This window comes from Ammospiza caudacuta, chromosome 3, assembly GCF_027887145.1.
Source record: "Ammospiza caudacuta isolate bAmmCau1 chromosome 3, bAmmCau1.pri, whole genome shotgun sequence".
Classification (NCBI taxonomy): domain Eukaryota; kingdom Metazoa; phylum Chordata; class Aves; order Passeriformes; family Passerellidae; genus Ammospiza; species Ammospiza caudacuta.
In genome coordinates this window covers 5597593-5726074 of record NC_080595.1, presented here as the reverse complement: position 1 = coordinate 5726074, position 128482 = coordinate 5597593, and the positions used below count along the sequence as shown (strand labels likewise).

Here is a 128482-nt window from a genome sequence, read left to right as displayed (position 1 = left end):
CTGGCATGGCCAGCATGGCCCCGGGCACTGCGCTGCCCTGGGAGCGCGGCCAGCGCTGGCACGGTCTGCGCAGGGCCGGGTGACTGCGCTGCTGGGACCCAGGCCAGAGCCGGCACATCTGCCTGAGGCCGGGCTGTGCATTGCACAGGGACCGGCAGCGACACCACTGTGAGCCCTGTGCTGGCAGCGCAGTCAGCCCAGCAGTGCTGACCTGCAGCTTTTTACTCCAGTCCTCTGGGGCCGGGGCCAAGAAGGGACTGGTGCACTACACTGCGCTGTTAGTCTGGCCAGGAACTGCACTGGGACCAGGACCAGCACCGCTGGCACTGGCCTGGGCACTGCACCGCTAGGATCAGAGCATTCCCCATCCACACTGGGCCAGATCTTGCCCTGCCAGGGCTGGGAACAGTGCCAGCAGCTCACAGCTGGATGCAGCACCCAGAAAAGGCTCAGACAGGTGAGCCTGTCCCTGCATGCAGCTGGGCAGTGTGCCTGTCCCTGGGCAGTTCCCCTACCCTGAGGGGCACAGCTCCAGAGAGGTGCCATTCTCCCTGCTCCAGCTCACTGTGGATCACGTTGTACTTGAAGCACAGAGAAGCACGTGGCTCCTCCAGATGTGCTGTGCAACGCTCATGGCCGTGCCTTCTTGTTCCCTTTCCACTGCAAACCATCCATATTCATGCCTCTGTCCCAGACTGTGGATGGGCACTGTTCTGTGCATTATTCACCTTCACAAAACACCGCTGCCAGACCCTCCCTGCCACACTCTGGTGCCTCTCCCTGTCCCCATCAGTGTCCCCATCAGACCCAGCCTGGTGTTCATCCACAGAGGGAGGTTCCCATCTGTCCTGTGAGTGGGATGTTCACGCCAGCTTCCACAGGGCTGCTGTGCTCCCCCATCCCTTGTGGGGCACACCTCCCAGCCAGGACTTTTCCTTGCACCAGAGCAGTCCCTTGGGGCCAGGGTGGTAATAAAGGGTATTTGTGGTGACAAGATATCTAATCAATATCTAATTATCTGGATATTTTAAGTATTGTTTTTCTCCCCTATCACTCATTGGGCATTTATTACACATTCATAAATGGAAGTGCAGCAAATCTACATTTTTTCACACAGTTTTGACCTTTGTTTCAGGTGTGACCAGCTCTGACAAAGATTCACATTCCAGATTAGCTCAGGTACTCAGCTCCTTCAAACCTGCTGCATTTCCCATTGCTTTGGACACAAGGTCTGTGCTCATCTGTTAAAGTGGAACTTGAGCCACTGCATTTTAGCTTTATTTCATCCTTGGTCTAAACCTCCCTTCTGCAGATGGAGCTGAATGGGCTTAGAAACCTGCTAGAACAGCCACCTGGGAACATGTCCAATTTAATCTGCAGGCAGAAATGCAGCTGGAAATGATCAAAAGATTTTATTAAAATCTGGGTTAATTGTGGCTTGGGAGAATTTCTAACACAGACCAGCGTGTACTTTTGCTCTGTGGTGGTGTTTTTGCCTGGCCCTGACTTTCTTTGTGGAGCCAGATGTCAGCTGTGTGCACACCATGTGAGAAGACCATTGGAAAGGACAGCTGGGAACAGATCTGTGATAACCAGGTGACAGTCCTGGATTCCACAACTTTACTGTTCTTCTTTTTAGGTCATTAAAAATAGGAAAAACAGAGGGATGAGCAATTGAGAAACATAGCACCTCATTGAGTAAGTCTTTTACATACTGACAGTATTGTATTTTATTTGCAGGGTGCCCTGTGGCAGGAAGGAATGATGAATCTGACTCCATGTTCTTAGAAAGCTAATTTATTATTTTATGATACTATATTATATAAAAGGATACTAAACTAAACTATACTAAAGAATACAGAAAGGATCCTTACAGAAGGCTAAAAGATAATAATGAAAACTCATTACTCCCTCCAGAGTATCGACACAGCTTGCCTTGATTGGTCAATGAGTCAAAACAATTCACATGAAACCAATGAAACAATTTACCAACAACCTGTTGGTAAACAATGTCCAAACACATTCCAATGCAGCAAAACACAGGAGAAGCAAATCAGATAATTATTGTTTTCCTTTTTCTCTGAGGCTTCTCAGCTTCCCAGAAGAAGAATCCTGGGCAAGGGGATTTTTCCAGAAAATATGACTGTGACACTGACAGGAATCAGAGATAAGGCCAATAAGTAACTGCTGGTAGCAATTAGGAATAGGAGTAGAGAGATGTGGAAATTTGGGGGGTTTTGGGTTTGGGTTTTTTAAGGGTTTTTTTCCTTACAGTTCCAGCACCAGCCTTTCCTGGCACACTCAAAATACTTAAAAATGAGAATTGCTGTGACACGCCTTGGTTCTCAAAAAGTCACCAGCCTGATGTGCCAGCCTTCACTCCCTCGTTCAGAAAGTCGTGGGTAGAGCAAGTAGGCATTGCAAAATCTCAGGGACTCTTTTCCTCTCTCCTCGTCTCTTTTTGAGGCAAGAAAGGAGATTTGGGCTTGTGCTTGGGTTCAGCAACCCATCTCCCTGGGGTGATCAGGCTTTGGGTTGTGTTGCTGCTGGCCATGGTTTTCTCTGAGGAAAAAGGCAGCCAAAATTGGAGAGCAGGGGATGTTCTGGTGAATCATGAGCAAAACAGAACTTGCTGGTAGAAGAGGGAAATCAGCCTTGGTGGAAGAAAACCAGAGAAGGGTTCCCAGATTTCAAAGGCTGCAAATGAAGCAGGTAAGCTTTAACGCCAAATATTCAAATTCATGCTTGGGGTTTTTTGTTTTGTTTTTTTGTTTTGTTTTTTTTTTTTGGTTTGGGTTTTTTTTTTTTTTTGGCAACTCGTTTGTTTGTTTTGTGAAATAGCATTCCTCTGAAATCCTGAAAGGGGTAGGATTTGCGTATGAGTCATCTTTGCTAGGAAACTTTTGAGCAATCCTTGGGCAAACCAAGCGAAGGCTGAAGTGCTCTCCGTGCCCCTGTCTGGCACCAGGTGGCACACGTGCTGCTGCTTGCAATTTGGGGCTTGGGCAAACCGAAAGTGACAGGCAAAACACAAGCAACATCGAGCTACAGCAGGCGTGTACTAATGCCAACCTTACAAGGAAATTAAAATTGTATTTATTCTTGCTTTTTGCCTATAAAACACAGTAGAAAAGTTCAGCAGTGTCCGAAAGTCTCACACAAAAATCACAAAAAAGTGCCTGGTGATATCTTTAGGACAGAAAACCACCATTTGTTTCTACCACTGCCAGAAGAAGCTTCATAGCATATAGAGTTATTTTAAGTTTTTAAATCTTGAACGTGAAATGTGTTTTGCCTGCCCGAACCCTGGGGATGAGTTGAGTTGACGTTCAGGTAGTTTGGCACTTCTTAAGGATGCTCAGACCACTCTGAGCTTTCAGACTCTGTGCTGGGAGGCTGGACCAAGCTATCTAAAAGAATTTGCACCAGAAAAGAGCGTGTTTCTGCTATAGACAAGGACTAAGCTCTGTACTACCTGCTGTAAAACCTTGCTACTCGTTTTTGAGGGTTGGCACCATGAAGTTGGGGTGAAATCTTAGATTAATATGCAAGAAGTGTTGTGATAGCAAAGCCAGGAATTCCACGTTAAGGATGGTGCTGGCAGGGCTGCCAACTAAAAAAGGGATGTGTGCCCTGCTCATTTTGAGCAGAGGGGAACAGGGTTTTGACCACTGTGTGTAGGGTGGTGTAGGAGGGCACAATGTGTTTGCCACCTACCCAGGAGCACAAGTACTGTGTGTGCATGAGGAGTGCGTGCTCAGTGTCCGCGCCCGTGGTGCTGGACACCAGCTGTAGATAGGACAGCGCATGTGTGTGCTGAGAGCTGCTTTTTATGTTAAAGTGCCTGGCTGTACCTGGCTGTATCCTCGCCCCTGTTGTGGCGGCGAGGATGTGAACAGGGGCGCAGCCCTGCCCGCACATCCGTGCAGGTGATATCCCCACAGGGCAAAGGGCTGGCTCTCTCCCTCTGGGTGTAGGTGTATCTCTCGGGGGGTCCCCGGGCGCAGGGTGTCCCCGAGGGTGCGGGATGTCCCGAGGGTGCGGGGTGTCCCCAGGTGCAGGGCGCTCCCGAGGGTGCTGGGTGTCCCTGTTTGCAGGGTGCTCCCGGGGGTGTGTGTGGGGTGTCCCTGAGTGCCGGGTGTCCCAGTTTGCAGGGTGCTCCCAGGGGTGTGTGTGGGGTGTCCCTGAGTGCCGGGTGTCCCTGTTTGCGGGGTGCTCCCGGGGGTGTGTGTGGGGTGTCCCTGAGTGCCGGGTGTCCCTGGTTGCGGGGTGCTCCCGGGGGTGTGTGTGGGGTGTCCCTGAGTGCCGGGTGTCCCTGGTTGCGGGGTGCTCCCGGGGGTGTGTGTGGGGTGTCCCTGAGTGCCGGGTGTCCCTGTTTGCAGGGTGCTCCCAGGGGTGTGTGTGGGGTGTCCCTGAGTGCCGGGTGTCCCTGTTTGCGGGGTGCTCCCGGGGGTGTGTGTGGGGTGTCCCTGAGTGCCGGGTGTCCCTGTTTGCGGGGTGCTCCCGGGGGTGTGTGTGGGGTGTCCCTGAGTGCCGGGTGTCCCTGTTTGCGGGGTGCTCCCGGGGGTGTGTGTGGGGTGTCCCTGAGTGCCGGGTGTCCCTGGTTGCGGGGTGCTCCCGGGGGTGTGTGTGGGGTGTCCCTGAGTGCCGGGTGTCCCTGGTTGCGGGGTGCTCCCGGGGGTGTGTGTGGGGTGTCCCTGAGTGCCGGGTGTCCCTGGTTGCGGGGTGCTCCCGGGGGTGTGTGTGGGGTGTCCCTGAGTGCCGGGTGTCCCTGGTTGCGGGGTGCTCCCGGGGGTGTGTGTGGGGTGTCCCTGAGTGCCGGGTGTCCCTGGTTGCGGGGTGCTCCCGGGGGTGTGTGTGGGGTGTCCCTGAGTGCCGGGTGTCCCTGGTTGCGGGGTGCTCCCGGGGGTGTGTGTGGGGTGTCCCTGAGTGCCGGGTGTCCCTGGTTGCGGGGTGCTCCCGGGGGTGTGTGTGGGGTGTCCCTGAGTGCCGGGTGTCCCTGGTTGCGGGGTGCTCCCGGGGGTGTGTGTGGGGTGTCCCTGAGTGCCGGGTGTCCCTGGTTGCGGGGTGCTCCCGGGGGTGTGTGTGGGGTGTCCCTGAGTGCCGGGTGTCCCTGGTTGCGGGGTGCTCCCGGGGGTGTGTGTGGGGTGTCCCTGAGTGCCGGGTGTCCCTGGTTGCGGGGTGCTCCCGGGGGTGTGTGTGGGGTGTCCCTGAGTGCCGGGTGTCCCTGGTTGCGGGGTGCTCCCGGGGGTGTGTGTGGGGTGTCCCTGAGTGCCGGGTGTCCCTGGTTGCGGGGTGCTCCCGGGGGTGTGTGCGGGGTGCGGCGCTCCCGTTGCCGCCCCGCCGGGGCAGCCCCTCCCCGCAGGCGGTCTCTCCCTCTCTCTCTCTCTCTCTCTCTCTCTCTGTATTTCTCTCTCTCTCGCCCGTTCGGTCGTTCCCCTCGCTCTCCCGGTCCGGCCGGGCGCGGCGGGGACAGCGCTGTGTCCCCATGGCGCTGGCGGCCGCCCGAGCGCGGACTCTGCGCGCCCTCAGCCGCCCGCGCCCCCCGGTGCCGGTGCCGTCCCGGAGCCGCTGCAGCCCGGCGGGGGCTCCCGGGGCGCTGCCGCCCGGCGGGTACCGGGCCTGGCGGGAGCGGGCGGCCCGCGACCCCGCCGGGTTCTGGGCGGACGTGGCGCGGGGCTGGCTGCGCTGGGACAGTCCCTTCCACACGGCCTGGCAGCCCGGCGACACCGCCGGCTCCGCCCGCTGGTTCCTCGGCGGCCGCCTTAACGTCTCGGGTAAGGGGTCCCGGCCGCGCAGCCCCCGCCGCGCTGGACGGGAGGCGTCCCCTCCCTGCGGGGAGAAGTTTCGCCATCGCCCGTCTTTGGGGGTGAAAATGAGGATTTCGGTTGGGCGGCGCTGAGGGGAAACAAGCCAGGAATTGCGAAATGCTGTTAGCGGGGAGAAAATCCGAAGCCGGGATAACCCTGGCTAAGCCTCTTGGCCGGGCGCTGCCTCGCCCTTCGACCTGCGGGATGCCCAGTCTGGGCTCCGCCCGGCCCCGTGGTGGCTCAACATGATCCACAGGTGGGGAACGGTCCCAGGCTTTTATGGCAGAAGCTGCAGGGATGTTTTTTGTTTGTTTGGGGTTTTGGTTTTTTTGTTTGTTTGTTTGTTTTTGTTTGGGTTTTTTTTTTTTTTTGGTTTTTTTTTAAACAAGGATCTCGGTATTTTCCTCCAATGTCACCACTCAACATGAAACAAGAGTAAAATTTCCCTGCCTGCCTTTGAGTTTTATCCATGCCATGTCTTGCCCTGAAGGCTCTTGTGTCCTCTGGCTGTGCTTCATCTGCTGGGAGCGAGCTCCATCTCTATCCAGGGTACCACGCAGTGGTGATGGCTTTTAACAGGGATGAACATTTCTGACCTTCATTTCCCGTTCCTCGTTCAGTAGTGCGGTAACTGTAACATCTCTGGCCACTTTTTTTTACAACCAAAAGAGAAAACCCTCCTCAGGTCTTTCAGAGAGCATAAGAGAGTGTTTCCTCCCAGGGAATGATGCCCAGCAGTGGATCCCAAGCTTTTGGAGATGTGTGTGCAGCCCTGTGCCCAGCACCCAGCAATCAGAGGATTTTAGCCAGAGCTTTGTTGGCATTAATTCCTGTTGAAAGGAAGATCTTGTCTGAGCACAGCCTGTCAGGGATCTGTTTCTTTCCTCTCTAGAGTGGGATCAACACTTTCTTCTGGATCCCGTGTCAGATCTTTGATATCCAGATATTGCTTGGCCTTGGGTCTGGTTCCTCAGCAGGCAGAAAATGCCACTCAGGTTTTGGGTTTTTTTCCATACACAAAAGAAAATCATAGACCTTTGAAACAGATGCACAGAAGGAAACAGGTTTGCTGTTGCTGGTTTTGTTTTCAAGGGTGGTGAAGGCAGTGTGGGGAGCACAGGAAGTGGGATTTTTTCAGTACTTTGCCACAGCCAAGTTTTTCTGTTAGGAGACTCTGGTTTTGTCCTTTCACCTCTTGATTTGAACACTGCCTGTGCAGAAACATGGCAGCAATTCAGGTCCCTGATCCAGAACATCCTCTGTGCACGTCTCCCAGCACAGCTGAACCATGAGCAACTGAGTCATCTGATGCTCTTTGCTTGGGGGCCCTTGCAGAAGGATTCTGGGGACCTCTGAGCTTCAGAGCTTCTGGGTTTCTTGCACTGTGGCTCATGGCCAGGAGAATAACCTGGCAAACTACTGCATTTCCCACCAGGACACATTCTCAGGAGCTTGTCTTACTGAGATTTAATTGTTTCTGAGCAGTCAAGGAAGCAAGAAAATGTATGGAGAAACCACTAGGGTGTAGTAGTAAGGGGAAGGTCACTAAATTGTATTTTGTAAAATGAGCAAAAGGCTCATGTAAGCCTAAGATCAGGAAGGAAATAATAGCACTTGGCTCTGGTTCACCTGTTCATTCTCACTGAGCACAGGGCTAAATCTCCCACTTGGCTCAGCCAGGGCTTTCTGCAGCAGAAATTCCCTCTGAAGGCCAGTCTGAGGAAGAAAAGTTGTTTGGGCAATGAAATCCATTTTGTGCTTCAGTGTAGTGTGAAGCTGTGAGGATCTTGGAGGTGGGAGCTGCTGCCTGTTGTGGACCCAGCCCACAGCAATGGACGCAGGCAGAGGAAACCAGTGTAAAACTGCTTAAAAAATTCCCCACCAGAGCTCTTGTCTGTGACCGTGGTCACAGGGGCTCTTGAATGAGGGAAGAGACGAGAATGTTGACTCCATGTTCAGAAGGCTTGATTTATTTTTTTATTATATATATATAAAACATTATAACTATACTAAAAAGAAATAGAAAGGAAAAGGTTTCCTCAGAAGCTAGCTAAGCTAAGAATAAAATAGAAAGAATGATAACAAAGGCAGCTCTCTCTGACTCTGTCCGAGATAGCTCGGTCCTTGATTGGCCATTAATTATAAACATTCAAGATGGCCCAATCAAGAATCCACCTGTTGCATTCCACAGCAGCGGATAACCATTGTTTACATTCTTTTTCTGGGGCCTCAGCTTCCCAAAGGGAAAATCCCAAAGAAAGGATTTTTAGTGAAAAAGATGTCTGCGACACTTGTCCTCTTGTATCTTATTAGGATGGCTTAAGAAATGGCTTTGTCTTATTTTTATAGTACTGCTGCAGGGTTTTGCATTAAAAATAAAAGACTTTAAACAGCTGAAAAATGGTTTTAAAATTTTTTGAGACCAACACTTGGTCTTGCAGTGAAATGTGTTAAATTCTGAGGAATTTCTTTCTCTGTACACCTTTAGGGGCTCATTCCCACCCCGTGTGATGGCGTGATCACAGAGCAGCCAAAGCTACTACAGCACACAGCTTTTTAAAATTTATCTGGGAAAATGAAATCCTTTCCCATTAGCATTCATATTTCCAGGAAATATGATCTGAAATCCAGCAATTTTCAAAAGGGGTTTTCTCTGTGTTATACAGCAGTGTCTCTGACTAGTTGCATATTGAAATAAAGTAACTGCCTTTGAAATATTGCAATGCAATAAGTGTCATATAGGCTTGGAATTAATATTTAACAAGGATCTTCTCTAAATATCAGGCAATTTGCTAGTGGACATGCAGGCAGGTTTCTTTTCTTTGGATACTATAAATTTCTTCAGGTTGGGTGCTCTCCCTAAGTCCTCCATTTCAAGTTGCTGAGGGGGAGAGATGCACCTTTAAAAGGGAATTTTGTACCTTTAAGTTTTAGGAGGTGGAATACACAGCCTGAGACACATTAATCTTTCCCATGGGTCTGAAAATTTGTAGATGTCTGAACTCTGAGTTTACCACAGATCCCACAGTTTTAGACATTTTCAGTTAGCTGAGGTTCAGCTCTTTGTTATACCCTGGGACAAAAATGTTTCACATGAGCTTTAATTAGAAAATGCAAATGGTGCAATGCTAAATATGCCAGCTGGGGAAGACTGTCCGAGTTCTGTAGTGAAATGCTGCTCTGGGGAGCAAAAACATCAAAAGGGTATCTTGCCTTTGTGCTGCTGGGAGCAGGGGAAGGATTTGGGCTGGCTGAATTGAGCCATGAATTCAGCCCATGTCTGGATTTGCCATGGCCTCTCATGGGTATCCATCTCTAAGGCCACTGTGCCAATTAAGTGTAGAATTTGTTGTATAGCTTTACTGGAGCTGCAAATGCTCCCAATTCCTCTGTTACACATTAGTGTGTGTCTAGCAACCCAAAAACTGATGTTTCATCTTCTATTTTCTTGCTGTTGCACTTGACCAAGCTAGGTTTACAAAGCACCTTTCCTCTGCTCAGGCTTTGTTTAAACCTTTGGGTTTTTTTACAGTAAATTGCTTGGATCAGCACGTCGAAAAGTCTCCAAACAGAGTGGCTTTGATTTGGGAGAGAGATGAACCTGGCACTGCAGTGCATGTCACATACAGGTATGGCACCTTCTCACTATGCCTGGAAATGGGATTTTTTCACCTGCCAGTTTCCTTTTTGCTTGCTGGAGATACACATGGGAAAATTTCTGTGATTAACTTCTGGTTTCAGCAGAGTAGAAAACGTCTTGGTGCAAACATCTTGAGTTGATGGTCAACAGCTTGACGCTGAGCCCTGGCTGGAGGGGATTTTAAGCTCTCCACGTTTCTCTTTCCCATCCTCAGTGCAGTTTGGAGCAACCTTGGGGCTGCTCTGAGTGGCACTGACTTGTGAGGCCTCACTTGGAGTACTGTATCCAGTTCTGGGCCCCTCACTTTAAGAGGGACGTTGAGTTACTTGAGCGTGTCCAGAGGAGAGCAACGAAACTAATAAGGGGCTTGGAACACAAGCCATATGAAGAGCGACTGAGGGAGCTGGGGTTGTTCAGCCTGGAGAAAAGGAGACTAAGGGGTGACCTCATCGCTCTCTACAACTTCCTGAAGGGTGGCTGTGGTGAGCTGGGGGTCGGCCTCTTTCTCCGGGCGACAACGGATAGAACAAGAGGACACAGTCTCAAGTTGCGTCAAGCTAGATGTAAGTTAGAAGTAAGAAGGAAATACTTCACAGAAAGAGTGGTCAGAAACTGGAATCATTTACCCAGTGAGGTGGTAGAGTCATCATCCCTTGAAGAATTTAAAAAAAGACTGGATGTGGCACTTGCTGCCATGATCTAGCTGAACAGTTAGAACATCGGCTGGACTAGATGATCTTATAGGTCTCTTCCAGTCTTGAAAATTCTGTGATTCTGTGATTCTGTGATTCTGTGATTGATGCTACAGATTGCAGGGTTTGTTAGAACATGGCAGGTTTAAGCATATTTCTTCTTGCTATGTGCCCTCATTTAGGAGACAGTCCTGCCTTTTTTTACATCATCTCTGTCTCAAGTGAGATTTAAATGTTTCCCAGACTTGTGTGTTCCTCAGTGCATGTTTTTGAATCTCAGGGAGCCAGATGTTTGTTCTGTTGGATCAGAAAGCAGAGGAGATGAAGAATGTCCCTGGCATCAGACCTTTACAGAATGTTTGCTGGAGCTTGTTGGGATTCCTAGAGCTCCTTGGGTCTGAATAGGTTCTAGTGGTCTGATTCATCTCCAAAATTTATGAAAGCTCCTGGAAACATTATTCATTCGAGTGAGGAAAGTGGTCAGCAGGGAGGAGTGGGAGTGAAAATAACTTTGAGAGGTTAGTGCTCCATGCAACAGAAATAAACACTGTCTGATCTAAATCTGTGAGAGGAGTGCATTGGTTTTAATCACGGTATTGTTGTTTGGCAGGGTGTTTAGGCCTGTTATGACATAAATATGTGATAATGAGCTGGGCAGCTTGGCTAAGTGCTTTTGCATTTTGCCATTCTGGTGGTAAACGTGGAGATGGAACCTGAGGTTTTTCCTTGAGTTTATGTATGTTTTTCTCCCAGGTTTGTGCACTTTTACCTCTCTCTTTATGCCTCAGGCATGCACACTAGGGGTAGGCAAGAGGTGACAATTGTGCTCAGATCAACCTGATAAGAGAAGCAGCCCAACAGACAGCACAGCCTCATCCAAGGCGACTCTAACCTTCCCCTCAGTCTGATACTTGAAATGTACTGTGCTGCTGCAGACACTCAAACACTTATCTGCAATCTCTGGAGACAAGGGACAGCTTTTTTGAACTGCAACAGGACTGGTTTTTTTCCCTGGCCATGCCCAAGCTGGGCATTTGGAATAAAGTATTTTTTCAGCCTGTGGAATTGTGATTGCTGTGACATGAAGACAAGAACCCATATCTAAAAACTGAACCCTTCTTTGTGCAGCCTTACACAGAGTAACTGGTACCAGAAAGGAGAAAGATGTATTGGCAATCTCTATTTTCAAACTTCTGCCTGTATTTGAGAGCCATTTTTCTGTTTCTGCCTGATACTCTGGGTCAGGTGTGACTGCATTTGAGTTTCTCAAGAGACTTTGGTCCTACCTCGTGGTAAGACAGGTCACTCAGTTCTCTGCTTATCTCATTAAGGCAGGGATAGCTTTGTTGAAAACAGCAATACCCTATGAGTATTTTGCCTTTTCTGTGGTCTTTGGGCTGCATTTTTACAGGTTTTAAATGGGTCAGGAGGGCTCAGTTGAAAGCCTTTTGCAGTAGTGCCTTATTTGAGCTGGAAATTTTGTGAGGGAAAGCCCATCAGGGAAGGAGGTGGCCCAGGAGCTGGGATGCTGGTGGTCCTTGGTGAGCCTTCTGCAGCACATCAGCCTCAGTGGAAAGGGGGAATGAGAGGGATGCTGGACATGTCTTGGCAGAAGAGAGATGCCCCTTTCCTTAGGATCTGGATGCTCTGTTAATGGCACAGCAGCCTCAGAGTGTGAAAAACGCCAATCACTTGTTTTTAAAATTTTAAAAGTTTAATCGTAATAAAATGGTTATAAAAATAGGAATAATTAGAGTAATAACAATTTGGACAAATTGAATTAGGACAATATGAGACAATAACTACAAAGAGTTACAGACATCCGGGTACCTTTTTCTGGGCAGCACGAGCCCGAAAAAGGACCCACGTTAACAGAGGATTAACCCTTAAAAGAAACAGCCTGTTGCATATTCATACACCTCATCCATGATGCATAAATTCTATTCAAATACAGGATTCTGTCTGGGCAGTGTCAGCTTCTTCCTCTGAATCCTGACAACGCCTTCAAGGCGGGAAGAAGTTCATTTCTTCTGCTAAGAGGGCAATAACTTCTCTTTCTCTGAAAAACTGAGGTGTCCTGTGGCTGCTATTTTGCTGCAAGTCCTTTCTTTAAAAAAGTATCCTACATAGCATAGTTTCTATTTTAACAATTTTTATAACCTAAAACTATATTTAACACAGTACTTAAGAGAATTAATACAGCATTACTTTGTAACACAACACCTATAATATTTATTTTAATATTTGCAAAAAGCCAATCATAAAATACATGCATTTTTCAAGCACTTTAGGAAAACAAAGACTTTAATTTGGGCACTGCCTCATGGACCAGCTTTGAGTAAGGTCGTGGATTCAGCTGGGAGAGAGCTGTCCAGGGCTTATGTGCAACATACTGCAAGGCACCAGTTTTCTGCATTATCTGCTTTGCAAAGCCTGCTGCTGTGAGCTGCTTCTCCTCAGAGATAAGCCCTGGGCAACACAATGAAAGATGCAGCTGCTGGCCTGGTTCTCTGCCTTCTCCTCAGGGGAGTTGTCAGGGACAAGAAAACAGCTGAGTGCTGGCCTTGTTCCCATCACAGCCTGCAAAGGAAGAAGGTGGATGTGCAGGAAAAGGGCTGGAACAGGCTTTCTCCTCCCTGAGGAAGGGAAAAACCTTCATCAGTGGGTTGTGCTCTGTGACAGTGTTCACAGGGGTCTTATGTTGAGGGAAGAGACGAGGACCTGACTCTGTATTTTAGAAGGCTTGATTTATTATTTTATTATATATATTACATTAAAACTATACTAAAAGAATAGAAGAAAAGGTTCTCTTCAGAAGGCTAGCTAAGTTAAGAATAGAAAGGAATGAATAATAAAGGTTTGTGGCTTGGACAGAGAGCAGAGCCAGCTGGGCTGTGATTGGCCATTAATTATAAACATCTAAGATGGGCCAATCACAGATCCACCTGTTGCATTCCACAGCAGCAGATAACCATTGTTTACATTTTGTTCCTGAGGCCTCTCAGCTTCTCAGGAGGAAAAAATCCTAAGGAAAGGATTTTCCATAAAAGATGTGTGCGACAGTCCTCCATGCACTGGCTGGAAACACAGCTGCCCTGAAAGTGCTGTCCCAGCTGGCTCATCCTTGGCAGAAATAAAGCCTCAGTTTGCCTCCACTGTGGGCAAGGAGCTGGTGGGCTGTGCTGTCAGTCAGCCCACATCCCTGTCAGCAAGGTGGGTTGTGTTTGTGCAGCAGAGTCCAAGTGCTGTGTGCTAGGGAAGGAATCCAAACATCTGCTGGTGGGCAAAGATACCCAAAGCCATGGGTGAAACATTTCACTTTTGCACCAGGAGATGGTGGCTGCCCTTACAAGTCCAGTTGTGAGTTTGTCCTGTCTCTCTAGCTGATGCAGCTCAGCCTTTCAGGAAAAAAAAAAAAAAAAAAGTTCACTGGCCATTTTTGCTTTTTCTTCCCTGTGGGTTTCATTTCTGTCAAGTAGAAATTTAGCTGAGTTTCAAATCTTCCCTGGTTTTGAATGAGTAGCCAGGAGACTTGGTTTTTTACTGCTTTGTAACAACAGGGAATACAACCCTCTTGGGCTTTGGTGGCTGCAGTCAGCAAAGTGGGGACAGATCATGCAAATCAGTTTTTGAGAGGCTCTCTGGCTCTCCAGAGGCTGAGCCACCAAAAACTCATTGCTGGGACAGTGGCTTAGCAGCACTGTGGTGCTGTGAGCTGGCAGCTGAATTTATTGTCAGAAGGGTCCAGCCAGACCAGGAGTGTTTTGTCCTGCTCTGTGGATGTTGTCAGGGCTTTTGAAACCTTGCAGAGGAATTCCCCAGTGCATTGCTGAGCTGGGTTTTTAAAGGTTCTGTGCCTTCCAGAAGCAGGTGGTGTTGGTGGCCAGAGCTGTTGGGTTGCGGCCTCTGTAAATTCAATGACAGGATGTGTTGAAGACAGCAGCTGAAGTTATGCCAGCCCTCCCCCTGTCTGACATGGGGCTGTTTATTCTCTCTGGTGCTCCCTGGTTTACCATGGTCTCTACAGTTTATCCACCTGTGACCCAGTGGATCTGCAGAATCCCATGGCTGTTGTCAGTGGGAGCTGTGGGAAGTGGGCACCAGAATGCATTAGGTAACCTGTTTTTCAAAAGGGTTGCAGGAATCAGTTTATTTCCTAGAACCATAGTTTGGATTAGGCTGAAACTGTTTGAAAATTCAGGTGTCCAGAGTGGGCATCAGAGCACAACTGCCCAGCCTTCCTGCAGATATCCTGAACCCAAGGCAAGGGAAACCTCTTGTTACCTTTTTCAGGTGAGAATGTGAAAAATCCATGAGCTGTCTTGGATGGGGAAAGCTGCAAGCCTGGGAAATATTTACTTGTCCACTTTCTCAAAAGAAGGGTGATCACTTTGGTGCAGAAAATGTTGCTACCAGAGGGAGAATTCAAAATGCAAAATACAAAGTAGGGAGGGAGGAAAGCTAAAGGAGCAGAAATCAGGTAGGTGGGAGGGAAGTGGTTGGACATCTTCATGAGCAACATGACAGCTATGCCTTTAAAAATGGATTCCTCAGCCTGAGCTAAAATAGATGGAATTGTATTAGAGATCACAGTGAAGACTGTAGCTGGAAGCCATGGTGGTGCTTGCCATTGGCAGCAAAACTCTTTTCCAGAGCTGCCTTTGTAAGTTGAGGTTGCAAGTAAATTTTGCCCAGGCTTGCAGCTTTCCCCATCCAAGACAGCTCATGGATTTTTCACTTTCTCACCTGAAAAAGGTTACAAGGAGTTTCCTCTGCCTTGGGTTCAGGATATCTGCAGGAAGGCTGGGCAGCTGTGCTCTGATGCCCACTTTGGACACTTGGCCTGAATTTTCAAACAGTTTCAGCCTAATCCAAACTATGGTTCCAGGAAATAAACTTGATTGCTGCAAGAAATTGTCAACCCAGCCTTTGTGCCATGACAGCAGAGAACATGGCTTGGGCTGAGGCTCTAAACCAGGTACTGTCAAAGCCTGTATATGGCATTGAATGCATTAAAAAAAAGTCTAGAATCATTTTGCAAGAGGCTGCTTCCCAAAGAAAGTCTTGCTGCAATTTTTTGTTTTTATGTAAAAGGACCTGACTTCCTTTTTTTAGAAAGCTGTATGCTGTCTTGCTGTGGCAAAAGACTTCTTACTGGAGTGCTGTTTGTGCAAAGCATCCCTGAAATGCGTCAGAGAAGGGCCACGTGGTGCTGATGGCTTTTACAGAACTTGTTCCAGACACTGCACTGAGCAGTGGGCTCTGGGAGCTGTGCCTGGGGAGTGATCTGGGAGAAATGTGGTCTGTCAGTTCCTGAACAGAGATGTGAGGACAGGGAGAGGAGTGCTGTCTGTTGGATTAAACAGAAGGGCTGGCTGAGCAATGATGTGCTGGCTCTGTTGGAGGGCCAGCCTTGTAGGTCTTGTGCTGTGGTAGCTGAGGAGATGCCTGCAGTGTGAGTGGTGGGTCTGGAACACAACAGGCTCAAAGTCTTATCTATGAACAAAATGGAAGCACACCTTATAGAGAGGGAAACAAAAGTTAATCATTAGTTTTAGCCCTTAACACTCAAATCCTAAATCATACAGAAAGAAATAGGCCCTGTTGGTCATCACTGATCCCCACATTTGTCCAGCAGCAGGTCCACATGTCTCTTTCTGTCCTTTGTGTTCATTAATGCCTCTGCCACTGTCCTGGCTTGCTTTGTTCTAAATGCACAGACTGGATCTCTTGCTCTTTCTCCTTAGCAAATGATCTCCCCTTCTGCTTGCTGCTTCTCCCTTTCTCCTCTCTGCTCTGACACTTGACCCACTGGAGCAGTGTTTTCCTGTCCAATTTGTTCTCTTATTTGCTCTCAGCTCTTACAATTTGCTTTTGCAGAGGATCCTCAGATTGTTGTTGCCATGAACTGACCCTGCGGTTTCTGTGTCAGGAGGGGCTGAGCACTTCCCTTGGCTTGCAGCACATTTCCTTCTCCTGCAGTGGCTCTGCTGAGATCCTCCTGCTGTCTGCCCTGCTTGCACAGAGCCTCCAGCACCTTCTGTGGGCTTTGTTCCTCTCTGCTGGTTGCTCCTGCCTCCCTCTGCTGGGTGCAGTGCCCTGCTCTGAGTGGCTGCACTGGGAATTCTCCCAGGGAATGCAGGCAGCAGGTGGATGTGCCATGCTGCCAACACCATTCCGGCCAGCATTCCATGGCATTGCCTCTGTGTCAGGGGTGGGTTTGAGGCTTTCAGTTACTCTTGGCTTGAACTGGAGAGCAAGCCTGACTTGCTGCCACAGGAGCCAAAAGACATCCCTGATGCTCAGGGGTTTGTGGATGTCTTTGTTGGAATCCTTGGCTTCACCTTTTCCTCACCTTTGTGTCCATTCCTCCATGTGCTGCAGCTCTGAGGGACCTCCAGGGCCTTTCTATCCCAGCATTACAAAGAAGAGGCAGATAGATCCATGGGTAAAGACTGATCCATGTTGTCTATCACCTTACTTACACAGGCTCATTAAGCAAATATCAAATTGGGGTTAATCATAAAAAACAATGAGAGCTTCTGCCATTGTGGTCACCAAATCCTGAATAAGCAAAAGGAACATGAGGAAACATGGAGTTGGTCAGAAAACAAACCTTAGCCAGAGATACTCTGGCATTTCTGTATAGGAGAAAGAGGCTGCAGCTCAGAAAGCACTTGAGTATTTTCCATTGCAGATAAGAAGTTTTCCTTTTACTTTCTCACAGCTGTCTCTCTGGGGCTGGTTTCCCTTCATGTGCTTTGTAGTTAAGCACCTTTTGTTTTGCCTCTTTGCTATTTATCCACACTGAAATTTTTCTTTAATGCAGCATCAGATAAATTCCAGACCAGAAAATGTGGCCTTTTAGGACAAACCAATGGTTGGGTGGGAATTCATTATTGCAGAGTTGCTCAGTTCATGAGCTCAGTAAAAGCAAAATAATAAATCTGACTGTGCACCTCCATGGTCATGAGGGGCTTGGCAAGAGGGGTTCAATGTTGTGCTTTTGAGTTTAGGCTGATCTTCCACTATAAGGGATTGGGGAGAATTCAGTCTGGGGTGCAGCTGCTCCATCCCTGCTTTCTGCAGGCTTGTGATCACCCTGCAGGGGCAGCTGTTACCAGAGAACTGGCACTGAACACGTCTGGCCACCTCTCTGAGTTCAGAAATGGACTCTTTACTTGATGATACAGGAATAGTCTTAGAATAAATAGAATAAATAATATAGAATAAATATAAATAATATAGAATAAATAGAATAAAAATATGCTGTGCCTTGGATTTGTCTCATTTTCCTTGTCTTCTCTCTTGGTGTAAGATAAGTTAAGGGGTGGACACTCCAAAAATTACTTATTCTCAGCTTATAGTTTTGATATTTCCAAAGCCGAGCACTTCAGCTTTTATTTCTGACTCGCAAATGTTTAAAAAAAGCAACAAAATATTTTTTGATGGTCCAGAAACAACTTTTCATTTTATTTGCAGCTTAGCCACCAGGTGAAAATTGGGGTTTTTTTGCTGCTATTGCCAGTTATGGAAGAAGAGGATACTTAAGATAAGGATTCATGCTTTACAGCTTACTAGGGAATGTAACCTTCTCCAAATTAATTTCTTTGTTAAAAGTTATGGGGGTCCCTGGTGGTATGGCTTAGAACCCCTCAGGGTTCACAGGTGGCAGGTTGATGAACATGCTGCAGGGTAAAGGTGTTTCTCTTCTCTGGGCCTTGGTACTCAGAGAGTTCCTGAGCCCAAAGGACAATTCCTGGCAGACCCTGAGCTGATGACTGGCACCAGAAGGAGAGCTCTGCTGCCCCTTGTCAGCACCTCCTCCCTTGGCATGAGACCTCTCCTCACCTGGCACAGTGTCCCTTGTTCCCAAAGCCCTTCCACTGCAGGCATACAGAGCTGTTCAGTCCATGGCAGCATCCTGGTCCCAGGTTTATTTTATTTATCCCCTGTGCAGGCATCAGAATAAGGGAACGTGCAAGCCCTTGCCCACAAAGTGCTTTTTCATTCCTCAGAGGAACATTTTTGCTATTGTCACCATGTCATAGCAGAGTCCCATGAAAAGAGACTTTGTTCCCGTTCTTGGTGTTCCTGAGTTTCTCTGTGCAAGGGTGGCAGCAGTACCTGTGTTCTGAAAGGCTCTTGGGCTGCAGGTGATCCAGCTTGGATGAGAATCTTGTACAATCTGCCCCTCATACAAGTCCCTCCAGAGTCCTCCTGTCTTTCCTCGTGCATGCAAATGTGTTGCTTACCCTTGCAATTTAAAGAGCAGCTCCTGCTAGAGGAGCACTCCCAGCTGTTGCCCCACTTCAACAGTGTGGCAAGTCTTTGGACAACACTTCCATTTCATCTTGTGTTTATCCCACTTGTGTTCCCAGTGGCTTCTGACTGGGTAAAAAAGGCATCAGGAGTGACTGAAATGAGCCCTGATTTCTGGAGTGTGAAAAATGCCAACCACTTGTTTTTAAAATTTTAAAAGTTTAATCGTAATAAAATGGTTATAAAAAAATAGTAATGCAATTAAAGTAATAACAATTTGGACAAATTGAATTAGGACAATATGAGACAATAACTACAAAGAGTTACTGATGTCCGGGTACCTTTTTCTGGGCAGCACGAGCCCGAAAAAGGACCCACGTTAACAGAGGATTAACCCTTAAAAGCAACAGCCTGTTGCATATTCATACACCTCATCCATGATGCATAAATTCCATTCAAACACAGGATTCTGTCTGGTCAGTGTCAGCTTCTTCCTCCGAATCCTAACAGCATCTTTGAGGTGGGAAGAAGTTCGTTTCTTCTGATAATGGAGCAATACATTCTCTTTCTCTGAAAGATTCAGGTGTCCTGTGGCTGCTATCTCACTGCCAGTCCTTTCTTTAAAAAAAGTATCCTACATAGCATAGTTTCTATTTTAACATTTTTTATAACCTAAAACTCTATTTAACACAGTACTTAAGAGAATTAATACAGCATTACTTTCTAGCACAACACATATAATATTCATTTTAATATTTGCAAAAAGCCAATCATAAAATACAGAACATACGTGCATTTTTCACAGGGAGGCAGCATGACAGCACCTGGCTTGCTGCCTGCTGTGGTCCCATTACAGCCTGGCAGCTCTGGACAGTGCCTGCAGCTCTCACTCCTGTCCATCTGCAGCAAGCACCACTCTGCCCTTTCTTTAAGATGCCCTGTACTGCTGAGATGAGGTGCAGAGGTGACCATGGAGCCTCACTCTGCCCAAGTTCCTCTTTTCTTTGCTCAGCCCCGTGTCAGTCAGGTTGTGCAGCCACACGACAGCGTTCCTTCTGTGCCACAGGGAACTTCAGGATCTGACTTGCCGCCTTGCCAACACCCTGAAGAAGTATGGGATCCAGAAAGGGGACAGGGTGGCCATCTACATGTCTGTGTCCCCGCTGTCGGTGGCTGCCATGCTGGCCTGTGCCAGGATTGGTGCCGTTCACACCGTGGTCTTCGCTGGATTCAGCGCCGAGTCCTTGGCTGGCAGGATCATGGACTGTGAGTAGATGCAGCCTGGGGAACAAACACCTCTGTTTCAGAGCTCCAGGCATGTCCCAGCCCTGTGTTTTCTTGGCAGGAAGAGTTTTCTTGGTTCATTCTCGCCTGGCAGGGCAGTTCACCCTCCCCTGCAGAGTGCAGTGAGGAGCCTTGTCCTGAGTGACACATGCAGTGTCCTCTGGCCTTGGAATATTAATAAATTGCTTAACATTCAGTGTGCACTGGGTTATTGCTTGACAGCAGTGAAACTGGAAGGAAAACCAGAGCTTAGGGATAGGGCCTGATTTGTTGTTTTGCAGTATAATTGCAGAGTTTCTTTGGTACTCTTGGACAGAACTAATTCTGCATTCTCAGCTGGGATCCTGTGATTTATGTACAGTACTGGAAGTGTTGGCAGCCTGCCCCGGCTCTGTGAGCCCTTCTACCAGCAGAATGAGCTGTTCTCAGCCCCAAAGTACTTGTACATTGTGATTAGGTAAAAAGTGATGCTAAAAATAGCAACAGAAGAGGGAAATAGCCAGTGGCTCATGTCCTAGCAGTCACACCAGTTTCTTTGTGGCTAATGTGAGAGAACAAGTTTTACAGAAATTGTCATGTTCTTTTCTTCTTTCCAGTGGAGTTGATCTGCAGAGAACAAGTGCATGTTTTAGTTACCCCTCACACAGGGAGCTGGGAAGAAGCTGCTCTGCATGCCAGCTTTGCCAGGCAGGGATGGATGGTTTAAACTGCAGTGAGTGACACTGAGCCTGGGTGTTGGGAAAGACTTCCTCACATTCCTGATAGGCTTTGGAGTGGACATTTTCCTCACATACATGATAGGCTTTGGAGTGGACTGCTGGGGAGAGGGTAGGGTAGATGCCACTGGCGTGTTTTAGGAAGATGGAAGGGATAGCTGTCAGGAGTGGTTCAGCTGAAGCAGACCCTGCCTTGGACTGGACAACCTATGGAGGTCCCAGCTACCCTTAATCTCTGTGTGTCTCAGGTGTTAAAGTGCTTTCATCAGTGACACTGACTGGTTTTTGACTGACAGCAGTTCTGAGTGTTTGTCACACATGTTGTTCTGTACATCACCCCCAAAGTATTGAAAGTTGGGTACTAGCCTGGAGGACAGGCTGGCATGTCTGCTAACTCTTTCTCTTTTTAGCTGGATGCAAAGCAGTTATCACATACAACCAAGGAGTCAGGGGAGGCCGGACCATAGAGCTGAAGGCAACTGTGGATGAAGCTGTGAAGAACTGTCCAAGCATCAAACATGTGTTTGTGGCTCAGAGGACTGATAACAAAGTCCACATGGGGGACCGTGATATTCCCCTTGAGGAGGTATGTTCTTGTTGGATAACTCCTTTCAGGTCTGAGTGTTGGCCAGGATAATCTTTCTCTCCATAAGTGCTTCTGGGACCTGAGTTCTGCTCCTTACAGCATCTTCATCCTCAAATGGACTGCCTGTATTTACAGCCTGCTAGGATTGTGACTCCAAGCAGCTCAATCTATGTCTGGTTTATCTCAGCATGGGCAGGGGCTCTGCTGCTCCATTTCACAAGTCCTGCAAACAGTGCTGAGATTTAGGGAGTGTTTCCTGAGACCCAGAGGCCATGGAGACCATCGTGGCTGTTGTTATTTTACTGTGTTCAGACACTCTGTTATGGATTGCATGTGCACTCAGAGTGGACACTGCTGAAAGGCAGTGCAGAAATAATGAAGTTCCTGGAGAGGCTTCATCCAGCCATGAGCAGTGTTGTGGCTGTCCCATGGTGGTAGAACAGTGATGGCTTGGAAATATTTAGAGCCTGTGCTTCCTGGGAAAGAGAACAGCCGTTGTTTTTATGTGTTTAGCTGGCACACATGGGATCCCAGCCTAATGCAGAAGTAGCTTTATCAGTTTGCTGGCAGAAGTAAACAGGAACTACTCATGCTAATAATGCCTGGAAAAAGCTAATCTGCTGGCAAGATAATTGCTCAAGAGTCTCTGTGCTGGTCACATGAGATAGGAAGAAGCAGTAGAGTAAGTTAAACAGAGAAGACAACCTTTACTCAGAAATTGTCTTGCTCCTTACTCCACAAAGGACGTTCTGATTGTTTTCCTAGGTCTGCAAACAGCCTGAGGTATTTTAGTGATCCAAGAGCTGAGCTCATCCCATTGTCAGTTTTGGGATCTGAAACAAAACAAGAATGAAACAGTTATTGGTGTTAACTGTCCTTGCTGATCTTTACAGCAGCTGTACTTTCCAGCTCTTGTGCAATGGCTTACTGCAAAATTTAAGCTCATGTTGTAATGGAGCATATGAGGATTTCATCTTTGTTTCAAAAACTGTCAACCTGAATTGGCAGTGCTGAAATGTCATGAGAAATACCTGAGATGAGCAGCAATGCTGTAACTCAGAGGCTAAGAATTACATTTTGTGAACTCTTCCTATTTTATTAAGCTTTGTTTGTCAGACACTTTTAAACAACTGGACCTGCTGATGGTAAGGTTCACTTGCAAGTACAGTGTGTTTACAGTGTATTCTCAAAAAAAGGCAGCTCCAAGAAATTCCTCCGAGGGGCCACCTAATAATTCTGGCAGGAATTATTCATCAGGACAGGACAGAGCTCAAGAGAGGCTCTGGCCCAGCAGGGCTTTGCATTCTTCCCTCCTGTGGGGGTGAGGAGAGCACCTCACCCAGCTAGCCAAACAGGGGAATGTAAAGAGAGTGACAGAGGCAGGAGAGTAAAGCACTCTTCTGCTGGGAAGAAAAATTAGAAGTTGAGGATGGACAGGACAGTCATCCACTGCTGGGGCCAGGGAAGGGAGGTGAACACACAGTTTAACTGCAGCACTGCAGATTTTACAGGAAAAGGAAAGTACTAACAATGCCCAGCTAGCCTTGCTGCTGCTGTCAAGTGTTTGCAGTCACATTTTGGATTTCTACCAGCAGCTTGCAAAGGCTTGAAATGTAAGCAGCTATGACTTACCATTTTTTCCCCAGAAATGTTATTTTATCTGGCCAGTTCTCCTTGACTTCTCTGCCCAGCAGAGGTACTGGTGGAAATATTAGATGCTGTGCTAGGAACCTTTCCACCAGGTGAGCCCATTTGAGCTGTGATACATCCATGGACATTTGTGAGAGGCAGCAGCAGGGGTGGCTCTTGTCCCTGGATGCTGTGGCCTTGCTTGCAGAGGGAGTGATGCTTGGCTCCATACAACCAGTCTTTCTGCCATAACTACGTTTTCTTTCTCAGGAGATGAGCAAGGCAGATTCCGTCTGCCCTCCAGAGAGCATGGACAGTGAAGATGTGCTCTTCATGCTGTACACCTCAGGCAGCACTGGGAAACCCAAAGGAATTGTTCACACCCAGGCTGGGTACCTGCTCTATGCTGCTCTCACACACAAGGTAACTCAGCTGCCCCCTCTGAGAAAGGTTCACTTGCCTCTTATCAGTGCTGACAAGGGACGAGTGCTGCATTCTCTGCTGGCTGCCCTGTTGGTTTATTGGTTGTAAACAAGCTGGAAAGCATCTGAGCTGTGTAATTAATCTTCAGGATTTGTTCTGAGCAATATGATACTATGCAAACCTGAACAAAGAATTATGAAAGCAAGGAAATGGCAGTGCTGCTCTTGCATTTAAAATGTGCCAATGTTGGCTGGCCAAAATTTGCAGCTGAGGAGATTCTGGAAAGAATCTTACTGGCATTGGTAATGTGGGTATTATTGTAGTATTTTGCATTGGGAAGATGCACTTTTTGATTTCAGAGAGGATCTGGACTCTTAAAACAGCCTCTTCACATAGTACGTGTTCTCTGAAGAACAAACATTGTATCTCTCCTCTTGGGGTTGCACTTCTGTTCTGCTTTTCTGGGTGATCTAGGGAAAATGTTTTAACCTCCTTTCTCATGAAAATGGAAAGAGTCAAGGCACTGCTTCTTGAAGCTTCTGGTCTGAGGTCTGCATATTAAAAGGTAACAGTGAGATGAGGAGAGGACTGTGGTTGAAGATCCCCATCTGGTTTTAGTGGTATCACCTGTTTGTAATCACACACAATTCATGTGAAGGTTTTCCTTCTTTAGGCTGACATGGCTGAATTTTTAGAAGATTTGAATGCTCAAGTGTCATGAAGGACATTTTTTTTATATCAGCTTTCCTAAGTGACAGCATAAACACCAAAGCATCTCTTCCTTAGTCCAGAAGGTAGATCTGCACACTGGTGCATTTTCTCCACCTGCAGAGTGCATGAGAGGGAAAGGCACATGGAAAAGTGAGGTGAGAATTGTCTTTTCTAGATAGAGAGATCAGCTGACCTATGTGATCTCTGTGGTCTTTGCACTCACATGTGACACTCTTGTCACACACTCGTGGGTTTTTTTTAGTTCTGATCCATAAACCTGACTCCTTATGAGTCAGGACCTCTTCACCATATGTAGAGGAGTTAGATTTACAGTGGGAAGCATTTGCCATATCCAAGAGAAGATAATGAGTTCCCCAAGATCTTTATCTTGAGTTTGATGAGCAAGGAGAGGGTAGCATCTGGAAAGTGATGCAGTCATATAGAGAAGCTGAGCAGTTAAGAATATTTCTCAGTAAATGTCTTATGGGCACCTATCTCCAGGTAGGTGATCCAGATCTCTCCAGATGGAAATCTGTTGATATTGGTGAAGGATGTGAGACTCTGTGGTCTGCAGTTTCCCTGCGACTCAGAATCAGCTGTACTGTGTGGAGCACCTGGAGCAGGCATCCTTAGGTATCCAAGGCTCTGAGCTTTGGTTGGAGCTTTGTTGAGCAGCTGCTGGTACAGCTGTGCTTCCTGTGTGTTTGCAAACGTGCCAGGAGCCTGGGAGCCCTGGTGCTGCTCCCTCTGATTCCCTTCCTCACCTCAGGCTGCTCTTTGTGTGGCCACGGCTCCACTTGCCCCGTGCACTCTCCTGCTCCCAGCTGGATGCCCAGCCCAGCACCTGCACCAGGCAATCAGCTGGCCTTACATTTATCTTTGCAGTATGTGTTTGACTACCAGCAAGGCGATGTTTTTGGCTGTGTGGCCGACATTGGCTGGATCACAGGACACAGCTATGTTGTGTATGGACCACTCTGCAATGGAGCCACCTCTGTCCTGTTTGAAAGCACTCCCGTGTACCCTGACCCAGGTGAGGAAGTGGTGGGAAAAGGTTTGGCTGGATGTGGTAAAAGCGGTTTAGAGACCTGTCCAGAGTGAGTGACCTGCCTGCTCAGGAGAGGTAAGCTCCATTGCTTTGGATCATGTGTGTACAACACTCAGGAACATCTGTGAATCCAGGGTAGGGAAAAGAAGCTGTCATTGCTTTTGCTGTGTACTCACAGTAGCAACAGCTCCAAGCTTTGGCCGTTAACCTTTCAGCTGAGTGTTTGCAGCAGCATATCAGTGCTGGAAAGGGAAAAAGGCACTTTGTGATTTGCAGGTCGTTACTGGGAAGTGGTGCAAAGGTTGAAGATTAATCAGTTCTACGGCGCACCTACGGCGATACGCCTGCTGCTGAATTATGGAGAAGAGTGGGTGAAGAAATATGACAGATCTTCCCTGAGGGTTTTGGGTTCAGGTAAGGGACATGAAATCTTCATCTGAAAAACACAAAGGGCTCTAGCTGGTGAAATGAAGATGCCAGAGGAGCTCAGCTGATCATGTGGAATGTGGTTAGAAAAAAGATGATAAAGCAGGCTCTGTGTCTGATTTTCAAATATTTTCTCAGCAGCAAAATCACATTTTGGGTCCACTGAACTTTTGTATGATTGCCTGTTTCCTGGATTATTTTGCAGGATCACATTCTTGACTAAAAATATTTATCTAATGTTAAAGAGCATCACTTTGAATTTTACTGGCATAGGTGACCCAAGCAGCATTTTTCTGCATTATTTTCTATTCTGAAGGTTCTTATTACATGACCTGCATTGATTAGTTACTTTCAGTGATGTTGATTTCTTGCCTTTTGGTCCTTCTGGAAAAAGTCAATCCTCATTTACAGGAGTGCATCGCAGTCCTTGGTGCATCCCAGGAAAAGTGTGGCGAGCGTTCTGCTTGGAGATCTTGTGTTCAGCTTGTGGTGCACCGAGAGGGAGAATGAACTGCCTGCAGTCTCCTGGGTCTCAGGCTGTTTTCTTTCTTGTTTTGGTGTAGTGGGAGAGCCCATCAACAAGGAAGCTTGGCAGTGGTTCTACCAGGTGGTGGGAGAAGGGCGCTGTACCCTCGTGGACACGTGGTGGCAGACAGGTAAGAGGCAGCACAGGGCACCCTGACCAGTGACAGGCTGCTGGTGGGGAGAGAGGGATCAACACATTTCAGTTTGATCCAACAAGTCTGTCAAAAAATCCCTCCTGGCATTTGGGTAAGCTTTGGAGAGTCACTGGGGAGTAACAGTAATTTATGTGCAGAATGTGTTTTACAAAAGCAATAGCAGTGTTGGGTTTTATGTTTTCCTCTAAATGTTCTTTGATATTTTGAGTGTTGGAAAATGCCAATTGCTGCTAGAATGATGAGGCAGAAATTGAATTTCTGGGCAAAGCTGGCAATAGTTAACTTGAATTGCAAAACTCATGTTCAGTTTATTAGCTGTACTAACCTTGTTATGGTGTTATCATGCAAAAGCACTGAAAGCACCACATGGCCACAATCTATATTTAGGTGTGCTTTGTTCTCCTTTCTGGGAATGATCAGGGCAGGATGGAAAACAGCTGTGTGGTCAAAGGGACCTGGTGCAACTGCTGGTGCAGATTGGAAAGGAGTGAGTGGAGACTTGCTGGCTGCCCACCAGGAGGACAGTGCCATCCCCCAGCAGGGCTGCTGAAGAGCACCTTGTCCCATGATTGAATTGATGTTCTGTAGCTGCATTGGCCCTGGGGCTCTGATGCCTCAGAAAGGATGCACCTGTGTATTGGCAGCAGGCTTGGCCCAGCTGAGTGCAGCAGTTGAGGATTTTTTGCTGTGTGCAAGCTGCTGGACACAGTGGGTGCTGTCTCCAGTCCAGCTCCCTCCTGGCCCCCCTGGCCACGTGCTGTACCCAGAGTGGGGCTGCACTGCCTGTGGGGCCCTCTGCTTGAAGAAATCCTGCAGCTCCTTCCTGGCTCCTTCTCAGCACCCAGTCCTCTCTTTTCTGGGCACCAGCACTCAGGAGTTGCTAGAGGTGTCTTGCAACATGTCCTTCTCAAGTCATGAGATCCAGTTTGCCATGGAGACAGGAGCACAGCTGCTGGCATTCTGCCTCTGCTGAGAAATAGTCTTGAACTACCATTGAGCAGCATATTCATTCCCTTTCCAGTCAAGCTGCTCCTGATTTTGTCCTTATTCCTGCTAGCAGGCTCTCTATCTCAGTGTGATAAATTTTCTTCTGGCACACAACCAAGTTCCATTTAATCCAGACCAGACTTGCAGGCTCTTTTTTTTTTTTTTTTTTTTTTTTAATTTTCAGATTTGAAATAAAACCACCTCAGAATTCAGAGCAGCAATGTTAACTGCTATCTACCTCACCTACTGATTTCTTAAATCTTTTGGGTTCCTACATGCTGAGCAGAAGGGAAGACGACTGGTTGGGTCTTTTCTCATCATTTGCTTTCTTCCTCACTGCTCTGAAAGAAAACACCATGGAGAAGCAGTTGGTTACTGCACACTGATGCAATTGAGAAGAATCCAGTTTTGCCCTAACACTTTTTGGTTTGTTTAACTGGTGCATGCAGTGTTCATGCTGTGTTATCTATTTCCTCCAAAGTACAGCGTTATATCTTGTATTAAACTGTATTTCTTCTGGGATTTTGTCAGGTGAGGGGTTAAACAGTCTGTTAGTGCAGAGTACTTGGTCTTGCCTTGAGCCAGGCACAGTTTTGTAGGTAAACAGTTACCAGCTCCTGGAAGCATAACTAATGATAAATATTTATGACATTGATTTTATTAGAAAGTGGAATCAAGCTTTTTCTACAGCTGATGCTTTAATGAAGAGGAAGCCAATTTAATCCTGGAAAGATTATATATGCCATTTAAACATAAAAGGAGCGTGGGAAGGAGCAATGTGATGGATGCTGGCTGTGGTCCTGCAGTGTCACCTTTCCCATGCAGCCCCAGAATTGCTGGTTAATTGTGCTGCTGTGTCCTCCACGGGACACTGCTCTCCAAAGCACCAACCTGTTGCCAGCTAATAAAGCCTGGCAGGCATCAGCAAATGGTGATTGAAGAATCCACTTTAAAGCCTTTGGATGAGGCAAATGAGTGAGAGAGCAATCATGAGAAGCAATTTTAATAGTGGGGTGAGTGCAGATGAAAAATTCCTATGGATCTTGCTGTTCAGATACCAGGTTGTGATTGACAGGAGTAGGACCAAAGCTGTGTTTGAGTTTTAGGTGTAGTTCTTCATGATGCAGAAGAGTCACTAGGTATTTCCACTTTTGCCACGGATTTCACCAAAAAAAGCAGCCATGAGGAGTCTCAGGTTTCTGTGGTTGAGGTGACTCGCGAGGTTTTAGGAAGTCTTTTCTTCCCCAGCCCCGTGACCAAAAAAGAAGTCAAAATTGTTGGTTTTGTTGGTTTTGCTTTTCAAGGTTGTTTATTTTTTCTTATCTATTCCATTCTTTCTCTGACCCACTGAGGTCTGTCCAGCAGGTTGGGTTGTGACACACTGACTGCCCTTGAGGAGGTGTTAGCTTTTTATGCTAAGAATTAAGTGCACTTTATTTACAATAATTTTCCAATACCTATCACCTATGTTAGACAGTTTCTCTACTCTAAACCAATCCAAAAGTGCCACCATCACAGCAGAAGATGGAGGGCAAGAAGAAGAAGAAGAAGAAGGACAGGACACGCCCAGATTCCTCCATCTTGCTTCTGGAACCCCCATTCTAAAACCCCAAAATTCTACTTTTTCATCCTGTGACAAATTAACTATCATTCTACTCAAACTCTTGTGGCTAGTAACTCTTCACACAAAGTTGGTAATTGTTTCCGTGGGCTAAAATTGAAGGCACAGGTGTTTTTCACTCTGTGCCAAGGTCTCTGAGCCCCTTGCCAGGGTCTTGAGTCACCCAGAGGAATTCCTGGGTCCCGACAGAAGAGAAGCTGGTTTTGAAAGACATCTCTGGATACCCCATGGAAGCTTTTGTTGTTGGCATTGTCTCACAATGATTTAGACTGGGCTGGTGCTTCTGGAGCAGATTTCCCCAGAGCAGTGACTCCAATCTGTCTGTGGTGGCAGAGAGCTCTGCTCTGCTGCCAGCCAGGATCTCTCCATGTGAGAGGGGAGCCTTGTTCCAAGCACCCATCCCCTGCTCACACCCTGCTGTCCTTGCCCAAAGCCTGGGTGGGTTTGTACCCTGCTGACAGTGTGGAAACACAGCTTTTCCCTGCCAGCTCTGCCTCTGAACAGAAAGCCTTCATAAGGGCAGGGTAGAGCCTAGGAGTTTGGCTTGATGTCATCTGTCAGTGGCTAAAACTGGTACTTCTAAACCAATTTATAACAGGTCTTCACCATGCAAAAAGCTTTTAAGGCAGCCTTGCTACCATGCAGCTCCCTCGGGAGTGAGGCTTTGCTGGCTGGTGTGTGGCTGGGATGTGGCAAACACCATGCTGGAGCACAGCTCTCAGTGCTGCATGGAGGGTGAGGAGTGGCTGAGCAAGAGCAGGCCTCAGCTCACTCAGGGTCCCTGTTCTGGTGCAAACAGAGGTCAGCAGGTGCTTCCTCCTGGAACAATCCAAGCTCCTCTCTTCAAAAGTTACAGGAAACATGAAGTGAATGCATGCCCATCAATGAAATGAGAATATTTCTATGTGTGAGCCACATGTGAAAACATTTGCCGCAGATCTAAAGCTTAAGGACATCAGAGACCCTTCTTGAGAGCTGGATGCCAAGTCAGGGTCAAAATCAGCCATTCCAACCCCTGGTTTCAATTTTCACAAGCTCAGCAAAGCTGGTAGAGGAATGCACTCTCCATGTGGCAGAACTCACCTTTATTTATAGAGCTGTATTTTTAAAATCCTTACTCTCCTTTGTTTTGGTTTCTCTCTTGTGTTTCAGAATTAGATTTAGAACAGAAAAGACCTCATTAAGGCTGGAGCCTGATTTAATGCTCATCCCAGCAGGAATGAAAAAGGATGATTAAACGGTTCAATTTTGACTAGAAAATAAGCTCAACCTGCCTGTAAGGGGTGGGTTAATCTCATGCTCTGTAATAACAGTAATTCACACTCCTGAAGTGTTTTTCCTGCTAACCTTAGACAGCTGTGGAAACACTAGAGGGAGATAAATCCCCTGACAATGCTGATGCTTTCCCTGTAAAATCACTTCTGGGTCGGAGTTGGGGCTGCTGAGTGCTGCCCATGCCAGGCCTGTGCTTCTGGGTCCTGCAGAAATCATTCCCAGTGGCTCTTTCTTGCAAGGTGCCTTCACTGTTTTCTTCTTGGCCTAAGAAGAGCTGGAATTTGCTTTCCCCCAGCAGCGGATGGACTACATATATTTTGTTTTTAATTTTTCTCCCAGAAACTGGTGGCATCTGCATTGCCCCACGTCCCTCCGAGGAGGAAGCTGAGATTGTTCCAGCCATGGCTATGAGACCTTTCTTTGGGATTGTGCCTGTGCTCATGGATGAGAATGTGAGTTGGAGCTGTGCTGGGTGCCCAAGTGAGGAGCTGGTGTGTGTTTTATGCTTTAATCACCTTTTGGATGGCAAAGGAGCAGGATCCAGAAGGAGGCTTGTTTCTCCTTAAAAGTGGGGGAATAGATGATCAATTTACATTTATGTATTTATATAACTTTATATATCTATATGCTTATATATTTATACATTTCTATATTTCTACATTTCTATATTTCTATAATTTTATATTTATATATGCATACATTTTATCTTTATATATTTAGATAATAGCATAATTTAGTAGTTATATATTTATATTTTATGTATATTTATATTAACATATTTAATAACTATTTATAAATATTTATATTTATATGTAGATAGAGAGAGAGAGAGAGAGCATATCTCAGTTGTCCATACAGATTTCTCAACATAGCATTGCAGGTGTCTGCAAGAGTAGTTTGCATTTATTGTGACCCTCCCCTGGCAGTCTGCAGTGAGCAACAGGGTGACTCTAGCTGGATCAATGACACACAGAAGCTCTTTATTATTCCTCTTTTGCTCACCTGTGTCATCCTTGCTGTGCTTGAACCTGCAGGGAGAGGTGATAGAGGGCAATGATGTGTCTGGTGCCCTCTGCATTGCCCAGCCATGGCCTGGCATGGCCAGAACAATCCATGGAGATCACCAGCGCTTCATTGATGCCTATTTCAAAGCCTACCCAGGTAAGGAAAGGGCCAAGGGAAGGCAGTCTCACTGCACTAATAAGCCCCCTGAATATTTTCAGCATGAAATTATTGAATACTGAATATTCAGCATGAATACTGAATATTTCTGTGCCATGGTGGCTTAGGGTGTGTGTCACAGGTTGCAAGCAGGCCCTGATGGTTTTAGGTAGTGTTGACCTTTCTAGCTTTCAAAATGGATGTATTTTCTAGAAAACTTTATTGCCCAAGCTTTAAAGTCCAAGTATCTTTTCTCTGGAGCTTTGTATCTCACTTGGAAAAAGGTATATTGGATGGAAAATACCTCATGCATCACTGAATCTTAACCCTGTGATGCAACCTTCCTTTTTAAAATATGGTCAAGTTGTCTGGTAAGTAACTAGAAGTGGCAGGAAAATATTTTTTGTAGGACATTGGACCAGACAACTGTCTTCACTCAGGAGAAGAAATTCAAAGGGATTTGAAAGCTACAGGGTGGCAAGAATTAGACAGGCAATCCTGAAAATTGTACAAAATACAAAATGGGCTGGATAATAAGAATGGGAAACTGGTACAAGAAATTGAATGACCCCATAGTCTCTTATTACTCTCTGCATTTGCATTTATGTCTTGTTGGTGTTTAGTTGGTAGTTTAATTAATCTGGAAGGGCAGAAAACATGACTGAAAGTCCATGAACAGGGCAATAATGGGTCCTGGCAAGAACCACCTTTGGATTTCACAGCAGTAGCTGCCTGCTGCTTCTCAGATGTGCCACTGGAACAATCCAGATCCAACATGGGCTTGGTGAAGAGCCAACACAATCTGTGTCACAGGATGTTCCTCAGTGACACTGGAGTTCCCAGGAAACCTTGGGCCTTTTCCAGTTTCCATCAAATGGTTTAGGCCCTCCATGCTTATCATGGGCTGGTTTGGAGTTTTTAGCTGATCTGATTAGCAATGTTTCTCCCACATTCACCTGCTAGAGAGTGACTGTTATCTGGGATCTGGATCTTTGTTAGCCGGGAGGGAAAATGGCTTTTCATCCATCCTGGTGTAAGCGATTAAAAAAAACCTGGCAGTGTTCCCATGTAGCAAATGTAATAGAGCTGCTCCCTTTCAGCTGAACAGCTGGACTTTTCCACTGGCTGCTGCCAGCAGCACTTCTGAGCTTGACCAGTTGCCTGTGGCATGATGGCAAATGGCATCTGAAGTGGTTTTGCCTTAGCACTGTGTGCACCAAGAGGTGTGAGCACACAGCTGCTGTGCAGATGTTGGCATGATCTCTTAGAGAGATCAGAGAGCCCTCTTGGTTCTGTAAATCCAGCTGAGCATGGTGGGTTGTGTGGCTGGGCTTGGTTTTACATCAGGAACGTCAGCCCCTGGTTGCTGCTGATGCCTGCAGTGATTTGTCCATCTTGGCAGAGACCTGAGTGCCACAGACATATTTTATGAAAAGTCCTTTTGTTGGGATCTTTTCTCCTAAGAAGCTGAGAAGCCTCAGAAATGAAATGTAAACATTGATTATCTGCTGCTGTGGAATGCAACAGGTGCATCTTTGATTAGTCCATGTTGATTGTTTCTAATTAATGGCCAATCACAGTCCAGCTGGCTCAGACTCTCTGAGAGTCATGAGCTTTTGTTATCATTCCACTCCTTTCCTTGCCAGCCTTCTGATGAAATCCTTTCTTCTATTCTTTTAGTATAGTTTTAATATATATAATATATATAATACAATAATAAATCAGCCTTCTGAAACATGGAGTCAAGACTCTCATCTCTCCCCTCATCCTGGGACCCCTCTGAACACCACCACACCTGAGCTTCACCATCTTGGTGCTGTTCAGGTGCCACCATCACCCAGAAGATGGAGGCTAGGAAGAAGGAAAAAAAAAGGACAGGGCACCCCCAGATTCCTCCATTTTGGGAGGCCCCATTCTAAAAACCCCAAAATTCTACTTTTCACCATGTAACAAACTATCATTCTACTTAAACTTCCGTGGCCTGTAATTCCTCATATAAGGTTGGTCATTTTTTCCTCAAAGGCACAGGGGTGTCTTGGGCTCTGTGCCAAGGTCTCTGAGCCCCCTGGCAGGGGCTGGAGCCAGGGGGATGTCCTGGATTCCAGCACACTGGCACACGTGCTGACCTGCCCCGTGTCTTTCTGCAGGTTACTACTTCACAGGGGATGGTGCTTACAGGAGCCACCAAGGCTACTACCAGATCACAGGGCGCATGGACGACGTCATTAACATCAGTGGGCACAGGCTGGGCACGGCAGAAATTGAAGATGCAATGGTAAGAAGCTCCAAGCAGGTGGGGGTCCCTTGGCAGGGCATATTCTGTGGGGTGGGGTGACCCTTTCAAAGCAGCTTTCAAACCCCTGCCCCTGCATAGGCACGGCTTGATGCACAATGAACAGCAAAGGTGCAAGAGGAAGCAGCTCCCTTATTGAGGAGACAGCAAATGAGCAAGTGAGGGGAGCCACGCTGTGGGCAGTGCCTGCAACTGAGCTCTCAGGGCTGTGTTACCTCTCAGTGATGCAGTTATATGGTGGACACTTCAAAAATGTCTCTCCTATTTCTTCCTTCCCCTCTGCTAATATCTTGCATGTGTGAAAGAAAATATATTTGGTGTTCGCAGGGGTCCCAGGATGAGGGAAGAGATGAGAATCTCGACTCCATGTTTCAGAATGCTGATTAATTATTTTATAATATATATTAAAAGAAAATTATATATTAAGACTATACTAAAAGAATAGAAGAAGATATTTCATCAGAAAGCTAGCAAAGGAAAGGAAGGAATGATAATAAAATCTTGTGACTGACCAGACAGTCCAAGACAGCTGGACTGTGATTGGCCATTAATTAAAAACAACCACATGAGACCAATCACAGGTGCACCTGTTGCATTCCACAGCAGCAGATAATTATTGTTTACATTTAATTTCTGAGGCTTCTCAGTTTCTCAAGAGAAAAGATCCCAACAAAAGGATTTTTCATAAAATATGTCTGTGACAATACCTGACCTCTCCTCCCTAAACCTGTGGTTCCTGCTTATCTGAACTGGCTGGGTATGCCTTAGAATTAGGCAATGTTAAACACAAAGCAACACTGATTTATGTCAGCTGCAAAACTAGCCTGCCCTTTTGAGAGAAAATAATATTATCTCTGGAAATTGAAAACAAAGAGTCCTCAGAGGGTTTATATTTAAAGCTTGACCTGTATATTTATTTCTATATTATGTGCCTTGCTTGCAAATGGCACTATAAATGTAGCATCTGATGAACCTGAGCTGTGTTTGCATGGAATACAGGATCCTACTTTATCCTTTATAAAAGTAATTATTTTGTCTGTGCAAGTTTCTGACCATAGCTACAGGCTCCAGCTCCTCTCACAATCTATGTATGTGTATGCATGTGTAAAAGAAAATATATTTGTGTGCCTAGATTGCTCTATGATGTTTACTTTCATATTTTAAGGTAATTTAAGATAACATAATCCATTCTTGGGTGTGGGATGCAAATGCATGGTTTCTTCTGGTCTGTGCAGAAGAATGTTGAATTAAACTCTGCAGTGCAACAGAAATAATCACTGATGTGTAGCATAGTAACAAAAATGCATTTTGGGTTAGGGAATGAAGAAATCTGATTCTTTCCACTTTCTGGTGTGCTTTGGGCACTTATAAACACAAGTCCAGTGTGGGCTGTGATGTTGGCAGCTTCCCTTTTTACCTCTGCTGGCCACAGCTCTCTGTAGCACGGAGCACTGCAAGGCTGGTTTTGCTTGTGGTTTGGCAGTGGCCAGTTGCCATCTGGGACCACAGCCATGCACAAAGAAAGAGAAAGAGGCTTTCCAGCTGTGGCAAATTCAGCTTGGTGTGCAGTGGGCTTAGCAGTGGGTGGTTATTTTTTGTTTATAAAAGCAGGGCCAGTGCAGAGTTACTCCCTGAGACGTGGCTGTGGCCATGGCCACCAGCTGACCCTGCAGCGGGACATTGGCATCCAGCTTTCCTGTAGGGCTTTCAGCAGCTCTGATTTGTGTATTTTTGCTTGACTTTTCGTGAAGGCTGATCACCCTGAGGTCCCTGAGACAGCTGTGGTTGGGTATCCACACAAGATCAAAGGAGAAGGTATGTGAAAAGCAGTGTCCTGACATGACACCTGCACGCACTTCCCTTAAATTCTAACCCTGCTTGTTAGCAGTTGCTGAGGGAATGGGAGGGCAGTTTTCTTTAGGCTGACTGGCACTGCTGCCCCAAGAGACAAAGACAGCCAGGAAAATAGCTACATGTTCCTAACCTGGGTGTTACTCCCTAAACTGTTTTCATACTTAGTGTTCGTGTATGTGGTAGAGCTTCCTTTAATAGGATTGTGCTTAGAAGTGTGCTCTGAACAGAATGGGAATGGCTGATTTACATTGGGCAACCTCTGATCCCAATAACGCTTTGGTCATTTATGTTGACTTGTCATTGTCACTGACATCAGTCACAGACGCCAGGAAAAGGCTGGGCCATCATTTGAGGGCTGCAGTCTGACTTGCCTTTGTAAAAAAGATCAATAGTTTTCTTGTCAGTCCCTAGATTTTGCATAGGAATGATTTGAAACCTACTTTGGCATTCAAATGAGCATCCTTGGCCTTTCCAGACAGTATCTAATGTGATGTTTGTGGTTTCTGCTCATTTGTCTTCCAGGTGCCTTTGCTTTCATCGTGCTAAAGGAGCAGACAGCTTGTGTAGACCACATCAAAGAAGAGCTCAAAGCCATAGTGGCTTCCAAGATAGCAAAGTATGCAGTGCCTGACCACATCCTGGTAAGTGGGAGGCTGAAACTGATGCCAGCAGCAGGGAATGGTCACATCACACAGCCCTCAGTGTCCTGCCTGCAGGATAAAGAGGCAGGAAAACAGCACTGGCAGGAGGGATCCAGGGAGGAGGAGGGCAGGTGCAGGGGTCTGTCTGCATGTGAGAGGGGCACTGAGAGGCAGTGGCACTGCCCAGCTGGCTTGCAGTGATGGTTAGCCACATGCAAGGTGGACACCAAGGCACAGGCAACAGAACAGGAGCAGCCAAGAGTGGCTCCTTCAACTTGGAACACCCCAAGATATCCTCAGTGGACGGGAGAAGCTTCCAGAGCTTGCAGGTGTGCAAGGGAATGCCTCCATTTCCCTGTGGTTTGGGGTAGTCCTACAGAGAAGTCCCCTAACTCTTTCCTTGCATGTCAGTAAATGCTACAGAATTTTGTAGCCTGCTTGGTCTGATTGTGCAGCAAAATGTGAGACCTGTTGGTGTCTCTGCTCACTGTCTGAGAACTCTTCATCAGGCTCACATTGAGGCTAAAGCTTTGAATTTGCTGCTAAGTCCTTCCAGGAGGCATAGCCAAGGCATTTAAGATTGTTCTGGACGTGAAGGAAGTTGTGTAGGCTGACAGAAACCAGGCAGAGAGAAACATCAGCAGACAGGAGATATCCCTGGAGCAGGAGACCCTGCAGCTGATGTGCAGAATTGTGTTGCTTTATATTCCTGCTCTGTAAAGCTGAATAGATACTTTTTTTTTTTTTTCTGTCTGTTCTGGTAATGTGTTGAGATTTGTGTCACCATTTGTGCCTAAGTTTTCACGTGCAATTAGATTTTAATAGTTAACAGCATATTCAGGACCTGATTCCTAAAGGAGCTGTGCGTCCTGCAGTACTCAGTCTGGACATGGAAATGGGGAACAAAATCCACTTAAAAGAAGAATAAAATGTATGGCTAGTGACACTCCTTTCCTTGGACGCAATCTTGTGTGCTCCACAATTGTGAAAAACGCCAATCACTTGTTTTTAAAATTTTAAAAGTTTAATAGTAATAAAATGGTTATAAAAATAGTAACACAATTAGAGTAATAATAATTTGGACAAATTGAATTAGGACAATATGTGACAATAAATACAAAGAGTTAGGGACATTCCAGGTACCTCTTTCTGGGCAGCACGAACCTGAAAAAGGACCCACGTTAACAGAGGATTAACCCTTAAAAGCAACAGCCTGTTGGATATTCATACACCTCATCCATGATGCATAAATTCCATTCAAACACAGGATTCTGTCTGGTCAGTGTCAACTTCTTCCTCTGAATCCTGACAGTGCCTTCAAGGCAGGAAGAAGTTCGTTTCTTCTGCTAAGAGGGCAATAAATTCTTTTTCTCTGAAAGATTGAGGTGTCCTGTGGCTGCTATCTTGCTGCAAGTCCTTTCTTTTAGAAAAGTATCCTACATAGCATCGTTTCTATTTTAACAATTTTTATAACCTAAAACTATATTTAACACAGTACTTAAGAGAATTAATGCAGCATTACTTTCTAACACAACACATATAATATTCATTTTAATATCTGCGAAAAGCCAATATTTAAATACATGCATTTTTCACAATGATCCATTTCCCAGGAGCCTCAAAGGAGCTGTGGCCATGAAATAGGATGTGCCAGGCTTAGGATAGTCCAGCCAGATTTCCTTGTGTGTGGTTTCCAGCAGGACCCCAGTTCCATTAAGGTGCATCCTTCCCTCCTTTGCAGGTGGTGAAGCGCCTCCCTAAAACCCGATCTGGGAAGATCATGAGAAGGCTGCTAAGGAAAGTAGTGACTGAGCAATCAAGCAACATGGGAGATGTCACCACTCTTGATGATCCAAGTGTTGTCAAGGAGATACTGGATGCTTACCAGAAGTACAAGGAGAAGAATTCCTCGTAACAGGCGGCTCTGGAATTTCTCTCCTTCGGAAATGCGGAAGGTCTCAAATAACCAGGAAAACAGCACAGCTCTCTCTTGGTGGTTTTTTAAAAAAGTTTCCTTCTAGGGGAACAAGATTTTCCAATCCACAACATTTTTTGGGGTGGCACAGGGCTAGGAGCAGCTTGCAGTTTTCCACCATCAGTGAACTCCTTTTCCTTGTGCTCAGGGCTGTATGGAGCAGCTGTTGGTGGTTTCCATGAGCTGTGCTGAAATTTAACACGAGCTAAAGCAAGATGCAGATGCTCTTTTTAATGTTCCTCTTTTTAATGTTACTGTAGTACAGAGAAATGTTTTTTACACCATGCTACTTGCTGTTTTAAAAGAAGCCCTGGAAAACACTTCTTCAATGTTTTCCCTTCAGCTTGGATATCTGAGTGTAAGCAGCTGTATTTCACTGCAACTCTGGTGCCTTTCCAGCAATTCTGGCTATTCTAGAAGGTGTTTCATGTGCATTATTTACTAGGGACACGAGAAGGACATGGCCACTCTGATAATTCTTCCTTGACTTTACCCATTATTCTAATATCTCCTTTCCTCATATGGATTTGTTGCTGCCACCACGTGTCCTGGGACTTCCCAGAGATGATGAGCCTGTGACCCTTCACGTCCCACCTTGGTAACCCAGCACCAGCACTTGCAGCTGCAAAAAGGAGCCACAAATCCCCCCCAATGACTGGATTTCCTCCATATCCTCAGTGCACTGCTGCCATGCTGATTTACCAAAGAGTTAAGTGCCACAAACTGCACAGTCCTCTAAAACAAGTGCCTCTTGCCTTCTGGAAAGTGAAGCAGCATTCCAGACCAGCAACCTCAGAACAGCAGGGAAAAACAGCCTTTGTCATTCCTGTGCTTCCAAGATTGCAATTAATGTAGTCAGTGTTTTATTTCTGGACTCATTTTATCATGACCACATTCCAGTTGAAGTGCTCCTTACATTTGGGCTGTACAGAGGAATTTGCTAGTAGGGTTATTTATTCCTGAATTTAATTGGAGCAACACTGCTTTTTCCAGGGGAATTGTGTACCAGAAGGACAATTTGTGCACCCACCTGGAGGCAGGGAAGGCAGGAGGGAAATGGGAAGGTGATCTGTAGGACTGGGAAAGGTGTGGGGAGGTTTTTGGCCAGCAAAGATTCTGGTACCACAAGGGGAAGCAGGTATGATAAGTTCTCAAAGACAGGTGCGGTGCCTTAGATCCCAGAGTTCCACCAGCTGCATTTGCTTTTTTAAAAAAAAAATTATTTTAAATGTCTCTAGGGACTGAATAATACAGTAAGGAATACCATGCTTGGTTAAATATCCCATCCTTCTAACTGACATGCATTTACATAAGGTAAGTAGACACCCTGTGGACTTGCTGGGAAATTGAAGATCAGAAGGTTTGAAGGTTTGACAGGATGTTAATATTTTAGGAGATAGACAGTACTTTATTGCCATTGCAATGGAAAAAAGAAAAGACCCAACCTGCTTCCTTAAGTAATTTTCAAGTGGGAAGCAGACAAGAGTTAATGTTTTTGACAGAAAAAGTGCTCTCACTTGTTTAAACAAGTTGTCTCCACACAGTCTGAAATAGCAATGTGGAGGAAGAAAAATTACTTTTGAACAAGATTATACACTTTTCCTTTAATCAAGAAAGCATTTCTTATATTATGGACAATTTCCTTGTCTTGTTGACCTGAAATTTCCCTGTGTGTTGTCCCAGTGGTCACAGACCCATGGTTTAATCCATCTGAACTTTCACAAGCACTGTCTGTGTGAGGGGCAATGTGCTTTGGTGCCTTGGGACATTTGTCATCCAAATCCTCTGCTCAGGGAAAATGAGAGATGGGTGCACTCCCTCCCCTGCATCCCTTTTGTCTCAGCTTGCAAGGGCTTAGGGACCATGGCTGCCAGGGAGGGTCCAGGCTGGCCAGGAAGCTGCAGAAGCACAAGGAATTCACAGCTGGCACAGCTGTGCTGCAGATGGAAAGTTGTGGGTGCCACATCCCTGAAAATGTTGAAGGCCAGGTTGGTTGGGGCTGTGAGCAGCCTGGTCTAGTGGAATTTGTAGGGGGGTTTAACTAGATGGTCCTTGAGGTGTTTTCCATACAAAGCTCATTTCCACAGCTGAGCTGTGGTGCTTGGGATGCCCACCTGCTCAGAACACTTGGGGTGCTCCAAGAGAGCAGGAGGTGCTGCTGTGCTGCCCTCAGGGTGTCCTGCAGGGGACACACACAGCTGGTGCTGGGCAGCCTCGGTCTCTGGGTGAAACTGCAGCTCCTGCAGTGTCCCAGCCCTGGCTCTTGGAGCTGACAGCTGTGCCCAGCCCATGCTGTGGCACCCCGAGTCTGCTAAAAACACAGCCAGGCAGGGCTTGGAAAGGGCACTTCTTATGGAAAGCAGGATACTGTGCCTTACTGAGTAGGCTACTCATAGAAAGCTTTAAATTGAAATAAAAATTTTACATTTTCCTTCCAGAGTTTAAAGTTTCCATCCAGAGCAGTCCCCATTTCTTCTTTCTACCCACTGTGTCTGCCAGCTGCAGCAGTTGCCTCTTCCCTGCAAGCCTGAGCTGAGTTTGCATTTCCATCAGCAGCAGCCCTGGTGTGTGGTGACAGTGCTTTCCACTTCATGGGCAGCAGCTTGTGGCTCAGGGAGGGACTGGCCCACAGAACTGCTGCTGGTTTTCTCAGTGCCTGAAATGCCAGGAAGGAGGAGGTTTCTGAAGTACCCCAGGCCTGCAAGGCTCTTAAGCTGATCTTCACCAGTCAGTGGTCAGAGATCAGTGGGATCACGGGACAAACTTGGGGGCAATTGCTTCATTTAGAAAAGCAGAGTTGTTGAATTTTTCTAAACCTTTGTGTGTTCATGAGTGATGTACATTTTGTTTGTCAGACTGCCTTTGTATCCTCATTAAAAGAGATCCAAAGTCAATTTTACCTGTTGCCATTTATTGCAAAGGGCCAGTATGCTTTTGTTTCCCCACTCACTTTGCCAAGACCTGATCATGGTGCTTTTCCCCCCAGGTGGAGATACAGACCATGATTTTTCCAATTCTATAAAGGGAAAGCTCCATCTGTCTAGAAGTAAGTTTTGTACAGTCTAATGTTAAGCCTTTAATTCGATTTTATTTACTTGTAATCATGCTTTAAACACATTTCTTGTCCTTTACCAAAACCAGTGTCTTCACTGATCTCTGATTTCATATTTTCAGTAAAGGAAATAGGTGTGATGGGCTGACTTTCCATTGTAGCTGTCAGACCTGTCCTGTCAAGGGTCTGGGACTTTTCAGTTCTCTGAACTTTCAAAGGAAGGCAAAGGGAGTTTGAGATCAGAATGAATTGTGATCCAAATTGCTGTTTTGCTTTGCTCCTTTTCCCTAAGCAGTAGCTCAGAGGAAATGAGTTAATGTCAGAAAAGTGCCACTGCAAAAAAGAGCAAAGTTGAAGAACGTTTGGATGTCAGTAAGCTGCATGTCTGCTATAAATCCTGAGATCCTGCTGCTTTACATGTTTTCCTGTGTGAAGCAAACAGAGAATAAGGAATGGGAATATTTAATTACCATTAGTTGATATGGATAGTTCTGTTCCTTGCTTTGTGCACAAGCAGAAGGAGTGAGAGCAGGGTGTGTGTGGGCAATGTGAGAGACAGCATTGTGTACAAAGTGTATTGCTGTTCCAGAGACAAGCAGGTGAGAAGGGATTTCTTCCCAGGTGCCTTGGATCATTTGTCAGTGACACAAAACACATCCTCTGCAGGGTGTCCTGTCCCTTAAGGAGTGAGAAAGACTGAGTTTCACCCTCTGCCTGCCCCCTGGATAAAACAATAGGTGCAATGAGGGGATGAACACCATTAGCCTTCCTTATCCAGCAGCTGCTTTTGGAAAGGTTCCAGTGCCACTTGTGGCCCTCTGGCAAGTCACAGAAGGACACAGAAAAGCAGGTGTACATCTCCTCACTTTGTCTCTCAATGCTACAGCTGCTCTGATCTATTTACTGATAATTTACTGGTAAAAGTGGAGACTGTTTTCTGGTCTAACACAATTATGTTCAAGGGCTGCCTCTGTGACCAATTAAGGCCACAGAAATTGATTTCAGAAACTGGTTTCTGTTTTTCAATTACTCAGGAACAGATGATCCTTTTCCACCTTGAAAACAGACAGTTCTGGACAGGGAATTGCCTTGTGGCTCACTCTAGAGGAGAAGCATGTTTGTCATGGCAGTGACCCCAGTCCTGTTTTGTCTGGGATAGAAGGATTTGGGGACATAACCACCTTTTGCAGTGAAAACTATCATGGCTGTGCAAAAATTACCAGCCTACAAACAGTGGCAATAAAATCTGCTGTGGCAGATCATTCTTACTCTTGCTTCTGTTTCTCTGTAGCTTTTGTGTATCTGCCTTGACTCCTCATGTCTGAGCTGACAGCTTACTTTGAATTTTGGGTATGATGAGGCTGGGAGAGTAGAACCCAGTGCTTTTTAGTGTTCATCCTGTGCCTGGCATGCAGAAGACTCATATTTCTTTTTATACTGATTGAATTTTGGGGATGTGATTTTACTTTTCACTGCCTTGGTCTTCTGCATTCCCAAGAATGACAGCCTCACAGCACAGTTAGATGGGGTCATGGAATAGAGGCCCCAAGGTTCTGGGGTGAGCTGGAAGGTGGATGTTCAGGAATGTGGATGTTCCTAAGGGATCAGTGCTGCAAACTTCATTTACAGCTGCTGGGCCTTTTGCCTGAACTCAAGCAGAGCACAGAGAAAAGGTCCCCCTGCCATGCCTCCCCTGCTGCCCAGGGATGAAAGGATGAAAGAAATGCTCCAATGATGATAATGACAACAACGAAACTATTTTTTACAGCAAATGAGCACCCAACACCCTCCAGCCCTCCCACACTGGCAGGCTGAGTGGTGCCATTTCCATAGCATGAGGTGCTGGTAGTTGATGCCCAGGAGTGCTGCTGGGCTCAGAGAGGCAGAGTGTGTACAAAAGCTGCATTCCAAGCCCTGATCATGAGATTCTGATCGCCCAGAGCCACTGCAAGTGCAGCAGCTCTTCTTCATTCTGTGCAGGTGAGAGCCCAGCCTTGGAGCCTGTCCCTGGGGACAGGGAAATGCTCTGAGTATAGTTTTGAATTCTCAGGGACAGTCAAAATGAGAATTGTTTTGAGGCAGGTGTTGTAATGTTGGGTTTGGGTGTATATGCAGGAAAGAAAGCAGGAACAAACCCCTTGCAGAACAAAGGAGAACTTTCCATGGCAAATTTACACCTTACAGATACACTGATCATATTGGCCCACTGAACACTGATCATGCTTATGTTGAGTTTGGGTGTCTCTGCAATAAAGAAAGCAGGAAATAAACCCCTGGAACAATAAGATACAGCAAAAGAGGAACATTTGGATGGTGAATTTGTTTCCTACAGCTCCTGGCCAACCGAATTCTGGGGTCATCTGCTGGGGAGTGCAAAGCTGCTTTTACTTCCACTCCTGGTGCCATTGTTTGTGTCCCAGCACTTTGTTTGATGTAAGAGAATGAAACAAAATCCCACACAACAAGCTGCAACCCAGAACTGAGTGGGAATAACAGAAATATAGGACTTGTAAAGTAGATTTGGAAAGGATCTACATCCCAGACAGAGTGAAAGCCTCAGGCTTGGCCTGGCTGGGCTTAGGGCTGGCTGCCCTTGGGAAGGGAATGGAAGGGGATGGAGCTGGGGTGGGGTTTTGCAGCCATGGAAAGGAGAGGAGCATGGTGAGCGTGTCACAAAGGGGCAGCCCCACGCTGGGCTGGTGCAGGGTGTGCTGGACACGGCCCCAGTGGCAGCAGATGTGTCTGGCTCTGCCTCTGTGTGCCGAGCGCGGCGATTGGAGTCACCCGGCCTTGTTCTGAGGCTGGGACCGAGCTCCCAGCGCTGCCAACCCCGAGAGCCACCCCAGATCCACACCCTGACACTTCTGCCTGGCAGGAGCACGGGTTCAAACATGGATTTCACCAGAGAAGGAAAGGCCATGGAAGGAAAAGGTGAACATAGAAAGGAGCGGAAATGCTGGAGCCAAATGGAAAAAATTCCCCCCAGACTTCAGGGAAAACTGGTTCATGTTGGTCAGTGGTGGCTCTGTGTCAGAGCAGGTGCCTGGCAGCTACATATGATCCTGCAAGGACACCCATGGCATTACAACACTGTTACATTAGTTTTTGCTGCTTTCTCCTTTGTGACAGTGGCCAATGACTCCTTCTGTCAGCCAGGACAGGCACTGTGGCCACAGCTGACCCCAAACTGGACATGGTCATGAGATGCAAACTCCGTTGCTTTCTCTGCCTTCAATGCTGAGTCTCACTACAGATAAATTTCCCGTTCTTCCTTTGCTTGCTGATGGGGTCCAACATTGAGGATGGAATTAGGGTGCTATAGAAACGCCAATAAGGCCTGCCTGGTGCCTGAGAGGTCTCTGTGGTTTTCAGAGCTAGCAGTCACAGCTGTGTGGGTATTTCCTGCAGATTCACACAAAGCCAGCCTCAAGAAGGAATCTTTTTTCCCCTCTTACCATTGGAGCCTTCCATCTTTCCCTTCAGACTTGCTAACTCAATACAGCTCAGAGGAATTAAACACAGCCTAGTTCCAGGAAAAATAAAACCAAAGAAATTGTCTCAAAAATTAAAAAAACCCTTCAGTGTCTCAGCCATTGGATGTGTTGATGAAAAGGTGGGAGTTCCCCTAACTCAATTCTTGCCTTGTGAGCATGGCTGAGCCTCACACAGAGGTGAGGTTGGATCTGGGCCATTCTCTGTTGGGAGGAAGGGTCTTGTGGCAGCCCAGAGAGGCTGTGCCCATTGCCAGGGAACAGCTGAGCCCTGCATGTGCCCCCTGCAAGGAGCAGGAGATGTTTCCCTGTGCAGATGTTTAAAAGTTTCCAAGGAATCTGTCCCATGAAATACAGGGCTTCAGATGCTTTAGGTTTGCATTGCAGGCTCTGATCCATTTTGTGTCTCCACTTTGCAGGCCTGACTGGCTCCCCTCTTGCCAAGAGGTTTTTCCTGGCCAGTCCCTCCATGCTCCTTCCCTCCAAGCCATTGCCTCCCATCCGGAAGAGCTCCCTTTCAACCAAGCCAAGCAAGATATTGAGCAGAGAGCTGGAGATTGGCAAAAATGTCACCAGTTATTATGAGGACAGTAGGAAAACCCAGGAGCAGAGTTCAGAGAGAAAAGGACATCAGGTAAGGAGAGTAAGCTAAGTCCAGTGTGGTAAATTTTCAGTTTATGTGCAGTAGGAAATGCTCTGAGACCTTTTCCTGTGCTGTGATCCCAGGGACATCCTGCAGGATGGCTTTGTGGGGGCTTCAGAGATGGAGATCAGCACTGGCTGTGAGGCACCTCAGGGGCAGGGAGAGAACAGGGATCTAAACCCACTCCATGCCATCCTAAAGGCCAGTGGAGGCTGTGGCACCCCAGAACACCTTGATGCCAATGCCAGCTGGGAATGCAGCCACACTTACAGATTAGTGAGCACCATGAGTGAGCTGAGAAATGTGGGATGTGGTCTCTCCCTCACCAGTTCCTGTCACAGAGATCTTTTATGAAAAATCCTTTCTTTCGGATTCTTCCTCCTGAGAAGCTGAGAAGCTTCAGGAACAAAATGTAAACAATGGTTATCTGCTGCTGTGCAATGCAACAGGGGCATCTGTGATTGGTCTCATAGAGTTGTTTATAATTAATGGCCAATCACAGCCCAGCTGGCCCAGGCTCTCTGTCTGAGCCACAAACCTTTGTTATCATTCCTTTCTATTCTTAGCTTAGCTGGCCTTCTGATGAAACTTTTTCTTCTATTCTTTTAGTATAGTTTTAATGTAATATATATCATAAAATAATAAATCAGCCTTCTGAAACATGGAGCCAGATCTCTGTCTCTTCCCTCATCCAAAAACCCCTGTGAACATGGTCACAAGTTCCCTTTCCATTCCCCATCCTGGGCCAAGCTGCTGCATCAGTTTGACTTTTCCTGTCAGGTCCCAGTTAAGAGCATGGCTAAACTTTTTGAGGCATCAAAGGGGGCAAGCTGGATCCTTTATCTGAGCACTCTGTTCTGCTGTTTCCAGGTTCTCCTGACGCCCATATGTCCCAGTGTTGGGGTTGTGAAGAAGAGGTCACTGCTGCCACCTTTGATCCCCCCTATAGGCAAGGCAGGCAGTCCAGCCCTTGGCAGTGAGTACAAGGTGAAGGCTGAGCATGGCTCAGCCTCACACAGAGGTGAGGGGGAGCTGGGGTGGGAGGAAGGCTCTCGTGGCAGCCCAGAGAGGCTGTGCCCATTGCCAGGGATCATTTGTGCCCTGCGTGTGCCCCCTGCAAGGAGCAGGAGCATGTTTCCCTCCTGTGCAGCTGTTTACAAGTTTCCAAGGAATCTGTCCCATGAAATAAGGAGCTTCAGATGCTTTAGGTTTGCATTGTGGCCTCTGTTGTATTTTGTGTCTTCACTCTGCAGACCTGACTGAGCGTGGTGATCCCAAAAAATTTTTCCTGGACACTCCCTATGTCCCCTTACGGGCCAAGCTCTTGCCTCCCATCCAGAAGAGTTCTCTTTCTTCTGAGCCCAGTAAGATGCGCAAGAAGAAGAAGCAGGAAAGTAGGAAAAATCTCACTGTCTCTGATGACAGCTGTGGGAATAAGAAGGAGCTGATTTCAGCAGGAAAAGGATGTAAGGTCAGGAAAAAAAGCAAAATCCTGTGTGATAGATTTTCAGTTTATGTTCTGTAGGAAGCTCTGAGCCCTTTTCCTGTGCTGTGAGCCCAGGGGAGCAGCTGGGCCAAGGAAGAGCTCAGCTGGACACTGTGCTTCAGGCTGTCTTTGCAATGGGTCTGTAGTGCAGAATTCATGTCCTCAGCACGGATCAATAACAGGAGAGGTCTTTGAATGGTTTCTGGGCTCTGTCGTGGTTCTTCGTCTGTCTCATGCCTGAGAAAACACCAACAAGGAGTCAGAGCACCTCAAGTTGTCCAACCTGGCCAAGTGTATCTCGGTCTATCCCTCACCATTTCTCTTTCTATTCCGTATCCTAGGCCAAGCTGCTTCATCAGTCTGACTCTTCTTTTCCTGCCCAAGCCCCAGCTAAGAGCATGGCTGAATTTCCTGAGGCATCAGATGGGGCGAGGCTGGATGCTTGAGCTGAGCAGAGTGCTGTGCTCTTTCCAGGTTTCCTTGATGCCTGTGTGTCCCAGTGCTGGGGTTATGAAGAAATGGTCACTGGGACTGCCTGTAATCCCCCCTATCCCCAAGGCAAACCATCCAGCTCTTGGCAGGGAGGGGAAGGCTGAGCATGGCTCAGCCTCACACAGAGGTGAGGGGGAGCTGGGGTGGGAGGAAGGCTCTTGTGGCAGCCCAGAGAGGCTGTGCCCATTGCCAGGGATCATTTGTGCCCTGCGTGTGCCCCTTGCAAGGAGCAGGAGCATGTTTCCCTCCTGTGCAGATGTTTACAAGTTTCCAAGGAATCTGTCCCATGACATACGGAGCTTCAGATGCTTTAGGTTTGCATTGCAGGCTCTGATCCATTTTGTGTCTTCACTTTGCAGGCCTGACTGGCTACCCTCTTTCCAAGAAGTTTTCCCTGGACACCTCCTATGTTCCCTTACCCTTACCTTACCCCAAGTACTTGCCTCCCATCCCCGAGAGCTCTCTTTCCTCTGACCTCAGGAAGAAGCTGCCACCTGTCCAAAGAGTATTTAAAAAATAAGATTTATGTGTTAGGTTTCATAGTCAACAGATACTCTATATGTTCTGTATGTTCTGATATTTAGATGTAATTTTGAATACATGTGTTTTGATTGTATCTTTAGACGTTGAGAACATATTTTTAATTGTATATATTTTAATGATTTTAAAAACTTAAATAAATAAATTTAATTTAAATAAACCAAAAGGAGAATGTGAGAGCAGGACTTGCTAGCCTAAAGATTTTGGGAGTGCAGCTCACTCAATGTGCCAGTGTCTCACCACGTCCTTTCCTCACTGGGCTGCTCCTCATCCACTTTTGCCATGTTTTCTTTGTGTCATTTGTGCTGCTGTTTTTAGTTTGTCATTACAATGGCGCCACACATTGACATGTTTGGGGTACAATGTATCCAAAAGATCCTGTCTAGTCAAAAGTTTTCTACCTAGATGAGTTCTGTGCTCAGCGAAGGCCTGAGCAAAGAAACCAAGAGGAGTGTGCCCAAGTGGCAAAACTTTGCTCCTTTGCAAACTCACTCAGATCTGGCTCACCTGGGTAACCTGTTCCCAGCGCCTCACCACCCTCACAGTAAAAGAATTTCTTCCTGGAAAATTGCAAAGAGAGTAAAAATATTTCTGTAAATACATCAGCAACAAATGGAGGGCTAAGGAGAACCTCTGTCTTCTCCTGGACATGGGGACAGACACAGAACAAAGGTTGAGGAAAAGACTGAAGAACTGAATGCACTCTTCTCTGGGTAAAACCTGTCAGGATGGCTGGGCCCAGGGAGTTGTGGAATTCAGTGGAATTAAATCCAGCTGGCACCTGGGCACAAGTGGTGTTCCCCAGGGCTCAGCTGTGATTCCCATCTTTGTCAATGATGTGCAGGGGAGGATCAAGGGCACCTCAGGCAGTTCACAGACATGCCAAGCTGGTTGGGAGTGTTGATCTGCCGCAGGGCAGGAAGTCTCTGCAGAGAGAGGTCCCTGGGTGAGCCCCAGGCAGAGCTCAGCCCTGGGCATGGGCAGCACAAAGCTGTTTCTGAAGATCCCCATGGGCTGAGGGGAGCTGTGTGCTGCCAGCTCCTCTGTCCATGGGCACGGTGGGAAGGGCGGGTTGGGCATGGCCAAGGTTCAGTGACCACCCACAGGAAAAATTTCAGAATTTTCAGGAAGGAAAAAACCCTAAACCCTGCCTCTAGATATGTAGGGGGATAGAATATAAGAAAATAAAGATAGTGTAGAAAGTAATCTCACCCCTAAGGAGTTGCAGCTGGGCCAATTATCAAAGATTAGGAACAGGCCTGACTTTACCAGGCCCCAGCTGTGACCAGTGAGAAGAAGAGGGCTTCTCTTCTTCTAAAAGAGTGGGGTGGCTGCTTAGTGAAGAAGAAAGAGTCAGTACTTGGAGGAGTTGCCCACAAGAAGCACCAGGAAGGTTTGAAACTCTTGTGATGAGGAGACAGCGGCATGGAACCCCTGCAATGAGATGACAGCACAGGTAAGGTTTGGCTTTGGAGCTCCTCCTGGGGCAGCTCAGGGAATGACTCACATGGGTTCAGCTCCAGAGCAAGCAGGGTTGATGCCAGCTTGCCTGTTGCTGGGCCATGTCCTGGGCAGAGTAGGCAGATAAGGTGTCCAAAAATGTAACAATTGGTGTCCAAGGTAACAATAAGGTGTCCAAAAAGTGACAATTGGCTCAGCTGCCCCCATCAGCACTGCGAGCTTTGGCTGTGCTGCTCTCCCTGCCCCACTCCTGCTGTGTGGGCTCCTCGCTGCTCCTTCCCTCAGGCCCTGGGGAGGGAGAGACAGCTGAGGTTGTTGGGTGGCTCACATGTCCTTGCCGGTGTTTTGGTTTTCTTTAAATTTTTTTATTTGTTTATTTACTTTATTTTAAAATTTATTTACATTTCTTTAAGGGTTTTTCCGGTTTTTTACTAATTTCACGTATCTCACACCGAATGCGCAGAGATACGCCGATTGCGCACGGCTACGGCGACTGCGCATACTCACACCGACTGAGCAGGGTTACGCCGATTGCGCAGAGCTACGCCAATTGCGCATGCTCACACCAACTGGGTGTGGCGTAAAAGTGACTTTTTTTCCTCTCCCCTTTCCAGTTTCCACCCCCTGCAGAGGCAGGAAAACTGCCTTGCAATCAAGCACAAAACCTGCCTGGCAAGCCCAGGATGCCAGGAGTCAGCAGCCATTTCTCCCGGATTTCCCCTTTGGTACTGGCAGAAGTCACTCCCGGCCGAGCCGCCATCTTTGTTGTGGTGCCTTAAGCATCCCGCGCTCCTCACACAGGCGTTTGTCCAGTTCGGGTCGTTTGTCTCAACCCGGCCTCGACACCGATGCCGGGCTCTCAGCGCGATTTTCCGCCGCCTTTCCCAACGGGACAAAATGTTTGGCGGGGTCAGCGGCACCGGAGCCCCGCAAGCCGCGGCAGGGAGCGGCGGCGACGCTTTTGCCGGGGGTCTTGCCGGGACCGCCATTTTGAGTGTGGCTGGAGCCCGACGCGGCTCATGCAGGGTCCTGGTACGCGGGCGCTTCGCCATCTTTAAATGGCAGCTCTGTCCCCACCGCGCCTCCGCGGGCCCCGCCGCTGTCACTGTTCCCAGCCACCGCCTCGCAGGGCGGCCGCTCAAGCCCGGCCGCGCCCCTTTGTACTCCTGACTCCGCCTCACCGCTCCCCTCTGCCCGCAGTGCCGCGCTCTGCCCACAAGGCGGCAGCACCGCCCCCGGGCCGCGCCGGGCGCCCTTGCGGCAGGCAGGGAACGGAGGCCGAAGTTTCCTTTTCCATTCCCTTCAGCCCCCGCAGCTGTTCCTGCGGTTTAAGGGTGAGAAAAATGCATGCGTTTTATGACTGGCTTTTCGCAAATATTAAAATGAATATTATATGTGTTGTGTTAGAAAGTAATGCTGTATTAACTCTCTTAAGTACTGTGTTAAATAGAGTTTTAGGTTATAAAAAATGTTAAAATAGAAACTATGCTAAGTAGGATACTTTTTTAAAGAAAGGACTCACATTGAGATAGCAGCCATAGGACACCTAAATCTTTCAGAGAAAAAGAATTTATTGCTCCATTATCAGAAGAAATGAACTTCTTCCCGCCTCGAAGGCACTGTTAGGATTCAGAGGAAGAAGCTGACACTGACCAGAATCCTGTGTTTGAATGGAATTTATGCATCATGTATGAAGTGTATGAATATGCAACAGGCTATTGCTTTTAAGGGTTAATCCTCTGTTAACGTGGGTCCTATTTCGGGCTGGTGCTGCCCAGAAAAGGTACCCAGACATCCGTAACTTTGTCTCTATTGTCTTATATCGTCCTAATTCAAATTGTCCAAGTTATTATTATAACATTTATACTCTAATTGTATTACTATTTTTATAACCATTTTATTACTATAAGACTTTTAAAATTTTAAAAACAAGTGATTGGTGTTTTTCACAGGGCACTTGATTGGTTCATTCCTAGGTAAAAACGTTTTAACATTGGTTTCAAAATTACTACCTATCTCTAGTCAGTTTCTCCTACATTCCTGTATACAATAGAATGGATAGATTCTTTCCAAACCATTCTTTCCAAATGGTTTTAGAGATAAATTCCAATTCTTTGCCAATGCCTATAAGAACAAAAAACTTGACAGATTTTGGTCACAGCCTTTTACACCCAGATTTTGGTCAACAGATTTTACATCCAGCCCTCCCTGTGAATTTTCTGGCCAGTATGATCCCCCTCATTCCCCATTCACCTGCTCCTCCATCACAGCCTGGTGTGCCTGTGTTCACAGGGGTCTGAGGATGAGGGAAGAGATGAGGATCTGACTCCATGTTTCAGAAGGCTTGATTTATTATTTTGTGATATATATTACATTAAAACTATACTAAAAGAATAGAAGAAAGGATTTCATCAGAAGGCTAACTAAGAATAGAAAAAGAAGGAATGATAACAAAGGCTTGTGTCTCTAACAGAGAGTCCGAGCCAGCTGACTGTGATTGGCCATTAATTAGAAACAACCACACAAGACCAATCCCAGATGCACCTGTTGCATTCCACAGCAGCAGATAACCATTGTTTGCATTTTGTTCCTGAGGCCTCTGAGCTTCTCAGGACAAAAAAATCCTAAGGAAAGGATTTTTCAGAAAACATCACGGCTGCAGCCTGGCTCTCCCTCCTAGGGACATTGGGGTGCCCCAAATGACATCAGAGCCCCCCAGTCTCCACCTCCTCCCCTTCAACCTTCCTTCCTCACCCCCAAAGAAGACACAGAATGAGTCAAACTGCCCTGGACAGCAGTGTGGTGCTTTATTCAAGGCCTTTCCATGAGTACATCTCCCCCAAAGGGATTCTGCTGCAACAAGAATGGGGGGAACCCCCAGAAGTTCCTCCCAGCCCTGCAGTCACAGGAGAGAGGCAGAAAGAGGGAGGGGAAGCAGAGACAACACAGGAAGAAAAGTAAGAATGAGGTGCAGAATGAAATTGAAAAAAAACAACCAAAATAACAACAACAAAACCTGGGATGAGCAGCATAACAGAAAGGGATTAAAAAAGAACAGGGAAAGGGAACAGAATACGAGGATCCAGTAGAGAAATAATGGCACATGGGAGCACCACAGAGCCACCAAGAATAAAAAAGGAATACAAGTAAGGCATAAACAAAAAAACAAAAAACAAAAACCAAAAAAAAGAAAAAAACCCAAAAACCAACAACAACAACAACAACAAAAAAAAAACCAAACAAAAAAAAACCCCGAAGAAACAAAACCCAAATCAAGAACACCCCCCCAAAAAACCCTCAAAATAAAAAAACAACCATCCAAAGAAAACCAGACTGGGATGGGCAGCATTACAGAGAGGGATTAAAAAAGAACAGGGACAGGGAATGGCTCACAAGTATCCAGTGGAAAGAATGGCATGGAAAGCACCACACAGAATAAAAGAGGAACATGAGTGAGGCATGGAGAAGGACAGAGGGTCAAACACACAGTGTGCTCAGAATGAATGTGATGAGACGCTCAGACATGTTTTGCACAGCACAATGAATAAAATGGTCTGATTTTCAGAAGACAACTGAGAACAGACAGCAAAACTGCCTCAAGGATAGAGAGGTTTCCTAAGAATTCTCCTGGAACAGGTGAAGAAGAGAAACCACACAGACTATCAATGCAAGACTCTAAAACCAGCAAGAGATTTATTCTTGTGTATTAAATGTTAAAAATCACATGCATAATTATAGAATATTTTAGTTAAAAAAATATTTCAAAAACCAACCCTGACAGTTTACCTGCAACTGCTATAAAATATCTATTTTATATATATATATATATATATATATATATAAACATGACAATTTTCTGTAATCAAAAAAATTAGACAAGGATGCAACCATCCAGGTAATGCTGAGTGAACTGATGCCCTGCATCGGACAGTCTTGTCAAACTCCTGCTGGCAGAACTGAGCTCACCCCAGCCCATGGACGCACTCGGATTCAAATGCAAGTGACAGCTGGGGAAACAAGGAGTGGAAGAAAATCATATTTTGCACACTACAGCCAAGACCTGTGAAAGGCCACAGTAGAATATGCTGCAAAAGAGCCCATGGTACAGGAAATGCAGGCTCATGGGCTGTCTCCTCAAGACATGCTGGTGGAATATTCTGCATAGCTGGCCACGTGCACAGTGCCCCTGGGTCCTGTAAGCGACATCAGAACTGTCAGCACGTGTTTCACCAGGCACTTTAGGTTTAAGGCACGTTTTAGCTCCTAAGGAAGGCAGCCAACAAAGATGTTTGTAACAATTACCAAGGAACAGATATAAAAAGGGCAGGTTGCTGGTTCTAAGCAGCCGAGTCGTGGCTGTTCTGAAGAATGGCCCCATATGGGTCGCTGTTAAGGCGCTTGTAGACAAAGTGAAAAACCTGGGGCAGAGGACGGCTGTGCAACTCTGCCTTGATTTTCTGAGGGTAGGTATCCTCTGTCAGTTGTTGCCAGGTGTCATCAATAAAAAGAAACAGCCTGTATTCTTCTGGATTTGCCACTTTAAACTTCTCAGCACAAAGCTGACAGACATCTTCGGTAGTGATGTAAGGCCTTACTAGCAAAGTCTTTCCTGTACAGCCGCTGGTAACCTCCTGGAATGCAACACGAAGGTAGTTCTGTGAACAAGAAAGCAGACATCAAGAAGTCAAAAAAGTCCTTGGCCTCTGAAAAATGAAAAGTCAGCAACAAAAAGCAAGCCTCTCCCTGCTCCAGCTGTGAAACACACTCTGGTGATTCCTTATGGCCATCCCGTGAGCTGCAGCCTGGTGTCCAAGCCTGGCCAAACCCTGCTTCACAGAACAGCTTTACAGGGATTCAGAAAGAAAATTTACTCTGCACCATTCAAGTAAATGCACCTGATCTTGAGGCAAAAGCTGGATGTCCTCCTGTAGAAACTGACACATGCCCACAGATACATTCTAAACAGGCCCCACAGGGAAATGCAGTTTCATCTGCTTCCTGTTTGTTTGCGTCTTGGGGTGATTTTATGGTAATACTGTATTCCCCCATGGTCTGCTTTATGCCCAGAAATGAGTCCTGGAGCTTCAGGCTGGGTCCAGGGGAGGGCTGTGAGCTGGGGGAGCTCTGGCACGGGTGTTCAGGCACTCGCTCCCCATGTGCTTGGCTTTGTGGTGTGGAGGGACTCACATTTCTGCTTTGGGCTACCTTGGTTTTATTAGCTGAGGCAAGAGGTTTTCCTGGGACTGCAACAGCAATCCTCCAGTGACTTCTGTGGCTTCCTCTGGAACTGCTTGGCTCAGCTTTGGTCTGATAACCAGACCACTGGTGAGAGCTGGATGCTGCATCCCCACTCTGCACCTTGGGGAAGGCCAGGCCAGCTAAAGAAGGAGCTCTAAATCCACCCCCAGCGAGGAGCTTCAATTCCTGACAGTTATTAATTTTCTCCCTGCCTGCCCTGTGGGAACTTTGTTTGTGAAATAAATTGTTTTTGTCACTTTCATCCAAGAAATTCCTTTCCTATTGATGGCAAGGGAGTGCCGAAACCCATTTTCTTTAGAGAAAATGTTAATTCCAGAGTGTTTTCTCCTATAATTGTCTCTAAACCAGAGACAGTTTTAAAAGAAAAAAAATAGCTGGAATTAAAGACTAAAGTGCAGTAAGATTGAAGGAAAAAATTAAAGGGAGAAAGAGTTGTTTATTGACTGGGCTGGCGCCCATGGTTTGTATGCTGAATAAATTAAGTGTGCAAAATCCCATTGGTAGAGGTTTACCTCCCACAGAAATTAGCTGTTGAAAGGTAAAACTGAAAAGAATCTTCCAATGACTTAAGTTCCAAAGAGCACTCTTGTCTAATCAAGTATTTCTTGATACCACAAAGACTGGACACTAAAGCTCTGCAATAGATTTTAAAAATTGGGACTGAACCTGACTGAACAGAACTATGTCAGTTTTTTTACCTGAAGAACTTGTAGAAAAAACCCAGCCCTAAATATGGCAAAACACACCAGATTTAATTTTTAATTAAGCTACCACATATGCTTTGAAAAGCACGAGTTTTTAGATGGACAGGATTGCTGGAAAGAAAAGGAAAGGCTGAAGTTTTTTTTATAGATGCCCAGAAAGCTGTATTTCATCATCATCAAAGCACTGGGATTTTTGCTTTTCTTTCCATTTAGGGAAGGTGGAAAAACAGCCTCCAGAGCCCAAGAGCCAGCAAGGCTGTGAGACTGCAGCACAGAAATGCCATGACCACACCCTGATTCCCCAGGAGGAGGATGACTGGAGCTGCAGATATGTTCCATGCTGGTTGTTGGCCAGGTGCTCCATTTCAGGACTGCAAGACTCAGAGAGAGAAGAGAGAAAATTGCTATTCTGAGCAGACAACAAAACACTTGCATTTGTGCCAAGCACATCCTGAGGGTGGTGGGATCCACTAATTCCAGGCTCTCTTTTGAAAGAGACAACAGCAGGAGAAGCACTGGACACAGTCAGAGCCAGCTCCTCCCTGCCCCCTGCATCTTCCTGCATCAAAGTGAACCCTGAGCCTGGACCAAGTTCATCTGCAGAGAAAGAGAAGATGGAACTTCCCACAAAATCCTGCAGAAAGAATCTTCTGTCATTTCCTCACCAAGCAGAAATAAAGGTGCTGGATGCTCCTATGGGAAGTGCAGAGTTTTGGCAGAAAGAACAAAGACTCCAGCTGCTGGAATCTGACACCTAAGTACAGGTGAGGAGAACAGAACGTGGATCCCAGGGAGATGGACAGGCTCTGGGCACTGGAATTGCTTGTAATGGCTTCTCCTCTTCCTAACTGCAGACAGCTGAACTCCCAGGAGCAAATCCTCTCTTCCCAATTCCAACTCCCTCCCCTCCTTCAGCTCACAAACTGCTGCACCTTAACAGTCAGTCCAAAGCAGATGGAAGAGATGCAGGCCTGGGCTCAGAGGATGGAGTGATAACCACTGCTTTGTTATTCTCCAGGTGAAGGTACTGCCCTGCTCTGGAAGAGCAGTACAAAATACAGGGGACAAAAAAAAAAAAAAGACAAAAAAGAAAAAATGTGAGGACATCCATAGCACAGAACTCTGCTGCCTGCTTAAACTTCAAAACTGCTGGGGAACATTTCTCCCACCTCTCCTCTCTGCTACCTGCTTTAGCCACCACTGGCTGCTGGGCAGCTGGGCTGATTTATACCCCTGGAAATCTGGATTTGATCTTCTGAACAATAAAGTGTGCAAAAAAGCTGAATCTAAGATACAATGCAGTTTGTCCTTGCTTCACATGACTTAAAAAGGAAGGTAAGAAAGCTCTATTATTTAGTGTTTTCTTCAGACCATCATAATGAAACAATTTGATAAAAAGTGAGTGCCAAGACTTCAAAGAGGCAAATTTGCCATCTGTAATCTCAGCACTGTTTCACTCCACTTGTGGCACCAAGGAAATTTGCTACAAATGATACCTCTCAAATGGGTATTTCCAGCAACACAATCATCCCATTTTCTATTTCAGCCCGAAGCTCTACCTGAAAATCATCAACTGAAGGTATTGTCCTGTTTGTTGTCCTCCTCTTGTGCCACTGCCGGAGCGTGTCCCTGGCCTCTGAGCTGAGCAGCTGGGCAGCTTGTTCCTCCTGGAAGTTCTTGATCAGTGAAAGTGCTCCATAAGCACTGGTCAAGTAATAGCCCCCTGTGAAGGACAGCAAGGGAAGAACTTCTCAGAGTGGTCACAGTCACAAGTGCAGGCAGTTTTCTTTGAGATATATATATTTCTTTGAGGTATATATACATACACACAGAGAGGCACCCACCCACACATGTAGATATCAAAGTTGCCACAATGTTTACACACAAAAGGAAAACTCTCCCTGGCCTGCACAACACTGGAGGGTGTGTTCTCAGCTGCTCAGAGACATGCAGGGGTTGCATGTGCTCCATATTGCACAGTGGAACCTTGGGTCCATTCCTGCTGAAAAACCATTTCCTTAAATGACTGATAATAGAATAAAATCTTTTAAAACTCCTCTCAGTTGCCCCATCTCTGTAAAAGCCAGGAAAACCAACAACTCTTGTAACTCCTTTACGCCTGAATATTTACTCCTCCAACCTTGGAACACCAGCTTTATTCTAAACAATTTTCTAACAGTGTTTTGGTTTCTTACCAGGCTTCAGAGGGGGATGAAATAAACATGGCTGTTGAAACAAAGTAAAAAACAATCTAACCCTGTTCATCAACTTCAAAGCAACCACTCTCAGTGGCAATAAAGCAACAACTGAGTGTGAGACTTGTACTCTGGAATCATCCCAAAGAGTTGCCTTTATTTTTAAAACAACAGCTTCCTAGCATTCCCCGGAATGTCCAGCTAATTCAGGAGATGGTGTGTACAGTCCTGCACACTCCCCATTTATTACATGAGTAGAGAACAAATTAAAGCCACAACAGAGTTGCCAATGGACAAAAGAAGCTGTGGATCACAAAGTAAAAGAGTCTCAACAGGAGGCAACAGTCTGCAGCAACCAGGAGAAACAAAAGACAAGCTGTCTTTTCTTTCTAAAGTCAACTATTTGGGTGGGAGTGCTCAGTCTATTCAGAGGCATTCAGAGATGCATGGGATGCCCACAGTAGTATTTTCTGTATTACTGACAGCATTCCCTCTCAGCCTTTAGCTCTGCAACAAGATGAACACATAAAATTCATGCAAGACCCATTAGACAAACTGGACAATATAGTAGAAATGCCCAACCCCAAAGCCCTACACAATTTTTTCTGCACAGCAGAGCTGAGCTAGTGCCAATGACAGGCCCAACCAACAGAGATACTTCCGTTGCTGCATTCAAAACAACAAGACTTAATATTCCAATAAACCTTTCTGCTTTTCAAGCATGATAATGATCTCCAGCTTCACATCTCAAGTATTTTCCATGCTAAGACTCCTAACAATCCACTCAAGGATGCTCTGTACACCAAGCAAGAAACAGACTAGTGCCAAATTGAGGGAATTATGGCATGAATTCTCCCAGGCATAACAGCATGCAAGAGGGTACATGAAAAGCAATTTCAGAAAGCCAGGATACAGCAGGAACAGAAAACACACATATATACCCAAACACACAGTTAAGATTGGCTGGAAAAGCCTTCAAACCTCCTCATAAACCTTTTAGATTCTGGGGCCTACCAGAGCCTTGCAGAAAACTTCTTTATTAAAAATACTGCCATGGGAACAGCAGAGGCAGATTTCCTTGCCTCCAGCAGACTTTAGCCCTCATTCAAGAAATCCCTCAGGAAACATACTGCTAGAGCTCATAAAAACACTTTGTGAGAAGCAAATGCTGGGAAGATGCAAAGTTCATTAAAAAGGGGCAATATCCTCAAAAGCACTTCTGCAAAGGTGCAAGGAAGTCCCCAGAGGTCATCACAAAGCACATAACCCAAGTCTTATTATGTGCCTCACAATTTGCTGAGTGCTGCTGCCCCATAAATCCCCTCAGGAAATTTTCAGGCACAAAAGGCTCAGGCCTTTGGGCACCTGCACACGTGTTTGCCTGCTGAGTCAAAACTGATTGGAAACAATGTATTTGCTCACAAAGCATCACACAGCAGCAGATTTTCCAGCCACTCCAGCTTGTACTCTGCAAGCTGCCCAGCAGTGGAAATGATGATGACATTCTCTTGTTACACTGTCATTAGGTCTCCCCTTAATAGGATTCCTGCTCAAACAGAACTCAACTAGTCTTTCAGGCAGTTCTATAAAAATAAATAATTACCTTCTCCATGCAGCAAGGATGGATCCAACAGCTCCATCATGTACTCGATTTCGGTATCCAGCTCCAGCATATCACACTGGGCTAGCACATATGTCAACACAGGCAAGAAGTCATCAGCTCCATACAGCCTCCCTGGGTGGAAGGGAACACAGGCAGTGAGAGACAAACCACATTTTTTTACCAGTTCCCATGTCTGAAAGGAAAACACTCTTTTGTGCCTTCTCTACTCCAGAACCTCCTAAAGTCACCAATGTGCAGCAAAGAGAACATCACCTGGCACTCACTGAACAGGAGACAAGCTCAATCCTGTCCTTCAAACAAGCACAAAGCTCATGATGCACACCTTGAGGCATGCAAGGGAGATTTAGAGACTGGGCTCACCCTGGCAGCAGCTCAGCTGGTGAAGTGCTGAACAGGCTGCCATGCCAGTCTGGCCTGACCTTCACCTGCCCTGCTACCATTGCCTAAGAGGTGATGAATAGGCATTTTCTTTATACATCCAGGGATTGCATCCACTTTCTGGAAGCATCCAGACACAAACACCAGTCTCTGAGTATGAATCCTACAGCAGAGAAGCCTGAATATAAAAGTCTATAGATTTCACAAGAAAACTCAACTCGTTTCCTTGACAGACCATTGTAAAAAACACCAGAGAGGTGTTCTACAAACACCAGGTGCTGCACCTGAAGGGAGCCTACAGGAAAGATGGGGAGTGACTGAAGGGCCTGGAGTGACAATAATCCACAGACTGTGCTGTACCTAAGCCAGTCTGTGCTGCTGGCACTTTCCCTGCATTCTGACTTTCTGTTCAGAAATCCCAATGTGGCCAAATCTCTGGGTCAGGCAGAATGGTGCTCACTGCAGGATGGATGTGAGGGTCGCTCAGAACTGCCCAGAGCAGGAGCCAGCTCACAGCTCTGGTGAAACTCAAGTAACACCAGCTGAGGCACATGCTCCAGCTAGCACACTTACCTGGCTGGAAGGATAGATACCCAAACAGCTGCTGGCTCAATGCCATGTTTAACAAACTTCACATGACAAAATAAGACAGCCCAATGAGCACTTGCCACACCTCAGCCCAAGTCTCCCAGTGCAGCACTTAACCAGCAGCAGCCTCTCAGTATTTTCCTTGTGCATGTTGGAAATACTTTACTCGATGCAATCACATCACAGTATGGAGAGATGAGTTCACAGAACTTCAGGCCAAGATCCCTATATCCATTTTTAAAATGCAGGATTTTGAAATGCAGTAATAAACTGGGCAGGAGCTCAGTCCTAAATCTTGTAAAAGCATCTGGGGGGCTTTAACAGCCATGAGCTTTCATCATTAATCTCCAATCTCCAAAGAAAGTAAGTGTCTTGATCTGCACCAGACCCAGCTGCACATGCAGTGCTTCCTTAGAAAGAAAACTGCTTTGCTACACCTTAGCTCATGACCTGTCATAGCAGTGTGCAAGAGAGAATGTCACAGTTGCACCCATAAATTCATGCCATCCAGCACAGCATCTTGGAGCACTGACTGCTCAGCAGGTCTTGACTGGACTGTAGTGCCATTTCAGTATTTAGGTTTCAAAGGTGCTTTTGGGTTCTTGCTACAGTGCAGAAATAGATGTCATTTCTGTTCCAAAAGCATGACAGAAAGTGTCCAAATGAGAACAGTCAGTGGCACAGCAAGCCAAAAATACTGGATTAGAGGCTGCTTTTCTCCACCCATTAAGACAAAACCATTGTAGTTGTCATATTGCAGACATGCTATTGAATTACAATAGCTAAATATACAGTGTTACCTCTATTACAATTTGCAGAAAAATACTCATTTAGAATCAATGTTAAATTCAAGGCTCACGGGACAGCCTTTCTGCCAGGCAACTTCAAAAGCCTACACTTAAGGAAAGCTGCTCTTTTTCAATTGTTTCACATCTGTAGGATGTGTAGGATCTGTAGGGCTCTCTGCCTGGAATGAGGTAAAACAAAGCCCTGTTTTGCAAAGTTATCAGTGGTGAACTAAGAAGTGGTGTCCTGCTGCTTTTGGTGTTGAATTACGCTAAACCCAGTCTGACTCATCAACCCCAAAGTTAAACAGCCTGACAGTGATGTGGCAGATAGAGTAAGGCATCCTCATCTAAAAACACAGAGGCTGACACAGCTGCCATGGAGATATCTGGCTGACAGTCAATCAGTTTGTACTCTAAAAGTCCAGTCCTGCTTTCAAACAGCAGGATCTTCTAATATTTCCCTTCTGGGAGTGTGTGTGGACACTCCTCCCTTGGGTGGGAACACCCCTGACAGCCACTCCTGGAGGAGCAAAAGAGATTTGGCCCCCCTGGTTAAGAAACATCAATCTCTACTCAGTAATTGTTTTGGGTCTTTTTGGTAGCTTTAATATAATTTCTTTATTCTAATTGTTTTGATATAGTGCATTATACTATACTAGATTATACTACTCTAGTATAATCTAGTATAGTATAATGCACTATATGAAAACAGTGTAGTTTTTACTTCTACACTGTGTAGTAGATAATTTAGATAAAGATATTTTTGTTCTAATAATTTATCATAATAAAGAATTTATTTTTATATGACTATATGTGGTTTGTCATCCTTAATCTTGTTAGGACCAAGTTGTACAAAGGTTCAATCCCACCTCTGTAATTCCTTGGATTTTAAACCATTGACAGTCTGGGCTAGGACTGAATCCAGCTGCACCCAGGCTCCTCTCTGAGGAGTTCAGAAATCATGAGGGTCCCTCCTGCACCATGGGAGGGCTTCTCTAATCAGCTTTGCCTGAAGCTCACACTCCACCCATGACAACAACTCTGCTTCAGACTGAGTTTTTAAGATCTGCAGACAGATAGTCCAGAGACAGCAGGTCAGAAGCAAAGAGCAAGAATTCCTCTCAAAAGGGCAAGGAGAAGCTGCAAGAGCTTCAGCAGCAGAGCTGTCTGCAGAATGAGCTGGGCTGATTCCTCTGAAAGACAACATCAGGTATGAGATATCAGTGAACCCGAGCCACCAGAAGCACCATACCTGAGTTATTCTCCATAACAGTGTAAATCAACTTGCAAACTCTCAGCAGCAGCATGACTTTCTTCTCAGGTGAATACATCTTCTGCATAGTCATGAACTTGACTTTAATCTTTTCAACGTCCACAAAGTCTGGTGTTGGGACAAACACACCCAGTTCCTGAGGATTCCTCTGCCTCACCAGCTGCAGGTTTTCCTTCAGTTGTTTCCAGGAACCATCTGTGGTATGAAACTCTTTCAACATCGCTTCAATGTGACCCTTCAGAGGCTTCAGAATGCACTTATGCATGGCCTTCTCCAGCACAACATCTGCAACAGGAAAACACAAATCCAGCTGACTTCCCCCTCTAAAGCAGAGCCAGCATTAACACAACCATTCCCTGAAGAGACCCTGTCGAGCAAAACTTACTTTCTAAGGCCCATTTATTACACAAGCTGAGTTTCCAGATGTTTGTTAACATGAAAACAGGAGGCAGAGCAGAATCTGTATTGAATTGTCATTTCTGGCAATGTGGTAAAATAAAAAAACCCACACCCACACAGACAGAATACAGATAGTTAAAAACAAAAACAAGCTGTGGGTCTATTAAAGTTTTTCTTTTGTGGCTTGGAAGTCTGCAAGTTTTATTTTACTTTAAGTTTAGACTTTAAGTTTAACTCCCAAACTTAACGTGAAACACAGTCAAAATCATAATTTTTATCTCTTTTGGCATTAAAGCCTGTTCTTTTTGCATAGTTTCCATTGGAAACTATAACTCAACAAAGATTTCCTAAAACTTGGCACAACTTTGTCAGGATCTTTATGAAGCTGGGCAGATTACAGGCTTTAAACTATAAATGAAAACCAAACTGTGTTTTTCCAGCTTCAGATTTCATCACACAAGCTTATATACAGCTTTGTCATCAAGTTTGAAGTTCTTTGGCAATTGTATGCACATAGCACAGTAACTGCTAACTTCAGGACTTATTTTTAATTCTTGTTCTACTCCAGTTTTTCTGTAACCCTCATTCTCCATTTTCATAGTATGGACTGTGTCAACAGAGAAAGCTCTTTGCTCAACACTTCTGCTTTAAAAGCTAATTTCCTTTCTCAGCATCCTTATGGCAAGACAGGTAACATTAGTTCTTAAGTTGTTTGTGCCATGGTGGGGAATGTTCCTGTGCCATCAGAGTGGGGCAGTTCCAGAGCCTGGAGCAGGCAGATGGACCAGAGGAGCACAAGGACAGAGAGCACACAGAGGAGAGGCTGTGTCACTGCCAGGTCACAAATTAGCAGTGGACATTCTTGTGAGTAACAGTGACTCATTACAGCTTCATTAAACCTCATGCCCATCCCAGGTTCTTTGCCTGTACTTCTGTGGGTTTTTTTAGACTACAGTCTCTTTCTTTTCTCCCTACTCTCCCTCCCTTTTGTTTTGTTGTTTTTTTAATCACGTACTATTTCTAAGGCTTGGTATTTACACAGACACACACACGCTCTCCAACAAGCATTATTCTGCTTTCTTGCTTTTTTCTTTCATTTATCATATTCTTCTGTCCAGCCCTTTTTCCTTTTGGGTCTCCATCCCTCTCTTTCCCATACAAACACCCTTCACACACACATTTCTCATCCTATGGTGCCCTGACTTCATATGTAGCATTTTTTCTGTGTTTGTCAGTAAAAGCACTAGAAAAAGCATGATCAGTCTGAGACAGGTTCTTGGTGGCTTCTCACACAGCAGCCAGGGCTGGATCCAGCTTCCCACCAGACCAGAGCCATCAATTAGCAACCTTAGCAAGTGGCAACACTTCAAATGACTGATCCTTACCTATTGTACTTTGGTAGAGCCACACAATCAGCACCAAACCAGCCAGGTAAACAGAAGCATCATTCTTCTGCACAGAGACAGAAACTGCCTCTCCCTGCCATCAAAACAATCCTCAGGGCTCACGGGGCACAAACAATTGCAGAAACAATTTTCCACCAAGAAAAACCCATGAGTCTCACCCACAGGTACATTGGCTAGCTAAATTTCTATTCTAGAGTATACTAATAATTCCTTGCTATCTTCACTGATGACTATTTTTTTGGCAACTCAGCTTACTTTATTTCTACAACCTGATTTTTTTCAAATAGGAAAAACAACTGCTTTGCTTGTAAGGAGAACATGTCTGCACTGTGCATTCCAAGCACCTGGGATTGTTTATTAAAGCACTTGGTGCTGCTAAACATCATGCAAAGTGAGAGAGCTCTGTCCCCATGAAAGCTGAACTCTTCCACTGGAAGTTTTTTAGGTGAATATTGAGCACAAACCATCCTTCATCTCAATAAAGAGGGGTCATCACAAAACATCTGTTCACAGGAGCCTCTGGAAACTCAGTGTGTTTCTGGATGTGACTGATGCTGTACAGGAACAGGAGGCAGAAGCAGGGCTTGCCCAGATCCCACAGGAACTGGATGCTGCTGGGAGACAAAATTCCTCCCCAGAGCTGCAGTCCTTGGCTGTGCTCCTTGGATGCTCAGGGTTTCTGCCCTCAACCCTTCCAAAGGCAGTGCCACTTCCACAGATGAACCATGCAGATTTTTACAGCTGTGCAAGATGGCAAGGAGGTTTCTTTCACATTTGCTATTTTGTCACAAGATCCAAAATCTGTAATCCAATTTCCAGTGCCTGGAAATTGCTTTGAAATTTACTCCATCACATTTCCACAGCTTCCATGGAAACTTGAAATAATTCTGAAGCAGCACAGAGGAAGGGATCATGTAACTCACGGCTGTGCTCAAAGCTCCACACAGGCACAACAAAACAAAGAAAAAGCCATAACAAACAAAAATCCTTCAAACCACACACAAAAACCCCTCAAAACAACACCCAACCTTTTCTTCTCCTTTATAAATTCTTGGCACACGTGAGAACCACTGAGTTCTGCCCTCAAATGAAAAAGTGGCAAAATCAAACAAGCTGGTGAGGCTAACAGCAACAAGATTGAGAAGGGCTGTTTTTTTAATGGTCAACAATAATACCCATATGTATCCTAACAAATACAAAGCTTGCAAAAAAAATTATATTATTATTAAAGTCTGGTAGGACAGCACTTCTTGTGATTTGAATCTTAGAACAATATTCAGTGTCATGGCACCTGTGAGCATTTTTGGGGCCAGACCACCCAGCCACCATCCATTCCTTTTCTTCAGCACCGTTGCTTCTGGCTGCTTTCACAGAAAGGTGTTTTGGGGTTAGATCCCACAAACCAATTTTCAGCCAGCAACAATTTTCACTCTTTAACTTCTAATGGCCACAAAAAAGTATATGAAGGTTTCCCAAGCAAATAATTTTCTAAGTTGTGAATTGAGGACTTATTTTTTACCTTAACATCTCTGTATATTTTTAAGATCCAAATCAGCAAAAAAACTTGTTTATTTCAGATGCATGTTTTCAAATATCCTCCCAGGATGCTTACAACTCCAAAACCAAAACAGATAATTTGTTTTCAACTGAATATAATATCAGCTGAACACTGTGTATCGTTCCTGAAATGCTTATAATTAGCCTGTAGCCTCAAAATGGGAACTGGAAGTGCTTTGATAAATGAATTGTAAAGGCCAGCCAGCTAGTTTCGTTGCAACTTGTGGAAACACATCTGTATCCTGTGCTGACATGCTATTTTTGTTTTGCTGCCAACCACACAAAGTCTGCATCTAGACAAGACAACACATTAGTCATTGCCAGTGTCCTTACACAGCCTCCTTACAGCCCTCACTTCCTCAAACTCTAGGCACGCTCTCACCTTTTCTGTTTTCCTCCTACCTACCAACACTTGCTGCTCCACTGACATGACTGCCACATTCCAGTCCCCCAATTTACACTCAAGCCCTGTTCACCATGGCCAAACCATTGACCAGGGCAATCAGAGTCAGCAGCAGACTGAGTGAGCCTGAGAGCCACCACAAAAAGGCCCAGTCCTGCACAGGTCACACTGCCTGGGAGCTGAAAGCACAAAGTTCCTTTGGAATACCACAGAGAGATGGCCAAGCATCCATTTCTTGGCGGGTGCAGACATGGCAATCTCCTCCACAGGACCAGGACTTGACAGCAAGACCTCACACAACTCACATTATATTCTTTGATAATCACACAACCCTGAAAACAGAAGTGGCTGATCTACAGGCAGTGGTGGCAGAGACCCAGCAACTAGGGATGAAAGGTAATCCTCCCCTCATCTGAACTACAGAAAAAACACACAAAAAATCACACTGTTATCTGTGCTAGGTGTGCTCTGCTTTAAGGAGCTCTGAGTTACTTAAAACTCATGTTGTAGCTGTGTGGTAAGCACATGTCTTCTCCTGAAGTAGCAGGAAAGAAAAGAAGCAGGGGAAAAGTCACAAAGGAAATCCAAGGGATGGTCAGAAACAGAACCTGGTCCCTGCCTCTGCTCAGTGCTTTCACCACTGCTTCCTGCTTGCCCTGTCCTGTCACTGCTGTGGTGAAAGGAGGGGCACTGAGGGACATGTTTGTGAGACTGAGCACAACATGAAAAGATGCAACAACGAAGGACAGGACACCAGGACAAAAGTACAAGCACCTAAAAAAGTAACACAGTGAAAAAAACAGCTGGCATGAGTTTCTCAAGCAGAAATAGTGACATACCATTCCAGCTCCTTTAGGAGGTAACTGGATTAGTAAAGAAGAGGGGATCTGGGGTGGGCTGCTGCTTAACCTTTTTAAGACCTAATTTAAGTTTAATTCTGTGCACCTTCCATATAAACAAACCAGGGAAATACTGTCTTGCTGTAATACCCATAAGCAGCATGCACTAACAGGTGCACAGAACACTGCACTGAGAGCCCAAGTATCCATGGCTGAGTGTCAAACAAGACAGACATTGGAGAAGGGGTACCATGGGGGTCTGTCCTGGGCTCCAGTTAATTTGTATGCCCAGCTCAGTCTGCCTGAAACTCCTCTGTACAGACCCAAGGACCTTAAATAAGGCATGGACTGCCAGTAAGGGACCAGCACATTCTCCCCAAGCTTCTTTAACACTCAGCATTTAAATATCCCTTACATATTAGAAATACCAAAACAAGTAATAGAAGGATGTGTTTAGGGACGTTCCCACGTGATCAGTTAGTACCTTACTGACAAGTGGTTTAAACCAGTATTTTCTTGGTTCAGGGCCAGATTTGGGCACTGAGACTGAAGTTGTTTAGATGTCAGATGTTAGATCCCACTTGGCAAAGTGACAGCATTCAACTTGACTCCATTCTGTTCAAAGCCAGGAAAAGATGAAAAGACAAAAACTCTCAAACATTTGCTGATCAAGCAGCTCTGGACTGTCAGGGTCTCCTCAGACCAGTCTTTATTCTGTGGATACAAACTGAGGTGTGGATGCCTTTTAAAAAAATTAATTACATTAATTCTTAAACAATAAAGAACCATGTGCCTTACTCTTGATTCTGTGCCAACACTGGGAGTCCCATTGCTTCAGGGAGGGCTAACAGCCTACAGTGCTAAGGTTGGGAGGCACCTGTCAGGACTAAAAACCCTGAAGGATATTCTCCCAGTGATTTTGCAGAAGCTTAACAATTTTCCCTATCTGGGAAGCTTAAAAGATCTGCTGCAGAAGTCTTTTGCTTGCTAGAGTCCATGATGCAGTTCTAGAAGAAAAGCCACATGATCAAAAAGATCATTATGGAGACATTGAATGAAGTTCCAAACACCGAGGGTTTCACCAAACCTGTGGGAGCTGTTGCAGCACCTACTGAAGTTCAGGAGACAAAAGAGGATTAAAGCAAGGGCTGAATGAGTCAGAAAGGAGGAGCATTATCCCAGAAGCACACATCCAGCACCAGGCTGACACGCTGGAGGAAAAAACTGCACCATGGAAGTGAGAACAGATGAGAGAGGATTAACAACCACTCACAAAGTTACAATTTGGGCTGCAATTCCATACTGAAATAGTCAAGGAAAACTGTGGACAACAGGCAGGACTCTACTTCATAAAAAGCTCTCCATAGGGATGACTGAATTTTGCTGTCACATAGTTATCTCCTTAGATCAGCAACATCTGATGCTCCTGATCCACTGCAGTTGTTTTCTGGCTCAAGCCAAAGGCAGTAGATGATTCAAAAGCAAGTTCTTTTTTTGTTTAAACCAGCCCACTTTATAAATTAATTGTGTTTAGTCACATGATCAAAACCAGACTTTCTGTCGCTGAAGAAAACCAGGGCAGTTTTAGTTGTTACACCTGACACCTTATGCTGCTCCGAAGTCTGAAACAGTTAATAGCAGACAACATTTTTTCCAGTCTTGGGAGACCCACAGTCCCATTAAACCACACCCTTGTGAATTGAAAACTACATAACAAACTAGGCTTTCACAAAATTACAACCAAACTCCATCTGTATTGCTTTGTCAAACATCCAGCACTCTACAGAAATGCAGGCAAAAATGCACCTCCATCCCCTGCTTAATTTGGTGCCTTTTCTTCCATGAAACACCCAACAGTCTATATTATTACAGTGAGAATATTACATGTCTTTGAGTCTGAATACTGGGGGTACTTTTCACATTTCTCTATTTTCCTTAGCAGCCCTTGTGACTTTTGCTTGACTTTGTGTAAATGAAGCTGAGGTTACATGAGAATACTTCATCTTGGTCAAGGACAGACAGAATGTCAATATAAAATTACCCTCAAGTCCCAGGGAAGGAGGTGTCTGCCAATTTTGCACTGAGCCAACTGTTGGGACACTGGGGTAGGGAGAAAAACAAACAAATTAGGACTGAAGTGAGCTCACAAGGAAAGTATTCTGCCCTGAGGCGTGTTTACCTCTTAAATGTGGCTTACAGGCTCTTTAACAAATACTGCTCAGACTCTGCAAGAGAGGCAGCGAGATTTATGCAGCAACAACGATTTCACTTTTTTGGATACACAAATCTCTCTCTCTTTTTAAAACATATAGCTCATCCATAACCACTCACAAACACATCTAACAGAGAAGTACAGAAAACTACAGAAAACAACAGCCCCTTCTGTCTCCTTCACATGTTTGTTTTCTAAAACTCTTACATATCTTTTTATTTAGTTTCAAGTGCAGGGATAGTACAGCTTTATTAAAAGTGACTAAGAATGTCTGGAGGAATCAGATTTATTTCAAAACTAAGTTGTCATAAAATGTCATTGGTTTTGAATAAATTTTAGTTCTACATTTACAGTCCATATGGTCAGATTTGGCAGTTTTAGACCAAACATTGAGAACTGTCAATCCAATTCAGAGAAAAACACATGTGTGCCAGCAAATAAAGGGTTCTCTATTGTCAACAGTAAAGCAGGTAAAAAAAGTAATAATCACAGATAAAAAAGTCCACATTGTACCTATTTTAAGGATAACTTCTTATGAACAACTTCATAGTGCAATCATTCCAAGCCGACAGAGTGATTTGGGGTTGGGAATGGAGGGAGAGGTTGTTTTAAGACTCAAATACTCAGTGTCTCAAGCTCTACTAGCCGAGTTAGCCCCACCTTTCTGAACTGGACAAAGACTATCACTTATTATAAACACAGATTCCACATTTTCACCTTCCCCCCAAAACACAGGACAGTGTTTCTTACCTATTTGGTCTTCAGGAATCAGTGATTCGATTGGGGGATCGAGTTCGGAGCTTTGGGACAAGTAGTTCTTGACTTGGGTCATGAACTGACGAATTGTTTGCAGCATGTCAGTGCTGGAAACATGGCACTCCTTGTTTTCTTGCAGAAAGCTGACATAGTCCTGCACTAAGCATCCAAAATAGGTACGTTTGTCCCGGGACAACTCTGCAATTTTCTTAATCATCCTCTTCTCGGGGGTCATGAAGGAACTGAAAACTCCACTGACTTTCCGTAGCTGAGATTTCACAATCTTGGGGAGAACGAACGAACTGCTTCTTTTCTTCTTGGGCTTCAGAGGGGGTGCCATGCTCTCCTGGTCACTCTCCCCCTCAAAGTCCTCCAGGCTGCTGTTGGTGTCCCCCTCATAGCCGAAGAGCGGCATGCTCCGATCGAAGTCCAGCGAGTCGGACGAGGAGGTGGAAATGCTCATGTCGCTCAGTCTCTGCCGGCCTCCATTCCACGGGATGTGTGACTCAGAGATGGCAGCCGGAGTCTTTTTGGGAGCCGCTGGAGCCGGCTGGGGCAGGGCTGGCGGGGATTCACGCGGAGGAGCAGCCGGGGCCGCCTCGGGCACGCAAGCGGAGGAGCGGGGCCGGAGCGCGGCCGCGCTCCTGGAGGCACCGTCTGCCTCGGAGCACAGCGCCTGCTTCTTCAGCCGAGGAGGCGGAATCGGGGTGGGCTTGTTCTGCAGCAAATCCGAGCCCCTCTCCTTCTTGTGGCTGAGTGTTTCTGGCATGCTCGCCTGCTTTATAGTCCTGGAAATCTGCGGGCTCGTCAGGGTGCTATTAATAGCAGGAGGTGGCGGCCGGGGCGGGGGGGAGCGAGCCCTCGCTGTGCCATTCACGTCTGGAGTTCTGGGGCTCTGCCTTTTCAGACTTCCACTGACATCCTGGCTGTGCACTTTTAAGAAGAGGGGATTAATGAAACACAGCGCTCCGTTGGTCTGGCTGCACTCCAGCTCCGAGGGCGTTCTGGTTCGTATAGAATGCACTCCATTTATAAGGCAGAGCTGGCGCGAGTCTTTGCGAGCACTGTCCAAAGGCACAGGCCTACAGGGAGGTGAAGGATCCGGGGGTTTGCTGTTAGCCAGGGAGCTCCAAAAGTCTGAAAATCATCATTGCATTAACGTAAGAATGCTAAACACCATGCAGATGGATTTCAGAACATTCAACTCAACAACACCAGTTTAAAATATTGAGAAATTTAGGCAAGATTTTATTAATTAAAAGGGGAAAAATATTCAAGTGAACTTCTTAAAGTACCACCAGACATAACTGTATGCTACATTACTGGGGCTGCTCTTACTCATTTATAAATACCATGACCAATGCATAGCTCCCAAACAGCCCACTAAGCTTAAAATTAAACTGAGAATCAAAGAAAGGAATGGAGACTGTAACAGAATACTTTTTACTGGCTTGAGACTGAAATGAACACAAACTTCTCACCAGCATCTCACTCAGGAGAAATAAAGCAAGATTCTCAGCTAGTATTAATAAGCTCACTTCATTAAAGACAATAATTAAGGTGATTTACACCAGATAAAGGCCACTTCCAGAAACTCTACAAGTACCTTGCTTCAGTTTCTTTTCACAGTGAACACAGAAACTACACGTGAAAAGGCAGCTCCCATTTTGCTGTGGTGGATGCACACATCACCTTCAGCAAGGCAGACCAAGCGTTCCAGTGTCTAATAAAGGTCCTGGCCTGCTGCCCTGCCTTTGCTGTGTGGTCAGTTTGCCTGAGAAAACAGACTGCAGTGACACATAAAGAGACCCACGTGCAGTTCCACACCAGTGGCATGGAAAACCTATGCTACACCAGCAAATTGCAGCTGCAGCCTCTGCACTTATCCCAGACAAGTGTCAGCATGTTTGTGCAACCAAGGCACTGCGTTAGTTTGTGCAACTAACGAGCACCGGTGCCTGAAGGTATGAAGATTGAATCCAGATGTGCCCTGGAAGGCAGAAATCATGCTGAAATATGGGCAGAGTACCAGAGGAGGGAGATTTAGCTAAAATTTGCCAATCTTGACATGGTCCTTTTCCCATAGTGTATCAAGATGGCTCACTGGAAGCAACAGAGCAATAATATCTGAGCCCAAGGGCACAAATGCCAAGCATCCAGAACAGGTCCATGCCCAAGAGCCATGTCCTGCCTGTGGGGCAGAGGACAGGAAACAGCCCCTGGTGACAGGCCACAGCCAGAGAATGTCTACAGGCACAGGCATGCTTCTCTGCATAGTTATGCCATGTTGCTGGTGTTCTCAGCTTCATGACTTCACATCCTGCCTGTGGATCTCTCAGTGCCTGCACGTGGCTGCTGCAAACACACGTGATGTAAGCACTGCTGCAGGTGAAACACGAGGGAGACTGAGAGAGAATCATATGTCCAGCACATGAAACCTTGCAGGTTGGCAACAGCCTTGAAATCTTTACCAGAGGTTCCTCCTGATGTGGTTTGCTGGGCTATTGACTTGTGTTGTGCAGCTCTCCCTCTGAGCCTACTGCACAAGAGAGCTCTGACAGGGGATACAGCCCTGTGTTCACACACCACAGGGTTTTGTGCTTAGGTGCTCCTCAAAGAAAACTCACACTTAACAGGAAGGGCTGTTGGGAGTTTTTAAGCCTCTCAAGTCCACAGCATTGAAAGGCTGACTTTATGGTATGCTCTTCTGCACATGGACACCTAAAACTCCATCAAAATCTCCACTTTCTAGCCTGCTTTTAGCTCATGGAAACTGTGATCTGGTGTGTATCAGGTAATTGATCCCAAATACAGCAACCACACAGACACTGATCCATCAGCTTTCAAATCTAGTAGCTACAGAAAAAATGCAGAGACTGCTCAAGAGCAAGACTAATTCTGCAGCAAGCAGGCCACAGAGCTCTGGGGTACTGGTGACAAAGTGTGGTTAGCCTGGAGAGCTTGATCAACATTACCATTATCATTCCCTCTGCAGAGACTCAACTCATGCTACTTTAAGGCTTCCATGTGTCACTGGGAGACTGTTTTCATTACACTGTATCCCAGTCAGACCTTTTCCTTCCTTTTCCCATCTAAACATTGACCCTCAATAGTACCATATTTGCCTCCATTCCCATGATAACCCAAAGTTTCACCTGATTACCTAAACTTACAGATGAGCAGTGCAGAAGTAATTTCTCTCCTCTCTAAAACAAACCCTTTAATTGCATTGCTACTGCAGCAAACCAACGTGCAAAGCACTGCAATACATCCACAGGTATGGTTTTACTGCAGAGTCCCACCAGACAGTTCAAGAGATCCTCAGCACACTGATTTAGAGAGGATCCTTTTCAAAAACAAAGATTATTTAAAAATCTACTGCAAAAAAGGTTGCTGACAGTCAACCTTCCCTTCCTGGAGAAGGAAATGAAGCCAGTCAGCACTTTGCTCAAGGCAGAGCTGCTTAATGATTCATCTGGGTGGTGCCCAAGTTTCAAATCCCAGGAGGCTCTGCATCCATCTCCTCTGAGCTCAAGGAATGCTTTACCTTTGCATCCACCTCCTCTGAGCTCAAGGAATGCTTTACCTTTGCATCCATCTCCTCTGAGCTCAAGGTGTGCTTTACAATGGCTCTGCACCCATCTCCTCTGAGCTCAAGGAATGCTTTACCTTTGCATCCACCTCCTCTGAGCTCAAGGTATGCTTTACCTTTGCATCCATCTCCTCTGAGCTCAAGGAATGCTTTACCTTTGCATCCATCTCCTCTGAGCTCAAGGAATGCTTTACCTTTGCATCCACCTCCTCTGAGCTCAAGGTATGCTTTACAATGAGCCTGTGTTTGGCTGAAGCAACCAAGTGATGCAAGGACACTCTTGCATTGTCTTCTGGTATTTTAAAAATTTCACCAAACTTCTGCCCATGGATACATTCTACACCATCATATATCCACTCCTCATTTTCTAAATATGCCACTTCACTGAGGCTCTGATCTCCAAATTCACCATTTTAAGTTTTCATGTCAATATGAACAGAAGTTTTATCAACAGGGGACCTCAGTTCCTATACTCTCCTCACAATAAATTAGAAAGCCAGTGCTTTACATAGCCTCACACAGCCAGTGCTTTGTGAGCATGCAGACAATGTTGGGTCTTGGAGCAGAAGCCACACCAACCTCTGTGTGGGGAATGTGTGACTTGCTTTGCCCAAGGGCTGCCCAGAGAGGGAAGAGAAGAAGGAAGAAAGAAACAGCACTAACCAAAATATCACAGAAGGCACAGAAGGAAGGAAGAGCACCACTCCTTGGCCAGAAGAAGGTCTGGCCTTCCCAAATAAGAGAAACTGCTTTTCTAAACAAAATTTGTATCATCACTAACCAATATGAACTATTTACTGATACAGATGATTTCTTCAATGTTACAGGTGTGCTACAGGGAAAGACATCTGTGTAGGGAATTACTTACTCAGTCCAAGCTGAGCAATCTCTTCAAGTTCAGCTTCTGTCTTTGCTGCAGCAATTGCATGAGGCAACTTCAGTGTGAATGGAAGGACATCCCTGTTTCCAAAGAGAAAAATTATGGTTTTCAGCATCATCCATAGTTTGAAAAGCTTTTTTTTAAACACTGGCAGTGTCTGATTTCTGATTATCTTATTTTTGAGCTGTGTCAGGTAGCAAGATTCTTAAACACACAGCACAGTTAAACATTACATTACCAACCCCAAAGCTCCTTTACATACAGAGGGGTGTGAAGGGCAAATGACAGCCAAGTACCCAGGACTTTCCCTAGGATCATTTCCACAGAGCCATACAGAATTTTCTGCCTTTCCAACAGAAGCTTTTACACCTGGTCTTCTACAAGCAGATCAGTGAGATGCAAACTTGTTACATGCCCTTAACACTTCAAAAAAGCTTCTCACTTTCTGAGTAAACTATTGACTGTTATTCCAGTTTTCAGAATAAGAATTTTATTCTAACTAAATGTTGCTAAACAGCAACATCTTTAGTAGAAGTACCCATAAAATTAAGACTAAATGAGAATCCTACACAACATGAATTTTGGTTTTAAGGTTGTGAACAAGCCAACCATCTGCTATAGCACAGATAGATAGTGGGTCTTTATCACATAAATATTCTCTATGTTGCAGGTTAGCTCCTTGAAAAAACAGGATCTCAGAATTCCACTCACACTCAAGCCAAGCATATGCCACAAGAGTGATACACTAGATAAAAAGTATTTGAAAGGCACTTTACATGGTATCACAGAAAATCCAGAGTCCAGATCATCACCATGGCTGCAATTCAAAAATAGGTAAACCCTCATAAAAACTGCTTGGCTATCTCCTGCAAGAAATGCCATCTGGTTTTAGAAAATCCTCCTGTATTTTCTGTGATGTACCAAATGGTACTGTCTCTCACAATAGCTACCTATCTGCCTCCTTTAGTCTATACAAAGCAATATTGAACCTTCAGTGAAAGAAAATGGATAGACTAATGATTGAAATCTCTGTTTGCTGAATGATCCTGTACGTACTTAGAGGATTTACCAGAGCCTCTCAAGTGGGCAGGACTGAAAGGGTGACAAGATAAGAATATCTCCTAATTAAACTACATTTAAACACATTTTCAGCTCATTTCTCTTCTGAGTTCTGACCAATTACCCATGTGGTATCAATGCTGCTTTTATTACATGCACATACAGCTCAGCTAAACAAAGGCTGTAGGAAAGAGGTCTAAGATGTTTCTCCTCCACAAACAAAACCAGCAAGCACAGCACCCAAGAGCACCCCACACCAGAAATCATCACATGGTCAGCAGGAACTGCCAGCCTTGATGCAGTAAAAGGACAGAGACTATCACAGCTGCCTCTTTCCTTCAGAAAATGTGCACTGGGGCAGTTCGGTTGTGTCTTGTCTGTGTATATAAAAGGCTCCAGCATCAGTCTGGAAATTTTCACCAGTAAACTGAAGTCAAATTGAAAATAAAGGATAAAAACACCAGCTACTTTTTTTCTGAATACCTGGAAAACAAGTTTGGTAACCATAAACTGCAAAGCTGACAAGGCTGCTTTTGTCATTCACCATTTAAACTGACATCTCCCAGTTCTCCATATTCTATATATCTGGCATTTTTCCATTATGCCCCAAAAATTCTTCTCACCAGCAATTCCAATAAATGGACTTTGCAAGCCAGTTTATGATTGCTTTTAAATGAGCTACAGAGCACTTAAGAAAGCATCACAAGATATCAGCTAAAGTAAAGTTCAGCTTGGCAGCACCTCACAGCTGGGTGTGTAAAATCACATCAGCCTCCCAATAATCAATATGAAGTAAGACAGAGACACTTGCTTCCAAGACTCATCTCTGATTTCTACCACTACCTTCTAAGGCTATCCAGGAATATTCACAGATTGGCAACATAAATAGCATCAACAGCTGAAACAACTTCTCAAAACTTTTTTTTTTTTAATTATTTTCTTTGTAGCAGATGTGGCTTGGAACACAGCACCATCTTACCTGCTAATACAGTAGAAAGCAATGAGTCTGAACAAATCAGCAAAACTTATTGCAGACCCCTCCAAGGAAAATGCTGCAAAGAAAGTTACAAGAAACAATCACACATTAATACATTGTTTCTCAAAACAATTTGATAAAATATATCTTATATTATAGCATGAAGTTAATAAGTTTTAACCATCAAACTAGCTACTATTTGATTAAGAGAAAACAACTCTGTGGAGAAGTACATATTCCTGCTGAAGGCATTTTCAAGAATATACTGATAATCTTGGTGGCTGGTCTGCTTTTGTATTCCAAGGATATAGTCTAATTCCTGTAAAACATATTAAGTGTGATGAGGCCTCCACAATGTTTTGCTAACAGACAACAAATCAATAACTGATGCTTTGTTTGCCCAGTGTACTAATATACCTAATTTTAAATGCCTTATTTCCTCCTCTTGAATTCTATTCTATCACTTGTCTTCACCCTAGGAGGGTAGAACATAAAGGGAGATAAAATTTCATTCACTTTTAACCTGAAAATGCTTAAAAACTCTGACAGCTGTTGCATGCCACTGCCTTGCAAAAGGGAAGAGGAAGACTGGAGCAGTGCCTTTCATTTTTCCCCACTTGATAGCATTGTTTCTTATTGTTACAAATACTTGTTCTCAGTAATAATGAGATTACCTCAGCCTCTCTCTAAGCTCACAGATCAAGCAGAAGAAGCTCCTAGACTGAAACCATCCAGATCTTTCACCTCTGGTGCAAAACCTCAGCTGTGACAAATGCCTAAAACCGTCAGTAAATATCTCCCCCTTGTGGAAGAATTTTGTTCATAAAAGACAGTACATAATTATTTTCTAGATGGTAATTTCAAGCCTATAAACACAGCCTTAGACCACACTTACATCAGCTATTACTGACAACTTTCTCTTTGCCTTGCCTTACTTGTAACTGGAACTAAAACCACATAGAATTAACTTTTTGTTCCTGGGTGCAGGGGGGGGAGAGATAAAAAAAGGAAAAACTCAACTAAAATTATGTCAGGTTACAAATAGAAATAGAAGTTAACTACAGACTCTCTGTTTCAGGAATGATTAACTGCAACTTTTGCTAATTTTCTTCAGTTTTCTCGTTCTTGTTAAAATGAAATATTTGCTCCGTTTGCAGTTTCAGCACCACATACACTCACCAGCTGCAGCTTCCTTTTTTTCATTCCTAAATCTCAAACTTATTTTTCACACTTTCCTTTCTAAAGATATGAGGGCATTATTGGTTCAAAACAATTTGGAGTGTTAACATTTGCTCATTTCTACTAAAAAAAGAAAGAACAGATATAGTTTGAATTAAAGAGAGAAATCATTGATCTATTGCAACAGAAACAGTTCTAACAGGTTAAAATCCATTTAGCTATCACACACATAAAAATCAAACAACCAAAAAAAAACCCAACAACAAAAACAAACCCAACAACCCATCCCACACCTCAGTTCAGAGAGCTCATGACAAAGTTGCATTCAAGAACATTTCACTGAAAGCAGACAGGATTACAGACCATGTTTCTACAAAAGACTAGAAGTTTCTAAGAAGATAACTACCCATAAAAATAAATGAATACTGGATTCATCAAGGTACACAGTGGAAACATTCCAGTTGAAGCAGTTTGACCCACTCCCAGAGGCCACCTCAGAGAGCAGCCCATGACATTATTTGCATGACTTTGGGTATCCTCTGCTGTGGGTTTCAGCAGTGCAAATGCTCCTGCATCCTATAGGGAAAAAGTACCTGAGGAACAGCTGAAAAGTGTTTAACTCACAACTTACTGTATGTACTTTCCTTTATGGCAAATTCTTTCAGGCAGGACCCACAGTCACTGGACACACGCAGAGAGATGACTTTCCTCTGCAGCCTTGCAGACTTCCTAACCAGAAATATCTGTTGTGGAGAAGGCAGAAGGACATGGTATTAGCTTCATCACAGATGGCAGAATAAATACAGATCATACACAAAAAGGAACCACAACAATCCCATGATGTCTGCTCTAAAACATGCTGTAATTTTACTTGGTCATTACTGTATTGGGTCCAACACCTGGGTATAAAATTGTCGCAGACATCTTTTATGGAAAATCCTTTCCTTAGGATTTTTCCTCCTGAGAAGCTGAGAGGCCTCAGGAACAAAATGTAAACATTGATTATCTGCTGCTGTGGAATGCAACAGGTGCATCTGTGATTAGCCCATCTTAGATGTTTGTAATTAATGGCCAATCACAGCCCAGCTGGCTCAGACAGAGAGCTGAGCCACAAACCTTTGTTAGCATTCTTTCTTTTTCTATTCTTAGCTGGCCTTCTGATGAAATCCTTCCTTCTATTCTTTTAGTATAGTTTTAATGTAATATATATCATAAAATAATAAATCAGCCTTCTGAAACATGGAGTCAGATCTTTGTCTTTTCCTTCATCCTAAGAGCCCCTGTGAACACTGTCACATAAAATGGCAGCACAACATTTGGGAAAAGCATGTCCTTAAAGAAATTGAGATTCTTCTTACCCCAGGAGGCTGTGTCTGCAAAATTTCCAAGGCTTCAGCATCGTTCAGACCAAGCTGCAGCCACACAGAGTGGGTATGGAGGAGCTTGTCCAATATGCTCAGCTTGTTGGATAGGCTGTCATATCCAGAGTCCCGGGGGCAGCTTTTGACATCATTTTTTTCAGGAGAGATATTATCCATATCCTTGATTAGACTGTGGAAGATTTAGAAAAAAGAATTAGACATGTTAACCTCTTATGAACAATCACTTGGGTCAGTGAACAGAATTACCACAAAGCTCATGTGCTGCTGACACTCTGGGCTGGTACTTCTCCTAGTAAGAATTCTTATATTTATCATACACAAAAATTATATTTAAAGGTTCTCAGTTCAAAGCCATCTTGAAGATAACCCTTAGCATTCTTCTGTGAGGTTGGAGAAATTCAGCCATCACTTCAGGTACACTTGTATGTGCAGATGTGATTGAGAGAACATTTCACTTGCCTTCTTTGCTGTGCTAATATATGGAAAAACTTCTCTTCAAGGATATTTATGCAATTCAGACACTTTTATTGGAAGATTGTTTGCTAATGCTGCAACCCACAGAAATCTTGCTATCTGATGCCTGCCAGAAAAATCTGTTCAAAACTCTGACAATGGAGCAGCCCACTACCTATTGGTGACCACTGCAGACACAAGAACTTTGTCTGTTTGGAGGAATTATTGTCACAACACAAGTCCACAAACCAGCATCACTTCACCTTATGCCCAGACTACTGCTCTGTTGCCTTCACAGCTGCATATCCATCTTTGCTCCCCTCTGCTAAGAGGTCACAGTGGGAGAAGGTGAGAAAGAGATGAGAAAGAAACAAGAAAAAAAGTTAAACCCCCAAATAATCCTCCCTAAGGCACAGCATAAAAAATATGTCATAAGTGGCAGTCACTTCTTATCACACTCTTGCTAAGTTCTGTAAATATTTACTTTTTTTTTCATTTTTGCCATGAAAGGTCCTTACCTCACATTTTAATACTACTCTTTCCAGGATCAGAAACAAGTAAGGAATTGTATAGTTATGCTCCAGATCCCTTTGGCTGTGGATTGACTGCTATGTCAATAAAAATAAAGGCTGAGCTAAGTGTGAATGTGGCAAGATAATGTAAGGTTGAAATGTATTTGGAGCAGGGCATCTAAACTTACTGCTACATTCAGTAATGAAGTAGAGTTCTTGGAGGCTGCAGATTCTTGTTATTAAAAATCCAAATAAACAGAATACTTGGAGAACTCCTTTTGTTATGCAAAGCTTCACCACCACCCATATAGCACAGAACACCCAGTACAAGTGCACGTGTTGCTGGCTCAAATTCCTCATTTTTGAGCTAGAAGTACATCCTGTGGTTCTCCCCATGCTAGAAATCACTATGAAGCAGTTATTCTGGTAACAGCTTCCTGATGATAAAATGCAGGAACAGAGAAGAAGCACCCTGCAGAGGATGTGTTCCCCTTGCAGACCTTTTCTGCAGCAGGAGAGGACAACACAGCTCCACCTCCCCACTGCACACTGTGCAGCTCTCCTGAATTCCCTGCTTTGGACAGGCTCTAAGCATCACTAACAGCATTTACCACCCTCATTATGCCAGCTCCTGTTCCCTCAGCAAGCAGGGACAGAGTTCACATGCCCAGGAGCACTGAATACGTTTCAAAACAAACAAAAAGCTTCTCTGCCCCCCCTGCAAAAAACCTCACACCAAAGAAAATAAGCTGAACCAAATTAAAACCCACCAACCAAACAACAGAAAAAAACCCAAACTACCAAACTGCTTTCTTCTAGCTTTGTTCAGCAACTTGCAGAATCTCTGCAGAGGGCAAGCAAGGAAAGTAAATGGGGAAGAGAACTTTCACTGTATGATCTGATAAGAGCAGGCAAAATCATCTGACATTTCATTACCTGGATCAATTACCACTAGCAGTGTTTGCCTATTTATTTTTTCCTCTTTCTGTTTGCTTATTTATGATGTGATACTTTTCAGATTTCCAAGGCATCTCAAATGCAGATGATTTCCTCCCCTGCCCACAAGCATCAGAAGCTTTTACTAACAGCCAGTATGCCTTGAAGGGATACAAAACACTCAGAAACACACTGGGTGCAGGAGGGAAGTGCTTTTTACATCAGTCATGAGTGGGTCTGAAACTGCCTCAGTAGGAATACTGGCTTCCCTTTTCAACCAGTCCCAGCAGAGCCTAGTGTTGCAATGAAGGAATCTCCAAGAAATCAAATAATGAGCCACAAAAGTGTTTTCCTGAGCTGTAGCTCCAGTAACTACTGCTCAGAAATTCCCCACTCACCCTCAGTGCCAGTGAGCTGCACAGGGAGCTGTGGCAAAGTACAGGTTATACACCAGTGCTGGCTACAAGCTTAGACAGATACAAATCATTTCCACTCCCCTTGGTCAGGAGGTGAAAACCAAATATGCTGCAAGGGGGAATATATCCAAGAGGGAAAGTGCTTTTCCTGCTAAAGACAGCTACCTCACATTCAAAAGGTGTGTGACAGGGATGAGCTAGAATGCTGGCATTGCTTGATACCACAAAACAACCCAAAGCTGTCAAGAGTTTGCACGTAGGGGTCTTAGGGTCACAATGTTCCTCTTTGCTATGACTGGCTTTGTGCTGTCCCACACCCCCTAGACCACCATAAACTTGAATGGGGAGCTGTGGCATTCACATTTTCTGAAAAATCCCTTCGCCCAGGATCTTTCTCCTGGGAAGCTTAGAAGCCTCAGAGAAAAAGGAAAACAATAATTATGTCATTTGCTTCTCCTGTGTTGTGCTCCTTTGGAATGTGTTTGGAGATTGTTTCTTTGATTTCTGCTGTGAGTTGTTTTCACTCTTTGGCCAATCAAGGCCAAGCTGTGTTGAGACTCTGGAAACAGTCACGAGTTTTCATTATTATCTTTTAGCATTCTGTAAGTATCCTTTCTGTATTCTTTAATATATTATAGTTTAGTATTCTTTAATATCATATATTATCATAAAATAATAAATTAGCCTTCGGAGAGCAGGGAGTAAGATTCATCATTCCTTCCTGCAAATACAAAAGGAACTTTCAGGTTTTCTGAACCTCCAGGTACTTACATGCACAATCCCTCACACATGTTGATATCCAAGGAGGAAATTCTCTGACTTACATACACAGGCACCTCCTTGGGGCAGCTGCTTCTGCTCCCTCAAGAAATAAACCCAAGATTATGAGTATGGGATTGTGATCAGAATTTCTGCCACTCCTAAACACTAATGGTTCAAACAGCACCAATGCAACTCGGATAAATCAGCACTAGAATGTTACTGCAATCTGTGCTGAGGTAAACAGGAATATGAAACGCTTTTTAAAAATTATTTTCTTTTCCCAAATGATAAAGAAGGAGGCAGAGAGAAACATCTAACCTGGTAAACTCTGGGAAAAGCACACCTTGGATAAAACACATCTGGCAAATGACATTTAATCTACAAGAAGTCACTTCCCAAGGCCTGAGGGCAAATGCAGTAAAAAACCCCCACTGCTCTGTTTTGACAGCCTATTTGCAGTGGTCTAGCACTACTGAGCATCATATTTCCAGTTTACTTTTTTGTTCTTAAAATAATTTTAATTAATGATCTGGGCATTAGACATACAGTCAAACCCTGACACTGGGAGTTCTCAAAACTCATTACATGTTAAATAGTTAGACTAAAATTATTTGGGACTGGGATGTGTGTGGAACTACTCTGGAAACAATTGCATGGAAAGAATAACCATTTGAATTTATGAGCAACAGATTAACTCATGTACTGAACAAGAATAAGAAGTTCCTGTAACCTAAATGCTAGGAAAATATGCTCACAAATTATGTATATTATGCAACAACTAAATTCCTCTCCTGGTTTTACTTTCGGGTTGGAGGATGCTTGGTTGGTTGGTTTGTGTTGTTTGTTTGGGAGTTTGAAAAAAGACAATCTGATCAGGTCACAGCAAACTCAAAATCAAAACACAAATCAGCCTTAATGAATGGTGTGCTTTAATTCAGGGCTGCAACACAGTTCCTCTTCAGTAGGAAAGGTAGGCTTCAACACTGCTCACAATGAACTAAAGAAAACACATGACTCATGCAAGTTTCCTTAGATTTGACAAAACCCATAAACACGTGGGAAGTACAGAGAAGTCACTGCCAAGATAAACAATGCAGTGCTGCATCCTGATTAGACTCAGCCCACAGTAAAAATTACAAGGATCAGGCTCAAGCTTTTAACCAGGATGATCCCTTGGTCATGATGTGAACCTTGCTCCAGTCCCACAACAGTTAATCACCTCACAGTTTGACTATTTTCCTGGATTTCTGTAAATCCAACAGCTCTTTATCACCCAGCCCAGTCCATACAGTGATACTGAGCATCAGCTGGGAGGGGCAGAGAGCCACCCCTAACTTCCTCCTGCATCCCATTGCAGCCAAAAGGACAAGACAAGGCAGCTGGGAAGGAGGTGTCTGGATACTTGCCAGCCTGTCAGCAACAGCAGAAATTATTCTCTGTGCTGGACAGAAGATGGCTCTGCTGAAGTGGAAAAGAGCAGTGTGAGGGCTCTGCAGGGCAGGACACAAGGCAGGGAGCAAAGCTCTGCCCTGCTCCTTCCACAGGAACAGAACAGGAAGGGAACGAGCTGCTGCAGCTGCCACCAGCAGCAAAGCATCCCTGAACTATTCCACAGTGCCCTGGGAAGTGCCCTGGAGCTTTACAGCTTCCCTCCAGGACAGCAGGAAAATCTGGCCCCTCATGGACATTCACAGAGATGTGCAGAGGGCCTGGGGTCACCTAAAAGCTCTAAAAGATCATCCAGGTGCCACCAGACCCATCCCACATGCTCCTGGGCTGCCACTGCATGCAGGAGCTCTCTTGTTACTCCTTCAAAGGTCACTGGAATGGCAGGACAGAAACCTGTACCACTGATTCCCTTTTCTGACAACTCCGCTCATTTAAATTATTGAGACAAATGTCTCAACAGAGGAAAAAAGTGAGGCATCAAAACAGTGGGATACTGAAACAGTCCCTCTTAAAACGCTTTTTTGCAAGCCTGTTTTTTTGCCTGGCTTTTACATATTTAGAAGCCAAAGTGAGCCCTTGAATCATTCTTGTATGAAATGGAGTCCTAGTCTTGTCACAGTCTTGTATGTATGGAATCATACTGTATGAAAAGGAGAAATGAGCCCAAAATAAAGGAGCATTTAAGATGAGCAGTGTAAATCTGAAAGTCACCACATAACCACAAAAAAGCCCAAACCACACTACTAAGGCTGCAGACACATAATTTCATGTCCTTATATTTCTGAATTCAGCTGAGAGCTCTGCAATGCCTTTCCAGAACTGCTCTGGGTGGCTGTGGTACCCGCTAAGGTGGAAAAAGAGTGAGGAAAATGGACATTCCACTGAGCTCAAATATCCCTAGATGCAAATCCAAAGGTCATTTCTAGACACCAACTGCTGAACAGCAGAAACCAATAAGAAAACTCCATTAACTGCCAGGTTTTAAATTAACCCCAAAGAAATAAAGTTATGACAGTAAATACAGCCTTGTGAGATGTCTAACATCAGACAGATGTTTAAACAACAACTCTGGCAAACTCTTGTTGAAATTACTAAAATCTTGCTCTGTAGCACTATATTAAAAAAAGGTGTCAGTGCACAACTAAGTTACTTAACTTACCAACTTTGACACAACTTCTTCCTCACATAGAAGCAGGCAGTTCAGAATTTTTTAATCACAGTAGGTTTGACTTTAGCTCATTTATTCAGCCTTCCTATTTCACATTATCATCTTGAAAATATTTTTTTGATGGCTATTATTATTTTTCATGGAAATTGCATTATTCTTTTTTTACATTAGGTTTACTTTATCTTAAACCAAAATATGTTTTGCAGTCAAGATTAACGAATTAAGATTAAAAATCCATTAAAAAATCAATAAAAAGAAAACTCATTATCTGTAAAATGGGGAGGTTGAGTTGACTGTTTCCAGCTAAGTGCTTCCACCAAGATTTTAGAATCAGTAGACCTTAGCCTTTCATGCATATGATGTATTCAAAGATACAAGAAGCCTTTTCTTAACTGAAAAGTAGTTGATGATCTCTGAAGTTAATTAGCTGAATTGACAAAAATGAAGAAAGTATCCTTTCTGTCCCTCTAAAAGAACTCTCAAAAGCTCGGAAACTTGAGTAATGTTCAACCAGGGCCATAGCCAAGAACTTTAATTAGTTCAACTGTCTGACATTCTTTACTACTTGGCCAACAAAGCTGCTGCTTAATGTTTTTGAAAATAATCTACACATGCTTTGTTCTAAGTTCTAGCAGATTTCAACAGAATTCACACGAAGAAAAAGAGTTAAAAATCTTGGATGTAATTCTAAAAACAATTTTCCACTTCATTAACTCACTGCTAGAAGAACAAAGCCCACCAGAGCTCCAGGGCTGGCCTGGACCATGCAGTCAGATAAAACACAACACCTACCACTGGTTGCTTTCCTCTTGCAGCAAATATTTCAGGTAAGTACAAAAATGTTCTCTTGTTAATTCTCCAGATGTTTAGCAGGTGTAACTGTTCAAGAAAAGCCAAAATGCTGGGGTCCCATTCTGCCCACTTAAATTTAATTTTTTTATGTGCAAGTTACTCATATATAAATTAACTTAAACACATAACCCACACATGCATCAGCTCATAGCAGTCAATATTTTACTTCCTAACCTGAGGGCATAAATAATTCATGTTATTGTATCTTGAATCTTCAAAAAGCCACTTGAAGCAATGCACATTTTGTCTTTACAGCATGAAGCAAAGCTGTGCCACAGGCAATGGTAATAATAGCAGTAGTTTCCTGCTTTACACATTCATCAGTATCCAAGGTTTTTAACAAGGAAGTGAAGCTCAGTTGCAATTAGAAGGTATTAGTGCAAATACACCAAACAACTGAATCTCCTGCACAAAGGCAAATTCCTTGGATCAAGAGCAAAATTATCTACACCTCCTATGTTGCCACGGAGAAAAGTGCTAGGACATAAGCCACCCAAGAAGAAAGCACAGTGAAAACATTCCTGTTGTGGTAGACTCTCCAGAACCATGAAAATAAACATTTTAATCACCTTTGCCAATCAGTAGATTCATCTTCCACTGGGGGATCTGTCTGTACCATCTCCTGTTTCAGTTCTCCGATTTCTGAGGCAATTGTGTCAATGAGCTAGAAAGGGACAAAAATAGTATGACATCAAGTGAGTGGAAGAGGCGTGGAAAAGAAGCCAGGGCAAGTTTAGTCACCAGAGATTACAAACTTTTTCTTTTTTTGTAAAATTGTATCCTATTTGGACTTCCCCTTGCAAAGGAACCAGTAAGGGTTGGGGCCACGTTTAAAGGTTCTCAGAGAGGAAGAGTAATTTCTGTTCTGTGCCAGAACAAAACCTTCCAGTTTGGTTAGACTTTTAATTTAAATGAATTGAATTTGCAGCCTACACAACTGAATTTGCAGTTGTGCATTATACAGCATCTTACAAGAACTAAATTATTTAGCTGTTTGTACCATTTACCTTCTCAAAAAAAAAAAAAAATAGAAGAATTCCACATGCAAGAGTTTTATTTCAGAAGGGACACTAATCCAGAATTACAATATTGTGGAGGATGAAAAGCAATGAAGCAAGAAGGGAGTGGGTGGCTGCTTTTCACATTAGGTTTTGGACTCCACTTGAACACAACAATTCAATTAAAAAAGAATTGCCTTGCAACCCTTCCGCTCAGGTAGAACACCAACCTAATTCTGGGTATGAGGGCAAAAACTCATTTTAAGGTAGGCAAGATTAGCACTGAGGTTGTATTCTGAGAAATGCAGAATTTGCTAGCCAGACTTTAGGGAAACACTTTGTTGAGCAGAAACCAACCATGAAATTTGCAAAGCCTGCTCTCTTGAACACTTTTTTGTAGCCAATGCATCAATTTTGCTTGTCATGCCATACCATGAGAGCCTATAAAGCCTAGCAGATTTCCCTCTCTCCTGCCAGCAGGGAATCCAATAAAAGGTGTGCAGCGATGTAGCAATCTCTACCATCACCCCTGCACATCAGAACAAACAAAAACCCTGGAATATGAAGCAAAAACAGCTTTGGGTCCAAGTCAGAACAATCTTCACAGCTGCCCTGAAGGTGTGAGCCTGAGTCCCACTCAGGGCAGGCAACTCAGTACAGCAGCATTTTCAAAGAATTGCAGGCATCATTTTCCTAAATTGTTACACTGGAATTTTTCCTCCACCTCAGGAATTCACACTCTCCTTTGCTGAGCACCATTATTCCAATCAATTCAAAAGAAGTTTTAGTCTCTGTTTACAACTGGTCAACTCAAATAACTGAACCTTATGTAAGAATGAATTACCATTACCCACACCCTAAGGGTTTTCTTCTGTCCAAGTCAGAGTTCAAAGTGTTGGAAACTACATGAAGTTTATCATTTTTTAATATAACTTTAGTCAGGGAGAAAGGAATTGAAGTTTCTCTTCAAAGGACTGTTCCACCACAAGGTCTGATGAGCTTAACATCTCGTCAGACTGGGAGCAGCACACAAAAAAGAAGATACACAAAAGATAACAACCATTAATTAATGTCAACTCCAAACATCACCCCTGGCACGGTCCAAGACTTCTGGTCTGGGAAGAGATAGATAAGAGAATGAAGAATGAGAAACTAATCAACATTAAAGGCAAACCAATAACCCAGAGGAAACCAAATACAACTGAGTTAACTCTGTTAGCAGGCTTTGACCTGAGCTGTGACAAAACCCATCTCCCTCCCAGAAAACAAAATTTCAGCAAAGAACTCTCATCCAAACTGTGCTAACAGCCAAGTAATCTTAATGCTTTTGAATTTGTATGCCTGCCTTGAAGAGAACTCTGCAGAAATTATTCCTGAGAGGAATTCTACCATCTTTAGCGATTTTGTTTCTCTTTCTACAGAGGACTTGCACAAAATGGCACATTTCAAGCAGCCTTATGCTCACATTCTATTCTATAGGCTACATTTCTTGGGTGTGCTACACAGCCTCCATGACAAATGAGTTTCTGAAAAGTCAATACACTCCAGGCAAGGAAACCAGGTCAAAGTGTGGCATCAAACGCCAGACTGACCTGTGAAGTTCTCCAGGATGGAACACACCACAACCCAACCAAGACCAATCACCTACCACCCTGTACTCCACTTGAACTAAAACACTGACCTCTAGGAAGAAACCCCTCATTTTTTTCTAGAATAAACCACAAATATTTTCTGCAATTTCCAACTAATTTTACTGAAATTTTCTTCAATGACAAAAAAGTTGCTCTTCCCTTGATTCACGAAAATCTTATGGAGTCACGTCATTTGTGTATCCTTGCAATTATCTGACCCATCCTGTTACAACAGCATTTTTCTACAAAAAATGTAAGGTGCAGTCATGATTTTATGACAGCATTTCCCAGTATTTAGGGCCAATGAAGCTTCTGGTGATTACACAGCACACGTGATGCACAGCATCACACAAGGTGAGCTGTTAATAATAACCTGTTTCTACAAAACACAGGAAGGATCCTGCCTATGTACTATTATTAGCTCCAGCCTGAGGAAACAAGCAGCAGCAGAAGGCTCTGACTTTTTAGTGCAAGGCTAAGAATATCAGAATTCTTCAAAGAGACTGCTCTATTTGCAACAAGTATGATACCTCTTTGGCTGGAAATAATGGGAAAACTCATCCCTTTGTTTCAACAGACTTGAAATCAACACAGTAAGAGGCAACTTCCAAAGGAAAATGCAAGAGAAGTGGATGTATACATTTGTCAGAGGCCCCTGCTAGTGTAAAACAGCATACATGAGACCAATGACTTAAATAGTAATCAGAAGAAATCTGTTGGGGACTGTTTAGGTTTGAGAAATAGATATTACCCTGTTATACTATAGAAAGAAGAGGTTTACCTGAAAAATGCACTTGGAAATATGACATCTTCTCAGGTGGTTAATTAATCAGTATTTCATAAAAAACAAAATTAAAATGAGATCTTCTATAACATTATAAAACAGCTATTTTTGTGTGCAATGATTTTTCCTTTGGAATTTATTTCTGATAAAGCACTGTTCTGTAAATTCAAAAGACACTACAGTATAACCACTGTAAACCCAAATAATAATTATGACTCAGGCAACATGAATTCACACAGCAGCCCAGTACAGTACTGCCTAACCAAATCTATCCTAAACATCAGATTGCCAAACACCCATGTACTAACTGTTTACATTCCTAACATCCATGAACGAAATGATGAAACGCAAACATCTTAAACCACAGCATTTCCTTTCATAAAGCACCACACTCTGCTTATTGTCAATTGATTCAGAGCTCAGCAAGACTGAGCTCAGCTTTTGGGAGCTGGCAAGGGTGACACTGAAACTCCTACACACAGCCCACAAACATGGCACCTCAGCATTCTCTTACCATAACACAACATTTTTTGCTTTGTACCATTTTTTGCTTTGCACCATTTTTTGCTTTGCACCATCCAGGATGTTTTACAAGCAGCAAAAATGTGTGTTCACCAGAAGCAAGTCACTCCCAAGGGTTCCAGTCACATTTGTGAAGCTGCTCTACTGACACTCACATCACTGCCATGCATCAGGGAAAGAAAGCACATGCCCAGGACCAGATATTGACAGTGCCTCTCCCAGAAACCCAGCATAACTACAGCTCTTATTACTCACTGGACTTGAAGAGTTTCTTATTCCCAAAGACAGGTGGCTTTGATTTGATGTCTGTTCCCAGACATTTTTAGAAAAAAACTGTGTGACAACTGAATTCCTGCTCTTTGTGCTGAAATGTAAATAAGCTCATACAGAGAATTAACAAAATTGCCATCATTCTGAGAAGGCACTAAAGAGTCATCCAAGATGACCACTGCAGAATGTTTCCAAGCCCTGAGATTTACAAGAACTCAAGAGGAAAAGATAAGATGGGTGCTTCTAATCGGGCAAGGGGACATGGGTTGAAGACAGCAAGATTAGAATCAGACTGGACAAACGAGCCTCAGCACTTACCACTCCCCCTTCCTGCCTGCATCTCATTTTTCATTCTTTCTGGAGACCTGCATCCTCTTTGGCATCACATCTTTTCCTTCCTGTTTTGATAGGCAGAATGCAGCAACCCTCACAGAGGGCCCTGTGTGAGGAGGTGGCTGAGTGCCAGAGATGAGCCCGTCTGAGAACGCTGCTGCTCAACTTGTGCAAGGCTCTGAATGCAATCCAATATTTTGATACACGTCTGCAGATTCTGGTGAGCTGTGAATTCTCAGGGCTGCTGACCTTGCTCAGTATCTTATTCATCAGAAACAAAGTTTTACCTGATGCTTGGTTTTGGAACAGAAAAGCTTTGCTGGTGTAAAACAGAAAAGCTTTGCTGGTGTAAAACCTCTGATGCCAGTTCAGTAAACACTGGAACATTTTGATGAGCAGGAGGATAATTCAGTAAAGAGGACATTTGTCAGAGACATATACTCAGCCCCTTGCCTTCCCACAGACTCTCTCTGTAACCACTGGCAAGTTATTCAGTCCCAGAATTATCCAAGACAAACCCCATCATTGCCTCATTCTTATTACTTGCTGGCTCTGAGCATTCACCAATCACAAGGTGTAGAGTCCACAGGATTTAGCCTCTAAAACTACAGACTTCTGCTCTGTCTAAAATGGGGATAAAACAGTGAAAAGAATGGCTGTGAAAAAAAACTAAGACATGGTTAGAAGCTGTAGCAATGAGAACTACTTAAGAACCAGAAAAGAAAAGATAAAGTTGGAATTTCCCCACTGGTATTTGTCAGCAATTTTTCTGGCAAATGTTGCTGAGAATGGTAAGATACTCCCTCAAGAAGATTTAAGTGCCCTGAGAATCTGCACACCAACATGGTAAAGGTTTCTTAACAAGCACAATGTGAGAGCCATGTGCAAGGACAGGGGACAGTCTGCCCCTGTGGGACAGCATCCTGAAGAACAGATCAGCAGGGATAAAAGGCCATATCATGATTACTAGGTCTCCTAAACACAGACAGACAAAGCAAATTAAAATAATGCAAACTCAAAAAATCTGATGTGCCAAGTATTTTGCTTGCTCACCAGCTCAGCTGTAGCAAACAAATGTAGCTGTTGTCACAATTCTGCTCACATGGCAGAGGGAAGAAATAAAAGATAATTTCACTGTATACACACAAGCTACCAGGTGCACTGCACACAGGCTGGGTGCAGCTTCCAATCCCACACTCTGTGCTCAGAACCATGGTCCAACAGTGCAACTTCCAAGGGCTGGAAAAGGAGCTTGGAGGCATCTTATTCCCTGCCAGATGTCTTTAAGAAAATGCAGGACCAGTTTTCTAACTGACAATGTTCCTTGAAATTGCCCAGGCAGACTGCATTTCTAATAATTTAGAGTAACTGCAACCCCATCATCATCATGAACAAAACAGCTGTTCCAGCATCCATTTTCTACATAAGAATTACACAAGGAGATCCCAAAGTTCTGCAGAAAATGATGCAGAAAATGACTGGGTGCTTGCCTACAGTCCCATCTGACACCAGGAGTCCTTCAGCATACATGCAAGAGACAACCTAGAGATATTTTTGGGAACTGACACAGTTCCTTGCTGTGATTAGAAAATAGGGCTGTTCTCCCTATTTGGCTATCAACAAGGCTGATGTTTGTACTCCTGAGTTATTAAGGTAGCTGAAGTGTGCTGCAGAACTGAGAGGTGGTTCCTGTCACTGGATGACCCTGGTAACTGCTGGGCAAGGCAAGAGGAAAACACGATTGTTCATTTCCTAAAGATTTCCCCAAGGGAAACTTCTGCCCCAGAGGAAGAGAAGGAATGGAAACAGCAACACCCCAAGATGGCAGCATCAGTATCTTTCACTGGAAGATGCTACAGTAAGTGATGAATAGTCTAAGGGATGTAAATTTTGTAAATTTTGATGGCTCCCTAAAGCAAAACCCTGCCCAGCAAGGCAGCCACTGTGAGCCTGGCACACCATATTTTGAAAACTGCACTGGTAACTCCTACTGCAGCCTGGCTTTTTGGGATGCCAGTTGTTCTCAAAATAGACAAGGAAATGAAACCAATTTTCAATCCAGTAATGGAAATCATAAATCTGTACCACAGCTTTAAGTGACACAAATCTAGTTTATGAAGGCTCCAATAATTTTATGCCTGTGCATAATAAAGCTTATGTTCTCACCATTAGCAGCAAAAAAAGCCATGACCTATTTTACACCAAATATTCTACTCCATGTACAGAAAAAATATACATGTGAAATAACTGGGGGGTGATCTTAGCCACAAATCTGCCTGTAAAAAGAAATGCTCAATAAGTACTTCTCTTTTTACAGAAAAGGCTCACTATGTATCACAGAGAGCACTGCACATTCTGCTGTGCTCATTTCACATAAACCCAAGCATTTTATGTTCTGTTTAAGTATCCCATTTACCTTAAAGAAACTTCCTCTTTTGTCCACACAACGGCTTCTCATGGTCAAAGACGACATCTTCCCTGAGAAGACTCCACTGTATGCCTTGATCTCCTAAAAGCAGACACATTTTTGTCATGGTTAGTCCAGTCTGTAGGAAATTCCTCTGCAATTCTAAGCCACAGAAACAGTCACAACAAGCCTTCTGCCAAACCCTTCCTGTCAACAACATCATGCCATTTATTTCCTACCAGAGTCCTTCCATATCCCTTCAGTCCATTATTTTTCCATAAACTGCTTCAAAAATACAGTGTTACTCAGAGCTCTGTATCTCTCCCTTCTTTTTCACAGCTGATCCTGTAGCTGTGACTAGATTTTAATGTGCTCATTAAAAAAGAATGCTAAAACATAATGATTGCTTTCTTTGTTTACTTGACCTCAGTCTGCAGTACAAACAGAACAAAATGTTAGATGTCATTACAATCCAGTCTCAAATATTACAGTATTAGCAGGACTTATCAGGAGAGAAAAAAAACAGTTTAAAATCACCCACAAGGGAGAAAACAGTCTGCCATTAAAGTAAAAACCAGCAAACAACAACAACAAAAAGCCCAAACACCCCTCAAAAATGCTGCTTCAGATTTCTAAAATGCAACTGAGTCATATTCAAGTCAGGAACTGAAGATGAATTTAGGAAGAAACAGCATTTTCTGCTGTCAGGTAAACTGAAGGAACAGTTCAACACCCAGGACAATACAGTGAGGAAAATCAAGAGGGGGATCTCCATCTGAAGTAGAGTAGCAGAGTTCCTCTAAAGCCACAACCAATTCACACCAGTAATTTGTAACCAGTTTCTGAACCAAGCAGGATTCATTTCCATGGCTAAAAAGTCATCTTAGGATTTTTACAGGTAAGCTGCGACCGTGTCCCAACTCTTCTCCTTGCACACACATTTTCCAACCACATATCAGGGAGTTTTGTTGGAAGTTTCAGCTACCAAAAGGGGCAAATAATACAAGTGCAAAACATTACAGAGCAGAGACAGAGACACAGTTTTTGATTTGATACAAGCAGAAATTAAAATAAAAGGCTTCAGCAGCAGTGAACACCAAGTTTAGTGGTGTGGCTGCAGAGGGAGATGGAGCAGAACAAAGCAGCTGGGACAGAGAATGCTGACAGGTAAAACCCCAAATTTGACACACACCCCACACCAAATACATGCATGCTTTGCTTCCCTCTAATGCCTTATGAGAAAGAATTGACAGGAGTGAGGAAGACCAAGGCAGAAGGGTTAAACGAAAAGCACTGTCAAACAAAAGTACTTGAGGAAACAGAGAGGTACAAGCAGGAGCAAAGAAACATTTTAGTTTTAATATGTAGCAAGAGGCTTTAAATAGTTCATCTTGTTTCCAGAGGTCCTACCACAAGAGCACTAGAATTGGTTACATTTTTCCAAAAGCAGCCATGGCAGGAAGCTCAGCAACATACCAGTTTTCCAGGCAGGGTTTGCAGACTTTGAATGCTCAAAGTAAAATCTTGAATTCTGCACTGTTGTGAAAACCAAACACTGGGGAATGAGCAAGAGAAGACAAAAAAATAGTGCTGAGAAAAAAATTTAAAAATAAAAAATTCCAACTTTCTTCATAAATCAGTTTATTTAAAGGATACACTCCTGGTGAAGCTCTAAAGAATTGTGAACTGTGTTTCTTTACCTAGAAGTGTGCTTAAATAACTTGACTGCACTAATTCCATAAGAGATGATGTTCAGTGGGTGGTTTTGCAGGTGCTATTAAATGAGTTGAGCTCTGTCTCCTCATTTGCCACATACACAAGGGGACAGAACAGCTGGTCCCCTCTGGGGAGCATAAGAAATTATATATTTTTTAAAAATCTTCTTTAGATCAATTCTGGAAAGAAAATTTTCACCTGAGAGTGTTAAGGAGTTACATTAGAGGGTTATGAGCAAGATCCTGCTGTTGTCTGTACATCTCCATTCTCAGTCATTAGTCACTCAATTTGCAAACAACAACCCCTTCACAATAAATCTCATGGGTTTTAATTTTTTTTTTTTTCAATTTAACCACAAGGATGTCTGCATGCAATCCTATTACCAAAACAAGACCATGCTGGCATTTTTACATTCTCCACTCAAATGTACGGAGGAAGGAAAACACACACACAGTTTGTGTACTTCAAAGAGTGGTATGACTCCAGTCAGAAGAAAGCCTCAAACAAAACCACTGCTTATTTCACTTGTAAGAGGTTCTGGAGCTCTAAACTTCTATTACTGTCACTATTTATGCAACATTACTGCTATCTGTAGGACCTTAACTCTAAGCCTCAACTGGGCTCTTCTCAGCTCCACACAGCCTCAATCCCCACCACTTTTCATGGTTATAAGTAATTTAAAACTAACTTAGGGTAACCTAAATAATATTTAATGTCTGAGTGGGTTTTAGTATTCCTGACTAAAATCAGCACAATGGGAAACACTGCTGGGCTTCTTTGTGTTTGTTGGGAAGGGTTCTATTGGTGCTGATACTTCTTTTTCAATAACACAAGATATTAGGGCTTGCTGGTAAAATGGACAGCCAGGCTGGTTGCAACACCCCAAAACCCAGGGGCAGGCTCCTACCTTGGAGCAGAGAGTTATTTCCATACCATGCAGAAAAAACTGCAGAGAAAAAAAAACCTGCTGTCAGGAGGCTCCATTTCTCTCCATAGCTGTGCACATCTGATCTTACTCAGACCCAAGGCAGGCTGGGAAACCACTGCTCTGAAACTGTCCTTGTTGAATTTGGACGGCATGAGGCTGTCAGAAACAAAAAATCTCCATCCTCTGACTGAGAAGCTGGGTGGAGCAAGTCAGCAAAGCTTGTCATCTCCTGCACCTACTGCAGAGAAGCCTCTTCTCCTCCTCCTGTGCTCCAGGCACCGAGACAGATTCACTCAGGCAGATTCACACAGACACTGCCCAGGTGCTGCCTGCCCAGAAACCCACCTGGAAATGTCACCAGGCTGCAGGGGCCAGCTCACTGTGTAATTCATTCCTTTTGCCTGGCCATCTGGAGGGAAAAGCCTCCTCTGTGTCCCAGGGCTTTGTCCCAGCTCCCCCAGACACTCCCGACCCACAGCACTGCCTTCCTGCAGCTCCTGTGTGTGACCAACAGGACAGGGCAGGGACAAGGCATGACCTGTCTGCTTGGCAAACCTCCCTCAAGTCCAATGCTACTGCATGATGCTCATGCAAGCTGTATGTTTCAAAAAACAGGTGCTTTTTATCTGTCTTCCATTCCCTTCTCCTGCTGGTTTTCACTCACACAGGAATGCCAGAGCACCTTCCACCTGCTTGTATGCAATCTGATTTCTGACTCTTCATCAAAACAGCTCCTGCTTTACTCCCTCTGCTGCAATTTTATTTGGATTTTTTGGTATGCTCTTATACTTAACTATATTAGACCACTGTGACCATGTTCACAGGGGTCTTAGGATGAGGGACAAGATGAGGATTTGACTTTATGTTTCAGAAGGCTTGATTTATTATTTTATGATATATATATTACATTAAAACTATACTAAAAGAATAGAAGAAAAGATTTCATCAGAAGGCCAGCTAAGAATAGAAAAAGAAAGAACGATAACAAAGGTTTGTGGCTCGTGATTTGCCATTAATTAGAAACATCAAAGATGGGCCAATCAAAGATTTACCTGTTGCATTCCACAGCAGCAGATAATCAATGTTTACATTTTGTTCCTGAGGCCCCTCAGCTTCTCAGGAGGAAAAATCCTAAAAAAAGGATTTTTCATAAAAAGATGTCTGTGACAAGACCACCTCACTGGACTTTTCAGGATACTTCCCTTTAATCCTCTCATTCCAATCCTGCTTTTACAAAGCAAAACATCTCATTTTCTTTAGCCCAAAGACAAAACAGTCTGTCTCTGCCTCCCCCAAGCTCAGCCACAGCAATCTGTACAAACTCCCTGCCCACAATCCTCCCACAATCCCAACTCTTCTCTTTCCTAAGGAATCAAGGCTGTCCAGCTGCACTAGCTTCCTGTTCCTTGGTTCCTAACTAGGATTTTTGATGTTTTGGCCAACCTAACAAGACAAAAAGATATCAGGAAGAGATTCCACATATGCCACCACTGAAGGAAGAGATCTGCAGCTTTCCTTTTGCTGGCTGACCCACAGAATTATCACCTTTTTATTTTTCCTGCATTTTAAATGTGATTTACCCCACTAAAGAAACTCAGTCTGCCCTCTTTCATTCTCTGCCTGTAAAGGCTGTGCAATCACTGAGCACAGACTCACAGAAACTACCTCAGGCAAATGAAGTAATGGTTTTACTGTTCTGCAGCCAAGAAAACACAGGAGAAAATATCATTCCAGATTTATGTATAAGCTGGCAAAGGTCAGAAGTTAGGGAGAAGCTGCTACAGATGTACTTGTAAAACTTATGGTGAATTAGCATTATATTACAATCAATTTTTACAGCAATTTATAAATACACAGTATTAAAATAACTAAAATTAATTTGGTGAACCCATTTTTTGGTGGGTTAAAGTAGAAACCAGAAACGGGAAGGATAAATACATTTTACATAATAAAAAAAAGTAAAAACAAACCACCCTGCTCAAATGCAACTCTACACTTGACAATGTGCCACGAGATATACACAGTACTTCAGATTTTCAGCAAATGTAATCATCTTCATGCAGTTCATTTCCCTGTTCTCCCAGTGCATTTGCCAGTCCCAGGGAGCAGGCTGTGTTCATCTCTAACCTACAAAGCCCTGGTTTGTCCAATTACTCTGACCTTATCTGAATCTTGGCAAAATTAAACTTTTCCTTTTGAAAGTATTTCCTCTGAGAAGCTGACTGCAAGCCTCCTTCCAGGAACACAGATACAACTGAGCACAGTATCACTTTGAAAATCTATCAAATAAGACCTTCAGTCTGCAAACTATCGCTGGTGCCAGGATCTGGCAGATCTCTCAACTCAAATGTTGCATTGTGTTAACACAGCTGTATCCACAAGCAAAATGTGAGGGGATTATGTAAAAAGAAATCCTAATTTCCATCATTCTTCCGGCTGCAGAAAGGGTTTACAGTCTTTTTTCTTTTTTTTTTTTTTTTAATTCAAGTAATGCAAGGGCACATTACTTGTAGAAAACAAGTAAGACATACAGCGAAAATGGAAAGTCACCCTTTATACACAAAGAGTTTTACAAAATGTTTGTATTTTGCCATTTTATTTAAAGAGTTTTAAAACCTTGCAAAGAACAAAAATTCCCTCACTCTCCTTTTCCTTCAAGCACTCTTTATACTGTTTTTTGTTACCTAAACATAATAATGTGTTTGTGTGAGCTGCTCCTCCAAGAAAGCCACCAGTATGAGGTCAGTGAGTACTTCAGTCAGTATTTCTGCCCTGGGTGTAAAGATGATTTTACAAAGACATTCCCTACATGAAGGCAGAAGGGCCATGAGCAACTCTTAGCAATCCTTTTCAGGAAACAATGCTGTCTTCATAAACTGCAAAGGAAGCAGAAATTTGCAACTTTCCAAAGGCAGTGAGGGGCGTCACAGGTAAATTGTATCAGTGCTGCTCATCTGGCTTAGCATAACAATGATGCTAAATCACAGCCAGCTCTCCAAGGACACTCCACATCACCATGAAGTACCAGCCATGTTTAAGAAGCTGTCACCAGCACAGACTGATCTCCAGGGGCTGTGACAAGAAACCCACCTGGACAGACCGAATTCCAGGGGCTGTGATCCAGTCTATGCATCAGTCATGGCATAAAGTGGGAACATCACTGCCAGATTTATCCACTGGTCTTTCTACATCTGCATTCAGCCTGTCATCACTCCTGCCTCAACCAATCTTTTGCCAGCAGGCTTATTTTTTCCCCTTGGTTCCAGATCCTATGTGCTGGCAGCCTTTTATGAGACTAAAGGATAAAGAGGAGTTATTACTTTGAACTTGTTTTAGTACAGCACTCTCAGGAGAGGCTTTAAGTCCCATCAGATTTTGGGCAGATCCACTGTCTCACTCCCAGCTGTCTACCCACCTCTTTTATCTACAAAGCCATAAATTCAGAAATGAAAGCATCTGAAAATCCCATCTGAAGGGCACAAGATTCATCCTGGCTCTGCTCCCATCAACATGAGCAGACATGGCATCACTCTTTCCAGCAGAAGCACACAGTTGTGCAAACACTGACTGCCTCAGAAAAGCCAATCCTCAAAAAAAGCCTCCTACAAGAGCTTGGTAGGAGCAGGGCATGTTGCAAAAGCACAGCACCCCACCAGGAGAGCTCTGTTTGCTGCTAGCACTGTCCCACTGCACCCCTTCCCAAGTTTCTTCTTCCTCTCCTCCACTAAAAAACCTCTTCCTGCTTGCTCCCATGGCATAGTTTCCACATTACTGAAAGGGAATAAAACCCCAAGCCATTTCCTCTGGCACAGCATTCAGTCATGGAGGATACTACCAAGCCTCTCATAAGAGAATGATTGTTTGTTGATACATTCATGTCTTGTTTTGCCTCTGGAAATGTCAGGGAAATAAATATAGGAGGAGATTGACTTTGATTTGGATAACCTTTCAGAAGGTTTTTATTCTTCCCAAATTCCCTGGCCTACATACCTCACAAAAAACTAATGTTTCTTGCAGTATTTCTGTAATTTCCACTTACTGTTCCTGCCAAAACCACTGAATAATAAAAAGAATAACATTCACAAGTGTTTTCAAACATCTTTAAAAAGTTTAACGTAGAGCTGCACTTCCTGGGAGAAGCAAGAAAAAGTAATTGCTTGAATTGTTTCATGGTCTAGAGGAACTCCAGAATTCCTAGTGACACTTTAATGCAAAGGGACACGGGGTTCAGCACCTACATCTAGACAGACATGTCACTTTGAAGTCACTCCCCCTTGTCCCACCTTAAAACATTTCTTCCTTGTGGCAGAGTCTCATGTACATCAAAGCTTGTGCTCATTTTGCTCAATGCTTCCAGAAAAGCTTCAGCTGATTTCCAGTAAGAGCAATTCTCTATTCAGGGCTAGGGGAACACAAATTCTTTTGATAAACTCTTCTTCACATAATTCATTGAAAAGGATTGCATTTGTTCACCCAAAGCAATGCACAAATGGGAAACAATGGCAGACAGATCTAGAAGTTGTTTGACCTAAAAAGTAAATATGAGACATGTACTGCAAGACAGAAAAGTGATCTTAAAGGAACTGCAAAACCTGTGATTTTTAAAGCCCTAAATATCTTTTAGGCTCTTTATTACTAAAAAAAATGTGAAGTAGTTTGTATACCACAAACAATGACAAATATATCTTCTTTTAATTCTAATGCAATAGCATTTTCTAGTTGTGTTTGTTGCATCACCAATATGCTTAACATTTATCTCTTTGTAAGAAAATAACTCCTTATAATAGCAAGCAATGGTTTCAATATTCCCTATGAAATGTTTTGCAAAGTAAACTGCTGCTCAGGAGGCAGCCAATGGCAAAGAAACTACATCCTGCATTTCATAGAATCAACAGAAATATTTCCATGGATGGCCATAATTACTGGAATGAGTTAGCACAGGGCATTACATGGTGTGCAAGAAGAATCTGTAAGATCAGGAGCCCCTTAGGCTGTAATTCCAAGCTCCATTTAAAAGCTTGTGCTGTGCACCTCAGTTCAGCACAGGGCAATGATTAACCAGGGAACCAACACCCCTCTCTTTATTCTGGTGTTGACCTTATGCTCATCTTTGTGTGACACATTCAAAACCACTAATCTAATGGTTTGGCTATTAACTAAGGAATCAGATCATCAGAAATGCACCACACTTGGCACCTTGTTTTTTGGATAGCTTCCAGTGACAGAAACTGCTTATTTCCAGTACACAGGCTGCTCTTCCTCTGAGCTGAGTACACTAAGTTAAATATAGACTGCTTTATTTCAGCTGAGTCCATGGTAAAGGCTCATTTTTTAATTCTTTAATCAAAACTGTTAAGATGTAATCATCTGGGACACTCCTCAGTTTAGCCCTTAGCATTAGTTAGGAATAATTTCACCCTTTCTTCTTTATTCACACTTTCAGCATATTACATGAAATAGTAAATTTTGTGGACCACAGAAACTCAGGTTTTATACCAAACACTAAGTTCACAAGCACCAAGGCGACAAACCTAAAGAGTGTGGCATTGTATTTAAAACAGAAAGATGTTTTGGGATTCCAGGAAGCATTTGTGCCCTCTCTGGTCTATGCACAGTCCAGAAGTACCAGAGTTTATGCACTCTTGTGATTTAAGAAATGTGCCTCACATTTGGTGAGAACTTTGATGTGTAATTAGTTTTTGTTCCCCATGAAAACTGAGAACAGCACTGCCCTATGTCAGAGGGTTTTCTCATTGAGTGAACCACGCAGAAGTGACAATTCCAGACACTGGAAACAGGGGTGACTTACAGGAACCCCTCAGTGCCACCAGGACACGTGCACAGGAAAGAAAGGTGGGACCACAGGAGTGGGACAAGGTCCCATCCCCTGATCAGCCTGCAGGGAGGGCTGGACCAGCTGAATTCTGCAAGCCCCTTCTGACCTCTGGTTTTTGCAAAGACGTCACAGAGTGGGAAGGGGAAGGAATGGGGAAGTGTGTGCTGGGGAGGGTGGGTATTATTTTTGGTGGGGTTTTGGTTTGTTTTGTTTGCTTCTTTTGCAATACCAAAATATCAGAGGAAAAGCATAAATTATTCTTACTCCGTTTCACATGGGGGGGAGACTTCCACTGCTCCAAAATCCATTTTTACATTTCATCACAAGGGAATTGCTAAATTTGCATAACACAAAAGGAAGCTTTAAGTTAAAAAGCATAATATCAGCTTAAATAATTAATAAATCAGACTTTTAACTTTGTATTTATTAGCAAATGACACACCCCCAAGCACAAAAAACTGTGGGAAAAAACCAACTGAACTTGGAGCAAACAAATTAATGTACTGTTGGAACTACATATCAATAGGAAGGATAAAAATTTGGATGTATGTTTTTTTTACATGGACAATCTAAACAAACCACAACTATTATTTATCTACCACCGGGAAAATGTTTAAAAATACCCTGGGCAGCTCACCTAGTAAGAGATAGGCAAATATTTATCCAAGTTTAAACAAATGAGGAAAAATTGCAGTGATGAATCCTGATTTTTTGCCTCCTAAAGGAAGTATACTAAGTGTTGTAGGTCAGCTGGTGTGAAGGCAGTGAAATTCTTGCAAGGATCCATTTTCAAGCTGCCTGTTTAGGAATGCAAAGCATCCCACATCCTGAACAACACCAAGTGACTAACCTGAGGGCACTCCAGCTGCAGGGGTGGATTTGCTTTCTGTTCAATAACAATTTTGTTTGCTTGTCGTTAGTTATATTTGCACTAGTGCTTTCCGACCAAGAGGTTAATGCAATCCAGCAGACTGCATGAGGAAGATCACATGTGAGTTTTTGTGGTTGCACTGTTTATTTTAAACAGCTGGACATCAGACATGATGGACAGTTTGCTTCTTTTTTCACTAAGCACTCACTACTAATTTTTGAAGAATGCTGCAGATTTAAGAAGCACTTTTTGTAGCACACTTTTAATGTGGTTCCACACCCTCGAGGGTGCACCAACACAGCAAACCATGAGGCTGAGCACCAAGGAGAAGATTTATTTCTAAATGAACAAAAGAAAATATTTTCACTAGAAAAACTTCAAAAGAACAGTGCTTATGTCTTGACCTGTTTGTTTTGGTTTATGCACGGAAGAGACTCCAAGAAAATCTTGCATTAGTTACGCCAAGGTCATCTGCTCTCCCCACAAGGATGGTCCATGTAACAACACTTCTGCCTACAGCAGAGTTTGCACTGTCCTAACCTAGCTCAGATCCACTGGCAATGAGCAGATAACTGCTCATTGTAGAAAATTTGCAAGGATACAGGCTTGGGAACTGGGTTAGCCCCACTGGTGACTTGACACCTTCTGCAGCACCACAGCCCAGCACTGCTAACCTGTGTTACACAGAGGGAAAGCCACCACCAGGCTCAGAATGTGTCATTTGTTCCTGTAAGAGACTGGAAAAAGCAGACTGAGCCATGAATGTGTGCCAGCTCACTGCTGCACGGGTGTGCCAACACAGCAAGCAGGATACACCCAAAGCACACGTTGTCACTCTCCTGTGAGCTCTGCATACACACACCAGAGGAGATGGAATGCCTGCACAAAATGCCTGCACTTATTTTGTGTTACTAGGAGGTTAAAAACCAAAACAAACCCACAAATCAAATCCTGGAGAGAAAATTCTGTTTGCACAGTCTATTTCTTGCCTGTTAGAGGATCTAGCTGGGTCAGAGGAGGGGTATGAATAGGGAAATATACCAGTTCTTCAGAACCAAGTCTGCAGATATGTCAGGTAGAAGCAATACCATGCATTGTGCTATCTGGAAAAATCAGGAGGTCATTTGAAATTCTCAAAATAATTTCAGACACTTCTATATTCATCATAACAACCAGGTCTATAAGACTGGTTATAAAGAGTGACTGATCTATAAAATACATGCACAACTTTGACCAACTATGCTCTGAAATACTAAGTTTTCTTTTTTTTTCATACAACTATTGAACTTCTGTTTATTTGCAGGACTGGAGAGGTGGAGGGACTCACCTTGGAGATGTTTTCTTTTTGAGGGACAAGGGAGTTCCAAATATTCAAATATTTTTAGAATTTACAACTACATTTCCAAATGTACGTTCACCAAAGAAAAAAGTCAATCATAACATACGACTCTGATAAACAGTCTTAAATGTTTCTCCTTCCATCCTATTTCTTTATGGAAAAAAAAATCTTAAATAGTAAAAACAAGGTTATGACACACAGCAATGAAACCCAGGAAATTCGAAACTGATGGCTGTTGAAATATCTGTCTCAAGTTAATTCCACTCCTCTTCCTGTTTTCTTTGCGTGCACCGTGGGACTGGCAATGTCAGCCTGAACCAAACTTCCTGGCTCGGCTCCCAACCTGTGTAACTCCCAAGTCACGTAGGCACAGGTCACCCTTCCCGTCCTCGTGGGGCTCCTCTTGATCCTCCTCCCAAGCACAATTGTTCCCTCAGACTTCTCCCTGCAACTCTTCCCCCTGATAACCCCATCACCTTCTGTCAACAGCTGACTTGTAAATTCATCAGCAGTGCAAAGGCTACTGCTGCTTTCCCAACCCTCTTCCCCTTTCCCATCTCCAGCAGCATCCTCTTATTCTGCTGGTCCTGGGCAGCCCCAGACTCTCCTGCCACAGCCCCTACACCCAGCTTGCCTTCACTCTTCAGCTGAACCCCTGGGGATGAAGCCTCATGGCTCTGCCAGCTTCTTTCCCTGAACCTGTAAGGTCTCCATCCACCAATCCAATCCTCCTGCTTCTCAGTTTTCACTGTTTTCTACTTCCTACTAAAGCTCCTCTCCTTTTCTACCTGTTTCTTCCAAGCCACTTGCATAAGGATGCCAGACAGGCAGGATTTCATATTGATAGAATCACAGAACAGTCTAGGTTGGGAGGGGTCCTAAAGGACATCTAGAGTTCCACCCCCATGCCATGGGCAGGGACACCTCCCAGTATAAGGTGGACACCATGCAAGTTCCACAACACCTTCATTTGTGCAGGTCTGAGGAGCCTTCTCATCCCTTCCCCTTATTCCATCACTTTTGTTTTTAAGAAGGTGGACCAAGATCATCATACCCTAGTAATTCCCCATCTGCTTCTTTCCTCCAGTCCCTTGAAAGGCCAGGACACATACAGCCCACAGACAGAGAGGGAGGAATGGATGCCACAGCACCAGCTGGCTCTAACAGTGAGGAGAGCAGCCTAAAGCCTCGCCCAGGCTGTCTCCTTCCAGACTAGCAGGAATTAAAGTCCTCCCTAGGTTTTGGGATGAGCACTTTTCCCTCCTCTTTTTGATTCCCCTTCTTTTTGAATGGTGGATACCATCAAAACCAAACTTTCCTTCCTCAGCAGCATCAGCAGTCACATCAAGACCCAATTGATTGGAACTAAAAAGTTTCTCCTTCCCCACTGGATTAATGAGTTCATAGAAACTCTTAGCAGGGGAACTCCTGAAGAAAGAAGCGTGGGTGTTTAGCTCTTCTCTCCTAGTTTGCTTGTGTAAACAATTTGTTTTTTCTCTCCTGGGACACTGTGTTTTGAAATAGGCTTTTTAGAAGGCAATAAACCTCATTTGCTGAAATGGTGAAACTGGGTCCAAGTACTGCCAAAAGCAGAGCATTCCAAACACATTGGTGATTCCCATATTTACTGTACTGGGGGGGGTATGTTATGCACAGAGACAGACAGTCTGTTGGTGTCACTTTTTTCATTTCAGATCTGAACCAAATGCAATCAAACCCAGAAGTAAGGCAGCAGTCAGGTGACAGGCTGCTTCCTAGGGTTTAATTCTTGCTGACACACTGGTACCAAAAGATTCCCATGACTGCCAGCAACAAACATCGTCAACCAGCTCAGGCTAAGTGTAGTGAGATACACATTTAATGAGCCCTTTTAAAAATGAAGAATTAAATTGTTTAACAGCTAGTAAATTCCATCACTCTCCTTCTGCAGATAATAAAGAGGAAGCTGCCAATAGGTGAAAATACTTCTTGGGTTACATAGCACAGTTTCAAGACTTAACACGCCATTTGTTTATTGCTTCTACATCTGGTGCCAGTTATTTTTATGGAGCTTCTTTGTATAAATTCAACAACTTCCAGGTCTATCAACCACTCTAAAAATAAACACCAACAAGTCAATTTCTGTTCTCTATACCTCAGCTATGACATATTCCCTGCACAAACGCGAACCCATGTCCCTGGGGAGTCACAAATCTCTTGAGTCACTTGACCTGCTGTGACTGAGCTAGGGGAACTCAATCCAGCCCTAAAATTAATCTTTTTATTCCCAGTCAGTCTGCCTTTGTTCCAAAACCACAGCACCAAAGGGCAAATCAAGGAGAAAACAAGTTTGTGGACCATGACCTCAAGTGGCCAGGACTGCTGCCCTGCATCTCTTCCTGCTTGCAAAGTTCTGTTCCTGCCTACAGGAGAAGGTGAACACGAACAATGCCCAGCAAGGAGCTGGCAGCAGCTTCCCCCTCTGCTCTGTCCATCCTGCCAATGATGCCTCAGCCTAAGCTTCCCACCACTGTTTCTGTGCACAGCAAACACTGGCTGCCCCGTGCTACCAGCACTGCACAATTCTGCAGCAGGAACTACTTGTTTGAAACTTGCATGTTCAATGAACTTCTGGCAGTTTCTGCTTGACAATCTCTTGATCAGAAATAGATTCCAAGCCCAGCAGCACCTTCAAACAACTGTCATGTCTCTTGGCACCTTGCCACACAAAAGCATCTCTCTCCAATGTCCTAAAGCACACAGTGAATCCCACAGAAACATTGCACAAACATATTTCACACCTACACACAAATTACACTATCACACTGAGGCCTGGAAAAGTAACAGTTCCATTTACCATTCTCCAACCACCAAGGCTGTAATGTAAGAAACTGTCCCTAAGAAATTATCATTTTGCCAACTGCCCCAGACATTTACAGGCAGCCCTGGAAGATCTGAGCTTTAAGTGATGACCATCCTATGTGCAGTTTGGAGTTAGCCTACACTTACACACCACAAGCTCAGAGACTCAATGGGGCAGGTGCTTTGCTGAAATGGATCTGTAAGAGGAAGACCTAAGCCTTGCTGTGGTGAATGACTATTTAAAAGGCAGGGAAAACACTGGAAATTGGTTTAAATGGCCAAGCAAACAACCAAGTTGCCTTCAGTTAAAAGCTGGCCAGCTTGAGACAAAAGCCTTTCCACTGACAACCAGGTGTCTGTGCTGGCCACCAGACAGTGGATGAACAGAAGGGAAAGATTCCATAAAATGCTGGAAGAGTCACCCTGCAGGAGTCATACACAATCAACTTTGCCAAAACTTTAGATGAGCTACTCTTCTTCAGAGTTTGTAACCTCAGACTAAAAAAAGTGTGTACTATGTCAGAGACATAGATGTCAGAGACCATGATGTCAGAGATAAAAATGTCAGAGACCATGTATCCAACTTGTGAGTGACAAATTCTGATGTTTTATCTTTGTCTAGACCTCTCCCTAGTTTTCAGAGTTAAACATGGTCTGTTGGCCTGAATTAGTGCTACTTTAAGAAAGTGCATCAACCAGGAAAAGCATGAACAGAGAAAAATGGATGGACCATCATAGCTAAAATTAGATATATAGTGTGTAAACACTTTGCTGGCAAATGAGCTGAAAGCTTACTGGCAAATGAGCTGAACCTACAATCTTCCTTCCTTAAATTTCTTTTCCTTCTAATGCACCAAGTTTCAGCAAAATGTTCCAAAGGAAGGTTTCCACTAGCAAAATAAAGGCTGTCTTGCCATTCTGCAGGGCCCAAGGACATGCCCTGATTTGATACAGGGCAAATGCCTGTAAGTATCATTGCAATCTGATCCCATGCAGCAAAGGAAATATCCCCATGGACAGAACTGTGCAAGGACACAACACCAACCTGCATGTGAGAACTGGAAGGCCCAGAAACAAAAACCCCAAGAGTCTTCTCATCATGACTGGTGCATTGCCTCCTAGCAGCAGTTTTAACCAAACTGATGAACACAGGCCTTTGTGAAGGAAAAGGTGGAATGAAACTACCTTGATATTGAGACTACTTTCTTCAATTCACTGCTTCCAAGTTATGGTCTCAATCCAGCAATCCTCAGTTAAACACACTACCCAGCTAACCCCAAGACTTTCTTAGTTTTACATTCTGCACTCCTGTGATGCAGGAGGAACATTATTGAGATTATATGAGCTAACATTCTTCTAGTCACATCAGAATATTGACAGTAACTACTGAAAAACAACTCCGTATGTTCTTAGAACATGTAAAACAATGAAAAGCAACACACAGAGCATCAGTGGAACTGCCACACTATTAGGCACTCCTTGCCCTGAGTAAACCTTAATGAAAAGGTTGAATTTAGCTCTCAGGGTGCCATACTAAAAAGGGGCAAAAAAGAAGCTGCCTCCTCTGGCTCACTGTGGAGTGGTGGAAGCCATGGTTCTCTGAGACATGGCACACAGAAGGCCACCAGCAGCCCAGGAAGGTGCCCAGTGTCTTTGCCAAGAGAGCACACCACTCCAGCAAGGATCAAATCCCACAGGATCCAGCTAAAACATTTCTCTGGCTTCCAGAGCTGTTGTAAACCACATGGAAACACACCACAGCCATCATAGTGTATCACCATAAGTGATAGCTAACATATGCCCAAGCATCCATGAAATACCAAAGGATGAAAAAATATTTTCCATATAAACATCAAAAAATGAACCTGCACTATTACAAACCAAATATTTACCTTGGCAGATCATTATTATATTCTAGGGAAAAAATTGCAATAAAGGTGAACATTTAAAGAGACATACTGCAAAACAGATGCTGAAAATATCTGTGTAGGGCTTCCTGCCAAAGTCGAGGAGCTATGCATCCATCAGTGTGACAAACATGAACCAAGAATTTTTATGGAACCACTAAACAGAAACTTTGAACTATCCAAAGGAAAGACAGCTGCTGGCTTGATGGTGAACTCATTTTTCCCTCTGCTAAAAATTCCAAGCACTACAGTTTGTAGAGGATATACTACATAAATGAAAAGCACCAACACAAGTTAGAACTGAGCCTTTCTACCTAACTCCTCAAATATAATTTCCTAAAGTTCCAGTTACTTAAAAACAGCTTACAAAGACTTCACCAGAAATTCCCAGCTCTAACACACATTCAGAGAAACACTTCAGGATGAGTTTTACTGCACCTACTATTTGTCAATCAAGTTCAAGTCCCCAGCAGATTTGCTACTTCCACTTCCCAAAACTGAATTCTCATGAACTTCCAAAACAACCATCATTTTAACAGCTGTATCTACATAAATCTAGTAAAACCAAAGCAATAAATTAGGGATATGCTGTGGCACAGGTTAAATAACCTAGAGCACCCTAAAGGTTCCTAGTCATGCATCCAGACAGTTGTGGCCCTTAGCAAACACACCACAAGAACCTTACTTCCTTCTCCTAAGCTATTCAGTGTGTCCAAAGTCTGATTTTTATTCTTGCATTAACTACCAAGAATGCTGTGAGTAAATCATTCTTTTTTTAAATCTCCAGCTGTAGCTAAAATAGCTTATTACAACATTTACTGGGGGCTGACATTTCATAGCTGCCAATATCTAACTGCTTTTTGAAAAAAAATTACAGTCTCAGCAAGTTATGCAGCATAAAGCCTGCCAAGGCCCCAGCTGGCACGAGGATGCATGTTTATCTTTCTGAAGGTTATGGTTTTGGTTTGTGGCTGCATTTAGAAAAAAATCAGTTAAAAAAACTTAACTTCTTTCCAAAAAACAGTGAGCAGATTCCCACATAAGTCAGATCCAAAACTGGCAGCAGGCATCCCCAGGCCTTTTTAAATTCCTGAGTTAAAATTAAAACAAGGCTCACAAAGCTGGAGTACACAGCAGCACCTTGCCACATTCACTCTCAAATGCATCTAAAGACTCAAATGCCATGATTTTTGGCATGTGCTCAAAAATCATCATCCTTTAGGAGAAAATACTAAACAAAAGATTTAGATTTAGAGGAAGACAAGGCTACACATCCACAGTCAAGTTAAGAAGGGAATGTCAGCATATGCAACACACACCAAGCATGAAAGCAAAACCAGTAAGGTTCAGGGTTATTTTCATGTTGCAAACATGAATGTTTCAACAAAGTCAGCACTGAGGAGCTCTGGAGTTAATTCCTGGAAAGCACAGATTTCTATTTAGCAAATACAAAATAGAAGCCAAAAACATCATTTTTGATTAAAAAAAAAAGGGCAAAAGAATCATTTAAAAGTCAAAAAATTATCTGGCTATTGTGGTCTCTTTCTTTTCCTGTGCAAACCACTTGTGAGACCTTGTTTAGAGCACTGTATTTAGTTCTGGGCATCTGGCCAGATGACATTCACATTCTGGAGCTGGTGGAGTGAGGAAAAATAATAGGTTTGGGTTTTTTTTTTTTTTTGAGAAAAGTCCCTCAGAAAAGAGTTGTGTCTGCATCTAAGCATGTATACATGAGATTGGGGAGGTGACAACATCTCTCACCAGAGTCAGTCTGCAGTGCTCTGCCAGTTGTAAAGGAGCAACAGCAATTTGCAGCAAAAGATTTGTCCTTTTGTTTCTGAATACCATACAAAACGATCCAGTGCTTTCAGACTCGTCAAGACTCAACACCTGCTTATGTGCAAAGCAGGGCTTTTGCTCTTCAAAGACAAGTTATAGATAAGACATCTTCCAAGAACACTCATTTACAAGGCTGTCTTGAAAACCCTGTTCCAAGATCAGGAGGAAAAATGTCATTTTCTCACCCTACCCTCACATTATACACAGTGTTCACAGACCAGAACCCTCCCTGGTACAGCATCATTACCTGTTTTCTCACACAACACCCAACACAAATGGCTGCACTGATTCCAAACAGTATAATGACAATTACATACCACAAAATACTGTTATTCCTGCCAGAGGACTGGTAGGACTCCAGGAACTTCCTTTTGCTATTTTCACTCTATCATGGTGAGATCTTCACACTCCTCTCCCATATTTATGCTGATGGCAGAATCCTCACCAGCTCCAAAGGAAACAGCACAGCATTAACACACAACAATTTTCAACTGAGCTAATTGTTTAGATCAAAATTTCCAAAAAACCAGAATGAACCTAATGACAGAACAAGACTGCAGCTCCACAATTTCTGTTCTGTTATGTGTAGCTTCTCTCTGCTCATCTCAAGGCAGAAACATGGCTTTAGACATCCAGCAAATTTTTCAATTTTACTTTAAAAAGTAAACAATGTGTTCTATGTATGGAGTCTTATAAAATCTACATAAGGCAAGTAAAAGTTACATGGATAAAGCCAAGCTCTTGGGGTTCATTCAGCATTCACAACAGCACAAATTCAGAAGTGACCCCCCTGAAGTCAATAAAGGATAAAACACACAGTCAGCAGAGGAGAACCCTCCTTTAACTAAAGAATGATCCTCATAAAGAATGGACTTCACAAGCCTGAGAGAACCTGGGAATGCTATGCTACACTATCATGCTTTTTGTTTTGCCTGAAAACTTTAGGCAGCTGAAAGGGGCAGCTACAAACACTTCCATGCAGAGACTCAGGCACAGAGCACAGAGTGCACTTTACCCACACTTTTCCCAGCAGCACAACACCCAAATGACAAAAGGACCTGTGCTGCTGCACCCCACAAACCTCTGCCTCTGTCTCACCAGTCACATCATCAGGGGATGCTTTTTGGGGCAGAATGCCCAGTGTGGAGGCAGCCATGGACAGCTGTGGTGTGCCTACAGATCCTTCACCACCTTCCATTTCTGCAGCAGCCTTCTAGAACAAGGAGGGAGAAAAACTTCTGTATGTCTTTGCCTTGGTATACCTACAAAAAGGTCCCTGAAGCCAAATTAACACAGGCTGGGTTACAGCACCTGCCAGGTAAGGATCACACAGGGCTCAGACCAAAAGCAGGATCAGACCATGCACACACTTCAGACTCCACAGCCAAGAATGCAGAGCAGCAGCAGCAGCTGCCCTTCCACAAACAAACCATGTCATAGCTCACAGCAGCTGGGACAAAGAAAATTCCATGTCCCTGACAGCTCTTCCTCCTTGTCCTGCTCCACCTGCAAGTGCTCAGGACTCCTGAAAACTCAGAGCACCTCAGCATTGGCTGGCTGCAGGTGGTAGAGTACCAGTACCAGTAATGTCCACTGTAGTCCTTCTCTGCATCACAAGCACCATAAATGGTAAGAAGCATCCGTGATCTCCTTTGAAGCTGCTCCGTGAGAAGACACAGGATAACTGCATTGCATTAAGTGCACTGATGTAGCATTTAATGTGTCAGGAGGAATTTATTTAGTGTTCTGAAGTATTAAAAAACTAGAGCTTCATATCCATCCAATTCATACTAAAACAGCTCTGTGTTTTGCTACACAGGGATTCAGTGTAACACAGGGTACTGAATATTCAGCCACACTTCCAACCCCTCTCCTGACAGGCATTACTGACTGGATGGTGACTCAAACAAAAAAAAGGTAACTGGCACGCTTGACCCTGCCCAGCACTGTCTCCACAGCAACTCCTCACTGAGGAATGTTAGAGGGTTTTTTTGAGACACATCTTGAGAAATCTCCAGTTGCACATTAGAGGTAGGCAAAGCCTCTTACTCCCTTACTCTTAAACCTCTTACTCTTGAGATCTGTATGGTATGCCAAATATTTATTACAGCCACAGGCAGGAGCTACACAACCACAGAGCCTGCAATACATTTGACCACAGAACAGTTTTCTGGGAGCTGCTCCACCGATGTTTGAAGTCACCATGTCTGCAAGGTAAGAGCACGATTTTGCTGTTTATCTCCTTTCTCCTCCTGATACAGAGTCTCTTAGTGATCCTAGAAACAATCTGTGGCTGTGATTTAGTGAGATGTTAAGACCTGAGTCCATATCTACTTGATACAGTACTCCATCAATCCCCTACTGATGGGAGATGAATTACCCCACGTTATTCTCATAAATAACAGCAGCTCTTTAACTGCTATAGTAACAGTGCTGCTCTTTTCTTTTCAAGGCAACAGGTTCCCTTCTGAAAAAAATTCAGTCACCCTACTGATCATTCAGTCTCTCAGTAGCCAGTGCTTGAACTAACTTTAAAAACACCTCAAAAATGCCCCAATGGTTAAGTAGAAGAGCCAGTCCTCTTCTACAGCAAGAGCAACAGGAGCTCCTGGTCCTGTCAGCCACACAGCAGAGCACCTGTCCAGCTGCCCACTCACCAAATGCCTCAGCAAGGCTGGGAGGAGGAGGGGACACTGGAGCAGAGCTTCACACAGACAGACACCAGAACTACCTTCCTAGAGGTGCAGTGAGGGACACTGAGCTGGCTGGGAGTGCAACAGGGTGATCCACCACAGCTCACTCACAAGAACTCCCCCAAGCCACTGCATCCAGCTGTGCCAGCAGCAAGGGCAGCCAACAGACCCCTGGCCAGCACAGCCTCATTCCACTTCCTCTTGCTGATCCAATTAAATAGTCAAGCCCCAAGGAATAAACTGGTATTTTTGGAGCTAAACAGATCTGAAGCTAATGAACCTTAATATAGATCTAGCCCGAGGAAAGCCAAGGGCTTGGTTGCATGGCTATACTGGCATACTTTTACCACAACAAAACACAGAATTACTCATGGAACTGGTGCAGACACGGCTGAATTGAACACAGAGCTGCTGTGGAGCAGCAGAGTCACGGCTGTGGAACGCTTGCCTCTCCAAGCACTGCCCCATGAGCCCTCCAGCCCTCACCCAGCAAGCACACACCTCTTCAGGTACCACAACTCCACTCACCCAACCAGTTCCTCACCTGTAACCCCAAGCTATCCTCTGAGAAAGGGAGAGAGAAAGGGCTCCGGCCAGCACTGTCCTGCTCATCCCCGGGGGCATCTGCCGTCATGGAAATACCTGGTGGAAATTCTGCTCTGCTCGCTCCTCATCAACTCAGCTGGGCTGGCAAAGGCACATAAAGACCTTCCTTATTTAAAAGGAATAATTCATGAAATACCACGAAGAGTTACACTTCGGGAAATCAGCAAATAAAACAAATGAGAAGAGAGCAGCCTGAAAAGATGGGGAGAAGAGCTCACAGAGGATAACACACCGTCTGCTTTTCTGCATCTACCAAACCACACCTGCGCGATCTAAAACAAACTTTTGACGCAATATTTACAAGGAAACACTTCAGAGGAGGACGCAGGCAGACACACGCCGCATTCCTGCGTTTCAGGAGCCCACGTTTCAGATGCCCGCACTGAGGACTCCTCGTGGAGCAGGGGCCGGACTCCTGCCCACGGCGGGCGCTGCCAGGGCCGGGACCGCACCGCGGGATCGCATCGCGGGACCGCACCGCACCGAGCCCGGGACACCCGAGGGGACAGGGAGGCGGCGGGACGGACACAAGCAAGGTGCCCAGCCCCGGGACCGGCCCGACCCGGCCGGCCTTGGCTAGGAAAGGGGCAGAGCCTGGTGAGAGCAAGGCGAGGACAACGCTGCCCCGCGGCACCCGCGGCTGCCGGCGCTCGGCTGGGCCCGGTCCTCCCGCTCTCGCGGCGCTTTCGCGGGGGCGGTTTCGATCGGGCTCCGCCAACAGCACGGACGGCCGCGACCCCCGCACGTCCCGGCGCCCTTTCCTTACCTCGGTTCGCCTCACCTCGCCTCCCGCGCGTCGGCGGCAGCGCCGGGCAGCGCAGTCGGAGCCGCCCCGGCCGGCCGGGCCGGGCGGAGGCGCGGGGATGGGCCGGCTCTGCGCCGCCGCTCCGCCGCCCCGGGCCCGGCTCCTGCGCATGCGCCGCTCCCGCAACGCGCTCCGCCCCGCCGGGCCGGGCAGTGCCCCCTCAGGGTCCCGGGGACAGCCCGGGCACGGAGCCGGGCCGGGCAGAGCCCCTCAGGGCACCGGGGACAGCCCGGGCACGGAGCCGGGCCGGGCAGTGCCCCCTCAGGGTCCCGGCGACAGCCCGGGCACGGAGCCGGGCCGGGCAGAACCCCTCAGGGTACCGGGGACAGCCCGGGCACGGAGCCGGGCAGGGCAGAGCCCCTCAGGGCACCGGGGACAGCCCGGGCACGGAGCCGGGCCGGGCAGAGCCCCTCAGGGCACCGGGGACAGGCCAGGCACGGAGCCGGGCAGGGCAGAGCCCCCTCAGGGCACCGGGGACAGCCCGGGCACGGAGCCGGGCAGGGCAGAGCCCCTCAGGGCACCGGGGACAGCCCGGGCACGGAGCCGGGCCGGGCAGAGCCCCTCAGGGCACCGGGACAGGCCAGGCACGGAGCCGGGCCGGGCAGAGCCCCTCAGGGCACCGGGGACAGCCCGGGCACGGAGCCGGGCCGGGCAGAGCCCCTCAGGGCACCGGGACAGGCCAGGCACGGAGCCGGGCCGGGCAGAGCCCCTCAGGGCACCGGGGACAGGCCAGGCACGGAGCCGGGCAGGGCAGAGCCCCCTCAGGGCACCGGGGACAGCCCGGGCACGGAGCCGGGCAGGGCAGAGCCCCTCAGGGCACCGGGGATGCTCCAGGCACAGCCCCTCAGGGCACCGGGGACAGCCTCGGCACGGAGCTCGTGGGGCAGGATGGCCTCAGATGTCTCCAAGTCACCAGGACCCGTGCGATGGGCTCAGTTCTCTGATTTGGACCGAAGAAACTGGTTAAGATCATTCGCAGCTTCGATGCTATTAGGCTGTGTATTTTCCACAGCTCGTTCCAGGCTGCCTTTCAGTGCAAGTTATCTCAATAACAAAACAATGAGAGCAACATTTCCCTTCCATTCTGGCAGCTGCCAGCAGTGCCCATTAAGAATGCAGTGACCACAGTGAGGAGCAGCTGCCGTGTTAAGCCGGGTTACAAACATGTTCATACACAATCATAGACACACCATAGTGGCAAAATCTGCTTAAAGGGGGCATAAACAATTCCAAAATCGAGACCATTAAAATGAAAGGTAGATGCTTACCTAGTTTTGAGGAGGCAGGACAAAGGAATGCTGTCTCATGTCCAAGAGGGCGATTTTTATATTAATCCATGACTTCCATGAAAGCTCCCATTTATCTTCAGGCTGTGGTTGGCCCCACTGAGCAGCTCCTGTTGCTGCAGCCTCCATGCAATTTGCAGCTGAGTTTTGAGAGAGACGTGAACTCTGGCATGAGCTGGAGCAGTTGGGGCAGCAGTGGTGACTTCTGCAAGGTCACTGGCAATGGCTCCACCTGCATGAACACCACACAGAACTGGGACATTAAAATGCACTTATTACTAACTATAGTGTGACTGGCTTTTCAGTTCAATAGGGAGCTGCTGGTGTTTATTCAGGAGCCTAGAACACTGAAGTCCAGCTTTGTAGTATCTGGTTTGGTAGAGCCATCAGAGCCCTTGGCTACCCTTTTACAGAGAGAAGAGGAGACACTGCTGCTCCCCTCTCCCCACCAAACATTTGAGGTGAACTGCCAGCCACAGAGGAAAACGAGAGCAGAAAATGCAGTAAACAAGAGGCAGGTTAGGACATAGCCAGCCCCGCCAAACTGGAGCAGAACTGAGCTCTAAGGCCTGGAAAAAAATTCACTGGAAAAGCCTCTGCCTTTGATGAATCTGAGATTTAGTGTGAAGTTTCATGGCTTGTGTTTCTTATTTATCTCTGAGACCCCTCCCCTCAATCCACTTGTGAGATGGGCTTGGCATGGTTTCCTGTGCATACAGAAAGCCTGCAGAACAGCAGGGTTTTTTTTTTTTTTTTTTTTTTTTTGTTTTTTTTTTTTTTGTTTGGTTTTTTTTTTTGTTTGTTTGTTTTTGTTTTTTTTTTTCTTTTTTTTTTTTTTTTCCAAGCCCTGAACAGCTGGGCTGTATTTCCCATCATACAGGAGTGGGTCAGAGACCAATTTGTAGGCAGAAGGATTTAAGGCGGGATGGCCCTGAGCACCTGACTAGTCTGGACAAGACTGGTGTCCAGCCTTCCCCAAGCTGCTGCTCTGCTGTGTCATAAACCATGGAGAGGTGAGGGAAGCTTTCCCATGGAATTTGGGGTTGACTGGGCCAGGGCAGTATGTACTTCAGCTGTAAAAATCATGTCCCAAATTCAAAGGAAAAGTGTGTTACCAGGATGGATCTCCAGTGTCCTGAGAAGATGCCACAGGGACAGAACACAGACTTGCTTATCTATTGTCACACGGTGGCAGCTGCAACAAGGAGCAGAAACTGTTAATTCCTTTGGCCAGCTTCTCTCATGGCAGCCAAGATTCCTGCATCAGACACTTTCCTCTTGCTCTGGCTCCTGCCCTAGATGCCTGTCACACTGCTGTGAGCTCTGTGGGAGTGAGAAGAGAAACCACAGCCCAGGAAAAGACAGAGCAGTCGCTGGGATCTCTGTCCTGTGAGCTGAACACCACAGGAACAGCTGTGCCATCCCCCAGCCATGGAGGCGCATCCACCCCAGCCTCCACAACCAGGTCATGTCCACCAATGACTTCAGAGTGACCTTTTCTCACCTGAAAACATGATGTGTGTTTCATTTTACAGCATGTGATAGTCATTACTTCAGTGCATTCCAAATCTGGCCCTTGGCAGCATTATGTGTATTATACTTTCAGCTTCAAGCTGGATTTCTTGTTCTGATTTGCACTCAGCTGTTCCTTATAGCAAGAGAGGAGGGAGATGGAAATCAAACTGCATGAAGAAGGCACAGCAAAAACTGCTTAGGAGCAAAACAGACTGAGATGTTCTGTTTAGTTTTCCTGATTACTTTTTCATATGCTGTGAACATATCAAAGGGAACATAATTACACACATACAAAGAAAAAAAGCCACCAAAAAACCCCACTAACCAACAAGTGAACAAAACCCCACAGAACTGAGCCAACTAGTTTTTCTGCAAGCCTAGATTTTGTAGCTAGGCTAGTATTGGGACCTTGAGTTGTTCTGTGCTCTGTTCTGTTGCCCACAATGTACAGCGAGGCAGAATCTCTCCTTGTTCCACCTCTTCCCCTTCTCTCAGCCTTGTCCCATGAAGGTAGATCTGGCCAACAGCTTTCCAACACTCCCTCACATCAATACAGATCTCCATGGTGGGATTTTGATGAGAGAGATGATAACAGCTACACTTCCTGACCAGCCAGGAAATGAAAAAGTGGAAAAGCTGCATAACTGTATTTCCAGCTCAGCAGCACTTACTTTTTACTTTCCCTCCCTTTTAATTTCAAGATTTTTTTGACAACAGTATTCAAACATGATGTATACTTATAATACAGGGATGTGCAAACACTTGGACATCTCAGTTCCCAGAGAAGGTGTGCAGGAGAAGCCCAAGTTTCTCAGAAAGCCCCTGCAGAGTCAGAGCAGCACAGAAACACCACGCACATCTCTGAGCACTGTGAAAGGAAGAGGTGAGGGCCATGGCATCTGATCCATGTCCTCACCAGCAACCTCACCAGCTCAGGGAGCAAGAAGGGAGGTGCAATAAAGAGGCTCCAGCTGCCAGTGAAAGCTCATTGCAGCTGTGTATCTGTCAAAAGCCATTCCTTTCTCTATAATCCAAACCAAAGTAACATGGCAGCAGTGATGAGCCTTCTGTCAAGGGAGATGATGACTGCCAGACACTAGCTGTGAATAATCCTCAGGGACTTGGGAATGATCTGAGCCATGTTCTGATCCCACTGATGAACATGTATCTTTTTTTATGGTGTGGGTAGGAGAGAAGCAGTGGTAGGACCTGTGTTTGGGTCAGGACTTCCTCAGTGCACCCCAGTTCAGCATCCCTGATTCTATCTCTGACCCACCACTGAAGCACAGCACCTTGAGCTGATTTGGAAGTACCAGCTACTGAGTAACCAGCCTCTGCCTTCAGTGTGGTGGATGGAGTCCTGGCAAAAACCAGCATGCTCTCATCACCTTCAAAAAAACCAGGCTGACATTTCCAGTATTTCTCTCACAGCTGTCTTAACTTGCAGGAAAGTAATGGTTGTGATTCATCCTTTTATCTTTACACTGAAGAGGGAAAAAGACAGTGGTTTTAGCCTGGCTTTAGAATTGTTTTCTAAATAAACTCATCTGTGCTCTAGATCTCCAGTTACAGTGAGGAGTGCCATACACCATACAATTTATGGGACAACAGACCATTAGGGAGAACTGTGATGAACCAATTATCTGTCCCTTCAGCATCATGTTTAGACAGTGCACTGTTTAACTAGACCCTACAAAAATTTAATTACTAGTGTACTTTATGCTTCTTAATTAATACTGTTAATATCTAATCCTTCCCCAGACTTAGAATAGCATTGTCTGTGGGCACTGCAAGGCAGCAGCAGGCTTTTGCTTTATTATCTCTTGGCAGCCAAACCAGACCACTACAAACCTGGAGGAGAATCAGGCCTCCTCTATGCTCAGATGGCAACAGGAATGCCACTATTCCAGGGGAGGGGAAAGAATTCCTGCAGCTGCATTGAAAGCTCTTGTGTTTATTAGTGAAAATACTAACATTTCCCAGTATGCTTTCAAATTGAAGCCAAGTATTTTGCCTTTGGTTTGGAGCTGTTTGTAAAAACAACAAAGTCATACCCAACCAGTAACTTGAGGATCATCAGCTGCAAATGTAACTCCCACAGATGCAGGCAGAAGCTGGCTGGTCTAGAACCTGGTGTGCAGCCTTGGGAGTTTGAAGAGTGCCCTGAGACTGGCTTGTGAGCCAAAGCACTTGCTTTTCTCTAATGGGGAGCAAATTTGTGTATACAGAACAAAACCCATTGCAGAGACAAACATTTGTCTTGTTTGTCTAAAAGTATTTGTCTAAAGTGCCACTAAATATTGCTGCCATTCCCTAGAAAGGCCAAGCAGCATGAATTCAAATGGCAGGAAGCAAGAAGAAGAGATGGTACCTAAAATGCACTACCCATGAGTCCAAGTTCATTAATCATTAGTTGACAAAACCCAGCAGATTGTTACCTGGTATTTGGCACTTCACCTTCAGCCTGGAGAGAGCTGCATCAGCCAGGAGTGAGGACAGGTCAGGTTCTTGGGCTGTGTTCAGCACTCTAGAGGCAGCTTGGTTTGAACAGTACAGCCTCAGCAACACAGTAAACAGCTTTGAGTAAGGATGACAAGGTCTGGCCTGTTAGGTTTAATATTTTAATCTGCTGCCCAAGTGTACTGTGGCTCTAATCACAGCCATGGTGGATTCCTCGAGTAGCTGAAGATTAGAGACCATCAGTAATCCCTGCTGAGCTGCACAGATGAAAGCTAACAAGAGGATTTAAGGAGGAAATAAGGTATATCCAGAAATTCATTATGTTCCAGTTGAGACAAGACAATCCACTAATATCTGACAACTGAGCATAGTCCAGAAAACTGGAAACAGATATTGAAAATGAGCACATTTCAACAGGCCTAATGCAGATGTGATGAACCAGTTCTAAATATTCAATCCAGGAAGCTCTGTCACTAGGGATGGATAGCATTCCTGCTGGCTACTGCAAGGCTCTATGCCCTAGATGGCATTGCTCTGCAACATTAGAAAATACACTCCTAAAATCCAATCTCTCCCTGCAGTCAGCACAAAAGGATTTCAGGCAGTACAAGTATTGATTTAAGTTCACACACAAAGCAGAGTTCTCTTTTTAAAATGTTACTTGTTTGAGACATTTGCACTGCAGCTGATATATTAATTATTCCACTTTTTCTTTTCCCTGGTTGTTTTTAAAATGCTCACTTGTAAAATCTTCCAGTGTGCACAGTTTGAAGTAGTTTCACTGCACCTGCTCTCTCCAGGCTGTGGCATTCAATTGTTTTTGTTTATTCTGTGCTACTCTTCTCTAGCGACTTGCTTGGCACTGTAAAGAGAGTGCTGTTTGTTCCCCACAGTCTGAGGCTGAAGATCACCCTCCTCCTCCTCTCTGAATGCTGCAGCCTGCTGGAGGCAGCTGGACGGGAAGTGGGCAGGAGCTCAGCTGTGCCCAGAGGGCTGAGCAGGGAGGGAAACCACACAAACCCAACATACCTGCAGCTCACTCCAAGTCCCAGTGTCCCCACACTGCTCTCCCCAAGGCATGGCCACATGTTTCCTCTGCTTCAGCTTCCCAGCCAGCACAGTGTGCTGGGAGCACCCCTGTGCATCCATCTCCAGCACCAGGGACTGGGAGCTGCACTTCCAGGAGCTGTGCAGCCAGCAGCAACCCGCAGGCTGCCCAGCTTTAGGCAGCAGAACAATCTGGTTTTGGCACTAAAAGCTCTAACAGCTAAAGCCCTTGTTTTCCAGGGTGTGGTTAGCATGTCTAGGATGTCCATGTCCTGGCATGCCTGTGCAAAGGTGGGGAGAAGCCTCAGGTAGGTAGGAAGTCTCGCCTGGAGCTGGGAGGTGTGCACAGGGCTGCATGGATATGCCCCAGCCTTCCTGCAGTGTAAAACCCCATTGCTCTGGGGTGCCAAGCAGCCCCACGACCTGCCCAGCAGGCACGCACTATTTCTGTTGGAATAAACAGGTCAAAATCAAGTGGGCAGAGCCTGGAGGGAGATTTTTATCTGCAATTTACAGAGAACAGACCTCTTACCTCTGCAAGTATTATTTCAAAGCAAATAACTGCTGGGGTGGCAAAGACACAAGTCAAGCCTCTGTAAAGCAAGCTAGAAGTGAGCTCCAAAGGGGAAAACCCCCCAGATTTGTGCTCTAGTTTTGCATATTTAAGGTAGTCATGTGGGAGAGGAGTGTTAGTTTTCTTTTAACCAGTTTGTGCTTTTGCTCTGATGCTTCTTTTTTTTTTTTTTTGTTTTTTTTTGTTGTTCTGCACTAAGAATTCACATCTTTGCTTAGTCAGGGTTTGGGATGGTTGAAGAATAACTGTAAAGGCAACACAGGAACAGCTTCTAAAGAAGCAGAAGTGAATACATAAATATGAATACATGTTCATCCATATCTACTCCATTGAAAGCAATGATGGCTTGCCTTCACACTCTGATTTTCCTAACTTTAATGGAAGCGGTTAGAAATTCATATACTTGCCTGATCTCTGAAAACCAATTTCTAACTTTCCAGGCTGTAAGCTACATAAAAATTTTCTGAAGTGAAGCATGCAAGGCAGAACCAGCAAGATGCACATTTGTCATATCACCATGGCACGGGGCAGGGAGTGAGAGCATCTTCAGAGACCAACAGCCAACTGGATCTGCACCAAATTGTGACAAGAAACAAGATTATCCTTGAACCAGAAAACCAGTCATGGGGAAATACCTAGAGAGATGGAGCATCTGTATGGATTCCAACATATGCTTTGGGTTGCAAGCACACAGAGATGGAAATCAAACAATCACACCAATGGAAAATATTTTCAAGACAACCGCTGGGCTGGCACTGATCAAAGCCATTTTCTGCATTAACATCAAAAGCTGCACCTCACCCCTGCACTCGTGGAGTGTAGGATCAGCACATGTGCCTTTCCTGCACTGCAGGACTCTTCTGCACCTGCAATGAGCTGTGGATGTGCAAATAACCTGCCTGAGAGACAGCTCTGCTTCTTGGAGACATGGAGTGTACTTCAGAAGGATCAGATCCTTTTGTCAGCAGATGTTACACAGACTCAAGTAAAGGTGGTTCAGGTGAGGCAGCCCGACCCAGCTACATGCCAGGATCTCAAACCTTTCCTTCAGGTTACTCTGGATTCCTCAGGAAATGATGAAACTGAATTTAGCTGAAGCATGTACTGGATGACTTCTAAAGGAGCTGCTGTGGGGCACACACCTTTACAGCAAACACACATTCAGTGCCACAGGTAATCCAAAGAATAAAAACTCTCTTTTCTTCTTCCTTCACTCCCTAATCCAGTGCTCAGGTCAAACAAGGGGTATGAAGTACTCTCAAAATTAAGCCAAAAATTAACAAATCATTGGGATTGGAACCCAAAGGGGTGCTCTAGTCCTATGTCCAAGCACACCCTGAAATGTTAAGTTAGTACAAAGAGAGGATATTTTTATTGATAAACGTTATATTGTCTTAGTGTAGATGTCTGACACATTATTAAATCAATTGACAAAACATTTAAAGTAATTCATTCTGATAAAACTTTTTGATATTCCATAGACAATAGTGCTGTGAATTTTGTTTATAGTATAACACATTAAAAACACAGAAATACAAGTTTCTAAGTTCATAGGTTACCAGCAAACAGAGAAAAATGCATGCTTTCATTTCTGTTAGATTTGTAACTTACACAGGCAAGTGGAACAGCTATGCATAGAAGACTACTCTAGATTAAGTTGTAAAACATACAGAAAGGCTGACCTTATAACACTTGTACAAGTATGACAAAACCATTGCAACTAATTTCAAAAGGTAACAAATGTTTTGTCTGTGGCTCCACCATTTTAACACTTTCAAGCTGACTTAATAGAAAGCTATTTTGAGTAGAATTATATTACTAGAAACCACTGCTTGTTTTGCTTTCTGCTGGTTGTAAATGAACATACATTATATATGTACATTTGCACTGAGTTCCACCTACATTTTCTTCCTTATGATTAGAAGCATCACAGAATTGCCCAGAGGTAAGGGACCCAGACAGTGTCATTTGATCCCCAATCAAACAGAAAGTCACTTTTATTGCTGTGCTCCCTGCAGCTTGGATGCTGTGACTGTATCACAAAGCAGACACCTCTCCATGCCCACGATTCAGAGACTGGCACACTCTCAGCCCTCTGGTTTAGAACAAGCCACAGCAGGGATCACGTTCAGCAGCCTAAGACTTCAGCAACAAACTTCAGAATAAACCCAAATTTTCAATTATATCTCTGTGAAATTATCAGATCTTGAACAGCTGACTGCTGGGCCCTGAAAGGATTTAAACATCATCCTCCCCCCTGCCCAGGATGGAGTGCTGGCCCTGGGGCTGTCCCCACATGCCTTGGTGATGCCAGGCTCACTGTGGCTGCTGAGCTTGGCTGCCTTTGGCTTGGCACCCGTGTACACACATCAGCTTGGGTTTGGCTTGGAAAAAACACTGGAAGGGTCTAAAAGTTGCACAGCATACTAGAGGGTTAACAGGTCTGTCTGCTCACCTTTGTGTTCTCTGGAATCCTGATTTACCTGAGTCTCAACTCCCAGTGCCAGGCCTGTGCTGAGTGCTCGGCAGAAGTGCCCCTTCCACTTGTCACACACCCAGAAGTGGCACTCCCACCCTCCCACATGTCCCTCTGGCTGGGGCTCTGATGAATGCACCAGCAAGAGGAACACCCAAGCCATGGCCAGACCTTGCCAGGAGGCTTCATATTGCACAGGACTTTGACAGACAGCAAAAGAATTAAAAAAAACCCCAAACAAATCCCCCAAACTGTTACAAACATCTTCTGAGTAGTGTATCTGTCCTGAAAGCAAAGATTGGATGCAAGGATGAAGGCAACATTCCATCAGTAACCTCACACAATACTGCCTGCATAGTAGGGAACTCCCAGCTTTACCAGGGGGGACAATGAAGTCAATCACACTGCTCCTCAAGGGAATGCTAACTAAAATTCACCCCTAAATCTTCAGTGCACACCAGAGAACTCTCAGGTGCACAGACTGTGATTGGCCCATCCATGCAGCCAGGGGAAGAGTTGGAGATATTGGGTAAGGCATCTCTCTACCTTCTCCCTCAAAAGGGACAGAGTACTTCCCATCTTTCCTGACCAAAGACCAAGGGTTACAAAGATCAAGTAGCATCCAGGAAAATCTTCAGGTAAATGTGACCCCTGTGAAACTGAATTACAGACAAATTTTTGTGGTGCCATACTATTTTCGCCTGCACTTGCTCTCCACTGTTGCTGCATGATTACAGATTCCCAGTGTGTCCTTTGCTCCTGGCATCCATTAAACAAAATCAGAATGAAATTACTAAACAAACACGCTTGCTTTGGCTTCTTTCAAAAACCTGTTGTGGTTCAATCTCTGTGCTTGCTCACTTCACCTATAAGCAATTTTACAAGGCAGTTCCATGATACAGAAATGCATGTTATGCTCAGAGGTCCTGACTGCAGTGAGAAACACAAGAGGAAAAGGTTGTTTCTGAGAACCAAGGATGAAAAACTCAGCTGAGCTCTGTGCTTGACAGAATATGGGAGCTCACTCTATGCAAAACTTGCATAAACATTATTAAAAACATTATCACAAACCTTCATGAAAGACTGAGGCTGTACTTTGTACAATCAGGCTTTATCTTCCATTTTTTTTCTTTCCTGATCTAAAATTGCCCCATGTCTTTAAAAGATGGCAAAATAAAGTCCCCTTGAATACATTGTAAAGTCCTTTTACATCTGTAAAAGGATTCCATTGTTGCTGTTGTGTGTTCCCCCAGGAAACCCTACTGTATCCCCCCTGATAGTGATGATGTGACAGATTCTCTACACTGGACATCTGCTGACCTCCTGAAACCAAACCAGTGTGGTGGAAACAGGGGAGAGCTGTGTTTGTGGGTGGTGGGCCCATTTTTACTGCAGGATTTCAAGGTGGGAGGTCCTTGCCTGCTGTAAATGGGAACAGCCCTGCCATAAAGCTGGGACAATAAATGCCAGCTTCCCCCAAGCATTAGCTGGCACATGACACCTGGTCGAGGGGGATCTTCACATTTAACCAGAGCCAATCACTTACTGTTGAAAAGAATTGGGGAAAACAAGTCCAAGGAAGATTAATTCCTTAATGAGAAAGGGGGAACAAAAAAAAACCCACCTCTAAATATAATAATAAAAAAGTCTGCTTGTGGGTAGACATTATGAAATATGGATTTTGGTTATTGCAAATGGTACCTCGTGACAGCGATATTACAAGTATTAAAAGTGCAAGGAGTATTTACTATTTACATATTTCTACATCACCTGCAGAAGCATCTTTGGATCTCTCAGCATTTCTCAGCTTCTCTACTAATAAAAGTTACAAGAACCATTTGAGAAGGTCTCACCCCTTTTTGTGGCCACTTAAAAGGACAGAATGATGCTTTAAATAGCTCAGTCTGCTTGGCCCCTGATCCAGGGAAACCTGGCATTTGCTTTAGGAAGGGACCAAAATTAGGTTCCTAAATCTTCTGCCAGCATGTGGAAATGTTTTCTTGAACCAGGGGCTCAGCACTCTGTGTTTGATAAATAAATAAATAAAATGCACAAATACTGCAGCACAGAACTTTCTGACCTCCCCAATGTCTCACATATGCTCTTTTTTTCCCTCAAAGCTGACTTTATATTCAGCAATAGAACTGGAATTTCAAATGACTAAAAATATTAGAAATATTACTCAATGTACACAGATGTATTACACAGATGCATGGCAACTGCCATGCACCACTAACAGTACCTTGCTAAAACAAATACAAAACTTTGCTTGAGTTTATAAATAGGCATGTGTAAGACTGTCTTAAATACTCATACACCTATAGTATCTTAGCACTTACCATGGTAAGAATTTATTCCTATGCAGAAATAGCTGGTTACCACAGGGCTTCAATTTAACAACAGTTCACACATATACTTTACTAGATAAAGTGTATACATATATATGTATAAATATTTTATTTTGCTTGAATACAAATCTATGTCCATATATTTTTAAAAAAAAACACTAAAAACCTGACAATGAATTATATAAACTTGTGACCAAGTCCCTCAGTAAAACTCCCATAGTATAATCTGGTTTCATAAAGTGTAAAAGGCCCAGGTCAGATCTAAAATCCCTTAATTAGATCAATTATATTTATTGTATAATGCATGTCTTTGCACAGGGTGCAAAATTCCCTTGAGGGAGTCTCTGAAAACACGTGAGAAGTGTTCCCATGTCCTGTGCAGTGCCTGATTATCCCAGTGGAACATTCCAGGCACTTTCCAGGCAGGCAGTTTGTGCTGTTTGGAGCCAGGTGCTCAAAGGCTGGTGTGCCAAGCAAGGATCTCCTTGCATTTTCTCCCATCAGCTTACTGGATCAAAACCTGCACACTATTTGTGCTGGCCCAGTGCATTAATTCTGTGTTACAGAAAGCAGCACGTGGGCCAGAGGGATACAGAGAAAGTCAAAGCAAAATTCTGAATCCTGGCAACACAGGGAGCAAGATAAAATAAGGAAGCAAAGTGGGTGACTGCTGGGTGTACAGAGATATATCTGCCCCTGGGAGAGATTTTGGGCACACCAATGGAAAACCTCAGTTACAAATGCTCAGCACTGGAGAGGATCTGTAACCAGCTACAAACATCCTCACAGGGGCAGGCATACAGTGGTGTGGTTTTCCTCAGCTGGCAGTAAAAATGTTGTGCTGAATTGCTGCTGTAAAATTATCACGTTGCCTTTTAGCACCATTTAAATCCTACCTGGCAGAGACAGATTACACTGACAAGATTTCTGTCAGGTTCTTCTGGTGTGGGGGGTTTCAAACTTGTTCTGCAAGTCTATTAGAAAACCAGAAGCCTATCTAAAAAGTACCACAATAATTTCTGCTACATAAATACATTTTAAAATGTGCTGCTTAAAACAATCTGCTTTTTTTGGAGGTCTTCCTGAAATTAGGTGCTTCTACCCAAACTTGGACAGCTTGGACTAGATGTCAGACTGTTTCAGGCCAGCAAATAATCCATTTCATAGCCAATTTACATCCCCAGGGCACAACTAAACAGACTTCAATTCCTTACCCTATTTCTTTACCAGAATAAAGTGAACTTCTCCAAAAGGCAAGGATCAAATCCTCACCAGAGCTTGATTCTGCAGATTCAGCCAGACAAGTGCAAGCAGTTTGGGCAGAAGTTGATGCTTTTTGGAACTGTGCTTCAGATTTGAGGCCACTAAGTGGTAACAGAGTACTTATGTAAATTCCCTTAAAGGTGCTTGGTCTTATTAATAGTCATTTATCTATTCAGGTAAGAAAATAAAAAGGCCACTCACCCAAAAATATGCAGTGTCCTCATCCCTTCCAGGACTCTGCTACAAACACAGCACTGACCCTACAACAGTCACAGGGGTTCTGCCCCTGATTTCACAAAGGTCAGATTTCACTCAAGTCCCTGAATACTGAACAATCCCTTCCTGAAACTAAGCCCTGCATTCTGCTGGGAACATCCATTCAGCACACCCAGACTCTGCAGCTCCTTAAATCTGAAGTGGCTGAGGTCTTTCAAATATTCAAACTTCCACTGCTTTCCTTAAAACCATGGCTTTAAACTGATTCAGTTGAAGTTGTACCAGTCTAAAAGGGACATTTTTGTCAGGATTTAAGTCTCTTTTAGACTAACTTGCAGTGGCTGCTGATCAAGCAAAACTTTGAAAGCACAAGGCAGAATTAAATTCAGGTAAGCATGGTCCACTGAGATTGATTTTTAAAATATATTTTTAAACAAGTTTAAAGCTCCAGTGGTGTAACTTTGAAAGTGACAAACCTCACACTATTGCATCTTTGTGAACTTTAATTGAAAGGATTAGGGTTTCCAAAAATCTTAATATAAGAAATATTTGTCAGTCAGCAGAAAGCTATGGTTTTCTAAAAAGTTATTCAACAATACTAAATGTACATTTTATCTCACAAGTATCAATTGGAAAAGACATAAAAATCCCTGTTCTGACAGAGGGGTATTAAAAGTTACCTTCAGGTTACTCCACCTGCCTTGAATGTTGTTTTTCCTAAGCATGACTGCCGTTCTACCCGATTTGTTTTGTCAAGGAAAAAAGCCAGTCCTGCACCTTGTTCTCCACAAGCACAACCATCACAAATCCTAAGTTAATCAATTGATTTCAGTGGCACAGCTGAGGACAGAAATCTTGAAACTAAGCATGCAAGTGGCATCACAGCAAAACCAAAAAATTACGCAAATTAAAATCTCCCATGCACACATTTCATATTGGTGTTCCTATCACAGAAAAAGTCTATTAAAAAGCGTAGCACATGCAAATTAAAATTTAAAAACAAAAAGAAGGGAGGAGAAAAAAGGCAAGTAAAAAGTTCACCTTTGGTAGGGACAAAAGCAGTTTTCCCAGCATGTCTTAAGACCATCTCTTATCATACCCTCTCCTGTCATTCTGCCTTTGAACCACTGTCAAAGGAAGGCCATCCATGTCAAGCAGATCTGAAGCCAGCCAAGGGTCACATATTTAAGTCAAAGTAAGAACTGCAGTGAAGCCTCTCCACGGAGAAAAAGGCTCTTTAATCTCCCTTTGAAATACTCACTGAAGATCATCTGAAATTGCTAGGAATGGAAACAAAAACAGTTGCCTGGTCCAAGAACCAGAGCGGCCTCGGACGTGAAGGTGACCCTTGCTTTCAGAAGATGAAAACTGCAAATGAATCACAGTCATGCTCAAAATACCCAACACAACCCAGCTTCCCTGGTGGCTCCCTGCAGCCCCCAACCCTGAGCCTCAGAGCCCCTCAGCTCCCTCTTTCCCAGTGGCTGTGCCAGCCTGGCTGGCTCCTGAGCCCTGCACGCGCTGACGGCTCGCGGCCATGGGCAAAGCAGAGCCTCCCACGGGGACACTCAGCCAGGCACTGGCTGTCCTCCAGAGCCTGACCTCGGGAGGGCAGAGAGAACCCCCTGGGAGGAGAGAACTCCTGGGAGACTCAGTCCTCTGCAAGGCCCAGTGAAGCTCTGAGTATGCCCTGCACTGGAAGAGAACTGTCCATGCCACTTTTGGAGGCAGCGTACAGGAAGGATGCCAAAAATTGCCAGTTTTATGCTCTTCTAGTCACAGGCTGTGACTGAGCTAATAAGAATGAGAGGTGTTCTCTCTCCTGGCACACTCAGTTGGTCTGCTCTGTTCCAAAGCAGGCCTGGACCTGATGACTTTGATGCAAATCATCAGCACATCTATCAGAAAGCATCGCTTTAGGACGTGCTTATCGAGCCATCTACGGCACAGGTAACAGCAGTTCAAAGTACCTTTTGCTCCTGCTTAGAACAAGCTGCTTGCAGAACATTCTGGCAACACACACAAGTATCAAAGCAAGGTATTTCAGGTTTTACACACAACACAAAACTACAATTGCTACAGTATTTAACGCACA

At 44.6% G+C, this 128482-nt stretch overlaps 2 protein-coding genes across 5 annotated transcripts; one reads left to right on the top strand and one right to left on the bottom strand.

The window, feature by feature from the left end:
- Positions 1-5488: 5488 nt before the first annotated feature.
- ACSS1 (acyl-CoA synthetase short chain family member 1) lies at positions 5489-44893 on the top strand. 2 transcript variants are annotated; one of them, XM_058802766.1, is made up of 16 exons: positions 5489-5777; positions 9343-9439; positions 19471-19670; positions 20815-20990; positions 22890-23042; positions 24639-24786; positions 25078-25215; positions 25791-25883; positions 30130-30242; positions 30825-30951; positions 33099-33226; positions 34996-35059; positions 35621-35739; positions 37481-37732; positions 38277-40760; positions 44677-44893. In XM_058802766.1, exons 1-14 carry the CDS (start codon positions 5489-5491, stop codon positions 37652-37654), a joined length of 2019 nt encoding a protein of 672 aa, XP_058658749.1. In that variant the 3' UTR covers positions 37655-37732; positions 38277-40760; positions 44677-44893. The 2 variants fall into 2 exon arrangements, with proteins under 2 accessions (XP_058658749.1, XP_058658748.1); XM_058802765.1 differs by having other exon boundaries at positions 37481-40760.
- A 7288-nt stretch (positions 44894-52181) lies between these two features.
- RIN2 (Ras and Rab interactor 2) lies at positions 52182-113280 on the bottom strand. 3 transcript variants are annotated; one of them, XM_058802761.1, is made up of 14 exons: positions 113164-113280; positions 112336-112478; positions 93298-93376; positions 91831-91923; positions 85446-85540; positions 78305-78497; positions 77578-77689; positions 75771-75843; positions 73721-73812; positions 69255-70397; positions 61668-61973; positions 58641-58772; positions 56402-56565; positions 52182-53534 (listed from the first exon to the last, which is right to left on the bottom strand). In XM_058802761.1, exons 2-14 carry the CDS (start codon positions 112413-112415, stop codon positions 53217-53219), a joined length of 2880 nt encoding a protein of 959 aa, XP_058658744.1. In that variant the 5' UTR covers positions 112416-112478; positions 113164-113280; the 3' UTR covers positions 52182-53216. The 3 variants fall into 3 exon arrangements, with proteins under 3 accessions (XP_058658744.1, XP_058658745.1, XP_058658746.1); XM_058802762.1 differs by lacking the exon at positions 93298-93376; XM_058802763.1 differs by lacking the exons at positions 93298-93376; positions 112336-112478 and having other exon boundaries at positions 113164-113202.
- Positions 113281-128482: the final 15202 nt, after the last annotated feature.

Bases quoted from the DNA above. Each gene is read 5' to 3' on its own strand.
- ACSS1 (XM_058802766.1), top strand. From the start codon at position 5,489: ATGGCGCTGGCGGCCGCCCGAGCGCGGACTCTGCGCGCCCTCAGCCGC. The intron at 5,778-9,342 runs GTAAGGGGTCCC...GTTTTTTTACAG, and splicing joins CGGCCGCCTTAACGTCTCGG to TAAATTGCTTGGATCAGCAC. The intron at 24,787-25,077 runs GTGAGGAAGTGG...TGTGATTTGCAG, and splicing joins TCCCGTGTACCCTGACCCAG to GTCGTTACTGGGAAGTGGTG.
- RIN2 (XM_058802761.1), bottom strand. From the start codon at position 112,415: ATGCCCCCGGGGATGAGCAGGACAGTGCTGGCCGGAGCCCTTTCTCTC. The intron at 73,813-75,770 runs GTAAGATGGTGC...CTTTGGAAACAG, and splicing joins GCTTTCTACTGTATTAGCAG to GGATGTCCTTCCATTCACAC. The intron at 56,566-58,640 runs GTAATTATTTAT...TGTCCTTCACAG, and splicing joins ATCCTTGCTGCATGGAGAAG to GGGGCTATTACTTGACCAGT.